A 144,179-nucleotide genomic window follows, 5' to 3' on the forward strand; every position below is an offset into this window, starting at 1 on the left:
CACAGTCTCACTGTTGCTCTTCATGGTGTGTCTTGCTTCTAGTGCCCATCCTGCCTGACCTCCATGGCTATCTTGCTGCTCCTGCCCTGCCCCCTTGCCCCCAGCCCTACTCCCTCCCTCCTGGCTTGTCTGTTCCATTGTAATGCCCCTGATCCGTCCCTCCTGCCCTTTATGGTCTGTTATGCTGCAGCTTTCTCTCCTGTCTGTCCATTATGGTCAGCTAGCTACCATTGCCTCTTGCCCCTCTGTTCTCTGTTGTCCATGTGCATGGTCCTGTCCCCTCCCTCTTGCTTTCTATGGATTGTTGTGCTGCACTCCCGTCCTGCATACCCTGTGTGGTGTATTGTGCTGCTGCAAACCCTGATGCCTGCCCTGCAGGGTCAGTTTGGTGCACCTCTCCATGTCCCTCCTGTCCTCTGTTATCCAAGTCCATGTCCCTATCCCATTTCCTTCCATGATCCAATGTACCATACTTGCGAACATTTTGAACTTGGTAAGAGGGAGATTTTGAAAAAAAACTGGGGTATTGATTTTCCCCTTTGAGTTACATTGAAAAAGAGGATATTGTAGACAGGAGACAGATCAAATAAAGCCCATTTGAGCTTAAAAACATTGGACGTTTCCTGGCTGAATCGGGTCTGTTGGCATGTATGGTTGTACTACCATTGCCTCTTCCTTCTGCCCACAATGGTCTATTATATTGCCACAGCCTTGAAGGAGGGTAGATTTTGTATCACAGGGGCCCCCTGGCCCGTTCTGTCCACACCTGAAGTATGAGACCCTTGTCCTTGCCCTGCCAGCTGCATTTGTAGGCCGTATTAAATTGACCAGCGGGTCCTGTATTGCTATATAATTATCCTGAGACATCCTTACCACTCAGCCAGCATAAAACCCCTGTGTAGGCCCTTCTGTTCAATATGTAGGCCTCTTTGTTAAATTGACCATAGCTCTGCAATTTTAGTGTATAGCAGTCTGAAGGCAGGTCTGCGAGGCCTTCTGATCCAAACTAGTAGCCCCCACCCTACCCGAGTGCTCCGTGCTCGGTATCAAAGTTCAACATCCCCCTGAAGCTGTCGACATACAGTAGGCTGCATCCTGGACTGGTACTTGCTTCCTGGGCAGGTTTCCCGCTTTTAAGGAAGTGGCAACCGCAGAGCGTCAAGTTAGGAGAACTGAGGAGATTTTATACATGAATATATTGAATTCCCGTACAATACCCATTATTTTCTGCTTGCTCTATGGAACTTACGATAAGCGATTGGCCTGAGAGACTGACCTTTTCACCCAGTCCATTGTCAGCATTAAGTGGGTAAATGACGAAATGTCTGGTAAAATCTGCAGTCGAAGCTTTTGGGTAGCATACGTAGGTAGATGTAGCGTGCAAAGGAGCCCACAAAATGATATAAAAAGGGAGCACCCACAGATATCGACGGACTACCTCGCCGTCTGTATGTAGGTTAACAGGCAGTGCAGGTTTTCCCCAAGAGCTGGGAGCTCTTGTCTTCCTTTGCTTAAAATGTCTTGCTCTGCTTTGCTTGAAGTATCTTATTCTATTTTACCTATATGAAATGTCATGTTATGTTTAACCATTGCTCTCTTTACTTTTGCATTTAAAAGATTTTGTATTGTAATTGCAGGAATGCTTGCTCTAAGAGTAAACGTGAGTGTTCCTAGGTAACATTTTCCTTGGTGTAACTTGTTTCTCATGATGCATTTATAGATGTGTTTTCTCTCTCTCTCTGTCAGTACATTAATTGAGATACAGAGAATATTATGACAGCTGTATGATTATCTGGATTCTGTTTTTTGTACTTTATGTCTCTATTCTGCGGTTTCTTTGAAGTTGCATCTTCTCATTAAACTGCCATTGTATTCTGCCTCCAATTCCATGTCTCATATGTCTGTTTTCTTCATTTTTGGAGCAAGCGTTCCTAGGCACCCCGGCTCAAATTAAGGTGCCCCTTTTGTCCCTGACTCACTCTCCTGCTCAGTTCTGTGGTGGCTCCCGGGGATCTGGGGACCGCCCCTAGCTTCCTTGACCCGTAATAGATCTTCCCTCCAACAGCCTCTCTTGCAAGTCCTGTATTGTTGGTTTGTTGCCCCTGCCCCCCTTTCCACTGCCCTCCATAGTCTGTTGTGCTTCCACGGCCCTTCCTGCCTGCTCAGTGTGGTTAAATTGTTGCCTTTGCACCCTCCTACCTGCCTTCAATTTTCAGAGTCCGTGCCCCTGGCCTCTGCCTCTCAACAGTATCCTAATGAACAACTAGATTGCTAACATTCTATATTTATTACAAAAGTGTGGAACGCCTGACATCATCTTGATGTAATCAAAACTGTAATACCTAGAGCATTTCCTTTAGAAATTACATATATGAGAGGGTCTTATTGGCATCAAAATTATGGTTAGTGCTCTAAAAGACTAAAATAAGGACATATTTTCTGAGTTTTCAAATAGCGACAAAGCACTTTTAAATTATTTGTTATCTTTATGTTTTTTTATCCAGTTGACCACTTGATTAAATGTTGCACTTAGGGGAGAGGATGTGGTGTTACTTCCAGAACTGCAGACTTTGCAACTGGGGAACCAGGTTGAAGTTTCTGCTTCAGCTCGACATTCTGTGATTCTGGTCAAATCACTTAGTCTCCCCATGTCTACAACCAAAATGAATTTGTTCTTGTGTGATGTAACCAATGCTCATGTAAAGCACTCCAATACCTGACAAGTCTGCACTATATAACACTGCAAAAACACAAAATAATAAGTGTTTTGCACACTTCTGTCATTGGGCTATATTTGGGCTACATCTGGTTGATTTTGGGCTACATTTGGGCTCTTTTGTCTCCGGTGGCCATCTTGGGAGATTTATTTGTTATGAAGTTTCCTAATTTCCTCATGTACTGCAGTCTCCTCAGTAGGAAATGCTTTCAGTGTTTTACTTTGATTCCATCATGAAGGTATTCAGATATGTCACACATTTGCCATAAATTCTGAATGTTAGCACTCTAGTTGCTCATTAGATCACTGTAGTAAAACTACTCCACCATGGAAGTCTGCTCCTGGTATTAAAAGTGCATGTTTCAGTCTGCATGTCAGAATTTTTTAATGAAATAGAAGAGGATTTGAGAAGTCACTCAAAATGTGCCCTCATTTTCTTTCTTCAGTATTAATCATAATTTCTATGGCAAAATGAACCTCCTCATTGTGTTCCTTTTTAAATTAAATGTTTTAAGTGTTACCAGTTTATTCCAATCAAGATGGCTTCAGGTGTGCCATACTTTTGTCATAATGAAGACAGTAAGCGCTCTAGTTGTTTTTAAGAACATTCTGGGACATTCTGTCATTGGGCTATACTTGGGCTACATCTGGGTGATATTTGGGCTACATTTGGGCTCTTTTGTCTCTGGTGGCCATCTTGGGAGACTTATTTGTTATGAAGTTTCCTAATTTCCTCATTTACTGCAGTCTCCTCAGTAGGAAATACTTTCAGTTTTTTACTTTGATTCCATCAAGAAGGCATTCAGATGTGTCACACATTTGCCATAAATTCAGAATGTTAGCACTCTTTTTGCTCATTAGATCACTGTAGTAAAGCTACTGCTCACCAGGGAAAACTGCTGCTGGTATTGAAAGTGCATGTTTCAGTCTGCATGTCAGAATTTTTTAATGAAATAGAAGAGGATTTGAGAAGTCACTCAAAATGTGCCCTAATTTTTCTTTCTGCAGCACTAATCATACTTTTTATGGAAAAATGAACCCCCTCATTTTGTTCCTTTTTAAATTAAATGTTTTAAGAGTTACCACTTTAATCCAAGCAAGATGGCTTCAGGTGTGCCATACGTTTATCATAAGTAGGACTGTTAGCGCTCTAGTAGTTCTTTGGAACACTCTGGGAAGCTGCAGTAGAACACAAAGGAATCAACTGACAGTCTCTGCCCTTGTTGGATGTACATGTTTTACTGAGAATATCAGACTTCATTCTCACATGACTGAGAAAGATAATGTGAATTTACAGAAAATAAGCTCTCAGTTTAGCCTATAGATCACCTTCCAAACCTCTGTGGTAAAAGCATGAGAAAATATTTTTCTCTCAATCATGATATCCCAGCAGAAGGCTTTTTCACATGGTGAAATCACCTTAGAACATACCACAATTCCTAAAATGAGTATGGTACCATCAACAAATGATATATAATGTAACTAAAGTCTTAAAACCTTCTATTAACTGCAATGCTTTTTAATGAGGTGCTATCATGTATATTTGTCCCAAGATGGCTGCCAACACTTCTTGGATGAAGTGCTGACAGCCAATCAGATCTCAGGATGAGATGTGTGGTTAGGCTCCGCCCACATATATATATGCTTTTAAATGCTATTTACTCAGGAAATACTGAACAGATTTACACCAGACCTGCAAAAGGCACTTCCTTGACCTTATGGCTACCTCTCTGCCAAATTTCTAGTAATTCTGTTCAGCCGTTCGGGCTGTAGCTCGTTCTAAAGGTCCTATGGAAAAATGCATGGGAAAAACGCGTTTTGGGACCCCCCTTTTATCTCAGCCCCTGCTTGACGAATCCCCCCGAGACTTTCAGGGTAGGAGCGGAGCGTAGCGCCCCACCTATTTTGAGAAATTCGCGAGGATTCATCGACCGGCGCCAAAGTTATTCAAAATAGAATGTTGCGGATTTCCTATGGAAAAGGGGTCCTAACTATAACTACCTACTGGCGACCGCCAGTAGGTAATATATATATATATATATATATATAGTTATTTAAAAATATTTATTAAATATAGAAATAATGTAAAATACATTTTCTACAAATGAACAAACCAACCTTTTTTTAAATAATAGCAATAAAAATCAGTATTATAACTGATAAAAATCCATTTTGATCAACACTAGGGAAAGCACTGAACTTTGGAGGTGCTACATTTACTATTCCCACTCCAGTCTAAGCAAACGTAGGGAAAGTGTTGGACTTCAGATGTGCTAAATATATTATTTCCACTCAAGCCTAAGCAACAGGAGTTAACGCGTTTGACTTCAGATGGGTTACAATTACTAGTCCCACTCCAATCTAAACAATAGCACTAGCGCCCGTGTACTATTTAAACTGGCATTTCCGTCTGCGCCCGTCCGCGCCTGTTCTGCGGCCAGAACCAGCCATGCTGCTGGATGCCCCTCCGGCAGGGCCGGACTGACTACTGGGCGTTTTGGAATTCTGCCGAGTAGGTGGCTGATTTCACTGCGGTGGGGGCTGATTTCGTTCATGGAGACCTGCGTGTACTTCGAAATACTTAAAGCAAAACGAATTTCGTTCAGTACACGCAGGTCACCATCAACGAAATCAGCCCCCAGCCCAGCAGCATTCCAAAACGCCCGGTAGTCAGTCCGGCCCTGCCCTCCGGAGCCCGAATCCTTTGGTCCAGGTCGCAGATTCTTGAAATAAGAGATAGGTTGTGCAGTTCCTTAACCCTATGTAAATTTACTGGGCCTCTGTCTCAATTTTAAGACAGATCCTGTAGCCCCTCCTAGATCACACTCAATGTGCCTTGGACCCGCAAAGGAGCAAACTAGTCTTTCATCCTCCATCAAAGCCTGTTCACTCAATTGTCAATTGCTACCTTGCCATTCAGATGATATCTGCCTTTCCCTTGCAACTTACGCCTGGGATATTATATTTCTTACTGAAACATGGGTTAGGGACCTCTCTAATCCCGACCTTAATCTTTCCATTATCCATGAATATCGTTTTGTGGAAATAAATAGGGCAAACAACAAGGTAGGGGTGGGATTGCAGTGATCCTACATCCAGGCTGAGATATTCCTTCCAGGAAAATCCCTAATATCAGCCCCTTAGAAGCTATGTATTTCAGCATTTCTGCTGGACCGAATACAGTTATGGCTGGAATTCTTATTTACAGACCCCCTATCTTCCCGCCTCAACATCTCACAGAATTTTAAAATATTGTTGCTGATCTGTCGCTTAAACATTCACACTTCATAGTCCTTGGGGATTTTAACTTACATGTGGACGATACTCGTTGCACCAAAGCAGGCCAGCTCATAGAAACCCTGGAAGGCCTTAATCTGACCCAGCGGGTTAGAGGCCCTACCCACCGGGCTGGCCATACGCTAGATTTATTGTTTGCGAACAACCCTAATCTGTCCACGGCACTGCCTATACCGCTTACATGGACAGACCATTTTTAAATCCCATTTAGTGTGGATACTCTCTCAATAAACTAATTAATCTTTGGCCCGGGATCGAAGTAGGAAATGGTTTAAAATCACTTGTAACACTTTGGCCCCCGCGCTTTCTCGCTCCCATCTGCAGCTGGGGGGGATTTGTAACTAGATGTATCTAATTTCAATGATTGGCTTTCTTCTGCCCTCGATATGTTTGCCCCTGTTCAACCTATTGTCTCCTCTAGACAAAAACCTTCTGCCCCCTGGTTTACTACCGCTCTTCGTGCCGAAAAAAGTCAGGTGTAAGAAACTCGGATGAAGCTGGAGACTATCCTATGCTACGGAGGCTAAATCAATTTACAGAGCTGCGGTCAAGAATTTTCATAAACTTAAGCGCTCAGAAATGAGAAAATATTTTGTCTAGAAGGTGAAATCCGCCGGTAATTCTTCAAAAACCTTTTTCAAAATTGTGAAAGATTTTACTAAACCAACTGCACTTTCTAGCATGATTACCCCTACTCAGGAACTCTGTAATAGTCTATCAGACTTCTTTGATGACAACATTTTAGACATTTACTCTACGCTTGGCCCTACCCGGGACTGCCCGGGTCAAAACTCTGTGTTAACCAATAGTGGCTTATTTACCACCTTTCTCCCGAGCTCCATTGAGTCAGTACTTCAAAAATTGCTAGCATGTAAATCAGGCTCCCCAAGGGACCCCTGCCCGGCATCATTATTTAGCTCTTTAGCACCCCTCATTCTTTCTCCTTTGAACTTGATTTGGAACTCCTCCCTGTGAACTGGGGTTTTTCCCTCGACCCTTAAGGCCTATTCTAAAAAAATATCTTATAGCATTCTATTATTAATAACAAAATTAAAATATATTTCAAAATCAAAAAAAATTATAATACGTAAACTAACAATTAAACAATTGCTATAAGTGATGATCAACTAAATAATAGTTTTTTTTTTAAATGACCATTAAACTAATTTTCTATAATTTAATTAACTTCCCACCTTATTCCCCTAAAAAACAAGAAGCTGCTACTTAATTATATAATTTAATAGATTTCCAACCCTATTCCCCTACACACCAAAAACCCACTACAAAACTTAAAATTACTCATTATATTTAAAGTGAATTACTAAAACACAAACAATTGCAAACTATATTTAAAAAAGTAAGATATTTTCTAACAATATTACCACCTGAAATTTATATATTAACTAAAACACATTCAATTAAGTGATAGTATTTACAACTATATTAAGAAAAACAATAATAATAACATAAATATATTTGAAAACAGTGGGGCAAATTACGATGTCGGGGGGCTCACGTCCGCCCGGCACCATTGTGGATTGGGAACCACCCCACCTCAGGTCTGCAGTTCCGACCGCATTATTTGAAAAACATTAATTTTTCAATGCAACTTGTGCCGTAGGCATTGAGGGCCCACAACACAAGCTTCCTTTGAAAAATTGATGTTTACAAACATCCCTGCACCACGTGGCACACGGTGCAGGGATGAGTAGGTGGGCACCCCGGGCCACAATGCAGAGGGCCATGAGGGAAGGGGGCCCCCAGTGTAGCTTTATGACAGCCTTTCCATGTCAGAAAGGCTGACATGGAATAGCTGTCGGAAACTGACATCATAATCCTGACGGTTTCATTAAGGGATTATGAGGTGTTTCCGTTCTGAGACTGTATGTCATTATGCCACGTATGATTATGATATCGCATCATGTTTTGCTGTTTATTTGATTGGTTGTGTAAAATCAATAAAAAACAGATTTAAAAAAAAAAATGAGGTGTTTCCGAAGCACCAACGGGCTCCTTGAGCCCGTAGTAAAGTGTAGGATGGTCCCTCCTCCTGCTGCCTCCAACCACAAGCATTGTAATGCATCGTTCAGACCGCAGCTGTATATTGCGGTCTGACCATAACCAACGAGCCGGCAGTTGCAGTCCGACAGCCATCGTGAATGGGTCCAATGTTGCTTATTAAAAAATCAATATTCTTGACAATGATATCACTGTCCAAATACCCAAGAATATCATTACTTTGGCTGCAGATTTTCTATTATTAACTGAAAGGTAATATTTTCTTCTAATCATTCTTTGAACTTAGACTGCATTTGCAGAACTGGTGATTATCAACCTCTTTCCGAAGCTGTACTATATTAACGATGCACGGCCACTAAATGAGTAAGGCATTTAGGAGCTTCAGTCTGAGCACTTTTAAACAACTGGCTAACACATCAAGCCTGTTCACAATGGGCATATTGAGCAGGAATCAGGGACTGGCGTTATTGTCCTCTCAGAACTATTTAGAAAGGGTAGATCAGCAGGAAAGGCCAAAGTTTTGTAAAAGACAAAGTTTACCATGGACAGTGCTCCTGCTTTATGACAGGCCACTGGTGTAGAAACTGCTGGTCATTTGAAACACAGTGATTTTGATATAGACCAATAAACAGACTGACTGTCAGTTTCTGAAATCTTTGCAGTATCACAGTAAGATGGGCAAGGAGCCCAAAGTAAAGAGATGTTGCAGTAATCTAGGTGTGAAAGTATATAATCACCACTTATGCAAACACTACAGCTGGTAGAAAAAGGATGATCATAAAGAGCAATTGAAGCTGCTAGAGCTTCAAAGTATAGGGCTCAGGGTTTTTGCAAAATGCAGATATTTCTTGTTTTATGGGCCACAAATGGCAGTGGTCAATGTTGGGCCAGTTGCACCTTTCAGTCAAGTATGTGCAATCATTGCGGAAGACTGGATCCTTTGTCTTATTGCAATTCAGTTTAAGGAAGTTACTTGCTAGTCCGGGACCACAGTTTGGAAATCACTGAGTGCATCAATGGAGTCTGTGTACTCCTGGCTAAATTTCAGTACACGATTGGTGTCATTGGCATAATTAAAGGCTTAAAACCAAAAGGGATGCAACAACTCACTCATCAACTGTGTGAACAGATTGAATTATTTAAGAAAGAAGCAGGACCCTATCTAAAAACAGAAGTGACAAGCTCACTGATGAAAGGAAAAGGAGGAATTGAGACTATCTGATTCAGGCCCCACAGGAAGGATCTAAACCAAATTACAGCTGTAAGCACAAGATCAATAGTGACATGCTGTCAAACACGATCGAATGGTTGGTTGAATACAAGATTTTATATCATCATCCACTGTGGCCCACGGATCATCCAAAGCTTCTACCAGAATGGACTCAGTGCCGCGTTTGAGGCAGAACCCAACCTGTACCCAAGAAAGCAAATACTATTCCTTAAGGTAATCCTCAGCCACTTAGCCAGAAGGTTTTAAAAAACTTTAGAAATTGTGAGAAGGGAAATGAGAAAATACTTCTTAAGAACCACGAGGCCTGCTCTTTATTTCTTGATTGAGGGAGTGATTGCCCCCTTCGACAATACCAGATCAAGGATGAGTTAATAGTCAAACAGATAGATTTGCTGACAACAGTTTCTGAGAACTAAAAATTCACACTGGCAAATAGTCACACAGTCAGCTAGACTTAGGGTTTGAACAGTACTTAAATTACTTGTTCCTAAGAGGTAGAGGGTAAGGCACAAATGTAAATGATATTTCTGGTTGTGACGTTGATTTAGGTGGTAGAATTGAAAATATTCTCTTGAGCCTCTTGATTTCCCTTATAAATGTGATTAACTTTGCTTACAAAAATGAATACAATGAAGTTGTGCCTAATCTGGAAGCTTTCTGCTAATGCTGCTCCTCCATGTCTTGGACAAAATCATTGGAAATACAATGTACTGTTTGCACACTGTACACATCACTGGACACATATTTTAATCTGTATGTCTACATTTCACACTGCCATGTAACTCTTTTCTCGTATTTGTCCTTTTTTCATTTATCTCCCTTTTTTCCATTATAAAGGTGATTGTCATGAATTGTCCTTAGCCATTCCCAACATGGCCAAGCCTTTCCAACTCTGCTCTTATGGCTGGCTAAGACTCACACAACTTACCCGATCACCACTGAGATGACTCCAATGCCACAGTTGATTTGGCAGTGACAGAACAGGTCCCGCCGGCCACTTGGTTTCTCCGCTCAGTGGAGAGACTCTCCACCTGTCCCTTGATTCAGCCCTGCCTGCACCTAGCTTGGCCACATTCCCATTCAAGAACAGACTATTCCTGTGTTCAAAATCCAATTCTCTATGTCTACATTATGACCTTCAATCCTCCAATTGGGTCATGCACATCTCAGCAATGTTTCAACTGCAGTCCATGCCACATAGAGACTGCCATATCAGTGTGATGGGCCTCAGATGGTAAATTGGTTTGCTGTTTGTTATACTAATTTGGGAGAACGAAATTGCTTTAATTTATTACTTTTTCTTAAGCAACAAAATTCATACCATTGCCATGTCACACTTTCCAGCATCCTTCTTGTGACTTATAAAAGAGACATTGTATGGGTGAGCATAGTGGAACCTTTGATGCCTCTAAATATTTCGCAACCAATAGGTTGTCTAGTTCTCCCCTAATATTATCTTCTTTCTTTACACATTAACCAATGATGTACCAAGATGAGTACTGTGTGGCTTTCACTTGAACTCATATGTAATTTGTTGTCATTTACATAGGTCCCCTTACCCTCCTCCAATTTTCTTTTCCTTCTTGTCTATTTTATGTATTGGCAGCTCCACTGTTATATACATATATATATATATATATCTGTTCTAGGGCTTTTTCTGAATACTTCCCCATCTTAATGATGATCTATATAGGACAACAGTGCTAACAATCATACCATATGAACCTATCACTGATTAAATATATTATATGTTTGATATGGTCATATTGATAATCACTATGGGCCATATTACAAGTTTGATGTTCTTCCAATGGGACTGTCACCACAACGGTTCCAGGAAGACTGCCAAGCCTGTGGTGATCCTGCCCACCGGAATGCAACTTGAATCCAGGGCGAGCGAGCAGTGGTGAAGTCATGGCAGCGGTCTGTTAGGCTAATAGAAGAGCCTAACAAGCAGACTGCTGCCGTGAGAGTGACTACTGCACGTTCATGAATGTTGTGGCATGCATCATGTCATGCATGCAATGCCATTCAGAAACAGGGTGCAATTCCATGGTGGCACAAAATGTGCCCTCCCGCATGCCACCCCAGGTCCAGATTTGGGTAGAATCCCTGTAAACACCCCCATACCTGCTTGTCTGCCACACTCAAAAGGGCAGGGGATATGCAAGTCATAATATGCTTGGCGGTGCCGGCATCTGCACCACCAGCATATTCAGGAAATTTGCAGACCGCCGCTGCAGCGGGATCCTTGATCCCGGCGGAGGGGGTGGTCTGGTGGCAGTCCCATTGCTACACTCATAATCGAGCAGACGTAGCCGCCCTGGTGGTGGTGGTCATACCGCCACTGAGAGTACGCTGGTCCCAGGACAGCCGTACTCATAATAAAGCCCTATATGTTTCACATTGGAACAACCTTTTCACAGAGTGTACCATGTGTGAGCACTGAGTACCTTATCTCTAAACCTGTTGATGATATGTTTATAAATATGAAATAAAACATTTCAAAATGTTAGTTTATCTTTATACCTTTATTGTAGGATAATCGTTCTTTGCATACATATTGAGACCCATGTCTCCTTCAACAATAATCTACCACAAGCCTCTTTAGATGCAGGATAATCCCTTGTTCTTGATATATTCAAGAAATGGCACGAAGGTTACTGGGGCAAAGATATAGCTCTTAGGAGAGAAGTAGTTTGTTAAGGAAAATGATTCTCTCGATGCGCACGGGTGGCAAGTCAATATGCAAGTCCATAAATGATGTGTTGGTTTCACTGAAGGTGGGAGACGCAATCCTCTGGTACCTGAGTCATACACAAGCTCCAGAGTCATTAAAGTTATTTATTCTACACATATTGTGTTGTTATCCATAGATTAAATTATTGAGGACTTTTTTTTACTTTAATGCGTCCTCTTAGTCAGTCACGGTAGGCATGACTGGCGGGTGGGGGATGGGGGGTTGCGCGGGGAGTGGGTCAAGCAAGGAGGTTTCATTTAAAATTAAAATAAATAAAAAGTTAACTTGCGTTCGTCGGCCTGGTCCCACGTTGTTGGTCCCACATCGTCTTCTCTGGAACAGGGAGCAGGCAGACTCCCTCCCCTACCCTAAGCCAATCACAACGCTGCAATGGCAGCGTTGTGATTGGTCGGGACATTGCCCAGCCAGGCGTCTATGGAGAGGCCATTTTCTCCATGTAGGCTGTATACAGCCGACATGGAGAAAAGGCAGAGTGCGCATAACTGGTTTGGTCGGACCCAGATGGCTGACTAAACAGCCAGAGCCCTCAGCAGTGGACAAGCCACTCCTGCCCTGCCCTAGAGCAGGATCGCCCATTCACCCGCCCCCAATGAAACACTTCTGCTTTCTCGCAGTGCAAGAAGAAGAAACATAAAATGGTATTTATAATATCATTTTATGTTTCTGCTTCTCGCACTGCAAAAACGCAGTGGGGCGATGCTCCTCCACCCACAGCAGTTGATTGAATAAGCATGGCACTCTGTGTATGAGTAACAGAGCTAAAGGAAACCTAATGTGTTATCATTAGATTTTTTGCACAATGTTTGCCGCTGCAGATTGTTTCTATAATGGTTTTTTTTTTTTTTTTTTTTTTGAAACCGTTTATTACAAAACTCAAAAAATATACAATGATGGGCCTACAACCTTCCGGCCGGCCGCTAGCCGACAAAAGGAGCATATGATACACATTGTAGAGCGTGTGTTGCGGCTGAGGAAGATGCACAGGAGTTAGCAGCGTTGATAGCCACACCATCCGGACCCCACTGTACGGTTTCATTTTAAACTGAAAGAACAACCAGAAAAACAAACCCACAAGGCAATCCACAATCAGAAATAGCAGCATGTGCTCCCCTGAGAGGGGGAGCCTACCAGTCCATAGGAGTATCAAGAAGGGGAAGAGATCAGGACTAGGGCTGGGTAAACTCAATGCCCGGAACAAGGAAGATGGGTCGGCTAAGGGGATGGGGCAGGCGACGGATCGGGCAATAACGTCGGAGCATAGATTCCCCCGCGGTAGGCGTTCCAGGGGCCCCATACTTTCACCCATGTCCCAGGCTTACCTCTCGCCACATACACCACCTTTTCCCGAAACATGCACCAATCCATATGTTCCTTCCAGGCCGAGACAGTCGGGGACCTCTGGGATCCCCACAGTTGAGCAATATCACGCTTGGCCACCATATATCCCAGAGTCACCCACCACGTCTGTGGCGCCGAGTAGTCGGTAGGTTCCCACACATTCAACAGGCATCTCCTCGCTTCGGGTAGCAGCACCACATGCGTAACCACACGCAGGACCTCATGCACACCACGCCAGAATCGCTCCACCTCCGGGCATTCCCACAATATATGCAGAAAGGTCCCCAAAGCGCCACACCCACGCTTACACAACCCGTCCACAGCATAGCCCATACGCAGGAGCCTTGGCCCCGTCATGTAGACTCTGTGGAGTATCTTGAGCTGGACGAAGTGAAGGCGGGCCGGTATGGCCACCTCTTTCGGGGAGGCCACCGCAGAGGTCCAGTCCTCGTCGTCCAGCTCCAGTCCATCGGCAACCCAAGACTCACGAAGGGCAGTCAGCAATCCCGAGCGGTCATTGATCAGTTTTTTGTAGATCAGTGAGATCGTGCTGTCCGGAACGTGTCCATCCAGCACTCTATCCTCCAGGGGGGAATACTCCGGGATGGATGCAACGTCCGGGAAGACGGAGCCCAGTGCATGACGGATCTGCAAATACCGAAAGTACTCCCTGTCATGCAACTGGAATTCCGTCTGCAGCATCTCGAACGTTTTAAATCCTCCCCTCGTCCAGAGATCCCCCAGTTTTTATAATGGTTTTAAATAGTTTATTTTTGTTACCATCTAACCAGAAGTGGTCATGTTGGTGTGCAAATTTCATAATGAGGTTGTATGTATTGGCATGCCATTTACTCAGTGGAATATGTTTTTAGGGAAGTCATTGAGCCGTATTCGCTAGAAGTTTGTTGTGTATTTGCTGAGAGATTTATGTGATCCATGCTTGTAATTGTCAAGGCATTTGTGATGGGTTCTTTGCACGACGATGTACACCTGCTTTTCACTTGGTTTTAAAATTCATGAAAGTCATCTTCACAATAAATGGATGACTTGAATGTAATTGGATTGCTCTGATCTGGCCTTGGACTCTGCTATGAGCAAACAAGCTCTAAAAATACAGCTGTATTAAGCATTTTGCTTTGTCTAATATTGTTCTTGCACAATGGACATGACATTCTAAGCCAAACATTGACCTTGTTTTTTTTAAAGAAATTATGCGGAAGTCCCAAGTGTCATTGAGGAGTTAAAACTCAAGTTAAAGGCTACGGATGCAACAGCAAACCTGTTTAATGACCACTTAACCAGAAACTAACTGCCTGGATACCATCACTGTATAGTAGTCTGATAATCCTTTTGAAGTGGTATATCTGCATTCAAATGTGGATTTAGTCAATATATGCTTCTGGCAATGATTGTCTAAGGTGATGCAGGTATAATACAGAGGCCTGTGCTAACTGTTTCAGTCTTAAACTTTCCTGTAAATGGTCTATGGAGGTTCAAAGTAACCTCTTTAGAGACTGGGCAAGTCATCTTAATGACATCATATGCATTTTTGTTAAACACTGAACCAGCTGTACAGCCGCAATTATTCTTACATTATACATCCAGGAAAGGCATTCTTCATGATGAACTAGACAAGCTAGTTCTATAAAAGTCTTATAGACTGTGATAGAAAGCCAAAGAGTAAATTCAAAATGAGCTGCAAACCTCTAGGGGAAAAAGGGAATATGATACTTTTGCAACTATTCTAGCAGAGACAAAATCATAATTTCTTGACTCCATGACAGCTCTATTGCTTTTGTGCCATGAGCTGGCAATGTATTATGGACACATTCCTCTAAAGATGTTCTCAGTGTTCTGTTCTTTCATTAAAGGCAGCAAAGTCAAGACTTCTTCCTGGTGACTTTGTAAACGAAAAGGACAGGAGGTACAAGTAGTTAAGGGCACACAGCACAGAAAATATCTCTTTAAGTCCTAATTATATGATATGTTGATCAGGTCCCTCACTCATTTTTCTGTAATTGTAGAAAATGCAAGCTATCCTGAGTGGAATTTGGAAATGAAGGTTCATTTCAATTTAAAGCTACTCTGATGCTAAGATGCTCTATAATATCACGATATTTGTGCTTGAAACCCGTACACATGAACATTAGATTTTGAGACCTCTTCAGATCGTATAGCAGCCGTGCAATCAGTCATTCACAGTTATATGCTACACTATAGGTCACGGACATATGACGAAAGGGTGATAAGTCTTTGGATGGCTGTACATAATTGCTGTCTGTTTCCAAATGCAGCATAGTTCTTCGTATTCAGTTATTTACTAGACAGAGAGCCTGACTTCCCACCACCGTCATCTGTTATAGGCGGTAACTGATCTACATTTCACCACATAACATCAGGAGGTTCTGCTTGATTTCTGTATTATCAGGTGATGCATTCTTATAATTTGAAGTAAGAAATATATTTTTATGCCATGCCAACGTTAATAAATGTGTCTCAATAACCAGTAATGACTGGTGTGCAGGCAGAATAGATGGGCGGATGCATGCGTGATTGGGGGATGGGGGGATGACAGATGACAGTCAACGAAGAAAACATAAAATAAAAAAGAACGTATCTGCTGCTGTCGTCGCGGCAGCACAGGCTCTCAGACTCCCCTGTGGCCAATGTTGATGCTGCTCTCATGCTTGAAAACAGGATCAGGATTGGCCCTTGTGCTCCCAGAGAGACTGGCAGCCTGTGCTTCCTGTCTCCATCCCAGCAACGCAGCACAGGTTGGAGACAGCCCAGTGTGCATGTCAGTTTGGCCATCTTGAGATGGCCGGCCAAACCAACATGCGCACTGATAGAAGTGCCCACCACTCCCTCTCATGACTGCCCCCATGATGGCCCCACCCCCAAGATTCGTAGAACTTAAAAAGTAAAACGATACTAAACCCATTTTAATATTGTTTTATGTTTCAACTTTTGAGACTTGCAGGGGGACCGAAGAGCCGCTCCCATCAATAACACAAGGTGCCAAATGCTAATTTACCAATTACTGCTACAGTGGAAATATCAAGTTCAATGCCATTAGACTCACATGCAAAACAATACGCACAGTGGCACAGTGTTACAGTTACTTCTGAGAGGAAAACAATACACATAATTGCACAAAGACTATTCAGAGTCATTTTATCCCAGTCCATGGATGTAATCCCTAGTTTCCTGGATAAAGTGAAAAAAGTTGCAAAACAGTATAGAATAATTTATATATGCAAATACTCAGAGCTCAATACGTTACATGTTACCATTTCTGAGGGAGGGGAACTATGTTCTAGATTCTCCCTCTCTTGAGTCAAGTTCGCTCCACACATTGAACAATGGTAGTAAATAGCATGGAAAGGTTTATATTGATGATGGTAGTTTCAGATGTTGACGTATCTTGCCAGTGGTTGGTTTTCAGCAGTGAGATATCATTATGTAGAGTTTACATGTGTTAAGGGTCATGTCAAAAGAGTGTTCTGGAGTCTATCAGGATGTCTTCACCATTATCAGGTTTAGATGAATTTTCAGGCAACATTTTCACGCGAAGGTAAATCTTCAGGCAGTTATTGAAGGATTTGAAGGATGAGTCCTGCCAGATATTGAAAGGGATGGCATTCCAGAACTTTGAAGCAAACCTGAAAATTACTAGGTGAAATTAGAATCTTTGTTGTGATCATTGTTTCCAACTATGGATTGCTTTTGCAGTTGAGGAGTCCCCAAGTGTCTAAAAGCATTATATATTGATTTGTTTCTCAGATAACTGTGTGAAGGTCTTTATTTTCCCTTATATGTGCCAGCATACTCTTTTAGATTAATTCAATGCTTTGCTTTGATTTGCATCATGTAAGTTAACATTCAATCCTATAGTAAATCTACCCTGCGGTGTACTATGCCACTTTGTGAAAATAGCATGTGGGGGCCCAGCCAGGACATTATGGGCCTTTTTACGAGTACGGCATTCCACAGGACCACCGTACATTGTGGTGGCGGTCCAACCACAACCACAATGGCAGTTTGCCTGCCATATTGTGAATGTGGCGGTCGGACCACCACAAGACTGCCAGCTCTGGTGGGATCAAGGATCCTGCTGCACCAGTCATCAGGAAATGGACAGGAATATGCTGGCAGTGTGGTGCTGACACCGCTGAACATATTCCAGTTTAAATGTCCAACGCCCATTTCATGCAGTTGAGATTGCCGTGAAAAGGGTGGTTGACATGCAAGGGCCCCCATCTGCTTCTCTGCCTGAGGGCGCATGCAGGGGGACACATGTTGTGCCCCCCTGGAATTGCACCCCCGTTCCTGCATGGTGTGGCATGCTTGACATGGGGCATGCCACACTGTGCAGGAACATGCTGCAGGTGCTATCAAAGTGGCATCTGCTGTTAAGGCTCTCCTATGAGCCTAGCAGACAACCGCAGCACTGCCTGCCTGCCATGTATTACACCTGTAATCTGATGGGTGGGTGCAGACGAGTCTTGGCGGTCCTCTTGTTGGTGCAGCGGTGGTGGGCCGACAGGTGGACCGCCAAACTCGTAATAAAGCCCTATGTCCCTGGACACATCGCACTACAACTTCCCTGGTGACATTATTTGCAATGCGAGTTGTAAACTCAGTGAAACAATGTAACCGATGGAATGATAACAAGATTGCTTGCTGTAAAAGAAGTGCATTCAGTAAAGGAGTGCTTGGATTTAAAGACATTTATCTGTCTGGTTAATAGTAAAAGAGATTGCAAAAAAGAAACCCATGCACAAAAACCCTTCAGCTCCATGAATCATCCTCCATAGAGGCTACCCATCACAATTCAATTACTGAATATCTTTAAAGGGGCAGGAGATGAGTTTATATTATACTGTATTCCTATACTGAAAGTGTGTGGCATAAAGGAAACTAAGAACTCTATGTAAAATAAAGCAAAGTTGCATTTACTTCAAAGCCTTTTCACTAATAAACAAAGGCAAGTCAAGTATGCACGATGTATATTAAGTAAACGACGTATAACGTTAAACAAGACAACATATCATTTTACAATCATGGAACGTGATAAACAAGACATAGCAAGTACTATGTATGTCTGTAAACCCAGCAAATCTCAGGATAAAGTCGTTGCTGAGAGAAATAAATCACCCCTTTATTTGAATTAAAAAGTATCTCTAGGCTTTAGTTTGTGAATAATTATTTGAACAGTTACCTCTCATTGCAGGAGCAATTACACACACTGTCACTGTCATTAGGCTTTTCATCCTATTTGTATTATACTGTAATTTACTAGAACTTGAACCTGAGCCTTCGTTAATGCCATATTACCCCAATTGTCTGTTTAGCCGGCTTTAAAAATCTTTGTGCTCCCTACTAGTCAACAGGTGTCTTCACTTTGTGTTCTTCATGAATCGAGTATATATTCAGATTAAAAGACACACAGTGAAATTGGAGAATAGTCACTCCTCACAGAGAACACATTTAAAAAAAAAAATTATTAGACCTCCACTAGAAAACAAAACACACAATTTAGATTATGAGGAAAATGAAATTAATAAAAGCTGAAAAATGTGCTTACTGTGTTGCACAATAGGGCAACTCAGTATATCAAGTGCAAATAGGCATTTAAATTGCTCGCTATACTTTGGAAACCATTAGAAGCTTTTTTGTTAGTACATACCAATATACTGTGTGGTGAGAAATTACGAGCTAAGGCGCGGGAACATACAAGTTTTATAAGAAGTCATAAAAAAAAGAAAATTGTGAGATCTACTTTAATTCCTTAAGGCTGCAGGCTGAGTGCTCCAAAATAGTGCTGCATGGAAGTCGAAAGGTTTACCTACAGACTCATTCTTGGCGTGGCATGTAGATTCAAGATGATAGTTCCAACTTCTGACCAGTCTATGGCCCTGATTGGAAGTTGGTCATATAGTTCAAACTCCTGTGCAACCCACCTGTTGGTGCAAGGTCTGAATTTTAAGTTGTGCAACGTTCACAGCACTCCGGGTGTGTAAATCTATACCCACGCAATAGTCCCCGGATGAGCAGGTTCAATGTCAAACCTGCCAAGAGATACTGAGAAAACAGCAGGAAAAAAAACTGGCCATGTCGTTTTTTGTGCAAAACGCACGGTATTATGTTTGATTTTGCAGGGCTAAATTCTTTAAAAGCAATTATCATTGTACCGTTAAATACAGAACTACGAGTTATTGGATTTTATCCAATGCGATAATTATCCTTAACCCCTATGGACATTCGAAATCAGAGAGGTAGGTAGTAACAGCCTTTTCCCAAGGTGGCTGGGATTAAATCGGTACATGGCAATGGACTATTTATTATATAATAATATTAATATTAATAGTTAGTAATATAATAAAATAAATATTGCATCATGGTGTACAAATAACATTATTACCGTGAGCATCTTTCCAAGATGTCTATATCTGTTTCTTTGAATATCCTTATTTATTCCTAAGTCTTTTTTCATCATTCTTATGGCACCAATGATAATTTAATTTGGGAGTATCCAAGAACTAGAAGGGACATACGCTTTCAAAAACTACACCTGCAGAAAAGTGGATGGGCATTACCAGATTTAAAACGGCATGACAGGGCTTGGCATCTGCATTGTCTTATAATAGATGCTTCTAGCAACCAATTTGTAAGGTATATCAGATGAGTCTAGAGTCAAATGCAAGTTGTCACATTACATTTGTTGCTGCTAATTTACTTTAAAATGGTGCAATTCACTGTTATATTTAGGATTTATGGTGCAAAATGTTTAATGTATCTGCTATTCATAGCTATGTTCCTTCCCAGATATATTTAATGATGCAACATGCATCACATGGGTGCAGAATGGGCTTGTCAATGTTGAATAGCTTTTTTCAGCAAGGGTATATCATATATTGTGAGAGCTTCAATGCAAGGATGACCTTCCTGATTCTGAAAAATTGCCTATTTTTGCATGGTCAACCCCATATGTTTCTGGACTGATGCTCCTGTTTTTTGACTCTGTACTCCACTAGGCAAGCATGGTCTTTAAAAGTAGGGTGCATGCTCGTTTAAAGTCAACATTTCTGGGGGCGTGGTCAAGATGGCGACGGGGTAGGACACGTTTTTATTCGTCTCCCCTCTCCCGTCTGCCCCCGCACCGCCAGCCGATATTTAGAACATTTGTTGCGCACTACAGTGAAAAGGGATGATAGCACCATCATGTGGAACCCTCCGAGGGAGTGTATGAGCCAGACAGCGGCATAGATCTGCGGTGGAATGGTGATCCTGAGATCACGAGATGGCGGAGGTCGAGTGGAGCTGCGCCGGATCTTTCTACATCGCAATCTGGCGACACATCGGCTCCTGAATATAATGACCGTTGGGTCAACAAACCAACATCGAGGTGGGAGCACGGACTGAGCGACGGGGGCTGGAGCTCCGTCGGCGAGAGCGCTACAGTAGCAGAGGGCTTCGGGGCATGGCCGGAGGTATAAGAAAGGAGAAAAGGCCTCGCTATGAGGCTGGGGGCCCAAGCCACACACTTGAAACACAACTGGCCCTGGGATTGAGGCGTACACCCTCCTCATAGCCAACACGAGGCAGTCAGAGCAGGCATCCTCACACTATGAAGCCCCATATCACAAAACTATCTGACACACTGTAGCAAGGACGTGACCACCAGTGGACCCTGGACCGGCTGGAACACTTTTCACTGAAGGCGGCGGGTGTGAGGACGCTCCCTGAATGTCACTGGCCCCGTGAGTAGCTGAAGGCTTGTGCTGCACCAGAGGAAGCAGACGTAGTGGGGGGCGCTCTGGTCCTTCGGCGCGTCCTCAGTACCACCTCACAACATAAGAGATGGAGCACATTTTCATGAGCAGCAACAGGAGACGGTGAGCCGACTGAATCACTTCCTGCAAACTTGCCGTGGGTACCAGACGGCTGTGCTGGGGGTCCCAGGCCTGCGGGGTTCCATTGTCTTCGACGCTCCTCGAAGAAAGAAGACTGGCAGAGAAGAGAAGATTGCAGCATGTGGGCCCCAGATCAGCAGAGAGGGACAGACTCGAAATATCCCCTGAGATCACCACGGGTTTCTGGCACGGGGGACGCTTACCACCAGTCACTGGAACTCTCCACCCAGCTGCATACTGTGAGTTAACCCAGTTTTTGTGCTAGCAACACTTTATTTTAGAGGGCGCAAAAAGCCACTGCTGAGACCTCGGCTCCAGCACTAGTAACAGAGAGCATGTCCAAAATAGCAGCAAGAGGTCCGCCACTAGAGTCAGAGGCCCCAGTCACATAGAGGGGACAGTTGCAGCAACCCTGAAATAAAGCAGCTGGATGGCAGAGGGAGCACAATTCTCCATGAACCGGGGATCTGCTGAGAGAAGAAAACAAGATCATAAGACATTGTTAAGGAACTGGTCCTACATCAGGATTGGACGGTGGGGGTGTCCCTCAGAGTTGGGTTCTTGTGAATCTTGAAGGGATGCCCACCAGCCTTTCGTAATCCATAGAGACAGTGGCAACAGCCGATTACATAGTAATGGGGCACGGTCACGGCATGCATCCTGCTCTTGCCCTGGCCCACATGGTTATCACTGAACCCCGCGTGGCGGCCACCTGGAAAGGGCACAAGGGACACTGGGACTATCCAAGACTAAGGTGAACTAAAAGTGAGACTCATAAACAAACTGAATGACATCGCTAGAGAGCAAGAGAGGCTGCTCTTCTGAGACATTGTTTGGGGTGCCCTGAGGGGGACTGTGGGCCTGGAGCGGGGAATGGGACGTATATAGCCTCAACTTTAAGATCACCTACAATGCATGGCCTACACCACAATCAAGAACAGTTAATTAGATTGTGGCCATATAATAGGCAGGCGGAACAAAAAACGGCAATCCAAGGGACCTCTGGTTGCAGCGAGGGACGAGTTGATCCAACACCACTTAGCTAACAACCTGAGAGAGAACTAGCTGTGATTTCCTAGACCAGCTGGTCTTTGACTACCACCCTGGCCAGCAACACTCCTCAGGTATATTTTGCTTGAATCTGACGGGCTCTCATTTACACGCATTCTCAGCGCTTCCTCATCACCTAGACTAAAACAGGAGGGTCCCCTAAATAAGATAACCCAGTGACAAACATTGTTGACTCGTGGCTGCAGATATGGCTATGGCTAGAGGGAAGAAGGAGAGAATCCTGAAAGAAATGCTGACCAAGCTACCTGGCGCTACGGGAGGAGATGGTCCAGGTTCAAGCAGCAACCCACCTGGGCAAGAAACCGAAACAGAAGAACCAGTCACACGCTCATTCATGGAAACCTAGTTCTCTACGCTTCGAGATGACCTTCAGAGCCTCAAAGGGGAAATTTCTAATGATCTTAAAGAAATCAGACATGATATCGAATGCCTAGTGGTCAGAGTAGTGAGTATTGAGGATCAGGAACACACCCAAGATGAAGAGGTGGAACAATTAGAATACATGGTGATCCGACTGTGGGAGCAACAAATAGATCCCCAGCACATGCTGAAGATCTTCCAGGAGGAATAATATCAGAATAAAGGGAGTACCCTCCAAACCCGAAGGCTAGGACATATATCTCTACCTAAAAGACCTTTTTAGCGACATATTGGAGAACACCCCTGGTTTTGAGATAAAGATCCACCAGGCACATACGGTGGGTCTCCTGAGAAGTTCTAATTCTTCTCTGGTTATTCTGGCTTATCTCCCGGACTTTAGGTTGAAAGAACAGATTCTACAGAAAGCCAGAGACAAGCAACCCCTCACATTCTGAGGTCATACTCCGTCCCTATACACAGATTTAGCTATGATTACGCTCCAGCAAAGGAGACACTTTAGATCAGCTACTTCACACCTGAGGAACCTGGGAAAAACATCAGGCCTGGGCATAGTTTGCTGAGTTTTGCAACGTGGAACTCCTCAAAGTTACAAACAAACTCAGCGAAGTTCAGCGAATGGTGGAGTGCAGTGCGAATTGCAGTTTGTGCTGGTATTCCTGCCGCTCAGGTAGAAATTCTACCAGAGTGGCAGCTCGAGCTCGCAAACTTACCGCTAGCGATCTTGAACTTACCGCTCCCGATCGCGAGCAGGGTAAAAGCTCACCTGCACATTGTGTGGAGTGCAGAAAACTCTGTGAACGGAGCAGAGTTCACCGCCCAGGCCTAAAGAACATGCTCATGGGCCACCCCTTTTGATTGATTTTTCATTGGGAAGGGAAACTGCATCAACTTCGGTCACTTCAAGAGACTTGTCATATACTTAGAATCAAAAGTACCCTGGAAGTTAAAGCAGAGAAAAGAGACTTGAGAACCTCTAAGAAGAGAAATCTATGGCAGACGATTTGCCGCGTGCCGGAGAGCAGAGTGAAACCCTATCCCACTACAATAGCTATGGAGAGACAGGCTGTTATCGATTCACTCTCGGGAGAAAAACAGAATGATGGCGATATGCGAGATTTTGGGCGTTCATAAGGATTCATAGATTGGCTGGGAGCGGCGGGCGGTAACATTCTTATTGGGGGCAGAAGGTGATGAGGGGACCACAATATACACCCAACTATCTTTCTCACCAGGGACTCAGGGACTCAACCACCGGGTCCTGGACATCACTGGACTATATTATGTTTAGTTGTAATTTTGTTTTGTTGGGGTAAGGTACTTAAAATAGCCTGTTGTAGGGAGATGGGGTGCACGCAGAGACTTAAGTTAGGAGTCCTAACTTTCTTACACCTAAACTGAGAAAAATCCTAACTTTAAGACTTTCGGTATTCACAGAAGGCATTTAGGAGTCCTAAAGTTAGGAGTCCTAACTTCTGCAAATACCGAAATGAGTAAGTGCCTTCTGTGAATACCAAAATGAGTAAGTGCCTTCTGTGAATACCAAAATGGTAGTAAGTTTAGGATTTTGTTTTAAGTTAGTTCTGTGAATTAGGCCTGATCACACTAAACATCTTACTGGGCCAAGATCCTGGATGAAATTGACACACATTTTGATACACAGATTCCCTGTTGCCAAGCATATATAGTAAAAGGGTTACCCAACCCTTTAATATACCCACTTAAATCACGCAAAGGGAGGTAGATGGGACTTGCAATGGGGGCTGTGCTTCAAAACATACTCACCCACTGGGGATCTGCAAATACTCCCACACATCTAAGTTGGCTTCATCGACTCTGGTCCATATTAGGGATGGAAAGGATGTCCATTACACTTACGATCAATAAATCCAACTTTCTCGAAGTCTGGAAACCATTCCTTGCCACTCTGTCCATGGAATTTGGGGAACTTACCTGCCCCAAATATCTTCATATCCTCTGCTTGATGGAGTCTGAGTAGGTTCACTGATATACAGGGCTCCACACAACGCAGCCCCATCTCATCATGGTTGATGTATAAGTACTTTGCACAGAGTCGAGGGGAGAGAGGGAAGGGGGTGGGTTTGTTGTGGGGTAGGTTACAGTTGTCTATGTTTGTTTTCCCTTTATTTTCTCTTTAAATACAGAATTTAAGCACTGAGACGCTCTGAACAGAGGATAGTCTCTTGACAGAGTTCAAGAAATAGACTGTACATATATGTATCATTCCTATATCAACGTGTGAATAAAACCATAAAGTAAACACTTCCTTACACTGACTAGCACCCAAGAGCTATTTTTACTGTAGGAAGGCTGGCAAGCCCATAGAGAAAAACCAGGAACAATAGTACATATTAATTCTGCTATCTCAGTCTAGGAACCAGCTAGAAAAATGTGTCAAGGACTGTCTGTAACATTTATTATAAGCAAAACAAAATGGTGAAGTTAGATTTGTAATAAAATTAAGGAGAAGGGGCATTTAGAAAATTACCTTTTTTCTGCCTGAATCTCCAGGAGGATAATTTGCATTAACCTCCAACTGTCACACAGCTGATGAATAGCCCTCATGAGGTATGTAAACAAATCCTAGAAAAGAGACAAGGAAACTGCTCACAATCCTAGACACACCTCTGGGTGGGCACACAGGCACTGCACAAAGTGAGAAGGGTTTCTCCATTTTGAATTTAGAGAGCAAGGAGCACTGTGGGATTGCCTGCAGTAGGGCATTCAGGAACTAGTGCAAATGTGGATAGGATTACCCTTGGGTTCTTTTACCCTATTGATAAGGGAGGGTCAGGTGTCACTTTCACCTACAAGCTAGTGCCATACATGCGTGTAGCACCCAAAGACAACTTCTTCAGAACACCACTGGACCTGTGGAAGAACAGAAGAGGGAGAGCGCCTGCAGGTTGAGACCTGTAGGGGAACCCAAATGCTGGACTAGAATCTACTTGAACCCAGAACAAAGAAGTGATTCACAAGGAGCACTTGCCTGACCTCCTCTGTAAGCTACACCATCACTACAAGCTGCAAATGATCTTTTCCCAAAGAGTTTAGCTGATATCAAGGTACTGGTAAATTGCCCTGACTGAGGGATCAAAGGAGAAATCAGCCTTCTCAACTCCCGATGGCCACTTCCAATATAAAGCCCTGAAGAATGCCCCTAACACCTTTAAGAAGTTAGTCAACAAGGTACTGCCTCGGCTTGAGATCTTTCTCGCAGCATATTTATATGATATTAATGCCTTGAGTTCCATCTGGCATCAACACCTGATCCACCTCACGAAAGTGCTTTATGCCCTTTACCAGGGAGGACTGACTTTTAAAGTCAGCAAGAGATAGATAGAGTAGGTGGTGGGGGATACTTGCAACCTCTCCAGTACAAGATCCAAACCATTAAGGCTTGGGAGTCTCCCAAAACCAAAACTCAGGTCAGAGCTATTCTGGGTCTGACAGGATATCACAGGAGGTTTGTCAGGAGTATTGCACAATTGCGGCCTCTCCGACACAGTTGACTTCTATGAAACAACCCAAGAAAATCACAGAAGAAATTCAGAAGGCCTTTCACACCCTGAAGAAGGTGCTGTGCACTGCACCTGTCTGCAAAGCACTTCATTTCCTGCTGGGCAGAGGACGCTGTTTTGCCCCACTCTGTGCTTCTCTGCAGTAGCAAATCTGATTCAGTGGGATGTCACTGAGAAGTTATCTGGCATACTAAAGCCTCTTTGGATACAACCAGCTCCCTTGCCCTGCTGGAAGATTCAAGCTCTAAAAGTAAATAAGTCAGAAGGTAAACATTTTGACTGGGTGAAGGCACAACAAGTATCCAACTGTCGAGAGGACACTTTCCTGAGAGTAAAATTCAAATTTTCTCACTCAGAGCTTTAACACCCCTTATCTGACATTGTGGAGCCCTGCCCTGATACAACCCTTTGAATGATTTTGACTTCCATAAAAAAGTCCAAAGGAAAAATCTTCACTGTTTCAAACATGTTTAGTGTACCCAAGCTGTGGTCTATCAAAGTCATCCTGAAATTGTGCATTGGTCCTGGTTTACCATGACCAGTTGATTTAAATTGGACCTTGGCTGCTATTTTCATTTAAAAAGTGAACAATTAATATCTCAATTTCTCCTTGTTGGATTTTCTTTTGTTTTGGTGTTGTTTTTTTTTTTTTTACTTTTTAGTGATGACAGAGTTACAACAGTTTAAGCATCACAGTGATTATTCATACGAAAATGTACTTTTCTGTTTTGGGTTGTTCACCTATTGTTTATGTGTTCTAGAGTTCATGAGTTCAATTTTTATATACCCTGTGGAACAGGTGGGGGGAGAAGGGAGCAAGGGTGGAGCACAAATGTTACCTATATATACATTCTATTTGCCGCATATTTGTGTCCATTTTCTCGGGCAACCCCTGGCTATAAATACAGTTTTTTCTCTTCTCATGCACCAGCCCATGTCTTTTTTCCATGCGTTCACTGTTGGTGCTGCTGATGCCCCCCACACTCTACCAATATTGTGTTTGAGAATATTAGACCTAGTGTTACCCATGTTTTTCCTTTGCTGTTCAGGTCTGTTAGTTCCCAAATATTCAACAAGCACCTTTTAGCTTCAGGTTCCAGTTTTAACCCCAGCACCTCCTCCATACAATGGTGTACCTCTCTCCAGAACCTGCCAATGTGGGTGCACTCCCAAATTATATGAAGGAACGTGCCCTCCAGGCCACACTGCCGCCTACACCTAGGATCTTCCCTGTAGCCCATCTTGACCAGTGCTGGCCCGGTGTGATATATTCTATGAAGTATTTTTAAATGTACCAGCTTTAGTCTGGAAGAGATTGCAACTTATTTGGGAGAGGCCAGTGCTTCCTGCCATTCATCATCATCCAACTCCGATATGTCAGTTTCCCATTTCCTATGGAGTTGCGCGAGAGGGTCAGGAGTGTGATTGATTAGCTTCTGATAGGTCAGGGAGATCGCTAGTTTTGGGCATTTATCCGTCTAGGAGCCTATTTTCCAGTGGCGGGACCTCAGGGAGCGTCTACCCCCTCGGGATTTGAGCCTGTAGCACGTGTCGCACCTGCAGGTATCTAAATCTTTCTGTATTTGCCATTTCATACTCCTGCTGCAGGAGCGAGAAGGATACCACCTCCTGTTTCTTCCATAAATCTCCCACTCTGGAAATTCCAATGGTGTCCCAACTATTGACACTCTTTGTTTTCCTTAGTGTACCCAATTGCTCTGAATCCTACAAGGGTGGGGCCTGTGAGTCTTTTTGTTCAGCCCTGACTCTTGTTAGCGGTGTGCCAAACTTAGAGAGAGTGCCTCGTGGGTCCCGTTAGCTATAGCTTTGTGGGCCTTTAGTAGAGATTCCCGACATAACTATCCATTCTATACCCTGGATCATCAAAGGGCCTATATGTGCAATGATTGATGGCTGTAAAGTGTGCAGCCCAGTAGTACTTTTTAATGTCCGGTAGTCCCACTCCCCCGACGTAACACCCTCTCACCAATTTTGGGAACGATATTCGGGACTGTCTACCCATCCAGAATGGGGGAGTTGAGCAAAACGTATAGGAAGCATGGTAAAGACATCATTTTAAATAGTGCTGCTCTCCCCAACAGTGATAGGGGGGCCTTCCAATGTTCAACATCATTTTTCAACCACTGTAGCGGAGGCTGGAGATTGTGGTCATAGCTCAACTTCAAATCAGTGGTGATGTATATGCCAAGGTATTTGAAGCCTGCTTTGGCTTCTGCCACTATGCATCCTTTAACCAGAACAGGGAACTCCCCTCTCAATACCTAAATCATCGATTTAGCCCAATTAATAGTGTATCCTAAGTACCTGCCAAAGTTTTTAAATATGTTTAGAACCCTGTGTAGCGAGACACGAGGCGATGCCAGGTCCAAGAAGATATCAGCGTAAAGGGAGATGCAGTCCTCCCAATCTTCCAACCATCACAAGCCACGTATGATGGTGTCTTTCCTTATCCATGCTGCGAGGGGCTCCATTGTCAACGCAAAAAGCAGTGGGGACAGAGGACTGTCTGGTCCCTCTTTTGAGGGCAAAAACTGCTGATTTTTTATTGTTTACAACTACTTGTGTTAGTGGGTTCATATATAGGAGCTTTATCCAGCTTGTAAAGTTGGGACCAAATCCCAGCCTTCCCAGGACGGCAAACAGGTAGGGCCATTAAATTGTGTCACCTCATCTTCTCCCAGGAAGTGTTTATTCGCCCCATTACTCCATGCAATCGACGGAGGTGTAGTGATGTATTTCTGGTTGGCATAAAACTTGATTTGTCAGGATGTACCACTTTAGAGATAACCTTGATCAAGTGAGTGCCCAGCAGTTTCGCCAATATTTTAACCCAAGCATTTAATACCAAGATTGGTTGATATGATGAACATTTATTTTTGGGTTTGCCTTCCTTGTGTATGAAGACCAGTGTAGCAATTCTCTGATCTTGTGGGAGCTTACCCGCCGCACGGCTCTCCTCAAACATGTCCTTGAGGAATGGGGCTATTCTGTCTGGTTTCAATTTATACAGTTCAATAGGGAAACCATTTGGACCCATCGCCTTCCCATATACAAGGCCCCTAATTGCTTGCGCAATCTCATCATCTATGATATCGCTTTCCAGCAGCTTAGTGTCATCTATTGATAGTGTTGGGGGTGTCATGCTCGACAGTAGGGCTCTCGAGTCTTCCTCCGGAAGGGAGGTGCAGGATCAATTTACTGACCGATAGTGGTTAGCGAACTCATCCGCTATTTCCTGTGTGTCCGTGATCGTTTCCCGGGACTCTACTATGAGTTCCATGACATAGGCGATTTGCATATGCCCGTTTATCAAGCCAGGCCAACAGCTTCCCTGCTTTATCCCCCAGTTTGTATAGTCTGCCTCGTTTGTCCCTACTTAATGTTTTTGCCATGTTGGTGGCCAGGTTCCTATATTCTTCTCTCTTTAAGATTAATGCGTGTATAGAGTTGTCTATCCCATTACTCTTTGTTTCCCCCTCTAGTTGCAGAATGTCTTTCTCCAGTCCAACCAGCTGCACATACTTTTCCTTGCACGCCCCCACAATTTGAGAGATCGCTTGTCCACGCACAACTGTTTTGAAGGCCTCCCAAAGTGTCTGGGCGGACCCCACTGATCCTTCATTCTCTTGGAAGTACTGTTCTATTTCTAGTGAGATTCTTTCTTTTACTGCTGGAATGCAGAAGGTACCAAGGATTCATTGGTGCTATTCTTCCCACTTGTCTTTTTCCTACCACCATGTGGGCCCATATCGGAGAGTGGTCAGATATGCCCTGTGCCAAGTGTTAAACTTCTTTGATGCTCTCCGCTTGAGCCGCTGGAGTTAGAATATAATCAATATGGGAAAGAATGTTGTGTGCCCCTGAATGGAATGTGAATTGTATCGCGTTGGGCTGATGGATGCCCCATGCATCCATCAGCCCCATTGCTTCCAGGAAGTTGAGGAGCCTCAATAGCGAGGGCCCCACGACGCAAGGGATACCGGTCAAGTCTCCCCGATATGGCAGAATTGAAGTCTCCCCCCATGAGCAGCCGCCCCCCAGGGAAAGTTAGCATAATGTTACCTAAGTCTTTGAACATCGACACATGTAGGCTCAGCGGAACGTACACTGATACTATGGTGAGAGCTGCTCTCTCCCAGACACCAGAGCGTATCTACCCCTTGCATCAGTCCAGGTATGTTCGATATCCATTGGGAAGGACCGCCTAGTCATGATGCCCACTCCCCTGGATCCTGTGGTGAAACCTGAGTGCGCTACTAAATGATACCCCCACCTGGACAGGGCCTTACAAGTGTTGCCAATTAAATGCGTCTACTGTAGTAGGATTACCTCGGGGAATGCCTTTTAATGAACTGTAGTATAATGCTTCTTTTATGTTTGTCCCCCAGACCATTAAAGTTCCAGGACAGGAGTTTAATGCTTTTATCCATTGGTGAACCCATAATTGTAGTCACTGGTTTCCGCATCACACCTGTTCCCTGTGTAGCCCAATGCTGTTCTGTCATCTAACTTACAAAATTAAACAAACAAGACCCAACAGCCCCCCTCCATGCTTCCCTGCACTCTGGGCAAAAAACTGCCCATAACCCCAAATATGCAGCGTGCCTGTCTCCCATACTCTAAACTAATTGTAGATTATATGGGGGTGGACTAGCATCTCCCAAGCCCACCATCTATGCATATTGTACATACTAATCAGCCTAGGTACTTTAAAAGTAGTGATTGAGTCACTTAGCATTTTCCGGCCATCCCTGTCCGACAGCGATATAGCACTCAGGCGGCCCCCTGATGTCTGCACTATTCCACTGGTCTTTATTCAGTGTTCAGCCATGCCCATCTCTCTGACAGGACGAGTACTTTGCCGGAGGTGGCTCCTTTCCTTGTTGTGCATGGTTCCCTTTTGCTGGTCTCCATCCTTCCTGACAGTCGGCTACAGAATCTGGAGTGTCGAAGAACCAGGTCCTTCCTTCAGCTTCAATATGGAGTTTTGCAGGAAACAGCTTTGAATACTGGAGGCCCTTATCTCTGAGTTGTTTCTTGATGCCCAGAAAGGAACATCTTTGTCTTTGAACATTTATCGTAAAATCCGGGAAGAAGGTGATTTTGCTATTTTCATACTTGACTGTGGGGGCCGAGCGGGCAGCCTGCAGTATAATGTCTTGATCTCTAAAATTTAGGAGCCTCGCCAACAGCGGCCGCAGGGGTGCTCCTGGCTTCGGTCTGCCACCTGGGATCCTGTGGCCTCTTTCCTCTGTAAAATATTTTGACAGTCCCTCAGGTTGCAGGTGATTGGTGATTAGGTCTTCAACAAAGAGGTCAGCCGCAAGATCTTCTAATTTTTTGGGCACTCCGATGATTCTAACATTGTTTCTATGTGATCGACCTTCGTAGTCATCCAGCTTGCTTTCTGTCCATTTTTGGAAGGATTGGAGATCTTTGATTTCCTGCTGCATTTGTTTGGCATCCTGGTTTAACTCCGTGGTGACCATTTCCATGGTCTTGATTTATTCTCTCATTTTATGTAGGTCTGCTCCTATCAGTGTGACCTCTGTCGTGATTGAGTCCATTCTATGTTCCAGTGACGTGCGTACTCCCGAGATGGCGACCATGATGTCTTACAGGGTCGGATCACCATTTTCTGAACTCAGACAAATCGTCTTGCTTCCTTTGGTTGCTGTGTCTAATTCGGCTGGTTTCTGGGGTGCAAATTTGTCTAATTTGGTCTGGAGCATGGCTTTTGGACCCTAGGTGCCAGACATTGTCACCTGTATCCTAGTACTATGTGGGGCCCTCTTGTTCTGACCCACTGCTTGTTCCTGGGGAATGGTGTACCACCTGGTCTACTGGGGGTCACCCCAAGAGTCTGTACAATTTCAATGGCAGGACCTCTTGTTTAGCCGCTCTGCTCGCCCCTCAGCTGCGACACCAAGTCTTACCCACTGGAGTGTTGATTAGGATCTCTACTCAGATTCCGGAGTCAGTACCATCAAGTGAGTAACTATTTCCTCATTCACTAGCTGGTCCTAATCGAGGCAAGCCAATCTCAGCGTGACTGGCAAGTGGACTGACCAGGCGGCCCGGGCCCCATATTAATGGTGTTCTGCGTATCCACCTCAGAAGGCTGGTGCTTGGAATAAAATCGCTATTCCGCAGAAAAAGGATTTTTTTGTGTCTGCATTGCCCTGCTTTCAGGGGATGTAGCAGTATAGAATCTGACAGCAGACAACTGGATCACCACAGCACCTGATACAGTGGCCCCTGGAAGGTTTTCCCCAAAAAAGATACGCGCCACTTCGGCAGCCTCATTTACAGCAGAGCTAACTTTAGAAAGACAAATTTGCAAAAGACGAGACATGATTTGAAGACATCACTACATTACTGAATGCAAAGCTCTGAAATCTTATCATAATAATATTAAATTGGCCAGAAGCACTCACTATTCTAAAATGAATAATTAGGCTATAAACAAGCCCAAGAAAAGTTCTAAGATTGTTTAAAAAATTTCCGACTCCTCTGTGTTGCACCACATTGTGTTGCGGATGAAAATCTGTGTATTAAGTTGAGTCATTTTTTTGAAGAACAAATTCAACTGAACCTGAATCCTCTAAACAATGGTGATGCAGTTGCACCCACTAATTACCTCACAGATGGTGGGGTGGGATATAAGCTCACCTGCTTTTTACCACCTTGGGAAGACAACCTAAAGGATTGTTTCTTGAGTTGCAAATCTGTCTCCCCTTTAGACCCTTTCCCCCCACATATTACGCATCAGATCTCTGATATAATTTGTCTCACTTATATGGAACTGTATATGCCTCCTTAAGCTCAGAATCTGTTCCCAGCTCCTGGAAGAAAGCTAATGTGGTTCCCCTTCTGAAAAAGACCAACACAAATACAGCACTTTTAACTAATTTCCACCCTATGTTCTTGCTTTCTGCTCCCTCAAATATCTTGGAGAAAATGGCCAATATTCATCTTTCTGAATTTATAGAAACTTTTAATGTGCTACACCCCTTACAATCATTTCAGAGCCAGACATAGCATGGAGACAGCACTGCAGAAGATCTCTGAGCTTCTAAAGAGGAACCTAGACCTTCGGCTACAATGTTGTGCTAGTTCTACTGGATCTCTTGGCAGTGTTTGATACAGTCTCTCACAAGATCTTACAACATCAGTTCTCTGCAATTGGTGTGACTGACTCACCCCTCCGCTGGCTCTCATTCTTTCTTGAGACTAGAGAGAAAGGTGTCAGGATGAGACCATACCCCGCCTGTCCTGGTGGAGTGGTTTAAATCAAAATCATTTCATATGCAAACAACACACAGTTGTCTCATACAAAGGAACCTTGTTTGAAGCTAAGAGGGCCTCCACAGCCTTTATAAAAGCAGTCATGGTTTGGCTCTGTACCAATAACCTTCAGAGTAATCCTAACAAAACTGAAATTTTGTTGTTTGGCCATGATCGTTTGTCTGGATGGATGTGTTGCTGGTCTGCAGAATGCCCCCCTCATCCTCCTCCGATAAGCAAAGTCAGGAACTTAGGGGCACTATTTGAAGTCGGACTGACTAATCAGAGGCAGATTTACTCTGTAGTGAAGTCATGTCTCTAGATCTTAAGAACACTGAAAGAAATGTTTGTTCTTTCTTCCTTGGGATGTGTCCCCTAGATCCCTGCGCTCCATGAATTCTAAACACTTGGGTGCCGATTCCGATCCTGGAAAAAACGGGTACGAACCGTCGGTCGGAGGGTTTTCTCCATCCGACTCGTACCCGGTAAAAAAACATTACAAACATGGAAGTACGATTCGCACGGAAACACCATTTCCGTACGAATCGTAAAAAACACCGACCGACGAAAATATACATACAAATGTGATCCGGGAAAGCGCCGACGTGACGTCGGGACGCAGTCAGGCTCCGTTTCACGAACAAGGAAGTACGATTCGAACTGACACCAGTCCGGACGGCAATATTTTTACGGCACCCAAAAAGTGCCGGAAAAGCGAAGTATGGCGCGATGCGAGCGGAATTGGGGGCCCGGTACGCGCCGAACCCCCCCCAGACCCCGCAGATGTATGTGCCGTCCCCCCACCCGTGTATGTACACCCGTGTATGTACGAGTTGAACCCCCACCCGTGTATGTACACCCGTGTATGTACGAGTCGTACCCCCACCCGTGTATGTACACCCATGTAAGTACGAGTCAAACCCCCACCTGTGTATGTACACCCGTGTATGTACGAGTCGAACCCCCACCCGTGTATGTACGCGCTGGGGGTACGCACCGTACCAACAACCGCCAGTCATGTGATATAGGAGTGGCTGCTGGAACCAAATAGTTAGGGCAGGAAAATGCCAACTTTCTAAAAGTGGCATTTTCAACACTGTAATTTACAATCTGACTTTACCACTAAAGAGGATTTTTATTTACAATTTCTCAGACACAAAACACAAAATGCTCACCTGTTTCAAATCAAAAGTTATCCGATGGGAGAGGTTTTTAGGAGTTTTTCACTAACAGCACATGAAAAACTTAAAATTACATGTCTAACATTTTTTAGTACAATGCACCCTACCCTAGGGGCTACCTAGGGCCTACCTTAGAGGTGACATATATCCAATACAAGGGGAGTTTACAACTTGGCAAGTGGGTAATTTTGTCAAGTCGAATAGGCAGTTTAAAACTGCATTCAGGCTGCAATGGCAGGCATTGGACATGTTTTATGGGGCTTCTTAAGTGGATGGCACAACACATGCTGCAGGCCCACCAGAAACATTTCCTTTACAGGCCGTGGGTATATGGTATACCACTCTACAAGGAAAATAAATATGGAAATCAGATGTAAGCCAATTTTATCATGTTTATGTGTGAGTACAATCACTTTCTCACTGTCAAAGTCCTAGATCCAACACAAATTAATTTCAGCAAAATGTGGAGGGCAAATGAAAAAGGTTTGGGATAAGACCACTCTAAGACTGATAGGCCTAACATAGCTTAACCCTTAGGATCATGAAAATAAAATAAAAATATATTTTAATTATGGGGTTCATGGCCCCAGGCCATGCTCATGGACCCAAAGACCTCAGCAAAGACTGTAATCCCTCAGGTGGATCCTCAGGCTTGAGAACACTGTCCAAGGTCCATGAATTAATAAAAAATAGACATACCAAGCACCTGTTCCCTAACCTGTAGCCATGTCGGAAGTTAGATGTATGACCAAACCTATGTAAAGACCTTGAGGGACAACCCCTACTGTACTGGGCCAAAGACAGTATGCAATTGGGTGTTGGTCAGCTTTGAGTAGTGTGCTTAGTGACTGACTTATGACAATCCCTGTAGCTGATCGCTACTCTGCATGGCCAAAGGTCATGCACCAGTGGTGGTGTTAAACTATGCAGGCTTGGGTTAAAGCCCTAACATCTGGCCCAGTGTATAGCTAAGCCCCCCTGCCTATGGTTAAAGGCCAAAGGCCGTGTGCAATAGGGGCTAAGGACTCACTGAATGCTAGGTGCGAAGCCTGGCCATAGGCTAATCCATGCAGACTCCACTGCACCCAAACAAAAGCTATTCACGGTGAGGGCTTGTTGCATTGAAAGTGAATGTAGTATATCAATAAAAAAAACATACAAATGATTGTAAATCCTCGTTAAGCATAGGTTTTGGTTTATGCTGCTCATAACATATTAGGATTTGTTGAAAAAATCTCAGAAATCCCATTAAAAAATGTACAGTTAAAGTGAAGCTATGTTTACAAAATAAGACAAAGTAAACACAAATTAGCCACTTGAAATTCATTTAGGAACTATACTGTGCTGCCCTACCAAGTAAAACATTGCTCCAGCCCAAATGGAATGCTGATGACCTCGCAATGCTTTTAGAAATAAATGACAAATTGAACAGCACAACATTATTCAATAATGACAGATATCCAAATCAAAAAATGATAATATATCCATTGTGAAACCATTAATATTGTCAATATTAAGACAACAGATAATATAACCAGTGATGTCACCAGCATAATTTGTGATGGTGTCTGTCACATCATTGGCAAGGCAGCAACCTCATTTATGATACTGCCTCTGATGTTGCACATGACTAGGGCAAGTATGTAATGACAGCATTTGTGCATGTGATACAGATGTTATGTGTCATGTGGAGCTACAAATAACCTGTGCATCTGAGCACACTAAGCTATCATAGAAAGTGTGCTATAGCAAAAAGTCATTGAAAGATGCAGTGCCTTTCCTGTACAGTCAGTGGTATGAGTATACATTGGCAGGAGTTTTTAAGGATTAATCTGGCGTGGCTGTGATGTAACGCATGTCTGCGAAATTAAGCTACTGCGACAACAATACATCACGCAGTTTCACAATGGCAACAACAGCCATGAATATGAGGTATGATGCCAGGTGATATGATTTTCTTTTCCTTTGCAAAGGGTGGCCATTACTTTCACAATTAGATGCGAGTTTTAGCATGGACATTCCAATTTCCAGGGTTCATTTGTTGTCATGATCAGTGGCACTGCTCCCATTTGCATTGGCAATTTACACATTTATTAATTTAGTTTTGTAACATGTTAGATGCAGCTGAAAGGCATCTAGAGAGCACTTTGGAGGATGCTCCTGTGCCACAAAACAAGAACAATGACATTCTTTGGCTCACTGAGGAAGGACATGGACACACTGCCTTTTGGACTTGAAGGGTACATATCTCCTCATTCCAAATATGCATTTGTGCCAGGTGCTTCCAGTCTTTTTGCACTTGGAGGCTTATTTATGAAAGCCCTGCATCACTTTTGCACCACATAAAGTGGTACATGCATGACGCAGGGGTCTCACAAAGATTTATGAAGCCATACAAAGCCACCCTACTTGGCTTTGAGTGACCCTATAAATCATGAGTAAGGCTACACAGTGCAAACCACTGCGTTGCCTTACTCTGCGGTGGGTTTTTCACCATTCAACCCCCATGGAATTTGAGACTGCCTCATATTTACAAATTGATAAAAACCTGGAGAAGACAACAAAAATACACCACACTATGTCAGCAAAATAAAGAATAATTTTATAAATAAAGCAAGACCAAAAGGACAAAAATCTAGCAAGTAGATGTTGAGATATGAAGTTTCAAACAACAAATGTAAAATAGCGCTTGGAAGCAATAAGAACTGAAATGGGTAATCTGGTCGCGCTGGACCTGGGCAAAGTCAAAAGGTCGGGTAGACCAAAATTGAGTGCGGTCTGGATACAGGGACCCAGTTAGGCCTGCTGAACCAAAGTACCTTGATCCAGGATGAGCTGCTGAAAGAGGATCATATCTGTTACCCTGCCCGCTGTCAAGCCAGCTGGGGAAAAGGCAAATTGCTTTGAGATCCAGGGAGCTGCGTGTTAGCAGCTCCATGGGTCTCAAAGCAATGCCAGCTCCCACAGGAGGTGGGGAACCAGCAGGGACCGTGAGGTCCTTGAGGCTCCACCTGTGCTCCCCAACATTTAAAAAGTAGGTGCCCTGGGTGGAACCAGGGCACCCACACTAAAGGCTGGGCTCCAGGGAATGGGGTCCCTGGGCAGAAATCAGCCCAGGAGGGGGGCGAAGCAGCCCCCATCCCTTTAAAAAAAACAAAATAATGATATAAAAAAGGGGCTTCAGGGGCCGAAAATGGCCCCACTTAAATTATGAAAAAAAATAAAAAAGAAAAAGGCCAAGCCCCAGGGGATGGGGTCCCTGGGGTTGAAAATAGCCAAGTTTACGGGGGCCTCACGGCCCCCTTCCCTTATTTAAAAATAAGGCAATACACAAAAAGAAGGACCAGGCCCCGGAGAATGGGGTCCCTGGGGCCAAAGTCGGCCAGGGAGGGTGGCCACACAGCCCATCCACATTCTTACCATGCCAGGCCCTGGGAGTTGGGGTCCCAGGGCCAATGCCACAGCCCCCTTCCCTTTAAAAAAAAAGCCTTTAAACTCACAGGAGGCCCACCCCCTTTCTCTACCACTCTGCAAACATGCTTCCTGGTGCGCTACTTGCTGGGGGATGAAGTCCTTCTGGCTGCCATGGGTCCTTGTTGGACAACAAGACCTCTGTTACCTCCAGTTAGCTCAACACAGTGAGATTGCTGAGAGGTAGTGGGAGGCCATGCCCCTTTTCTCCACCACTCTGCAAACAAGCCTTGTGGCACACTGATGGTGGGGTGATGAGGTCTCCTTGCCTCCTGGGGGCCTCACACTAAAGTGGACTTTTTCCCCCAAGCAGCAATGCACTAAGAGGTGCATTTGCAGAGTGGTGGAGAAAGGGTGTGTGGCCTCTGATGACCTCCCAGAAATCCAGCTTTGTGAGTCTTATTGGAGGTAACAGGAGAGTTAGTTCGGCCCCAAGGACCCTCAAGAGCTAAGGGGACTTTATCTCCCAACTAGTAGTGCACCAAAAGGTGTGTTTGCAGCGTGGTGGAGAAAGGGGTCATGGCCTCCAAAAACCTCTGCGCAAACCCCCTGTGTCAGACTTGCCGGGGGTAACAGGAAAGGTAGTTGGACCCCAAGAACCCTCAATGGCCAACAGGACTTCATCCCCCTATTAGTAGTGCCCCAGGAGGTACATTTGCAGAGTGGTGGAGAAAGGGTGTGTGCCTCCTACGAGGGCTCATCAATCCCACTTTGTGGGACTTAATTGAGATAACAGGAGGGGAAGTTGGTCCCCAGGTCATCCTTGGGGGCCAACTACCCCTACCGTTATCTCCAGTAAGTCCCACACAGTGGGATTGCTAATTGCTCTTCGGAGGCCAAGCCCTCTTTCCCCATCACTCTGCAAACGTGGCTCGTGATACACTACTAGTTGGGTGATGAAGTCCAATTTACTCTTGAGGAACCTTGGAACCTAGAAGCCCTCTTGGTACCTCCTGTAAGTCCTACGCAGCAGGACTCCTGAGAGCTGTTTGGTGGTTCAGCACCCTTTCTCCACCACTCTGCAAATGTGACTACCACTTAAAAAACATAAAAATTCACTGAAAAAAAACCCAAAAGGTTAAAAGGGCTGTTATAGTTAGGAATTAGCATTTAAAAATCCTTAGAAATTCAGGGGAAAAACTAAAGTTACAAGTACATTATTGTTAGGAAATTGATAAAAAAAATGGAAATTCACTGAAAAAACATAGGTTACAGAGAAATAACAGTTAGGCTCAGGTTTCACTTGTATAAAACCAGAGAAATTCAGTAGCTATAGTTAGCTGAGCTAACTAAAACTCATGCCCCCGCAATGCTCTGTTTATAACCTCACAAATTACATCACTAATGACCTTTCATATACCCACTCTAACTTTCACACTACTATTCTCAATCCCATTCACACACCCATACTAGTACTTGCACAGCTACTTTCTGATTCCTGAGACTACACATACATCCTTTCACTCACCCATATAGCCTCTCATAAACCTACTCACTGACTAATACAGCCACTGTCATATCCACTTATACACCCGTACAGCCACTCATACTTTGCATCAGTCACCCATAGAGCTACTCACACACCTACTCACTCCCCCATACAGTTAATCACATAGCCACTTACTCACCCATACACTTACACACACACCCACTCACTTACTCATACAGATACTAACATGTACTCACTCACCTAAACAGTCACTGACACAAGCGCACTCCCCCATACAGCCACTCTCACAATCATTTAGTCATGCATACAGTCACTCATATACCTCAACACTCAACTATACTGCCTTTCACATATACAGTTACTTACCTAAATACCACTGACATATCCACTCCCTTACTGACACAGCCATACATACGCTCACTGACCCATATAGCCCATCACTCACGTACTCACTAACCGATACAGCCACTGACTCACCCACTCACTCATCCATAAATGTAGTCACACATACACTCAACCACCCCCACCCCCACAGAGACTCAGACACCCATGCTGGTACTCAGCCAACCAACCACTCACCCATACAGCTAGTCATACACCCACTCACACACCATACAGCCATTTAGACACCACTTGACACACTGATACAGACATTCTCACAACCAGTCCCTCATCCATACATTCACTGAGACACCTAATCACTCACTTATACAGTCAGTCATGCACCCACTGAATCATCCATACAGGCACTCATACATCCACTGATTCACCAATACACCTTGGTATATATATTTAACACTCATATACTTTTTAAAAACTCTCACACTCACTGGATGATGTCATCAATGATGTCATCAGTGATGTCATTTGAGATGTCATCAGTGATATAATCAGTGATGTCACTGGCCATGTCATGAGTGATGTAATATGTGAGGTTAAAAGCAGTGGCAGTCCCCTGGGCTACGGGGGGACGCAAGCCCCCGCTACATAAATCAGGATTGACCCCGGGACCTGGCCCACCTGGGGGCTTATTAAAACAAAGCATTGGAGTAAGGGCTTAGTTTTTTCATTTTCTCAGCAGGATTCATGCACCCAGCACAAATCCTGCCATTTTTTTAATAGCTTTTTGAGGCCCTGGGGGTCCCTGTGGGACCCCCTTACCAGGTCTAGGGGGTCAAGATGTTTCTACCTTGCCCCTTTTCCTTTTTTAACCATTTTATTCCCTTTTTTCTTGTGACACAGTTTTACCGAGTCACAAGATGCTCCCAACACTTCTTGGTTTGGAGTGTTGACAGCCAATCAAAATGAAGCTCATGATCGGGAGGGTTCACAGTCACCAGATATCGATATTTTTTTTATTTTTGAATTTCTCAGGAATTACTGTATGGCTTTACACCATTTTAAAAAAAAAAGAACACTTTCTGAACCAAGACCTACTTTTTTGCCAAATGTGGTGTAATTCCGTCCAGCAGTTCGGGCTGTAGCTTTGTCTAAATTTTCCTATGGAAATTAACATGGAGAAAAAGCATTTTGGAAGCCAATTTTTTCTCAGCCCCCGCTCGACGAAACACCCCGAAACTTTCAAGACAAGAGCGGACCTGAGCGATCCATTAGTTTTGAAAATTTCACGAAGATTCATCAAACGCGTCAAAGATATTGGCTACAGAAAAAAATGCTTTTCCTATGGAAACTAGGTCCTATCTATAACTACCTACTGGCGACCACCAGTAGGTAATATATACATATATATCACCTACTTGCAGTCACCAGCAGGTAGTTTGTATTACCAGTTATAGTTAGGACCATGTTTCCAGTGGAAAAGCTTTATTTGACTTGACTGTGTCTTTGGTGACATTTGATGAATGTTCATGAACTCTTCCCCCAAAAGTGCCCTGGTAAATTTTGTTGTGCATGAAAAGTTTTGGGGTGATCAATCAAGCATGTGCCGAGAAAAAGGGGGGTAAAAAATATTGTTTTTTCCATGTTAATTCCAATAGGGATTTTGAACACGACTATAGCCTGAACCACTGGATGGAATCACACCTAATTTGGCAGTAAGCTAGGTCTTGTTAAAAAAAGAAAGCTTTTTGTTATTTGGTGTAAATCTGTTAGGTGCTTTTGGAGATTTTAAAGGAAATCAACATTTTTATATATAGGGACGCAGATCCTTTATGACCCGACATGGAGTGTCGCGGATTCACAAGCCTGCGGCAATGCTTTTATTGGCTGATCAGAATCTAAATAGAAATATGCATCCACCACTTTGTAGAATGGAACCGTGTCCCATGGGATGATGTATAAAGGCAAATAGTATAGAAAGGGTCAGGCTAGGGACCCTGACCCCATGGGTATATGTAAGGGACCGTTTATAAGTTTTAAAATGCTGTAAATATTTTTTTCCATGTGGGTAGAGTTGTGACTCCATCACAGTGCTCAGCATGGGCACCGTGTAATGTTGTGACAGAGTTACAAACCTTTCCAAAAAGAGAACAATATAAGAACTCTCACACATTTACTTATACAGTAATATACAAACTCATAGACCTACTCACACACTTATATATCCACACATTCAATCACTGAGAAGGTCTTGAACCCACTCACAGACCCACTCACACACCTACTCATAGATCTTCTCAGAGTTTTGTGCACTCAGAGACTCATACACCTACTCACAGACCAACTCAGAAACTCATTCACCCACTCACAGATCCTATAGGACACCCATGTACCTAGTCACAGACCCGGTCAGACACTCAATCACCCACTCAAAGACTCATGCACTCACAGACCTACTCAAAGTCTCATGAACTCAGTCACATATATACTCAGACACTCATGTAACCACTCATAGACCAACTGAGACACTCATGCATCAAGCTCACTGAACCACAGAGACACTCATGCAACCACTCATAGACCGACTCAGACATTCACACACCCAGTGAGAGATCCAGTGAAAGACTCATGCACCCAGTTTCAGACCCCTCAAAGAGTCATGCATCCATTCACAGACATACTGTTACTCTCATGCATCCACTGAAAGACCCACTCAAAGAAACACACATCTACTCACAGACCCTATAAGAGACTCACACACCCACATACCCACTCAGAGACTTATGCACCCACTCAGAGACCCACTCAGAAAGTCACAGACCCAGTCACACACCCACTTTGGTTCTCAGACACTCACTCATAGAACCACTCAGAGACTCATCCACCCAGTGACAGACCTTCCCAGACATTCATACACCCTCTCTTAGACTTACTTAGACACTCATGTACCCACTCACAGACCCATTTAGACACTGATGCACCTCTTCACAGACCCAGTCAGATACTCATGCAGCCACTCATGACCCATTCAGAGACTCATACACCCATTTACAGACCCACCCAGAGACTCATGCATCTACTCACTGACCCACTCAGAGACTTGCACACCCACTCACACACTCACTCAGAAGCTGACATATATTCTCACAGACCCACTGAGACTTATGCACCCTCTTACAGACATACTTAGACACTCACAAACCTATTTGCAAAATCATTGTAACATGTCTAGAGTCACCAAATGACTTATACATCTTAAATGTGTTATTGCACAATCAATTCACTCCTTTGGCTTATGGATCTACAAAGGAATTTGTGACTCAGTCAATTATTTTTAAAAATAGGATTTTAAATCATTACTAGTTACTGTTGGGAAATAGGGTGGCTCTGAGAAGAGCCTTTGTGTTCATTGTGAGTATGTGAAAGTTACACATAAGACCGGATACAGAGTTTCAGGTTCCTGGGAAACACCCTGTGGCCTTCATCTGTGAAGTGAACTCCATCTCTTTTTATAGATTCCATGCATGTCAAAATGCAGGTTGTTGTAGATTGAGCCCAGGTTATGGTCTCTGAGGAATTCAGAACCAGCATTTGTTAGAGTACACCAAGACAGTGTGAGGGAAAATAGTCATTAACTGTGCAAAGGTATCATTTATGAGGTTTTCCAGTCCTACCTCAGTGTGCCTAGGTCATCGCCACCACAGCGCACAATCATGTGGTCAGGGGGTTGGAAACCCATAATGCTTTTAACCAAAGGCAGAGAGAACACTAATGGGTTTGTCTCTAATCAGTAAGGCTGAGCCTCTTATCAAAGAAAAACAACAGAGCTGCCAGTACTGACACTCAATTCAGATCAAGTGAAAAAACGGCGCATGAACAATATCAATGCGGTGATGTTGGGAATCTTCCTTAAGTGAGAGGAGAGCGCACAACGATCACAAGTAACAGATATGAGACACGTCACTTCGGTGGAAGAAAGAGGGAAATAATGCCAAGCTACTAAAGCACGCTCCGCCCAGCTACAAAAAGGGCATTGTAGAGGAATATAAGCCTGCCTCCATCAGCATCTGCGATTAACTGGATTCGAAATATCAAGCATTGTTGAAAAACATTACCACGTGCCTTCTTGGTGATAATCCAAGAACTTTCAAAATGTACCCATTGGTGTGATTAAGGAAACGTGTACTTTGGTCCTGAAGAGAACCCCTGAACGAAGTGGGTTCGAAACGCGTAGACCTTGCTTTAGGTTTGCCAAACAAACTTTTGAAAATCCATTGTCGCTACGTGTAGTGCACAGTCAACTGTTTTTGTAGCAAATTTGTTCTTTGTTTGTTGCAGATTTGTTGTTTTATTAACTAAAAAGAGATAAGGATCTGGAAAACCAAGGATGGGTTATGTGAATTGCGTGAATGTGGGATATGATCAGCTTTTGAATGCGGTATGGTGTATGTTTGAATAGTGATGAGTGAGAGTGGTGAGATAAGCCCAGATGGCGGCTAGTTATTGCTGCATTTTTTTCTTAAATATTTTTTCTTAGATACTTTGGTGGTGTTTTGTGTATAGAAAAGAATTGTTATACAAAAAAGAAAAATTCAATTGAATCATTTATTGAAAATAAAAAATACTATTAGTTAGTAGCGGCTGTTATTGATATTGTTCATGCGCCGTTTTTCACTTGATCCGAATTGAGTATCAGTACTGGAAGCCCTGATGTTTTTCTTTAACCAAAGGCAGCAATTGGTGCCACTTTAACCTTCTCTGGCTAATCCATTAATGTCTACATTATGGAAACTCAAGCCGCTGTCAATTGCACTCTTTCTAGCAGACTCTCTGGCCCAGAAGACATAACTCTGACCCACAATCCACACTCTATCCACTTTGAATGAAGATACAGTAGCACGTAGGAGAAGGCTGCAGCTGAATGTGACAAAATCGTTTTAAGCTGTCTCCTAAAGGATAGAAGTGCAGGTTCCTTGCGTAGATTATCCGGCAGTAGGTTCCATAGCTGCCGGAGTAGGACGAAGAACACTCTCCCTCCATTAGACACACTGTTGTATCGTGAAGGAGCCAGGCGGCAGGCCTCGGAGGATTGTAGCGTGCAACCCGGGATGTAATTTTCACGGGGTTCTTTGATGTACAGTGGGGCTTGGCCGCAGATTGCTTTATGTGCAATACAGAGGCCCTTGAATTGTGCTCTTTGCTTAATCGGGAGCCAGTGTAGCTTGTGCAGCAGGGGGCTGGCATGTGTCCTTCTCGGCAGTCTAAAAATCAGTCTGGCTGCGTCGTTCAGTACCACCTGCAGTTTATTGATAAGATGTTGCGGGAGGCCAATGTATAAGGCGTTGCCATAGTCTAGTCTGGAAAAAATTATTGCTGATACAATCGTCTTTAGTGAGGCAGTTGAGAGAATGGAAGCAATTTCTGCAGTTGTCTTAGGAGGCCTATGCATGTTCCGACCACTGTGGTGACCTGATTGGCGATCGAGAGCTCAGAGTCAAGCTTGATGCCCAAGCTTTTCACTACGGGTACTGGTGTGGGGGAGATACCCAGTTCTTGGGGCCAGAAACAGTCGCTCCAAGGATTGTTTTTCATGGGAATGATGAAGACTTCTGTTTTGTCTTGGTTTATTTTTAGGGAATTTGCCGTCATCCAGTTTACCGTAAATCTGAGGATGTTTTGTGCCAGGTCTTTGGCGTGCACGGAGTTATCAATCCGAAGGATGAGTTAGGTGTCATCCGCGTAATTGAAAACTCAGCAGTCCATACGGGCAAGAGCCGCCACCAAAGGCTGTAGGTATATTTTGAAGAGGAGCGGTGACAATGCGGAGCCCTGGGGGAAAGCCACACGTGAGGGTGACCCTATCCGACACCTGCTCTCCCAACTGGATCCTTTGGGACCGGACAGTCAAGAAGGATGAGAGCCACTGGTGCGCCTGTCCGCAGATGCCCAGGTCAGTGATTCGGGCCAGTAGTTGTGTATGGCTGACCGTGTCGAACGCCGCTGATAGGTCTAATAAGATCAGGGCACTCTGTTTTTTATTGTCAGCCGCCATTCTGACCTCATCTAGAACAGACAACAGTACCAGCTCGGCACTGTGGTGGGCTTTAAAATCTGCCTGTCTGTCTTGGAGTAGCTGGTGGTAGGTCTACTTTTGGGTATTGTGTAAGTATTATATGATAAGGCCCTCTAGCCATATCACATAATACTTCCACCCTGCAACAGACAGACATTCACAGAGGCACTTCAACATTTACTCTGACACACATGGAGCTCTTATGTAACTAGGCCTAATGGGGTCACTTGCCCACAGAGCTACAAACCCCAATGCTCTGTAACACACCCAGTAACCAATCTGTGCAGCTCCCTCCATACACATTTAGAGAGGCATAGACTGAATAAGATAGGCAGATATGTACCAACACACTTCCTTGAATATGCATGGAGATACCCAAATAGGGACTGACACATTAATTCAGATAGCTATTGAGGAACTGACACTAACAAGTCGCCACACAGACCACTTGCCCTTTCAATATGTCTCAGGTCTGCAAATTGACAAGCTGTGTGCAGTGCTACTGCTGGGCAGACTCGACATTTACACCCTGTTTTCAAGTCTAAAAAGCCATGTAAGTCACCCCTAAGGTGGGTAGTTGGTAGGCCATAGGCAGTGAGCTATTTGCTCAAAACCTAAGACACATACTTTAAAATTTAAGTCACTGAGAACTGCAATCACAAACCCCCTATGACCAGTTATAAAATCAGTGAGACAGTCACATTGCAAATCACATACATATCTGCAAAAGGATAGAGCCACTAATACACTCACTTACATACTCAGAATAGCATCTTACCATTCATTCAGATATACAGATACATCGTATTTATGTAGGCTTACTGGAAGCAGTTATTCACACACAGTTGCATACCCCAATACTCACTTACACAGCCACTAAGCAATCCATGCTGCCCCTTAGATACACATTCAGAGAGTCATACAGACAGTAACAGAGGTACTCCTATAGCAACGCAATTCCTTAAAAATCTAAAGATACACCCAAATAGAGACTAAAACACTCATCCAGATATCTACTGAGTCACTAACACTAATAACGCAACCATATAGACAAGTGCTGCTTCAAACATGTCTCAGGCCTGCTTCTACAGAACTTGCGTGTACAGCTTCAACAGTAGCCCAAATTGACTTGAACGAGTGCTTCCCGAATCTTAACCTACTCTTCTATTATATATAACTCACTCCGAAGGTACGAAGTTGGTAGGCCATAGGCAGTCCACTATCTGCACAAAACCTAACACATACACTTTCAAATTTGAGTCATTGACAACAGCACATACAGACCCCTATATAAAGTTATACATTTAATCTGACAGTCACATTACAACTCGCATACCTATGTGCAAAAGGAGACAGTTAAATATCCCATTACTCACTAACAAAGTCAGTAAGCAATCCATGCATGTCCTTATCCACACATTTAGAAAGTCATACAAAACCTAAGAGAGTCAGAGACATATCAACATACTTATGTAAATAGCCTATGTCACACACACATAGTAACTGAGACACTCATTTACATATGTACTGATGAACTGACACGTACAAGTCACTCATATAGACAAACAGGCCTTTAAATATCCCTTGGACCTGCTGCTGTTGAGCCTTTGTATGCAGTTTCCATAATAGGCCGACTTCATTTTCGAAACATGCTGCTAAGCCATAAACTCATCTTCTACTACATATAAGTCACTCCTAAGGTCGGCAGTAGGTATTCCATATGATATGGATCTATGAGCTTAAAAGGTAACACATGGTGGTTCAAGTTTGATTGCATTACATGTGCCCTTGCAGACTACAGAGGCACTCTCTTTCATACAGCAACTGACATACATATGTGTAAAAGGATACAGTCAATGATACATCCAGTCAGACAGACACTTAAACATTCAGTTACACACACATAGTTTTCTTGTGTACCCAGCAATAAGGGAGGCACTTGTACCCACAGTTGTCTAACCCAGTCCTCAGGAACCCATAAAGAGACTGATGTGACTCAGACATGGTTTGAGGTACTAGCACAACCAAAGTGCTCATCCAGACAAGTAGCTGTTACTATAGAGCCAGCGCAATTATATTGCTATGCTGAGTGAGGTTTTAAACCCCTTGTTAGGTCTTGAACTACTTTTGTACTACTTATATGAAAGCTTTAAGGTAGGCTTTACCTCGGTAGAGGATAGAATGGTGCATGTTTAACAGTTAAGGCCTATATTTTGACATTTTACTACACACATAGGTATTTATATAGCAAATTAAATGGTTAGATTGTGTAATTTTATAACTCATAATGAAAAGCTAAATATATTTATTTGGTTTTCTTGGCAGTTTTCGACTTCTACTTAAAAACAGATAATTAAAATACCAAACAAATCTCAAAGAAGAAAGGCACAGAGCAAAGAATATTATGTGCTTGCAACAGAAAAATAAAGGGGACAGAATGTGGCCAATGTGGTTAAAGAGAAAATAACTGCCGGTAAGAAAACTAACATGATTTCTTAAAATAATATGTGGAAAGCTATGAACTGAGCAAAATTAAATTAATAAAAAGGAAATTCACAAAAGGGAAAAATCTAATGGACCGATTCACAAAGGTAAACTGAGAATAAGGTCTAACTTTATGACTTTCGGTATTCACAAAGGTCATTTATGAGTAATAAAGTTAGACCTTTGTCTCAGTTAAACTTAAGTTTTGGTCTTAAGTGTAACTGATACAAAAACTAAGACAAAGTCTAACTTTACTACTCGTAAATGCCTTTTGTGAATACTGAAAGTCGTAAAGTTAGACTTTCAATTCAGTTTACCTTCGTAAATCGGGGCCTAATTGCCTAGCGAGACTAATAAATCATATCAGAAAGAAGATAGTTTAACAAGGACATAGAGACAGTTTAAAGTAATTAGAGCCTGAGTGTTCAATAGTAGGGTAACTCAAAATCTCATACGTACTATAAAACAGTATAAGAGAAGAAGAGAGGCATGTGTTGAGGCAGTAGTTGATATGGATTTGCCCTGAAGAGAAAGCAATTCATTTTGATTCTAAGCAGAATTAGAACAACACTAAATAAAATTGTGATGCCTATGAGGAGAAAAAGTCAGAAAAAAAGAGTTGTCAATATAACAAACTTCTGTAGAAATATTCTGTGGTGAATGGAAGTATACTTTCAGTACTGAGCCTTTCGTAAATGGAGAAAGCTACTTGCAAGAGAACACATAAGTGCATGCAGTTGAAAAATCTGGACAATGTTACCAAATAAAAGCTGGTACTCCTATTCCAAAACAGGTAATGGTTCCTAAAAAGGGGAAGTGATAGATGAAGAGGTACAGGGAAGGCATGATAGCTGAAGAGGTACAGGGAAGGCGTAGACAGGCACCTGTATACAAATGGAACTGTAGTAGTATTTGCAGTGTCTGGCAGGAATCAATTGATTTTTCTCTACTTATTTTCGTTGATGTTATATTTGTCAGTTGGGGGAAGCGTATGTGTCTTATATTAAGATGCCTTGTTTAAGTAAGTTCGGATGTTTTGGATGCCGATGTTGTTCTACTGATGCTTGATTGGAAGAGAATCAGCCTGCACCTCCGGAGGGTTCATCAAATTTTGATGTTTACATCAAGCATGGTATTGGCCTTATTATGTTTAGCACATTGTGAAATAAATATACGAGGGACAATACAGAGCTGCATTGACCGCGTACTGGCTCGTTCGATGAGCAGAAATTGAATTTGCTGCAGGACAAATTGTTTGCCAAAGGGAGTAGTCAGTCTATGTTTGATTCTTTGAGGGTGTGGCAAAAGTAAGCAAAGCAGCGAAGCATGAGAGCAGAGAAAGAGGCTCAAAGGAGCCAGACGCAAACTGTAACACAGAAAACAGTGGCAAATGAGAGGGAAAGGGTAGAGAAAGGTATAGAATGTGCATATAGAAAGTTCTGATTACAGACTGATACATGTTATGTTGCTAGAGAGGAAGGTGATTATTTTGTAGAAGAACAATTGGATACCCGCCCCCACCTCTTTATGCCCCTGAACGGATATACCCAACAGTCCTGATGTCTTAGTCTTCGGCCCCCAGTGCCACTATTCCTAGTGTCTCCGCTTCTGGTACTACTGCTTCAGTCCCGACCCCACTGGCTTCTCCTCGAATAACGCCAGCCACAGGGGTGGGAGCCATTAGCTCTCCTGTCCTGGCTATTAGCTCCGTTTTGACTGCTACACCCCTTTCCACCCCTACAGCCTTGTCTCCTTACACGATGGTACCTGTCTCTGCATCCGCTCTTTCCCCCTTGGGTGCAACAGCAGCGTGAGACCACATGGAGAGAGTGTTGGTGCGTTCTGCTGTGGGTAATGAAGAAAAGAGAATGTTGGTCAATCAAGCAGCTCAGTGGGCTCAGATCTCGATCTACAGCGTGGAAGACGTGTGGCGTTTGATTAAAGATTATGAGCCTTTCGTATAGCAGCATACCCTTAAACACATGTTGGCCACGGTAATAGGACTGTGGGAACAATGTTTCCAGATTATGTTTTCTACAGATTATGTTTTCCACAGATTATCTATGACATACAGGATAGGGTATATGATACAGGTATGGCTCCTAATGAGGTTTTGTTCCATCAATCGGGGCGCAACACCTTATGCGGGAGGTTCATCCCATTTTCCATCCTGAAATACCGGAACTGCATGACTCCACTGATACTGTAATAAGACCGCGAGTCGACACTCGATTTCAAGAGCAATGGATCTACACTCTTTGGAAAAGGAGCAAGGTCCTTTCTCTAAAGAGCCAGTTGCCAGATCCAAGAAAAAAGCCACTGCATATTATAAGAAATTGACAGAGGCGGCCTCCTCCACAGTGATGACGTTAGCTGATATTGAATTGTTCTTTGGTCTACTGGTACCAGTGGACATATGGAGGCAGGTACACATGCAGGATCATGCGTTGGAATTGGGTGGCACATGGGATGAGATTAAGGCATGGGATAAGGAACGTAAGCCCGGCGATAAGCCAAAGGCAGAGCTCCTAGCTCTACCGGGGCGTATTATCGCGTACACACACTCCCTTATCCCACCGAAAAGAGCGGCCTGGGATAAGTTGACTGCGTGTCGTCAGAAGAAAAATGAGAGTGTGTCCGACTTCTTTACCAGATTTGAAGGGGTGTTTTGGGACTTTAGTGGTCAGGATTTGTCACAGGAGGGTGGTGTACGATTGTTTGTGAACCGATTTGTCACCAATTTGCTCCTAACTAGGTTGCAGGCTTTGGAAAGTACTTGGACAGCATCCTCCCCTTCAGTCATATTGAGCATGGTGCAGTATTATGACCACAGAGAGAATGGGAATAAAGAAAAGATAGAGAAGAAGTCAAAAGATTTCAATATGAGGGTGTTGATGCAGCAAGTTGCTAGAGGAGGGGGAAGAGGACGTGGTTCGGGTTCAGATCCACGGCCACCTCGATCAAATAGAGGTGGTGCTTCAGGCACACCTGTGGGACCCAACCAATGTGTGTACTGCAAGAAAGAGGGACATCGGCGGAACAAGTGCTCAGAATTGTTGCAGAGAGGTGGGTCTCAGAAAGGTGGGGGTTTTGGAGGACGAGGATGCGAAGGAGGAGGAGGACGAGGGGGAATGCAGTCAGAGAATACGTCATACAATAGGCAGAGCAAGAATTATTTTGACGACCCATGAGGAAGACAGTACTATCATGACAACTATGATATGGATGAAGTCACAGGGTTGTCTCACAGTTAGGACAGCCAGGGGCAGGGCAATGAACCAGTTCCTGTGCCTGTAGATCAACGTGGACCCTACGTTACCGCAGATTTACAGGGTACTACTGAAAAATTCTTAGTTGATACAGGAACTATGATTAGCTCTGTTTCCAGTTCCCTGGTTCCGGGGACCGCTCTGTCTGGCCAGAACAATGTCTCAGTGGGTATCTCAGGTTTGCTGGTTGTTAGCCCCATTTCCAAGCCTATTGCTTTGACTTTTGGCCCCAATACAGTTGAGTCACTATTTTTTCTGACATCAAACTGTGGGGAGAACTTACTAGGACTGGACTTGTTAAAAAGACTGCATGCGACAATTCATTGCTCTCCAGACGGTGTTTACATGACTGTTGGCCTGCAAGTGGCCCATGCAAAGCAATGCTTTGCAAAAGATGCTCCTCTCCATACAGAGTTCATAGATGTGCCACGCACATTGTGGGCTGCTAGGGACACTGATGTGGGGTTACTTCAGATCCCACCTGTCTCCATCCAGATAAAGGACATTGCCAAATTGCCACGCATTCCCCAGTATAAGATTTCACAGACAGGAGAAAAGGCTTTATTTCAAATAATTCAGGATTTGATTGAGTCTGGTGTGGTTGAAGAGACAGTGGCGAATGTGTGGAATAGCCCTATTCTTCCTATTCTTAAAAAGATGCCCTTGGATTCTTCCGACACCCATTCTCACGTTTATAGTTTTGTAATAGACCTTCGAGAGGTCAATAAAATAGTGGTTCCGCAGTCCCCTGTGGTCCTGGACATTATAACGATCCTGACAATGATTCTCCCATCGGGCAAATTATTTTCCGTCATAGATTTAAAAAATGCTTTCCTCAGCATACCGATCCACACAGATAGCCGATATCTGTTTGGTTTTGCAATAGCCAGTAGGAGCTATAGATTCTGTTGGGCTCCTCAAGGCAATACAGAAAGCCCTAGTATTTATAGCCAAGCTTTGAAATTTCAATTGGATTCCTTGGAGCTTCCCCCTGGTAATGTGCTTTTGCAATACGTTGACGATGATTTTTTGTGGTCTCGGACACAGAAAAGGATGTAAAGAGGCCACAGATAAGTTACTCCTCCATTTGGCACATCATGGACACAAGGGTGCAGATTCCGATCCGTCAAAAAAAATTACCGTCCGACTCGCATCCGTATTTTTTTACGTACGAATCGTACAAGTCCCGTACAAACGGCGAAGTACGATTCGTACGTGAAAAATTCATACGAATGACTTCGGGAAAAGTCTACGAGACGTCCCCGGACATTTTTACATACAAATTGTAAAACTTAAGTCCGAGCGCGCAAGTACGATCCGTACCGGCCGTCCGAAAACACAAGCGCATGGAAAAGGCTCCGTATGGATCGAACGCCGTACCACTCGTATCCGGGTAAACTTGTGCCCGGGATACAAGTCGTACAGCCCCCCTCCCCCCACATGTCTGCATCGCATCCCCCCATGTCCATACTGTACCCCAGCCCCATATGTGTATGCACCGTACCCCACCACCCTACCCCAGCCCCTAACTTGTACGCACCGTACCCAACCACCGTCCCCCAGCCCCTTACTTGTACGCACCGTACCCCACCACCGTACCCCAGCTGCATACTTGGACGCACCGTACCCCATCACCGTACCCCACCACCGTACCCCAGCCCCGTACATGCACACACTATACCCCACCACCCTACCCCAGCCCCTTACTTGTATGCACCGTACCCCAACACCATCCCCCAGCCCCTTACTTGTACGCAACGTACCCCACCACCATACCCCAGCCGCGTACTTGGATACACCGTACCCCACCACCGTACCCGACCACCGTACCCCACCACTGTACCCCACCACCGTACCCCAGCCCCGTACATGTATGCACCGTACCCCACCACCCTACCCCAGCCCCTTACTTGTATGCACCGTACCCCACCACCATACCCCAGCCGCGTACTTGGATGCACCGTACCCCACCACCATACCCCACCACCGTACCCCAGCCACATACTTGGACGCACCGTACCCCACCACCGTACCCCAGCATCCCATATGTACGAACCGTACAACAACATTGCATATGTGAGCACTGTACAACAACATCGTGTATGTACGCACGTTACATACGTTAAAACGACTTGTACAGAACCAGGACACTGCAAAACAGCACTAAGGGTGGGCGTAGTTCGCGAAGTAGCACTTCACGAAGCTATGCAAAGTGAAGTTCGCACTATACGAGCTACGCGTAGCACTTCACGAACTGCGTAGTAACATGTTCGCACTGTGCAAGATGTTGTTTTCAATGATTGCACAGTGCGGACAAGCAACCGGCACTGTGCAATCATTGAAAATGGCATCTTGCACAGTGCGAGCTGTAGTTTTCTGCTGCTCGAGTAGATTTTTACTCGAGCGGCAGCATTCTCAACGCGAACTGGTAGTTTCTCATCGCGAGCGGTCGCGAGCATACGTGACCCCTCGCAATGAGAAACCTGACCTCCTCGCGTTGGGAATCTCGCCGGGAGGTTTATTTTCCATGCTCGCGCACGCCAACTTGATGTTGCTGATCGCGAACAAGGAAAAAGTCTCGCCGGGATGTCATTTTGCTTGCTCGCGGTCGCCAACTTGACGTTGAGGACCGCGAGCAAGCAAAAAATGACCGCAGCACTACGCAACACTACGCTACGCGTGTTCGCACTGTGCTACGTGCAGTTCGCGTAGTGCAAAGTAGCGCGAACTTCGCAAACTACGCGAGCATAGCGTAGTGCTTTGCCCAGGCTTAAACAGCACAAGGAGGGTCAATTCGAATCACACAACACCACAAAACACATCTACAGTACTAAAAACATCTAAAAGACTGACCTGGCACATCCAAACAGGCAAACAGAGGCCCAAACTCACAACCACCTCTTATAACACACCCACCAAAATTTCAAACCCAGCCACACCCACAAATGGACCAATAAAAAGGGCCCACACTCACAAACCATGAGCCTTTGCAACAGACCCACTGCTGACAGACACCACACACAAACAACAGCACCCATACACCTTAACTTACACATCATCACACAGCTTCCTTCACACTTACCCCCTCTACACATTCACACACACACCTACACATTCACACCCACAACCATCACACCCACACCCCACACCATGCCCACAGACAAGAATCCAAAGTTCACAAGGGAGGAGCTGGACATCCTTGTCAACGAATCATCAGAGTCGAGCCACAGCTCTTTGGAGCATTAGACAGACAGACCAGCATAGCTGAAAAATCACGGCTGTGTCAGAGGATCGTCAATTGGGTGAATGCTGTTGCGCCCATCAGAAGGACCAGGAATGAATGCCAAGCCAGGTGGTACGATCTGTGGAGGGCAGTCAAGTGCAAAATGAACGAGGACTACGCCCAGAGTAACATCACAGGAGGTGGGCTGCCCCGCAGACCGGTACATTACCATCCCTGGGAGGAGAAGGTGATGGCCCTGCTTCTGCCGGTGGGTGTACACGGAGTCGAAGGAGTTGCCGAGCCTGGTGAGTACACAAACAACTTACGTAACATGGGGGTAATGGCATCCACACCCCAACTACATCAAATGCACTCACCTACCCCCAAGCCCTCACCGGACACAACCACACTCAAAAACAACGCTCATGCCACTAACATGTGTATGCCCCATTCACAAAGCAAGGCCATGCCATGTCCCAGCCTACACAAACCACAAACCCAAGACTGGATGTCCGGGATGCTGGGAGGGTGGGGATCACTAAACATATTGTACAACTCAGAAACAAACACCATTGTCCTCAGCCCATATGGCCAAGTACATACCCATGCACCATGCGCAATGCACAGGGACTGGCAAAGTACTGACAAGGTAGCTGACACTTGGCCCTGCTGTAGGCAGCACAAGGCTCTCCTGTGACAACTGCAAAATCTAACACAAACACAACCAGCTCAGATATCTAGCACAGGAACTCACACTCACTGACATGGCAGCATGCTCCATGGGGGACAGATACATCACCTGGGAGACCCACTGCCAAATCACACTACACCCACCAGCAGGCACCGTCAATCAATCAACAATCAATCAGGGTACTTGTAAGGCGCGCTACTTACCTGTGAGGGTCTCAAGGTGCTGAGGGGGGGGTTCCACTACTGCTCGAAGAACCAGGTCTTGAGGAGTCATCTTAAGGCAAGTAGGTCTTGGGTCAGTCGTAGATGGGTTGGGAGGGTGTTCCAGGTCTTGGCGGCGAGGTAGTACGTTGGATGCGAGGGATAGCTGTGAGGGCGAGGCTTCCGGAGCGGAGCTGGCGGATGGGTCTGTAGAAGCTGAGTCTGATGTTCAGGTAGGCTTGTCCGGCGTTGTGGAGTGCCTTGTGTGAGTGGGTAAGGATCTTGAAGGTGAACCTCTTGTCGATGTGGAGCCAGTGCAGGTCACTCAGGAGGGGGGTGATGTGGCTGTGGCGGGGGGCGTTGTCGATCAGTCGTGCGGAGGTTTTTTGGAAGCATTGTATCCGCCGTTGGTGTTTGGATGGGTGTCCTGTATAGAGTGCATTGCCGTAGTCCAGTCAGCTGCTGACGAGGGCCTGTGTCACTGTTCTACTTGTTTTGGTCGGGATCCACCAGTCGATCCGGCGCAGCATGCGTAGGGTGTCGTAGCAGGAGGAGGAGATGACGTTGACCTGCTTGGACATGGAGAGGGAGGATGCGAGGATCAATCCTAGGTTGTGTGCGTGGTGGGTGGGTGACGGTGCTGTCCCCAGAGCGATTGGCCACCATGAGTCATCCCAGGCTGAGGGTGTGTTTCCCAGGATGAGGACCTCCGTCTTCTCTGAGTTCAGTTTCAGATGGCCGCTCCGCATCCAGTCGGCGATGGACCTCACCCCTTGTGGATGTTTGTTTTGGCGGTGTGAGGGTCCTTGGTGAGGGAGAGGATGAGCTGGGTGTCGTCAGCGTAGGAGATGGTTTTGAGGTGGTGGGGGTGGGCCACTTGTGTGAGGGGGGCCATGTGGATGTTGAACAGCGTCGGGCTGAGGAATGATCACTCATCCCTTACACAAGCACACACCCCCGGGGCAGCCAATGGAGTTACGCACTCTCACAATGGACATGTGACACAACAAGATCAAGCCACAGCCAAAAAAGCATCCAAGCCCAAATTCGACATGTCAAACACCCTGGAGAACATTTCAATCAGTCCCCTGCAACATACCCATCCACAAGTGAACATTGATGTGAATGCTAGGCACATACAACTACCTGGAGGAACTGTGGCAAATAGAATATGTGTGAAACATGGATGTCGCATTAAACAGCATTAACATTGTCTCTCTCTCTCACACAGGGCAACGTCATGGATCTCCCCCCAACAATGGGGGAGAAGAACCACAGTCCCAGGCTCGGGAGGAACCTGATCCCACCGGCAGCGACACCTCACAACACTCCGCGGATGACCCCAACCCACCTGTCCCCTCTGGTGTCCAAGCCCCTGCAGCACCTGCTTCAGGTACATCTGTGCCAACCACCACCACCATTCCTGCCACATCCCAGGGGACACCCAGAGCCCTGCCCACACTGAACAACTGAGCCAGTCTGACCTGGAGGGACAAGGTTTGCCGGGCACCCAGGAGGAGGCAGCCAACACCGACACTGCCATCCCTCAGGGGTCCCGTAGACCCGATGTGCCCACAACGGCAGGCCAGGCTCTTGTGGGCAGGGGTGGTGGGAGTGGAGGCAGGCAGAGGCGCGAACCTGACCAGCCAGCTGAAGGGACCGGTATGTCACACGTATGCAACATCATGGAGGCATACCGGCGTGACACCAGGGCCATAAGTGAGGTAGTGGCGACCCTCACAGACATTCAGAATCAGCAGGCCGAGCAACACGCCAGTCAACAACAACACCAAGGACGGAGGGAGGCAAGACTGGCTGAGCTCGTGGCGGTGCAAAGGGACATAAGCCATTCACTCTGTCGGATCGCCGACAACATGGGCAACCCTCCCTGTGACACCAGGCGCAGACCAGCATCAGCCACAGGGAGGGAGGAGGAGGAGGAGGATTCGTCCGACGGAGCGTCCCAAACATCGTCAAGGCCTGCATCTGAGGGTCCCCAGAGGAAGGTGTGTCGTCCACAGAAAAGACCGTGAGAGGCAGCGGACCATCCACATCTCCCAGGTCACCTGGCCTGGCACCTGGCCTTCATGCGCAAAAGCAGCACATCATTCACTGACATTCTCTGCCACATGGACTTGCTGGTCACAGTCTGACCAATGATGACCAACACTGTGGTCTGGACTCTGATGACTTCAAATGCCAAGGATAGCATCTCCCCCTGTGAACTTTGGATTCTATGCACCCATTAGAGCACCTTATGTTATCTACCAAAATACGCACCCCTCCGAGAATAAAACTATTTTTTTGTCATGAGATGTTGCCGTCATTTTGCATTAGTCCACAACATACGTGTGTGTTAATGTCAAACTATGCCTGAGTGTTGAACTAACTCCAGCCATTCATACCCTGGGATCTGAGTCCGGTACAGGACACACATGGGTCACAATGTATCATCCAATACAGCCTGGGAGCCCAATACTCACCCGTGATGGCCTCAAGCTGCTGAGGGGGGGCTTGAAGTACTGTGCGCACACACCAATCAGGAAGACGATGATGAAGGCCTACAGGTCATGGCTCATGTGGAGGTTCCCAGGGAGTGAGTCCCAGGTATGTTTGGCCAGGTGGGAGAACCATCTCCTTCATGCTGGAGTGTTGTGGATGTGAAGAATGGTGGCCAGGCCAAGTTCGGATGCATTGAGTTGGGTTTTGGATGACAGACGTACAAGTACAAGGTTGGTTTTGGGGTCTGGGGTTGTTGACTGCCTCCTGAGTGTGTGTGAGGAGTGTGAAGGTCATCCTGCAGCACACAGTGATCCCTTGCAGCTATCTCAGGTGGACGGTGACGTTGATGGGGTGCGGGATGTTGAAGCTGAGTTGTGCAGATGCTCCCTGGATGTGGACAAGTTTCCCGTGAGTTAGGATGTACTTGCTCCGTAGAGGGCGGGGCAGTAGTTGACACGGCTGATGTCGTGGACCTGGGGGATGGTCTGTCTTTCCTTGGAGTGGATCTATCAGAGGATCATGTGCATCATGCAGAGGGTGCTGCAGCATGAGGTACAGATGATGGTGATTTGCATGGCAAATGTGAGTGACAAATCCATGATGCACAACATCTTGTGTGCGTGGCCACAGGGTGCTTGTGTAGGGCCCCTGCGGGTGGGACACAAGGAGTTGAGCCAGCTGTAAGGGGACAATCCTCCGATGCTTACCTCAGTCCTGTACAAGTCCAGCCTCAGGTGGCTGATGTTCAGCCATTCATCCACGGACCTCATGCATTCTTGAATGTTGGAACTGGCAATGGCTGGGTCTTTGGTGAGGGGGGGAAGCACCTGGCTGTCAATGGCATACGACATGATGATGAGGTTGTGTGCGCATGTGATGGTGGAGAGGGGGGTCTTGGACACATTGAAGATTGACACGCTGAGAGATGATCCCTGGGCCATGTGCCAGATGACGCCACTATACCACATGCTGAAGGCCTGAGTCCCACTCCCATGGCCTTGCTGGTGTACGGAGCCGGTGTGGAGCAGGAGGGACATGATCTGGTTGGTGTGACAGGGCCTGGAAGGCGAGGCAGCGCTGTGTAGGCAGTTGGAGTTGCACACTCAGCATGCAAAGGTGTCATGTGTGCGCTCATGGTATGGCTGAGAGCAGGCGGTTGAGTTTCGGATAGACATTGCTTGGAGGGTGGCTACAACCTCAGACTGTAGTGTGATGTGGGTCATGCAAGGACATGAGGGTTGTGCAATGTGCACGTTGCTTGTGCTGACGGTCCTGCCTTTGGCACCGCGTGTACCAAACAGTGGCACAGACAAGATGATGACAGCCAGGAGAGTTAAATGGATAGGGAGTTCTAGGAAAAGCTCAAAGGGGGACTGTGTAATTGTAAACTTTAAACATCCGCAACATGTTACTACAGTCCTCCTAAGAGCTGCATCTCTCCCAATTTCCGATGGCAATGTAAGTGCCCGAGCGCTATGATTCTTTTACAATCATCTTAATGCTAACCTACGGGACAGTACTAGAATTATTACTTACCCGCCCACCTATAGATCTTATTTTGAAATTCCCACACAAAATAGATTCCATGCACTTAGTTCCCTGGACTCTAATGATTGACGTATACAAAAGACGGAGTTGTGTTTGGCAAGGGAGGAGGGACCCGACGGGGATGATCATGTGGGTGACCGTGCTCCTGAAATAATATTTAGGGTCTCAGGACATACGCCTAATCAGACTGAGGCAGAGAATAATCTAGAGGGTTTTGTGAATTCATGTAATATGGGCCAAACAAGTGGGGTTGTCAATGCTGTTGGAAATGTTCCAGGTTCTGCCAATGGGACTACTACCAGAATAGGTACATGTTCCAGACTGGTATGCTGGAACGTGGCCGGTCTGAAATCCAAGGGCAGAGATCCTGGTTGGGAAACTTTTATTAATAGGTATGATATTTTATGTTTCCAAGAAACCTGGTGCAAAAGTGATGTTAACTATGAAGGATTCGTTTCATATAACTTACCAGCACGTGGAGAGGGTCCGGGAAGAGCTAAGGGGGGTTTACTCACTTTAGTATCGGTCCACCGTCAAATATTGGTGATAAAATATGTACCGGTGGATGATCTTGTCCAGATGCTCTGGATCCGTGAAGGCAAAAGCCGTAATATCCTTCTGATAAATTATTACAACAATATCTTTGATAGCACTAGGGGTAGAATAATAACTGATTTGGCCAATGCTATTGATACCCTGAGTTTGGATTCCAATGTTGTATTTGATATTATTTGGTGTGGGGATTTTAACACTTCATTATGTGATTTATCACCTACAAAGGCCTGTGGGGTTACTAATAACGCCGGTTGGGAGGTTCCACACTTTGTTCATGATATGTATGGGGAAACTGTGAATACATTAATGGGGTGCCTCGACTTGGAAATTTTGGATTGCTGTAGGGATGGAAATGGTTTACCCGTCCCCACATTCAAGAACTGGCGCTCTAACTCTGTGATTGACCATGTGTTGGTATCTTCTAGTATTGTCGATTGTTTTGCCCTACTGGAAATTGAAATAATGGATACAAGTGACCACAACTGTATTATTGTGACCATGATTTTGTGGGAGGAGAATGTTAGAGAGGTGGGGACCACAGTCGAAAACATAGAAGCTCACCGGGCAAATGGGGTAAGACTTAGGTGGATAGGGGCAAAAGCATCCAAATTGACTTCATCAATTATAATGATGAACTTAGCAGACATTGTTTTTATTTTAGAAAATAGATTGGATCATGAGCAGGTCTTAACTTGTTTTATAGGGATCAACACTGCCATTAACGCGAAGTTTACTGGTGGTAACAGGGGCTGTTCAAAACCTGGACTTGTTTGGTTTGATCAAACCTGTTCTGCGGCTTTGGCTAACCTTAAGCAGGCATTGGCAACAAAGCCTAGGGATAAAAAATTAGTAACAATATTAAGGTTAGAGTATAAAAATGCCATTAAAGCTAGGAAGATGGTTCTTCAACATCAAGCCTGGGATTCTCTTAACCAAGCGGCAGAACTTTCTAATGGTACGTTATTTTGGGCAACAGTCAACTCCCCATTCCTTAAGGAGACAAATACACCTGAGTTAACAGCGAATGTCTCCTGTGAAGGATGGATTACCCATTTTTCAACTATCTTTGATACGGGTAAAAAAAATACTAATGCCGGCCCATCCAGTTGGCCTATATTACCACTTGAAATCTCTGTGGAAGAAGTTGAAAGGGGGATTAGGGCAAGTAAGGGAGGGAAGGCCCAAGGCCCGGATGGGGTTCCAAGTGATGTGTACAAGGAAGCACCGGAAGTATGGGGCCCCTTGTTGACTGTTGTTTTTAATGCCGCGGTTTGTATAGAACCACCTCCGACTTGGGAGGAGTCTATTATCGTACCAATATATAAAAAAGGATCCAGGTCTGATGCAAAAAACTATCGACCTGTCTCATTACTGGACTCTTCCGTAAAAGTTATGAGCAGGATTATGCTGGTAATATTGGAAGAATGGGCAGAACAGGAGGGTATTTTGGCAGATAGTCAATATGGTTTTAGAAAAGGCAGGGGTACGCTCGATCAATGCATTAATTTAGAATTATTGATCGGGAAGTATAGTGATGCAAAACCTGGCCTTATATATTTGTGCTTCGCTGATTTAAGCAGCGCTTTCAACATGGTTGACCACTCAATTTTGTGGTCAACCTTGCTGAAATTGGGTGCGCCAGAGGGCATAATTTATTTTCTTGCCAGGATGTATGAGAGATTAAAAACATGTGTACATTTTGGTAGGAAGGGAGAATGTACCCCAAACTTTAGCGTTAAACGAGGTATAAGGCAGGGTTGTGTTTTAGCTCCTCTTTTATTCATTATATTTATTAATGGAATTGATGCTATTTTAAAGGAAGTTAATGCAGATGCTCCCATGATTAATGGTGTATCAGTGCCGGTGTTATTATACGCCGATGATGCTGTGTTGTTGTCCAGAACTCCGGTAGGAATGCAACGATTAATGGATAGGTTTGCTTCCTTTATTGACAACAGAAAATTAGTTATTAACAAAGACAAAACGTACACCATGATATGTGGCCCAAAGAAATTAAAACAGACAACGAAAGGGTTTTTTATTGACAACGCAAAAGTACAGCAAGTGGACAAATTTTTTTATTTAGGTATAACTTTTTCTAGTGACAAAAAGTGGACCCACGAATTTAACAACATACGCAATAAAATGGCTAGAAATGCCCATGGAATTTTTAGATTTGCTCAGAAAGTTGGGGATCGTAGGAGCAGGGACATGATACAAATTTATCAGGCCAGATGTGTAACAATTGCACTATATGGGGCAGGAATCTGGGGTTATTGCTGCGCACATAATTTGCAGCTGGAAGAGAACTCCTTCCTTAAAAAACTTTTATGTTTACCCACATCGGCCTCTAACGCTGTAAGCCATCAGGAACTATCTGTGAACTATCTACTTGACCTTCTGTTACTTAGACCTTTGATGGTCTGGCAGTCTATCTGGCTGAATGAGGAGAAGTCCTTTACTAGGTCTATTATCCAGGATTGTTTGCGATTAGACAAAGTCATAGCAATACCCTGGATTAAATACATTATTGTGTGTTTCTCAGATATTTTTAACCTGAATATTGTAACTGATCCGAACGCTGTTTTATTGATCCCCAAAGTAGAGTTAAAAAGGGTCTTTCTAGCTCATGCTGAGAGGAAGAGAACTGTTATTGCTGGTACTCTGTCCACCGTTATGTTTTATAACAGATATTTATCTATGGATGGATTCCCTGTCTACTTAACTCTTGTCACTAGACCTATGCATAAATTTGTGCTAACTAGACTCAGATTCGGAATAGTGCACTACCTGGTGGCCCATCCGATAATGAAAAAACATCCATCAGGGCCTTGTAGATGCGACGGGATTTCCAAGCAGAGCACAATGCACTTTTTACTATTCTGTAAGCTGTACTCTAATTTTCGTATTGTCTTGCTTAAACCCTTGTTTGTTAAATATGGAACACGTACGGTTGAGCACGCAATGAAACTGATTTTTAATTTACAATCTGCGGATGTATGTTTTTATACCGCTACTTTTTTAAACAAATGCATCAATTCCAGGAAAAACATGTGTTTTTAGCTGTATAAATGTCATTTTAATTGCGTAAATGTGATCATTGTTTTAATCAATTATAGTGTTTTAAATGTATTATCATGTCTGCTATAAGTTGTTCGTATTTCGCATATCTTGATTCTGTGATTGTGTATGCTTTTATGGTCATTAATTTGTACCGAATAAAGCTGAATTGAATTGAATTGACAGCCAAATGAATGGCTGGAGGTAGGCAGGGAGGAGCATCTTTGAGGAGTGTGTGTTGCCGAATCCCGCCACTTTGTGGGCCCTTGCTGCAGGGGCCGCAGCAGCACGCGGCATGTCCTTGAAACTATACCAAAAGTAGCACACAAAGACAAGGATGTCAGAAAGGAAGATGCAACAGGCGTAAGTAAAGGAAGGAGTGTCTGGTTACCCATGGAACACCCAGAGAAAATGGATGCACAATCACCAAAGATGACTGACACAGGATCAGGAAACAGAAGGCCGAGCCGCGCACAGGAGAGACACCCTCAGCAGGCGTTGACGGCCCGTCATGGGGACCAACATGCCCAAATACATACACAACCATGGACTTCATGCACAATCGAGATTCTGACCCATGAAGACCTGCATGAATGTAGCCAAACTACACATAGACTCATATGCACAATCTTTGACAATAGACCTGCATTGACAGAGATGAGGCACCTTGGAGGGTGAGGAACCCCTTTTTTACTCAGGCTCACACTAAGGGAAAAGCATCAATATGAACAGACACAGGTCATTTGGCTGAACATGTGGGACCTACACTGGACACCCCCTTCACAACACAGATGTAGTAAATCCTAATGGCCTGGCACACAAGTTAAGGGGATGAGCCAAACACCCCCTTCTGCACACGGAGAGGCTGCAATTCCCCATTGAGCCTGTTATGGGGATGTCCCACACCATGTCCACCCGTAGCATCCTGTATGTTTCTGAGGGAAGTTATACACACATTGATGCCTTCATCAGAATCCACAAACCATTAGAGATGACTGTCACGAAGGTAGATTATCAATTCATGGGAGTCATGATACATGTCATGTGCCCCATGGTGAGTCGACATGTATGCATGGTAACCCAACATGCACAGGAGCAGTCCCCACACATTCCAAACACCTAACAACCCCAAAATGCCTTGCTGCAATCCTCACCCAAAATGACTTTTCCACATGTCCGTGCATGGAACGCTGATTCAGCACATGTTGCAATGCTCATGAGGAATAGCAGGAGGCCAACGATGACACGACCAGACAACATGTGCAAGAACCTGTGGATGACAGACACACAAGCAGTCAGCTAAAAGATTGTTATCTGCATACATGGTCATTTACTCTACAGGAATAATGTTGTCACCTTGCGCTTAGACAAATTAGGGTCACAGCTAAAATGATTGGAATGACATCATCACTCGAGTGACACATCAGAACACACATCTAAGTCACTTAGCATACAGTCAGCTGGACACACACATTGCAACACATGCCACACAAGGCTCCAAGCGTGCACACTCAGACCCAGTGACTCACCATTATGAGAAGAAGTTGCGTATGAGCTGACTCCGGATATCCTCCTCCTCCTCCTCCTCCTCACTTGCCTCGTGACCAAGCCCTTCATCCTCCACGGGTGGATGTTCCTGCTCATGCTGCGCCAGGATGAGTGGCACTGCCTTCTCCACTGCCATGTTGTGCAGCATGCAGCACACGAGGAAGATTTTGCAGTCCTTCACCGGTGTATATGGGAGGGACCCGCCTGTCTTGTGAAGGCACCGGAATCGGCTCTTCAGGAGGCCAAACGTCCTCTCAATCACTCGCCTGGTCTGCCCGTGTGCATCGTTGTAACGGTGATCTGCAGCTGATCTTGGGTTGCAGAGAGGCGTCATCAGCCATGGCATGTTGGGGTAGCCAGAGACCCCTAGATGGAAACATCATGTAAAAAAGTGGGTCAGGAGATGCCGTAAGATACAAAGATACCGCAAAACGCAGGACAAACAGAGTATACCCACCAACAAGACATGCTCGTTCGTTGTGCAGCCGCAGCATCATTTCTGGCACCCTGCTACACCTCATGATGTAGGCATCGTGTGCTGACCCTGGAAAACATGCACAGACATGGGAAATCAGCATGTTAGCAAGACACACCAAAAGGGCATTTATAGAGTGGTAATGTTTACGGTTGCGATAGGCGACCTCCTGTGCCTGTGGTGGTACAAAAGCCACATGTGTCCCATCAATGGACCCAATGACATGGGGCATCCCTCCCAGGGCATAGAAATCACCCTTGACACCTGTCAACTCCTCAGGAGTGGGAAAATGGATGAATTCATCCAGGTGCTCCAACATGGCTGCCAAAACATCATGCAGGACACGGCTGAACATCGTCTGGGACATGCCACCAACATCAGCTATGGTGAATTGAAACGTACCTGTGGCAAAAAATGTAGGGCTGCCATCACCTTCATCTTGGGGGTCAGCGCAGTAGGATAACTGTGTCACGTTTGGAGGTGTGGTGCCAGCCTGTTTGTCAGGTCCTCAATCAACTGTTGGGTGAATCTTTAACGGCGTATGCAGTCACGTTCCCCCATGGCACCCAAGTCTGGCATTGGTCTTGGGACAGGCGGTGCCCTGCAGAAATTGGGAATAAATAACGAAGAGTGAGAACATAACAACATCAATGTCAATGAACTGAGCACATGCTCAACTGCTAATACACATCTGCTAAATACAGAGTCTGGTCTGTGCAATACATCCAGGACACGTATCCCAGCCAGGTGATACTCCTACGAAAAGCCAGCTATACCCGTTGATTGGCAAGTGTACATGACATGCCCTGAAACGAGCTGTGGGCCAGTGTCAGTGAATAGCCAGAGAAATCACAAGAGTGACATACATCCACATTTCAGCATTTTAGGATGTCATCTCATACAGACAGCTGACAGCAAGCTAGACGCACAGATCACATGGAATGTCAAATGTACAGATCACACACATTGCGATGAAGGGGTACACATGAAAACATAAAACACAGACATTGAGTCGACGCAGATATGTCCTCATGTCAAAATATCAAGTTCGATGCATTCAGACACACGTTATATGGAAATCCACATGTGGCATGGTGTGCGTAGATGTGTGCCATGCCCATCTAGACACAGACACATGTTGGATGCAGCAACAGCAGATGCAGTTGACGGGACACCAACAGCAAGCTCATGGGAACACATGACACACACATGACATAGTCACATCGTTGCACGCTGGTCGTTAAATGTCAGTTGTTAGTGTCCCTGTCCCTGGCATCAGGGGACAGTTGCGGGTGGTGGTGACTGTGCCATACCAGTGATGCTGTGCTTGACACGTTTGTACCACATGCACACATGTGCAAAGTGTGAAGGGGAAGTGTGCCACATAGTGCCCCATCACACATGACATGTGTACACAGGTCATCACACGTCAATTGTGCAAATACATGAGGAGACATGTGCAATATCACTGCCTGACACACCTAGGCCCTGCACATGTAGGACAGCAATGACAATGACTTGATGTACATCCTTCTGTGGGTCTGAGACCTCCATTCCTTTCGTGTGCTCACCCTCTCAACAGTGTAAGCGTGTGAAACACACCGTACACACGCTCTGAGGGCGTGTGTACGGTCCGTATCACTAGAGTTGTGTGCCCGTAGGAGCACTTGTGGTACGGACCGTACACACGTACGTGTACTACCAGTGCCTACACATACGTGTACTACCAGTGCCTACACGTACGTGTAGGCACTGGTAGTACACGTACGTGTAGGCACTGGTAGTACACGTACGGGTACGTGTACTACCAGTGCCTACACGTACGTGTACTACCAGTGCCTAGACATACGTGTACTCACAGTGCCTACACGTACGTGTCCGCAATGGTAGTACACATACCCGTACGTGTACTACCAGTGCCTACACATACGTGTAGGCACTGGTAGTACATGTACATGTAGGCACTGGTAGTACACGTACCCGTATGTATATTACCATTGCGGACATGTACGTGTAGGCACTGGTAGTACACGTACGTGTAGGCACTGTTAGTACACGTACCTGTACGTGTACTACCATTGCGGACACGTACATGTAGGCACTGGTAGTACACGTACCTGTATGTGTACTACCATTGCAGACACGTACGTGTAGGCACTGGTAGTACACGTACGTGTAGGCACTGTTAGTACACGTACCCGTACGTGTACTACCAGTGCCTACACGTACGTGTCCGCAATGGTAGTACACGTACGGGTACATGTACTCCCAGTGCCTACACTTACGTGTAGGCACTGTGAGTACACGTACGTGTAGGCACTGGTAGTACACGTACGGGTACGTGTACTACCATTGCAGACACGTACGTGTACTACGAGTGCCTACAAGTACGTGTACTCACAGTGCCTACAGGTACGTGTCCGCAATGGTAGTACACATATGGGTACGTGTACTCCCAGTGCCTACACCTACGTGTACTACCATTGCGGACACGTACATGTAGGCACTGGTAGTACACGTACGTGTATGTGTACTACCAGTGCCTACACGTACGTGTAGGCACTGGTAGTACACGTACCCGTACGTGTACTACCATTGCGGACACGTACGTGTAGGCACTGGTAGTACACGTACCTGTACGTGTACTACCATTGCAGACACGTACGTGTACTACCAGTGCCTACACGTACGTGTCAAAGGCACTGTGCAACTGGTGCCGTAGGGGTACGTGTGAAACACACCGTACCTGTGTGTGGATTCGAAAATTACATAGGGGACACATAAGGGACAAGTATTAGGCACTAAATGCATGCTGGTTGTCATGGAAACAGAGTTTTCAGTTCAAATTTTCCATCAGGTGGCCTGGAAAAGTCAGTTGGCCCAAAATACAATGTTTCAAAGTGGTTGTTGACTTGACATGATGCTGAAATTTTGAACGATGCAAATGCTATCACTGGTGTATGTGGAAAGGGATTGGAGTAAACGTAAGATGCGAATGAATCTGACCAATCACTATGTACTCCTGCAAATGAATGCCCCTCAGCAGGACAGATATAAGTCAGCCAGAACCCATGAGAGGGCACTTGCCTTGCCCATACGTGTACTACCAGTGCCTACATGTACGTGTAGGCACTGGTAGTACACGTACATGTAGGCATTGGTAGTACACGTACCTGTACGTATACTACCATTGCGGACATGTTAGTGCAGGCACTGGTAGTACACGTACGTGTAGGCACTGTTAGTACACGTACCTGTACATGTACTACCAGTGCCTACACGTATGTGTCCACAATGGTAGTGTTGTAAATTGAAACAACGATGTGATTAAGCATTTACTAAAGACATTAATTCCCTTCCTTTAGATCATGTTTTCTCTGTTATGTTGACCGAAGTTCGGACTCCATTTTGTATTGTCATGCTTCCACGTGTTCCCCATGAGAAGAGTCCAACCTCTGTGTTAGTTGCTCTTGTAATTTGCCTAGTAACAGTCTATAAATAGCTCCTTTGTCCATCTGGCGCATGCCCAGACTTGACCACATCTGTTATCAGTTAGCCTTGCTTGACCATGTTTTCGCGGGCTCAAGGAGTGTGTTAGCTCCGCCCACATATTGATTCTGTATCGAAAATGACCATAAATGGTAATGTTCTTCTGCCTCATGTTGTATCCACCCACTTATGAGCCCCTCTATTGTGTATAAAAGGGGACCATGTATGTAAGTTCTTTGTGCTACTCTATGCAATACTGAAGAGTGTTGTGTGGATTGTAGGACCACCCTTAAGGGTTAATAAATGCTGTCTTTGTACTTTGCAGTTTCCGTGCCAACTTCCTTATAGATTCCATTACAGGAGAGCGAACCCTTGTGTCCTGCGGGCCTAGCTGGGGCCTGTATTCATCAATTGGCGCCCGTCACGTGGGGCTCATCGGCGACTCGGATGCTCGAAGGACTGGTCGCGACGAAGGTGAGGAATTTGGCCAGGGACGTGATCACTGCCAGCGGCGTCTTAGCTCTGGCATCCCGAGGTTTTTCTTCCTTCCCTTCCGAGCTGACCGTCTGGGTGGCGCCGGTCCTCGACTGAGACCTCTTCTGTCGGTCCTGCCGTGAAAGCCGTTTGGGCGATTTTGGAGCTTGGCAGTTGGAATCTGGACTCTTGATTGGTAAGAACCGTTGTACGGTACTTGCTCCGAGTTTTTGAAGCCTGGTCTGGCTATTTGAGTTTGATTTGTGATGACTAGTCATATTTTGTATTTGTCTTTGTGAAAATATATGCGTTGCAACACATATAGGCAGGTAATGTGGAGAGATTTCTCCGGAGCTGTGTAACCTTGAACGGCGCAACGATTAAGTGCCATTTTCTTTATAATATTGCATATTTTGCATTATTTCTGAGCATGCCTGCTTTTAGCGCACTCCGTAAGTGGTGTTGCTGCTTTGGAAACCGGTTGAACCTCGAGGAATCTGCTCCGGCTCCCCCAGAGGGGACTCCTAGTAGGGATATGTATGTGAAGCATGGTCTTTCTTCCATAATGTACAGCACAGTATGGAGGAAATATACTAAAAAAGATCCTGAGTTGCGATGGCCTTTGTATGGATCGTTTGATATACGTAAGATTGAGTATGTGGAACAGTGTATGTGTAAACGGCGTGCTCGGCAGGATATGTTTGAGTGTGTGCGGTTGTGGGTGAAGGAAGTGCGTGAGCGAGAGAAGCGTGAGAAAGCGCTGTTTGATAAAGAACAACGGAAGAATGATCATGTGCGAGCACAGGAAGCGAGGCGTCGGGAGGACAAAGAACAAACGGAGAGACAAGAGAAAGAGCGTAGGCTGCAAGTCTCGGGTCAATATGCTGTTCGTCAGCCACTCTATCCTGTCCTTAATAATCCTGACGATGATTTTTATTTATTAGATCGTTCTCCGCCTCCTTATGTCGGCGCGTCTGCCCCGAGGCCACAAGATTCTGGATCGGGTTCGAGTAAGGTAGACACGCGGTCCATGTTATCGGCCGAGCGAATGGGTGAGCTTCGACAGTTTTCCTATCGTGCATGTAAGGGCAAGTTATCCCTTGATGAACTGTTGGCTTCTTGGGAGTCGTGGCAGGATAGGGAAAGGTTGTATTTCTTGGGACACTTTTCTGATGAAGTGATTACTGCCTTTCGGAAATATTCCAGTGTCTTTGAACCTGCTGATGTGGTATCAGATTCTAAAGCATTGCGTAATGGTGTTTTCTCTCCCTCTAAGGCGCCTGAGGCGGTTCGACGACTGTTTGCGTTGCGGGATGAGGCAGCAGACCTTAAAGAGAAAGCGCGCCAACATCTTGAGGAGGAAAAGCGGTCGGATTCGCGTACTGGAGGCGGCCATTCATCCACCTCGCAATCAGATAAGAGCGATCCAGTGCATGCTAAACCAATGCGCGAGGCGGCGCCTTTGTATGTTCCTCCTAAAGGAGCGGGGAATAGCTCGGACATTACCTCCGCCGATGCTAAGGGATATTTTGTGTATAATTGGGTTTATACTCCTTGGCATAGAGCTGATGTTATGGCCTTAAAGAATGCGTTGCCTGATCCCCGCAAGAATCCAGCGGCTTTTCTACGAAGAAGTCGAGGGGGCCTTGAATTCTTGCATTATGACCTTAGCAGATATAGACCTGTTCTTTGGCCTTATCCTACCACCGGATATGTGGCGATCTGTCCGAAAGGTAGATGATATAGTTGCCTTTAAGGCTCGGTGGTCTGACCTTGAGGATGAGGATAGGGAACGGAAGCCCGCGCAGAAACCACCCCAGAGTATCTTAGACCTCCCTACTGCTATTCTGACTAAGTTGAAGACAATTATCCCCCCTAAAAAGATTGATTGGAATATGTTAGCTTCATGTAAACAGAAAGTTGACGAGTCAGTTGCGGACTTCTTTACGCGTTTTGAGGAGACGTTTCATGATTTTAGTGGCCAGTCGCTTACTGATGATACGGGTCGCCACCTCTTTGCGGACAAATATGTGGCTAATCTGCTGCCGGCAGTTGCGGCCCGTTTGAAGGCGAGTGAAAGTTCTTGGTCTTCCACAACACCGACGGCCCTCCTGACTATCGCTCAGTATTATGAGCGTCAGGAGCAAGAAGCAAAGGGCCAGGAGGAAAAGAAATTGAAAGAATTAAAAACAAAGGTGATGTTGGCACAAGTATATGGCCCGCCCCGACGGGGTAGTAATAGAGGTAGGGGAGGATCTTACGGTCCTCCCTCGGGCCGATCTGATTTGAATAGGAACCAATGTGCGTATTGTAAGCAATCGGGTCATTGGGCTAGGGACTGCCCGGTGTTACATGCATCGCGTCAGGGGCATACCCAGGGTGGCCCGCGAGGTAGAGGGGGTTTCTCGCACTTTAGAGGGAATTCTAACGAACAGGCTCGTTTTGACTCTGCTGGGCAGCACCGAGATAGATCAAATGTTTTCGATCGCCAGCATCAGTATCAAGTGTCGGGGATTGACCGATCGGGGTACCATGACTCTCAGCATGCATAGGAATGCGTTGGATGGGGGTTAGAATCAGTTGAGGTGCCGGTCGATCAGAAGGGTCCTTATGTATCGGCTGAGGTTTTGGGCTCTACTGATCAGTTCCTAGTGGATACAGGAGCGACACGTAGTGCGCTGTCTAAGCAATTGGTTCCGGGGGCTCCCCCATCCGGCTTAATGGTCACATCGGTAGGGTTTGACGGTACACTCTCCCGAAGCCCTCTTTCGCAGCCCCTCATGTTTAAGGTTGATTCCTTTTCTGCGCCCTGTCCGTTTCTGCTTGCCCCGTACACACCGGACAACATTATGGGCCTTGATATGTTAAAGCATTTTAGGGCTACGATCCGCTGCTCCCCTGCTGGTGTGCGGGTAATATTGAATGACAATTACCCCCTGTCTGAACGGATGTGTGCGATGTCAGAGGATGCGCTGTTAGCTACCCTCCCTCGTGCTTTGTGGGCAACGTCGGATACTGATGTGGGACAAATGGTGATTCCACCGGTCCACATTAGTGTCCAGGAGGGGGCGGTGTTACCACGCCTCCCACAGTACCGTATTTCCCAGGAGGGCGAGGAGGCTCTCCTGCAGATAGTGCAGGATTTGATGGCGGTAGGGGTAGTGGAGGAAGTCCCCTACAACATTTGTAACAGTCCGATTCTTCCCATACTGAAAAAGGATACGGATGCCAGAGTTTATCGGTTTATAATTGATTTGAGAGAAGTAAACAAGATCGTGATACCTCAGTACCCAGTGGTTTCCGATATCACGACGTTGCTTACTTTGGTCCCGCCTACGGCGACTATGTTCTCAGTGATCGATTTGAAGAATGCTTTCTTTTCCATTCCCATCCACCCTGATAGCCGATATCTTTTTGGGTTTACATTAAATAATAGATCTTATCGTTTTTGTAGGATCCCCCAGGGCTACACCGAAAGCCCTAGCATTTACAGTCAGGCTTTGAAAAGACAATTGGATTCCTTTGTTCTGCTCGAGGGGGTCGCCCTCCTTCAATATGTCGATGACATCTTGCTGGCGGCTGACACCCTGGAGTTGTGTGAAAAAAGTACGTTATCCTTACTTTCCTTTTTAGCATCCCACAATCATAAGGTATCTAGGAAGAAATTGCAATTCTGTAGACCAAAGGTGACTTATTTGGGTCACCTTTTGTCTAAGGAGGGGCGTGCACTCACACCGGATCGTGTCCAAGTAATTTTGGACACACCGAGACCGTCCACGCAGAAGGACGTGCGTGCATTTTTGGGTCTTGTTTCTTTTCGTAGACAGTGGATATTGGGGTTTTCACATATAGCTAAGCCATTGTTAGCCCTCTTAACAAAGGACACGCCTATCCCAATCCCTTGGTCAGATGAGTGTGATACTGCCTTTCAGCAACTACGACAGGCCCTTTGTTTAGCACCAGTGTTAGGGACCCCTGATTATGCAAAACCCTTTTCATTGTATGTGCATGAGAAAGATGGATGTGCATTGTCAGTTTTAGTGCAGATGCACGGCGACAAGCAGCGCCCTTGTGCATACTTTTCGGCTGTACTTGATCCTGTCGCCCGAGCATTACCAGGGTGTTTTCGCTCGGTTGCGGCGACAGCTGTGTCAATACGCCAAAGTGAGGGAATTGTGTTATCTCATAACTTGTTGGTATTAGTCCCCCATGCTGTCGATGCCTTGCTTAATCAAACAAAGACGCAGCATTTGACCAGTGCCCGCTTGACGGGATATGAGTTGACGCTTTTGGCTCCTCATATTACGTTGAAAAGGTGCGTAACGTTAAACCCGGCAACATTGTTGCCATACCCCGAAACCCAGCCTGAGGCGCGGAGAGCACATGATTGTATTCTCGTGACTGAGGAACAAACAAAGGGTCGTATTGATCTCCAGGATACGCCCTTTCCAGATGTAGATGGAGAACTGTGGGTGGACGGATCATGTCTGAAGCTACCAGATGGTACGACTTCAGCAGCGTATGCAATTACCACGTTGCAAACGATAGTGGAGACTGCACGCATACCACAGAAATCAGCTCAAGCAGCGGAACTGATAGCATTAACACGAGCATGTGAGCTCAGTACAGGATTATGTGTGAATGTTTATACAGATAGCCGCTATGCCTTTGGAGTAGCGCATGACTTCGGCCTACTCTGGAAGGAGAGAGGGTTTTTAACGTCGCATGGAGTACAAATAATGCATGGGGAGTTAGTTCATAATCTTTTAACTGCATTGACATATCCGAAGAAAATTGCCATTGTTAAGTGTAGCGCCCATAGGAAAGTAGTTGACAAAGTTGGAGAAGGGAATGCGTTAGCAGATCGAGTAGCACGAGAGACTGTGATGCAGCCCGGTACTACTGCCATGTATGTAGTGAAGTCACAAGTAGAAAGATGGCATGATGCGAAGGAAGAAGTGCGAGAAATACAGAGGACCGCTTCTGACAAAGAACGGGAGCAATGGTCCAGTGAGGGAGAATTGGATGATGAGGGCTGCTGGAGAAATAAGCAGATGGATAGATGGAAATTACCCACAGCTTTTGTACAACCTATGGTTCAGATGGCACATGGGCTAGCACATGTTGGAGCTTCCGCAATTGTAAAATTGCTTACCCAAGTTTGGGAGCATCCAGAGATTGCTAGCACGGCAAAGAGGGTGGTACAGACCTGTATGATTTGCCTGCGGTACAACCCAGGAAAGGGGACTCGGACCCCAGCAGGAGGGTTCGTAACGCCTACTGCACCCTTTGAGGTTTTGCAGATGGATTACATCCAGCTCGAGCGTTGTAACAATTTGAAGTATGTCCTAGTAGTGGTGTGTGCCTTTAGCAAATGGGTTGAGGCCTACCCTACGAAAGACAATACTGCAATGACTACTGCGAAGCTGCTGCTGAAAGAGTTCTTCCCTCGATATGGCGTCTGTAGACTTCTGTGGAGTGATAATGGGCCTCACTTTGTAGCGGATGTTATAAAGTATGTCTTGAAGGGCCTGGGCATCACCCAGAAGTTTCACGCGGTATTCCACCCTCAGTCTGCGGGACTAGTCGAGAAGTATAATGGTACACTGGAGCTCAAGATCGCTAAAATTCAAGCTTCGACGTCTTTGACTTGGCCAGATGCTCTACCGCTGGCGTTATTGTCAATTAGATCGGTACCACACTCTCGAACTGGCCTTACACCGTACGAAATTGTCTTTGGACGCCCAATGAATATTTGGGGTCCACCGAAACCTAAAACTGTGTATGATGTACCTTGTGTAATGATGAACGATTATCCGGCACAGTTAACGGATAACTTGGTTTCTATTCATCAACAGGTCCGAGAGGCGCTCCCTGATCGGTCCACTGGTGAAGGGCATGGTCTCCGACCTGGTGACCACGTGATGGTGAAAATCTTTGACAGAACAAACAGCTTGGAACCGAGATGGGTGGGTCCTGAGCAGGTCCTCCTCGCAACGAGGACGGCTGTGCGAGTCTCCAACCGGAAGAATTGGATCCACTCCCTGCATTGTAGGAAGGTGCCGCCCGGGTTGGTGGAACCTGCCGTGCTGACCGATCAACGAGAAATCTTGGCTGCAGAGACAGGCCGTGCTGCGGAGCCAAACGCCACTGAGGAGCTCTTTCCGGACCACGCAACTCCTGGAGGAAGGCGATATCATCTCCGGCCAAGGAAGTGAGTTCTCCAGTACCGGGACATACTGTCAGAACGGCCCTTGGGTTAGTGAAACGGAGAGCCGATGAGGCAAGGGGGGGGGATCAGCCCTGCATTAGTGTAGCGACACCCGTCTTGGCCCGCTGGTGAAGAAATCGACCGCTGCCCAAGGGGAAGAGTTCTGACAGACTTTTAGTTTCAGGAAGATATTGGGTTTTATTTTTGACATGGAGAAAAAGAAAATCCTTTGTGCATTAGGGTTCATGTTGACAGTAGCCATTGTTGGGATAACCACATGGTTTGTGGAGGATGTAACTCCCGCTCGGAAAATACTTGTGTTGACAACTCCGGTGCCTGAGGAGCACTACTTTTATACATTACCGTATCAAGAGTTGAAGCATCGACAGTCTTACTTGAACAACACTTTCATCCAGATGCTGCATCATACCCACGTTGCTACGAACGCTATGAACTGTTGGATATATGGGATGATGCCAGCCCATCAGAAGAAAGGAGGAACGCCATTTATACCACTTCCTTTCTCTCATAATGGCTCTTGTAGAGCATGGTACACTTTGCTTTTTGCCACTCGGAAACCGACAGTGGGACGATTGCTCTTCAGACTCAATAAAGAATGCCACCAAGATAAAAATGGGTATCCGCAAGCGAATGGGACAATTTGGGAGTGGGAAGAGTACCGACCAGACAATGAATCCATTCCCTACATCTTCACGAACACAAGAGACACTGTGGGAAAGGACAAATTTGTGATTCAAGTAGCACAAGCTCAAGCGGACTTGTGTGTCCAGAGTGTGGGTTTTATCCCTGTTGGTGTTAGTGATTGTATTTCTGTTCTGAACATTGATGGGTTGAACAATAGTACCTTTTTAGCCTCCCATAATACGTACTTTGTGTGTGGAAATAAAGGTTATTACCGTCTGCCGGCTGGGTGGTCTGGGGTATGCTATGTATCATTTCTATTACCTCCTGTATTCCTAGCACCCGCATCTTATCATAAGGATCTGAAATTATTGAATAATGTGACTGTAAATAGGTATAAACGTACTTTATCAATTGATGATGTAGATCAGACTGATACCAGTCTGCAACAGTATATTGATTTTAATTTAGGACTGTTTTTCTTTGTTGGAGCTGCCCTGAACAGTAGGAAGATCCGAAGATTAACAAGAGTGGTAGAGGCTGTGACAAATCAGACTGCTGCTGCTCTTGGGAATCTTACGGAGGAATTGCAAATTACTAGAATTGTTGCATTGCAGAATCGTATGGTATTAGACGTTATGCTAGCTGACAGAGGAGGAGCCTGTAAAATTATTGGAAGTAGCTGTTGTGTGTTTATCCCTGATCATACGCCATCAGTTTATAATGCCATCAATAAACTGCATAAAATTGCAGCTGAAATCCATACAGAAAACGGCACTTGGTCCTTTTCTGGATGGTTTTGGGCGTTAATTACTGCCTGGGGATGGAAGGTTTTAACTGGTCTCTGTATTATTGTAGCAGTTCTGTTCTCGTGCTGTATCTGTGTTCAGTGTGGTCCCTTGCTCTGTTCTGTATGTGTATCATTTTGTATCCCTGATAAGAAAGCTATTGCCAATGTTGCTCACCAGAAACGTCTAGCTAAAGAAGTTGAAGAAATTATGACAATTGACATATATGATGATTATCCTAACAAACCGGATGTCTTCAGTAAATGCTGAAAGGGTCGTCTGTTGTAAATTGAAACAACGATGTAATTAAGCATTTACTAAAGACATTAATTCCCTTCCTTTAGATCATGTTTTCTCTGTTATGTTGACCGAAGTTCGGACTCCATTTTGTATTGTCATGCTTCCATGCGTTCCCCACGAGAAGAGTCCAACCTCTGTGTTAGTTGCTCTTGTAATTTGCCTAGTAACAGTCTATAAATAGCTCCTTTGTCCATCTGGCGCATGCCCAGACTTGACCACATCTGTTATCAGTTAGCCTTGCTTGACCATGTTTTCGCGGGCTCAAGGAGTGTGTTAGCTCCGCCCACATATTGATTCTGTATCGAAAATGACCATAAATGGTAATGTTCTTCTGCCTCATGTTGTATCCACCCACTTATGAGCCCCTCTATTGTGTATAAAAGGGGACCATGTACGTAAGTTCTTTGTGCTACTCTATGCAATACTGAAGAGTGTTGTGTGGATTGTAGGACCACCCTTAAGGGTTAATAAATGCTGTCTTTGTACTTTGCAGTTTCCGTGCCAACTTCCTTATAGATTCCATTACAGGAGAGCGAACCCTTGTGTCCTGCGGGCCTAGCTGGGGCCTGTATTCATCAATAGTACACGTACCCGTACATGTACTACCAGTGCCTCCACATATGTGTAGGCACTGGTAGTACACGTATGTGTAGGCACTGGTATTACACGTACCCGTACGTGTACTACCATTGCGGACACGTACGTGTAGGCACTGGTAGTACACGTACCTTTACGTGTGCTACCATTGCAGACACGTACGTGTAGGCACTGGTAGTACACGTACGTGTAGGCACTGTTAGTACACGTACCCATACGTGTACTACCAGTGCCTACACGTACGTGTCCGCAATGGTAGTACACGTACGGGTACGTGTACTCCCAGTGCCTACACATACGTGTAGGCACTGTGAGTACACATATGTGTAGGCACTGGTAGTACACGTATGGGTACGTGTACTACCATTGTGGACACGTACGTGTACTACCAGTGCCTGCAAGGATGTGTACTCACAGTGCCTACACGTACGTGTACTACGATTGTGGACACGTACAAGTAGGCACTGGCAGTACACGTACGTGTAGGCACTGGTAGTACACGTACCCGTACGTGTACTACCATTGCGGACACGTACGTGTACTACCAGTTCCTACACGTACGTGTCAAAGGCACTGTGCAACTGGTGCCATGGGGGTACGTGTGAAATGCACCGTACCTGTGTGTGGATTTGAAAATTACATAGGGGACACATAAGGGACAAGTATTAGGCACTAAATGCATGCTGGTTGTCATGGATACAGAGTTTTCAGTACACATTTTCCATCAGGTGGCCTGGAAAAGTCAGTTGGCCACAAAATACAATGTTTCAAAGTGGTTGTTGACTTGACATGATGCTGAAATTTTGAACGATGCAAATGCTGTCACTTGTGTATGTGGAAAGGGATTGGAGTAAACGTAAGATGCGAATGTATCTGACCAATCACTATGTACTCCTCCAAATGAATGTCCCTCAGCAAGACAGATATAAGTCAGCCAGAACCCATGAGAGGGCACTTGCCTGCACAAGTCGACAACACTGCTGCTGTCTGTGCTTCCTCTGGCACCATGTCAAGGTCTGTGGAGAGGGCCCAGCCATTCACCCAGGAGGAGAATGAGGCATTGCGGGATGTCATCCTCCCACAGTACCCCAGCCTGTATGGGAGACCAGGGGAGCAGGTGAGTGCTGACTCCACTAGCTTTGACTGTGCACCTTTTTTGTGACTGTCACTTCTGGCAGTGTGTCCAGGTGTGACAGACATGCAATGTTGTTTAGAGTGGGTCCCGGGGGGGAATGGCTTATGTCTCCCATGCAGAGCATGATGTAGTTCATGTGTGCACTCCTCACTTGCATTGTGCTTACTGTGACATTCACTGCATAGTGCATGACACATTCAGCCTGGCTAATCCTTTGTGGCATTTTTTGTCTATTGTCCTGAGGTGATTCAGTGGTCCCCCTGGTGTGACAGGTGACTGTACCCACAGATGTGTCTGAGTTGAGTGGAGCTGTGGTGAGAGTGTCCAAGTGATGTGTACGCCCCCTGGACATTGATGCGTGTGAATGTTCCTTTTCATGTGGGTGAGTGTCTTTGTGAAGTGTTGCACCACAGCTGCATGGAGGAGGTAACAGCTCTACCCATCTGATGTGAGAAGTAAGCCGTGCTGTGTGTCTGACTTGCTGAGCTAGCCCCACACCTGTGACACCCCACAGGCAAGTGGCACATGGGCAGAGTGAGGTTTGTATCCGCTGTTGCAAATGGCATATGATTGATCTGTGCCTGTGTGTGTCTGTGTACTCTGCTGAGGTTGCGTCAGTGGCCTGGGGCATGTAACTGCTTGGAGGTGCTGTCCATCAGCCTGATGTCTCTTGTGATGCACTGTGTGTGTCATGTTCATGGAGTGTGTCGCACCCCTCATGCCACCTGTGTACTTTATATGCCATGTAGTGCATTGGGGCTTCCACAGAGGCCAATGTCCATATGACTAAGATGCTATTCCTTGGCAGCATCCTATGCCCTGTTCAACATATCAAAGATGTTCAAATGTGTGTCTCTCTGACATGGAGCAGGTGTAGTGATGTTGCCTCACTTTGTCATCCTCACAGGTAACTGCCTACGCCAAGGGGGAGATCTGGAAGCAGGCCGTCAGGGCCGTGAGATCGGTGGAGGGTCACAGTCGGCGCCTAGCACAAGTAAGAAAACGGTGGCAGGACATCCGGGGCTGGACCCGGAGGATCGCCCGGGTCCTGCTGGAGGACTCACCTCCACGCCGCCAAGGCGGGCGCCGACACCTCACCCACCAGATGAAGCGTGTCCTGGCGGTGGTCTTCCCTGAGATGGATAGGCGGTTACAGGAGATGCAGCAGCAGCAAGGGGGTAGGTACATGTGTGTTTGTTGTGTGTCACCAGATTTTAGAAGTGCTCAGTTGCCTGGATACACTGCCAGGGTTTATATATGCAGTGCATATCCTTTTCCCCCAAGTCAACAGGTGCTGTTTTTCCTCTCTTCCCCTCCTTGACATGTGTTCCCTGGTCTGTGTGTAAACACTATTGCACATGGTCATCTAGGCTGCCAGTTAATCCAAGTGCACATTGCTTTCTGCATCATGTGTGGGGGTGGTCTGTGACATGTGTTGGTACCTTGCCTGTGCCCTGTCCTGTTCAGTCATTTGGGGGTCCATATTTGTTGGCACTGATGCTGAGTCTCAACATAGGAGTGTGAGGATTCAAATTAACAGACTTGCAGCATGCATGACCGATGTTGTGGCCTCAGACAAGATGTGCATGAGTGGGAGATATGCATAGTGCTGGGACGGTTGCTCATGTTACAGTCAGACCATTCCAGGACCATGGAGCAGTGTGCCCACTACAGTCCCCTGAGACACCCTTGCCTCTGATTCATGTGTGTCATCCAACACTGTGCCCATTCACTGTGTGTTCAGCATAGGTTGGCCTCTGTGGCTTTGTTCCCTGGCCTCATTTGTATTTATGTAAAGTGTGCTACATGTGTCCACTGGACAGGGTGACCCCATTTGGCTTGTGCATCCTCACACTGGGCAGTGCCTGTGTGTCTATTTACAACTATCTGTTGATGGTTGTTTGTCACAAATATGTGTAAGCAGCCTCACGAGGTGATGTGGAGTACATTTAGGATTTCTTGATGCACATTTTAGTACACCCAGATTAAGAGGTGTAACTTCTTGATCTGTCTCAATCACATTGTGTCAGGTATGGGGGTTTGTGCGGGCAAGGCCTACATGTCCAAACCTTATGCCTCCTTGCCAGGTCTGACCTGTGTGTGATAATTGTCTGGACAGCCACTCAACATGCAGTGACCCAGTCATGTTGTGCAGGGTTTAATTTTAGTGCTTTGCAGCATGTGTCAAAAGTTTAAATACATGATTAATGCGCATCCAGTGTGTGGTCCAGATGCTACGTACTTTGGTCTTTGTGTGGTTTCATCTGTGTGGACATTCTTGCTTGCCATGAGTGTGTCTCCTCAGTGCAGGTGCTCCTTATTCCGACACAATTGCAGGCCCATTATCTTATGCATTGTCCTGTGTTTGGACATGTGTGCCACTCCACATGACAGACAGTGGGTCAGATGTGTTGCCAACTGTGTAATCATGGTACAAATGGCCATGTGACAGGTGGCATGATTCAAGTTGTTAGTCAAGAAGTCTTGTACCCTGGCACTCACTACACTTGTCAACATGTCTTCCTGTTTTCAATGCTTGCCTGGGCGTACTAGGCACAATCTGCGGCCTGACGGAAGGACAGTGCACCAGTAGGACAATACAGGAGTTTGGCAAGGACTTGAGCTTAGGGTATAGCTACTGTGTCTCTGGTGCCTATTTAGACTAGAGCGAAGAACACTGCTGCACTGCCATAGGACACTGGACAGGATCGCTGAGGGTATTTGCCCAGGAGGGAGGTTGCCCTATCCTGAAAGAAGAAGGATTTGTTTCTCAGTAAGGGCCATAGATTGCTTTCCAGCAAGGGCTGTGATCGTGCAGCTCCACCAATGGAGCGTTTGATGGACAATAAGAGCCTGCCAGTGAGGCACATAAAGGACACAGGAAAGACACATACCCCTCTGGTTGGTTGTATTTGTAGTCCCAATTTTGAAAAGTATTTTTATGTACCTGTTTGGTCGTGCAAACATGAGAGATGAGCAGCCTCTAGTGACTTCTCTGATGCCGCAGAATGGTCCTGGGTGGTCTAGCTGGTGTACTGGGAATAGGGGGGTGGTATTCATTTTTCTGGTGATGATAACATTATTTGGGGTAGTCTGGTATTTAGAGGAACAACACCCTGTGCATACTTTGATAGGGACTACCCAGGTTCCAGCTGATCACTCATTCATTACATTGGCCCTGCATAAGGAAAGACATAGACAATCTTATACTCAGAATGCGTACATCCAAATGCTTCATCAAGTCCATAGCACTACTAATGCCACAAAGTGTTGGGCTTGTGGACTGCTCCCCTCCGTAAAAATGATCCACTAATATTGGTGTCCTTGTCCTATTTAGGTAGCTGTAAAGCTTGGTTTCAACTACTATCCATGGTTTATATGCATTAATATGCGGGTGCAATGAAAATGGCACAGGCTGACTATGAGGCAGTTTCCGATTATATAGTGGTACATCAAGGATATACACCAGGGGCAGATGAAAAGGAGGGTACGCTACACCCTGATGCCTGTATGAATGTCTTTACAGTGCATGAAAATGTCACCTGGTTACAAAATGAAGTACTAGACTTCAAAGGATTCAACGTCACCGAAAATTTAAATGTTTCCAAGAGCACAATTGCACTGAAGATAAAGCTATGCCCATTTCTGTGATCAATGCAACAGCTAGTTTCTGTGTCCAAGGGTCAGGGAATGTTTCAGTAGGACAGAGTCATTGCACCTATACCTATCAATTGAATACAACTAGTAGTCCACCCTTGATGCACCCCCGAATGTATACTTCATCTATGGGGAACGAGCTTATACTTGGCTCCCTAGGGGGTGGGCTGGCCAGTGTTATCTCTCCTTCCTCCTGCCTCCTGTTCATCTTGCACCGTCCAACTACCACAAAGATCATATGCTGCACCGTAGAAATATTTCTGTGCACTGAGTTAAAAGAGTTGTTAATATAGACGATATTGATCAAACAGATACCTCCCTACAGCAATTTACTGATATAATGAAGGCCATTGTATCTTTCTGGGGTCCCATGTTTAATAGCCGCAACATACATCGCCTTGCCAGAGTAGTTGAGGGAGTCATTAGCACTACTGCCGGTATACTGATTAATATCACAGTCGAGCTCCAAGCTACGAGACTCATTTTGATTCAAAACCGGATGGTTCTAGATGTACTTCTAGCTGACTTGGGTGGAGCATGTCGTGTCATTGGCAGCAGCTGCTTCGTGTACATACCCGATAGTGCCCCTACTGTATATTCTGCCATACAGAAATTACACAGACTCGCTTCAGAGATCCAGCAGAATAATGGTTCATGGTCCCTCACTGGGTGGGTCTGGGGCCTCCTGGCTTCATGGGGTTGGAAGATCTTTCTCGTCCTGATAGTCTTTGCAGGGGTCATCTTTAACTGTTGTTTGTGTATCAACTGTCTCCCAGCCTGATGTACATATTGCCTGAGTAAACTGACACCCAGCATTATGCTGCCCAAGCAGGATAATAAGTACTCCCCCATGATAATGCAAGAAATTCAGTCAATAATGATGATAGAAGAGGGAATATTTGAATACTGAATGACGATTTTTATATTTCCATTTGCTTTGAATATGTTTAGCAATATGAATGTTTATGTACTTTTCCTCCTCCCAATTAGAATTGTAAAGACCCTGCCAGATAGCAATAAAGCTTTTATCCACATATGCTAAAAGGAGGGTCTATTAGATTTGAAACTCCCCTTCCTGGTGTGCTTTTACACATGCTATGTTCGGTTAGCATTATGTGGCTAAATAGACGCTATTTGTATTCACACTATGTATTCACATTATGGAACCCACTGAGTTATCTTCACAGCATGTACGTTTACTTAGCTTGTGTGACTCCATTGTGTATTTCATAATCACTAGAAGACTGCTTGGGCTGCGCTCATACTAGGCCTTATTTCTGTTTTCACTTGCCTTAGCAAAACTGTACTTCGTTATTATTTTCTCTCCTGTTCAAGGCTGTATACTGACTTGCTAATGAACTGATATTCTTTCTCTGCATTCCAATCTCTATGTGTAGCTCTGCTCCAACATTAGGAGACACTGAGACTTGCCACAGTGTCCTTGGAGTACTGATAGTTCACCCATGTGGCAGGTGGTAGCTCATCTCCCTGTACCTCCTTTGTTGATGCCCGGTTCAAGCCGGTAACTTTCCATTAGAGGCGTGGCCGTCGTCTCCAGAAGGGTTTATTATATATCAGCATGCCCTGGGGCATCAGTCCCCCTCGGCAGACATTTTATGGTGAAGGCCTGACTGGGCTCCCCTGCAGAGTATATACTGAATAAAGTAAGTTTGTTTTCTCTACTGTCTGACCGACTCTTCATTCTTGGGAAGGCATAGCAGGTGGATATAGACAACCCGCGTGACCCTAGAAGTTTCTGTCCTTCAAACTAAAAAGGCATGCACAGGATTTAGATAATTTCTTCCTTAGATTCTAGATCTCCCCACCTCTTCATTATTAAATATATAGCAAGCACATTGGATGGGTTATTCTTTCCATCATCCCTCTTCATCACAAAAACCAAGAGGAGTAATCATCTACTTTCTGGAATATGCTGAACTTCTATAGGTAATTAAAGCAGCTAAGGCCAAAGGGAGGATGTGTTGCTCTGGTTAACAGTTATTTTTTGAACAGGGCTTTCCTAAAACCAGGGTAGACAGGAGGAAAACATGTCTGGATATGAGAACAACTCTTCGTGCTTTGAAAGCACGATTCAGACTTTTTCAGATGTGTTGCCAACTGTGTAATCATGGTACGAATGGCCATGTGACAGGTGGCATGATTCAAGTTGTTAGTCAAGAAATCTTGTACCCTGGCACTCACTACACTTGTCAACATGTCTTCCTGTTTTCAATGCTTGACATTGATGTTTTGTTGTGAAGGACAATAATGTGCCTGCATGACAGATGTCTCCCACGGAAGTGCACAAGAAACAACCTTTACACTTTCAGGGGACCCGCCGGCACATATTAAAAAAAGGCACAGTTCGCTTAACACTTTTTTTAAGGTTATACATATCCATGTTCCCACAGTGTGGTGGCATTTGGGTAAGTCCTTGGTTGTTGCTGATACCAACTTACGAGTGTCAAGTCATCCAGACCGCCGTGGGGCCATGTACATGTACTTACTGAAACCCCATTTCTTTCTAACAGTGGCTTATTTGAAAAAGACTGGCAGCTCATACAATGACTGTGTAAATGTAGTTTTGTGTGCACCTCCTTGTGTGACTTCTTTTATACAGACACATGTGTGTTCTGTTCACAAAGTGGCACATTCACACATTCTAAACATGTAGATTGTGTAAAGTGTTGTGATTCCCAAGGGATCACAATGTATTTCCTTTGGGTTTCCAAAGTACTCACAGGTCTCTGATTGTCGGGACACCTAAAGCATTGTGGTCTGTTATTTAGCCTTGGCTGCACCAATACTGTTTCGTTCACAATAAACAAGTAAACATGCCTTCATAGTATTGCTGTGCTCAACTGTTCCCAGACACTAGCTTCTCAGTATAATTCGATATCAAGTTATTTGCTGTTGTGTCCTAATTTTCCTTGTTTCCAAGTGGCATGGTGGGTCAACCAACTGTGGAGTGCAGGGCTTACATATGTGCGGAGTAATGTAGATGTTACTCATGATGCATTTCCTGATATGCACTGTGACCTATTTTGTTTGGACTCATGTGCCAGATGTATACAGGTGACTGATTATTTTCTGTATCTTCACCTTGCCCACAGCATCATCGGAGGACACCAAGGGAGACACCTGCACGGACCTTGAGGAGGGATCCAGCACCGGTGCCACCACCGCTGGCGAGTCTGCGGGAGCAAGTGGCACGGAGGGCGAGGGGAGTCAGGCAGAGGACCTGTCTGGTGGCGACACCGACTTCGACGCTGACGGGTCCGAGGCTGAACTCCTCGAGGGGGCGGAGGCTGCTACAACACCTGGCAGCAGCACAACATCTGTCACCGCCTCCTCCATTCCCATCACCGCCCTCCCAGTTGCTCCAGTCCCTTCTGTCTGTGCCTGGCACCACCATGTCCCCTTCGTGCCAGGCACCGCACCCCCTGCCCCTGTCCCCCCTGCTGCCCTCACTGCAGAGTCTGTGGACATTCAGCGGCAGTTGCAGGTTGGCCAGACATCGATGCTGAATGCCCTCCATGGCCACACCAGCCTTCTGACACAGATGGTGTCGTTCATGGAGGGCATGTCAGCAGCGATGTCCGACCAACGGATGTTGCTGAGGTCCATGGACTCTTCACTGACGGCATCAGTGAGTCTCCTGCAGCGCTTCATCCCCCCTACCCCTGCACCATCCACACTTCCCACTCCCATGCCTGTCCCATGCACACCCAGACATTCCCAAGCACGCACCCCACCAGACACAGGCAGCACACAAACACGTAAGGGCAAGCACACACCTCCTGGCATGCACACTCAGGGGGATAAAGGCACACCCACTGGGTCTGGGGCACACAGGCATACACGCAGCCACAGTCTGAGTCCGCATGCCTCACTACCAAGTCCCTCCAAAGGCACTCCCCTTGGCTCCCCTGCCACACTGTCAGACAAGGAGAGCTACTTGGCTGTGTTGGGCCTCAGCCCCACTGGGTCACCAGCCCGCAAACAAGCAAGGTACTCCCCGGGTAGGGGAGTTGATCCCCCCCAGTCCACCACCTCCCCCAGTAGCGCTGCACCCCATCGCGCCGACCCCACCCCCTCCTTTGTGCCTGTGGTTTCTTCCAGTGCAGGGGATACTCTGGATGCCCTGGCAGAAGTGTGCAGCACCGAGCTCACCTCCACCTACAAAAACGAATTTCATAGCACGCGCTGCATCGCAAAATGCGATGCAGCGTGCGCTACGAAATTCGTTTTATTTATTTAATTGTTTACTTACCTGCAATTATCCATATTCCGGTTTTTAGAACCCCCACCCTGCCCCTCCCCCACCCCGCCTTACTGCCCCACAGAACTCCCTCCACGGGCCGCGGCTGGGCGTGGGTATGGTCCGTACCACGCGTACCCCTACATCACCACTACAATGGTGGAACGGACCGTACCCACGCCCGCAGAGCGTGGGTACGGTCCATCCCACCATTGTAGTGGTGACGGGTACGCGTAGATGTCCACTTCCGTTGTGGCGGTACGCAGGGATTGGTGGACACGCCCCCCGAAGTGACCAGACCCTGGAGGTAATATATGTACAGGATATATTTTTTGTAACTTGGGTAGGGGTTATGTGTCCTGCCCCTCGCCCCCCCCCCTTTGCCCCTGGGTGTTGTTCTGACCTTCTGCGGCATGCGCGGCGGTTTCGGTGCACCAGGTCGTAGGCTAGGAGGGCCGGGATGACACGTAGGATGGGACCCATGGCTGTCTGTCGCGTACCGGTGCTCCTTCTTCGCGTCGTCCTCAATTTCCCGGAAGTTTTTGGCTGCCGTAGAATATTAGCCGTGCGGAGTGACGTAGGCACGAATCGTACTTGCTGGTCTGTAAAACGCTGCCTGACGTCACGTACGCGATGTCCCGGATCGGAATTGTGGGTATTTTTTCGCCGCATGTAGTTTTTTACGATTCGTACGGAAATGGAATTTCTGTACGAATCGTACTTGCTGCTTTGTAAGGAGGATTTCCCGGGTACCAGTCGTATGGAGAATACGCTCCGTACCACCATTCGTACCCGGGTTTTACAGGATCGGAATCGGCACCAAGGTGTCCTTATCTAAAGTCCAGTATTGTCGACAGGAGGTCACCTACTTAGGTCAGCTACTGTCGAAGGGGGGACGCAAACTAACACCAGAACGCATAGCTGCTATTACTAATATGCCTGCTCCTAAGACCCAACGCGAGGTACGCGCGTTTCTAGGGGTTACTTTGTATTGTCGGCATTGGATCCTGAACTTCTCCTTACTAACAAAACCCCTCCTTAACCTCACCACTAAGGATGTGCATGAACCCCAGCCTTGAACACCTGCATGCCAGCAAGCTTTTGAACAATTTAAGTTTGCACTTTGCTGTGCTCCAGTGCTTGGTACTCCTGATTACTAGAAGCCATTTGCACTCTATGTACATGAGGCGGATGGTTGCGGGCCTTCTGTCCTATCACAGGGTTTTGGTGGTAAGCAGAGACCCTGCCTTACTTCTCCACTATCCTTGATAATGTCACCAGAGCGCTCCTGAGCTGCCTGAGAGCTGCCTATCAGGCAATCGGCAGGGCTCGTCCTTGATACTGACCTCACAGTTATGGTAACTCATGCTGTACCCTCTATTGTTAGACTATTGGTACCAATTGTCTAAAGACCTTCGTTTTGTTCACCAACAGGTACACTCCACTCTGCAACCAGTACCCGAGGGGCCCGGGCATCGACTACAGCCCGAGGATTATGTAATGGTTCGATATTTTCAGCGCAATACCTGTCTGGAGCCGAGGTGGAAGGGACCTACCCAGGTGCTACTGGCCACCCAAACAGCTGTTAAGTTAGAGGCCGGAAGCACTGGGTACACGCCTTGCATGTTAAAAAGGTGCCCCTGCCGCTCCCATATGATGCCTGGGTCTGAGACGGAATTTCCGACCAGGAAGGTGAGCTGGTGCCTCGCTTTATCCCTTTCTCTGATGCCCGGTTGAGAGGGGCGCAGACGGACGAGGAGAGTGACAAGGCTTTATTCAAGGCGATTCTCCCTGAGATAAGGGCCGCACCGGATGCTTCAGCTCCTGGTTCACCAACACCTTATTCTCCAGGCCCAACTGAATGTGAATTCCTGCCTCTGTTTGTGGATAAGGAGGTGCCTGGGCGTACTAGGCACAATCTGCGGCCTGACGGAAGGACAGTGCACCAGTAGGACAATACAGGAGTTTGGCAAGGACTTGAGCTTAGGGTATAGCTACTGTGTCTCTGGTGCCTATTTAGACTAGAGCGAAGAACACTGCTGCACTGCCATAGGACACTGGACAGGATCGCTGAGGGTATTTGCCCAGGAGGGAGGTTGCCCTATCCTGAAAGAAGAAGGATTTGTTTCTCAGTAAGGGCCATAGATTGCTTTCCAGCAAGGGCTGTGATCGTGCAGCTCCACCAATGGAGCGTTTGATGGACAATAAGAGCCTGCCAGTGAGGCACATAAAGGACACAGGAAAGACACATACCCCTCTGGTTGGTTGTATTTGTAGTCCCAATTTTGAAAAGTATTTTTATGTACCTGTTTGGTCGTGCAAACATGAGAGATGAGCAGCCTCTAGTGACTTCTCTGATGCCGCAGAATGGTCCTGGGTGGTCTAGCTGGTGTACTGGGAATAGGGGGGTGGTATTCATTTTTCTGGTGATGATAACATTATTTGGGGTAGTCCGGTATTTAGAGGAACAACACCCTGTGCATACTTTGATAGGGACTACCCAGGTTCCAGCTGATCACTCATTCATTACATTGGCCCCGCATAAGGAAAGACATAGACAATCTTATACTCAGAATGCGTACATCCAAATGCTTCATCAAGTCCATAGCACTACTAATGCCACAAAGTGTTGGGCTTGTGGACTGCTCCCCTCCGTTATGCATAAAAATGATCTACTAATATTGGTGTCCTTGTCCTATTTAGGTAGCTGTAAAGCTTGGTTTCAACTACTATCCATGGTTTATATGCATTAATATGCGGGTGCAATGAAAATGGCACAGGCTGACTATGAGGCAGTTTCCGATTATATAGTGGTACATCAAGGATATACACCAGGGGCAGATGAAAAGGAGGGTACCCTACACCCTGATGCCTGTATGAATGTCTTTACAGTGCATGAAAATGTCACCTGGTTACAAAATGAAGTACTAGACTTCAAAGGATTCAACGTCACCGAAAATTTAAATGTTTCCAAGAGCACAATTGCACTGAAGATAAAGCTATGCCCATTTCTGTGATCAATGCAACAGCTAGTTTCTGTGTCCAAGGGTCAGGGAATGTTTCAGTAGGACAGAGTCATTGCACCTATACCTATCAATTGAATACAACTAGTAGTCCACCCTTGATGCACCCCCGAATGTATACTTCATCTATGGGGAACGAGCTTATACTTGGCTCCCTAGGGGGTGGGCTGGCCAGTGTTATCTCTCCTTCCTCCTGCCTCCTGTTCATCTTGCACCGTCCAACTACCACAAAGATCATATGCTGCACCGTAGAAATATTTCTGTGCACCGAGTTAAAAGAGTTGTTAATACAGACGATATTGATCAAACAGATACCTCCCTACAGCAATTTACTGATATAATGAAGGCCATTGTATCTTTCTGGGGTCCCATGTTTAATAGCCGCAACATACATCGCCTTGCCAGAGTAGTTGAGGGAGTCATTAGCACTACTGCCGGTATACTGATTAATATCACAGTCGAACTCCAAGCTACGAGACTCATTTTGATTCAAAACCGGATGGTTCTAGATGTACTTCTAGCTGACTTCGGTGGAGCATGTCGTGTCATTGGTAGCAGCTGCTTCGTGTACATACCCGATAGTGCCCCTACTGTATATTCTGCCATACAGAAATTACACAGACTCGCTTCAGAGATCCAGCAGAATAATGGTTCATGGTCCCTCACTGGGTGGGTCTGGGGCCTCCTGGCTTCATGGGGTTGGAAGATCTTTCTCGTCCTGATAGTCTTTGCAGGGGTCATCTTTAACTGTTGTTTGTGTATCAACTGTCTCCCAGCCTGATGTACATATTGCCTGAGTAAACTGACACCCAGCATTATGCTGCCCAAGCAGGATAATAAGTACTACCCCATGATAATGCAAGAAATTCAGTCAATAATGATGATAGAAGAGGGAATATTTGAATACTGAATGACGATTTTTATATTTCCATTTGCTTTGAATATGTTTAGCAATATGAATGTTTATGTACTTTTCCTCCCCCCAATTAGAATTGTAAAGACCCTGCCAGATAGCAATAAAGCTTTTATCCACATATGCTAAAAGGAGGGTCTATTAGATTTGAAACTCCCCTTCCTGGTGTGCTTTTACACATGCTATGTTCGGTTAGCATTATGTGGCTAAATAGACGCTATTTGTATTCACACTATGTATTCACATTATGGAACCCACTGAGTTATCTTCACAGCATGTACGTTTACTTAGCTTGTGTGACTCCATTGTGTATTTCATAATCACTAGAAGACTGCTTGGGCTGCGCTCATACTAGGCCTTATTTCTGTTTTCACTTGCCTTAGCAAAACTGTACTTCGTTATTATTTTCTCTCCTGTTCAAGGCTGTATACTGACTTGCTAATGAACTGATATTCTTTCTCTGCATTCCAATCTCTATGTGTAGCTCTGCTCCAACGTTAGGAGACACTGAGACTTGGCACAGTGTCCTTGGAGTACTGATAGTTCACCCATGTGGCAGGTGGTAGCTCATCTCCCTGTACCTCCTTTGTTCATGCCCGGTTCAAGCCGGTAACTTTCCATTAGAGGCGTGGCCGTAGTCTCTAGAAGGGTTTATTATATATCAGCATGCCCTGGGGCATCAGTCCCCCTCGGCAGACATTTTATGGTGAAGGCCTGACTGGGCTCCCCTGCAGAGTATATACTGAGTAAAGTAAGTTTGTTTTCTCTACTGTCTGACCGACTCTTCATTCTTGGGAAGGCATAGCAGGTGGATATAGACAACCCGCGTGACCCTAGAAGTTTCTGTCCTTCAAACTAAAAAGGCATGCACAGGATTTAGATAATTTCTTCCTTAGATTCTAGATCTCCCCACCTCTTCATTATTAAATATATAGCAAGCACATTGGATGGGTTATTCTTTCCATCATCCCTCATCATCACAAAAACCAAGAGGAGTAATCATCTACTTTCTGTAATATGCTGAACTTCTATAGGTAATTAAAGCAGCTAAGGCCAAAGGGAGGATTTGTTGCTCTGGTTAACAGTTATTTTTTGAACAGGGCTTTCCTAAAACCAGGGTAGACAGGAGGAAAACATATCTGGATATGAGAACAACTCTTCGTGCTTTGAAAGCACGATTCAGACTTTTTCATCCCTGCTTTTTTAAAGTAACATATGAAAACAAAACCTCAACTTACGAAGACCCTGTATTACTGTAACATTTTATTGGTAAAAGCAGAGGAGAAGAGATGGACACCTCAAAAATTTTGGAGCAATCCAAATAACGTTACTGCTCAATGTTATCATTTATATCAGTTGCTTATGTATCTTTTTCCTCTTGTACCCTGATTTTTTTTCATTAACTGTAACCCTGGGTGTAAAACTTTGCTCTGCTCGCTGAGTTAGCTGATTTTTGTCAACTCCACATTCCGAGTAGAATGCGAAGTTGCCGAAAACTCCATGCTCTGCACCGAGGCAGAGGTCTTTTTGTGTTCGCGTGCCCAAAATGCTTTTTCGCACACACTCAGGAGTAACTTAACGGGTTCCTGCAATCGCGTTGTGATTTACCATCCGTTCACGAGCACCACGAGATTTGTTATCCAGCCACTCGGTCCCGCCAGTGTGTGCGATCGCCAACACATCATTCGGGCGCGCCATCGGACTTCCGACGGAAGTTTTAATCCCCAACATGCAGAATTTGCAATCTGGAGAAGAATCTCTCTCGAGCAGCATCAAAACCTTCTTGAAATGATGATTTGGATTAAAAAAACTCCTCAGATTGACATTTGGCTGTACTTTTTGGTGCAAGGAGTCCTTTTTCCTTTTTAACTTTTTTTTAAGAGGAAGTGGCCCAGAGTCTCCAACTTCCTGTCCTGTCCAGCAGTCTCCTCCCAGTGGTTTGTCCATCTCCTGTTCATTTTTCATTTGGATTTGGAGCTGGTAGGATCCCTCTTTGTGTCTGCTGCATCATAGTTCATTGGATTTGAGGACTTTTGAATCTGAGATTTCACAAGTAAGTTTAAACATTGGTTTTGTTAGTTTTATTGGGTCATTGCACCTACATTTTTTGTATTTTTCATCATTTTTTATTTTTACTTATTGTAGTGGGTGGCCTGTGGTTTCACTAGGGGCCTAGTTGTTTGCTTGTAAGTAATTGTTCTTCTTTTATAAAGGAAACATTTTGGACAGTTCACTACATTTTCTCCATATTTTGAAATCAATTTGCTATATTTATTTAATTCACTAGCCGGCCAGTAGTCTGTTAGTAGGTCCAGATCTACTCATGAGTTCATGATACAACTGTTTCTGCGGTGTCTGTTGAATTTAAACATCATTTAGGGCGTGGATGGCATTGGATTGAATTGCAAAATGTGTTTTTTTTGGTACTTCAACTTTTTTTCATGTGTGGTTGTTGTGTAACTTGCAAACATTTTTTAGCCCTGTGGATTTTAGTTTTTGGCATTGTCGTATTAACCCCTTTGCTGCGGCGCGAATTCCGCCGCAGCGCTGGGGGGGGTTGGGGGGTTGACGCGCCGCTGTGCTCATGACGGAACCACGCCGTCATGAGTCACGGGCGAGCTGTGCTCATGACGGCGTGGTTCCGTCATGACTCCACCCACTGCGCTAATCGCCCGCACAGGCGGGGAATTAGCGCCGCGTGGGAGGAGCGGCCGCCAACGGCCGCAGCATGACGGAACCACTCCGTCATGAGCACACGGCGCCCGTGGCTCATGTCGGAGTGGTTCCGTCATGAGCGGGGAAGGTGTTAAAGCTGTGTTGTATAGCATGCCTCCTACGCCTGGCGAGTGTGTGAGTGTGTTTGTAATAGTGAGCCAGCATTTGCCTTGGCTGAGCCTCCCCTTGTGGTCAAGGGCCATTTTGTGAATTCTGTGTCCATATAGGCCTGCTTGATTTTATTGTTTTCCAGGCCTCCTGCTTGTTGTTGTTGTGAGTGACCATGTGGCTGGTGGCCATTTTGTGGTGGTGGTAGTGATTTTGCCATAGACTTGCAAGTCTTCTTTCCTTTGTTACCCTTGGCCTATTGATTCTTGTTGTGGCCTGCCTGGCCATCTAGCTGGCCGCCATATTGTGAATGCAGCCAGTGTGCTTTGTTTTTGCCATAGGCCTTCATTGTGAGTCTTCCCTTCCTTGTTGTTGTGGCCTGGCCATGTGGCTGGCGGACATTTTGTTAAGGCAGCCAGTGTGCTTTTGCCAGAGGCCTGCATTGTCTGTCTTCCCTTTCTTGTTGTTGTGGCCTGGCCATGTGGCTGGTGACCATTTTGTTAAGGCAGTCAGTGTGCTTTTGCCATCGGCCTGAATTGTCTGTCTTCCCTTTCTTGTTGTGGCTAGCAGCCATTTTGTGAAGGGGCAGTCAGTGTGCTTCTGAATTAGGCCTGCAATTCTTCTTTGTGGTGGCCATGCCTTTTTGCTGGCTGTTGTTTTGCATGCAATTTTGTCTAGTTTTACTCAGCAAAAAATGTAGCACAGTTCAATACATTTTCTAATAAATTTGCAATATTATTGATTTGAATTGATTCACTATGTGGCCTAGTCTGCCAATGGGTTTTCCAACCAATGGGCCCAGAGCTACTGATGGGTGCATGGAACAACTGTTTCTGTGGTGTCTGTTGAATTTAAACATAATTTAGGGCATGGATGGCAATTGATTGAATGCAAAATGTTTTTGGGGGTATTTTTTCATGTGTGTTAAATAAATGCCTTTGTTGGATGTGTGTGATTGTTTTGTAACTTGTAATCCTTTTTTAAATCTATGGATTTTCATTTTTGGCATTGTTGTATTAAGCTGTGTTGGTTAGCATGCCTCCTTTGTCTGGTCAGTGTGTGAGTGTGTTTTTAAAAGTGGGCCAGCATTTGCCTTGGCTGAGCCTCCCCATGTGGCCAGGGGCCATTTTGGAAAGTCTGTGTCCATATTGGCCTGCTTGAGTTAATAGTTTTCCAGGCCTCCTGCGTGTTGTTGTTGTGAGGGACCGAATATGTGGCGGACATTTTGTAGTGGTGGTAGTGCTTTTGCCATAGACTTGTATGTCTTCTTTCCTTTGTTCCTCTTGGCTTATTGCTTCTTGTTGTGGCCTGACTGGCCATGTGGCTGGAGGCCATTTTGTGAAGGCAGCCAGTGTGCTTTTGCCATAGGCCTGCATTGTCTGTCTTCCCTTTCTTGTTGTTGTTGCCTGGCTATGTGGCTGGTGGCAATTTTGTGAAGGCAGCCTGTGTGCTTGTGCAGTAGGCCAGCATGTCTTTCCTTTGTTCCTCCGGGCTTATTGCTTCTATCCATTGTCAGCTGCAGCTTCCAGAATGTTGAATCTCACATGATGCACAATGCCAAACTGGGTCAGTTACATTTGTATTGTTGTTGTTGTTCTTTGTCTTCCCTATCCTTCCTGAGTGTACTGTACACTAGTACACCAACCATGAAAGTCCTTGTTTTTGTCAAAGTCTCACAAATGTCTACACTGTATTGTTATATTTTTTTAAATAACGGAGGTAATACATTTAGTAATACTAATAACACTAACAAGTGTGAACACACACTAAGTTAGATATTATATTTGTTTGTACTAGTAGTAATTGAACCACAACAATGAATGCCACATTTCACTGATGTTCTTCTTGCTTCTTTGCTTTTAGGTGCACAAAAGAGGAGGAGACATCATCACCCATTGTACTGCCAGACAGAATGCTTGCTGCGCATGACAACACGTGACGTGTGACGACATACATCACTTCAACTTGTGCCACTGCATGCTGCTGACATCTTCAAGATGGCCCAAAAGAAAGGTACCAGGTCCAGTACCAAGAAAGTTGCAAATGAGAAGAAGGTACTGCCACTTACCAAGACCGGTATGTCACCCAAGACCTTTTTTGGGAAAACAAAAATTGTGCCTGCAGCAGTGGTGTCCAGGTAGCAAGCTGAGAGCAGCACCCTCGCATCAGTGGACCCACCCCATCAACCTAGGCCCAAGCCCATGTCTGTTGCAGGGGCAGCCAGTCTAATCACAAGTCCAACACCAACGAGCAGTGATGTTGAAAATGGCTTATTGTTATCGCAAAGTTGTACCCAATCAGTGCAGGCAACTCAGATAAGTGGGCAACAACAGCCGCAACCCCCCCCCCCCCCCCAATAGTAGTTGTTCTGCACAAAGTAGGGGCAGTTCAGGAGATTGAGATTCCTGCAGAGGAAGAAGAAGAGCAAGCCACTCTTTCAGAAGATCCATTGTCTTCCAGATCCCCAGCAAGGAAAAGGAGCGTTAGTCCATCAACTTTTTCTCAAAGTCCCTTTTCTGATGATGGAGACACCACTTGGATCCCGCCTCCATCTGAGTTGAAGACATGCCACGCCCACGAGACAAGTCTAGGGAAAAGGAAGGTTCCAGAAAGCCTTAGAGTTATGGAGGTAGATGTAGAAGAGGAAGATGATGATGACGAGTCAGTCATCATGGACATTAGTCCCGCCCCAGTGGAGATTGACATTTCCCCATCGCAAATTGCTGTGAGGGATGTGGCACGGATAAACACCAACACAGATGATACCACCAACACCACTTCCAGCTTCCATATTTCACCAGCAGCAATCTACATCCACCACAATTACCTCAGTAGAAGTAAGTACTGCAGAGAGTCAAACTTCAAGCCCACCTACCAGTTCATCCGGCATTGCAAGTGGCACCAGCAGCACCAGAAAGTTGACCTCCCCAGTTTGGGACTTCTTTTCATTTAGTAGGAAGGAGGTGAACATTGCTCTATGCTCCATTTGTGGACAAGGTGTTAGTCTGGGTAAGCTTGCTACAAACTATGGTACCGGAGGCCAAACATCCCATCTGAAAAACACCCCTTGATCCAGTGGGAGGCGCCACTTAGCGGCCAAAAAACTGCAGCTATTGTTGTTGGTGGGGATGAAGAAGTAGAAGATCCAATCACTGTGGGAGGTGAACAAGAGGGAGACATTTTCTCTGGTACCCAAAGTAGCCCTGTTCCCATCAGTGCAGTAGGACTGCCCACATCCTCATCAGCAACATCACAGTGGCACAAGAGTCAGGCTGAGACACCAATGGGTTCCAGGCAAGAGAGTACCGCAATGAACAAATGTGTGTTGAGCCTAACAACATCTGAAATCAAGAAGTCACCTGCATCAGTAGCACCAGAAAAGAAATAAATCCCTGCTACTATTCTCAGCATGTTTAAGTCAGAGGGGCAGTACAAACGCAACCACCCAACAGCACATTTGTACAACGCAAAGCTGGCAAAAATGTTAGAGCTGGACCTCCTCCCTTGTTCTTTCGTGCAAGGGGTTGGTTATCCTGAATTTGTGACAGCCATCTGCCCAAAATGGAAGGTTCCCTCCCGGTCCAATTTCGTCAGAGTTGCTGTTCCTGCACTACATCACGACATGCTGGAATTGCTTGGACAAGCTTTGCAGCAGAGTGCTGTTCACACTATCCACCTGACAACAGACATGTGGACCAGTTGCCAAGCCACTGATTACATGTGCATCACTGCACATTGGATCTCTTTTGTGGGGGTTAGAGTGATAGATATCTGCAGCAGGTGTTGTTGACACTGCTGAGATTTGTAATGCCACTCGGAAACATGCAGCTGTAGTCATTGTCGCCATGGAGAAATCTCATTGTACTGCAAATATTTTGGAAGACTTTGATAGCAAGGTCTTTGAATGGCTGCAACCAAGACGGCTTACCATTGGTTTTGTTGCCACGGACAATGGCAGTAATATAGTTAAGGCCATGTTTGATGGTGGCTATTTTAGGGTCCTGTGTTTGGCGCACACAATTAACAGCCATTGTTCAAGACATTCTGATAAAAGACAGAGTCAGCAACTTACTGAACACGTATTGTTGCCCAAGCTACAGGAGAGCTGAAGGGGGTGTCTGCAATGTACGCAGGTGTGGAAGAAAAAAAAGAAGCATATTAGTTGGTGGAGAGCTTAACCCTTCGCTTATCTGAAAATACCAGGGTGCAAAGAGGCATTGTGTCATGCAACCATTACATTTTTGCCACAATTCTGGATCCACGGTACAAACCAGTACGGCGCACTTTCATTCCTTTTTCAGGAGGGGATGTTGGCAACTACAAAACATGGATACCTGTGGAAGCCAGTCGCTTTCAAAAAGAATGGCTAGGAATTAGAGGCCTGCTACTCCAGGCCACAACATGTACTGCAGGGCATCCAGCTTCATGTTCAACTTCAGAGCCTGAGGGAAGATTGGTTGGCCTACAGCAGCCAAAACCACCAACAACACCAAGAACAACCTCAACAACAACAAGAACAGGTGCATCAACCCCACCAAAATTGGCACAAAGGTGCCAATGGCCAGTCCTAAGCAGGCTGGCAAGAAAATATCTGGCTTGCCCTGTCGCAAGTGTCTCTTCTGAGTTCATTTCCAGTGCTGCTGATGCTGTTATGAGAGTGAGAAGGACCAGTCTCTCGCCCCAAAATGTGGAGAGGTTAACCATGATCAAAATGAATCAGCACTTTATACCTCCGGATTACACCATACCTGAAGTAGCGTAGTAAGAAGATTATGACTGCGACTCAGGTGAAAGTAGTTTGTGTTGCCGATACCACTAACCTGTAGTCCCGCAAGGCTCAATCCACAGGAGCGACGATAAGTTCTCCACCTCTCCTCAAGACAAGCTATGAATGTAGGATTTACAAATTACCTACAATCACAAACTGGCATAAGGAGATGTGGGGATTCAGAAACCAGGGTGTGTCACTTCTAAATCCCCCAGCCAGCTCAGTTTAGAATGGATCCAAGAACAGGAAGAGAAAGATAAGGAAATATTATAAAATCCGTTTTCCCCCACTACCTCGTAAATATAGCATTCAAGTGAGGATTTGCTCAGTGCTTGCTTTATAGAAATGGAACATTTCTTACCAGCTGGACATCTCAGGAAGGCACTTAAAGAATCCACACGTTGTTTGTACTGCCGATAAATGGCGTCTTTACTGGCAGTAGCAATCTTCACTACAAGGAAGACTGATGCAGAAATAATAATGAGGCTGGTGTGAACAATGGGGAAATCCAACAAAGGGGTATGCCAGCCTATAAAAAATAAGTGTGTTTTCAGGGGCTTTTCTACACTGCACTACTAGCAGTAAATCCGTGTCTGACTATAAACACGATGTATACGTGTTAACTAAATCAAAAACAATCACGCGTTCAATGCGTGTTATCACATGGATATTTGCAACAAAGTATCAAACACGGCCGCGTCTCTTCCTTCAAACACGGCAGCGCAATAAATCAATAGGAAAGGAACCTCGGGCCAAAAATTCAAACGTGACGGCGTCTTTGTCTCTAGAACGCCGTCACCGAACAAACGGTCTGCACTTGCGGCTTCTTTTTAAACGCGGCCGCGTTTCTTGCTGTGGGTATCGTGGCCGCGGCAGCTTAAGTAGTATGAGGACGGGGGTAGCACGCAAAATGACGGGAGCAAGCTAGAGAAGGCTAAGTGGAGAACAGGGAAAACAGGAGAGGGAAGGGACAACGGTTGTCGGGTATTCTCCAGTCAGATACCGGGAGTAAACAGAGGAAAAAAAACTACAATGCTCAACAGGAAAGGATGGCTGTAGGAGCATTCTTGCTAAGGGCTACGCAAGATTGTGGGGAGAGCCAGGAGACGAGTCAAAATTCGAAAGCCAAGCAACGACTTCTGCAGCTGGTGTGTAATTTAAAGTTGGGGAGTGTCAACAAACTCCACCTCCTATTGAGCGGGTAGGGACCGTCTTTAAAGTGTCTTCAATTTCTAAAAGCAAGCACCTAAGCTTTCCCTATGTTCAAAGGAATGGTGCATGAGGCTTGGAATCTAACAGTTTGTTAGGTGACCTACTTCTGAGCGAACCACCAGAGTTTGGGGATGAGCTCTACTTCCCTGACAACTAGGCTCTTTCAATTTCCAGTTACTTTCTTTCTTTCTTTGATGCCACCCCAAAAAAAGATATGGCTAAGGAACATTATTTACTTTATTATTTATTTGTGTGTGTGACTGGCTTTCTGGTTCACAAATCCTTTCGTTTTTTATTATTTATTTTATTTTAAGGAATAAGTAAGACAAACATTATATATTTGAAATTAGAAGAGTACACAAAACAAAGAATCACCTTTTCTACAAAAAAAGGGACAACAATAGGATCATTTAAGAAAAAAGGAAAGAGAGGACCAATCATAATCACATTTTTAAGGAAAAGAAAATGAGAAAGAATAGAAAAGAAAAGAAGAAAGAACTTATGTCATAGGACCATGAGTAAGAGACATGAGAGAAAACATCATAGGTAGACAGCGCCTTATTGCTCCCATAGCCGATCAGTCTAAATCCGATCAAATTTAAGCCAAGCGGTCCTATAGCTTTAACCAAAGCAAATTCCATCAGATAAAACTCCTGCTCAGGGGTCATCAGCTGCTACAACTGTAGCCTCAACCTCATCCTCGATACCGGGTAAGGTCCAAACTCTATCTGATATTTTTGCCAAACTGGGAGCAAGGGAAAAAACTGCTGCATCTCTCTCTACTGCTTCGTCCACTACATCGGTATCGACAACAGTAGCTTCTACCTCTGCTATCTTGTCTTTCGCAGCGCAAAATCCCTCCTCGATGGATATCCACGCTCTCCCTCCTCATGTTGTGACTGACCCTGTGACTGACTCTCCCCACTCGGTCTCCTTAGTGGCTACCCCTGATACACTCAGCATATCTCAACCTACGGTGCACCCCTCTTCTCTGATGGACCCACTTCTCGCGGCTCCCCTGGTGCTTGTCCCTGGTTCTGCTCCATCCCAGTGCATTCTGGATGATGTGGTTTCAACAGCTCATCAAGATGTTATCAGTGCGGGAGCCTCAGCAGAGTGTTATATCACAGGTGCGATCAGTGACTCAACTGAAAAGTTTTATTCTATATCAGACCACTCGCTCTCTGACGAGGAAGAGGGTGATCCCGATCTAGAGTGGTCAGATTATGACAGCGAAGCTGGTGACTGGCGACCCAGTGTGACTACAGAAGCCCTGGCTACTGATACAGTTCGTAAGGCTCCTGGTATCAAACCCCTAGGAGATCAATCCCAAATTGATCTTCAGATATCATTAAACTCTAATGTTGGGGCGTCATCGGACGTGCCGGAGGAGGTCTCTCTGTCAACAATATATCACACAATCATCCAACATAGAGAAGCAACTAAGCAAGAGAATTTACGCACTCAGTCAGTGTGTCGTAAATTGCAAAATTCCCTTCGACGTGTAATAAAATCAACAGCTGAGATTAACACAAGAGTTACTGAAGCTGAAGAGAGGATCTCAGCACTTGAAGACGCTGCAGCTGCTCAAAAAGACTTGGTCACTGAGGTTAAGGAACAGCGCAAAGATATTATATGGAAATTGTCGGATCTTGAGAACCGCTCAAGAAGGAATAACCTGCGCATTCTGGGAGTTGAGGAGGATATTGAAGGAGGTGATGTCCGGCAATTCATAGTCGAGCTTTTCACCGAAGCATTTCCAGAGGTTACCCAATGGAATTGGAACCAAGGAATCCAGAGAGCACATCGCTTTCCGTTCTCAAAAAGAAAGAAAACATCCACTAACAACACTAACAGTTCTTATCCACGTGCCATCCTGGTTTGTTTTAACACTTTTCTTGCCCGTGAATGTGTATTTGATTTAGCTCGACCTAACAAAAAAAGAACTGCTAAGGGCTGCCAGTTTTTTGCTCGACCCGACCTGGCAGCAGAGACAGTGGAACGCCGTTGGCATCTCCGTCAGCAGATCCCTCTTTTTCAAGCGAAAGGTGCCCAAGCCTTTTTGCTTTTCCCAGCAAAATTGAAAATAATATATAAGTCAGAAACAAAATTTTTTCTTTCTGAAATAACCGCAAGGGACTATCTGGACACAATTTAGAGGAAAAAGGAGTGGAAAAAATGGCAAAAGGGGAAAAGGGGAAAAGCGAAGAAGGAAAAAATAAAGGGAAAAAAAAAAAGGGAAAAAATCATTGTTCAGAATGGGGATTATCATTTATTTTTTGGATATTGCGTATATAACATAAGAAAAAAAATGTTGCTGTATCTCTTCTTTTTTCCATTTTCATTTAGTCAATGTGTTATAAGGACGCCAACAGATTTTTTTTTGCTCTCCATCACCTGAACATGATTTTGATAGGACTGACTCTCCTATAATATTAAGATATTGTTTTGGCCCAGCGGAGCGTGGTGTGACGCTTACTCAACCATCACAAGGACCCTGGTCCTGAGCTCCTGTTTTTGGTTAAGGGGTAGGGGGGGGCAACGGGGGGGGGAGGGGGGGTTGGAAGGTGGGTTGGGGGGGTTGGGAGGGTCACTGGGTGGTATTGTGGTGGATACTTGAGGTGACTGGCGATATAAGTAAGATGCATGGCAGTGTGATTCCAATCTCATCTAAGATGTTAATTATGTGTTTTTTTTTTATATGTTGGTGGTATACTCCATATAATTTTTCTCCAAGGTATACATGTGTATACATATATGATGTTCTTCTTCTTCATTCTTCTTTACTATATCTAAATGGCAAATCGTAAATTGACTTGTGCAACCTGGAATATCTGCGGGTTAAACGATCCTAGGAAGCGTAGGATCTTTTATAAGTTGATGCAGTCTATGCAAGTGGATTTGATCTGCCTGCAAGAAACTCATATCTCTTGGGCCAATCGGCATTACCTTAAGTTCTTAGGTTATGATTTAGTGGCTACTACCAGACAAACCTCCACTATAAGGGGCGTTGCTATTATTTCAAAAGCAGGGGTTGCCCAACTCAAGAGAACTAAACAAGACAATACAGGTAGATGGTTAATCGCTGAATTGCTCATTAATAATTCTGTACTTTCGATCTGTTCAATATATGCCTCTAATTTGGATGATCCACAGATTTTGATGGATTTGAACGTAGAATTAGCTAATTGGTCGCACCCGTTAATCTTTTGTGGCGATTTTAATATTAATATTCCTAGCGGGCTAGACATCACTAAATCAACCGACTATATTGGTAGGAAACCCCAGGTTTATAAAGCACTTCGTATATTAATACTTGAACATGGTTTAGTAGATATATGGTATGCTAGTAATCCAGCTCTTAACGGGTTCACTTTTTATTCAATACCCCATCAAAAACTGGTTCGTATAGATTATGTCTTTGCCTCTGTCGAAGTTTTGAAATCTATTAAGGTATGGCTTGATCCACGGACTATATCCGATCATAATTCCATAATCTTTAGCTTTCCTTGGAATCGACCTCCGCATCATATTAGACCCTGGACTTTTGACAGGAAGCTACTCTTGGATAAACTATATCAGGAACGGATGTCAGTTTGGATTCCAGACTTCTTTTCAATCAATAGCTATTCAGCATCTGTAGGCCTAGTCTGGGATACCTTTAAAGCTGCCCTGCGCGGGGAAACTAAGAGAATTGCTTCCTATCGATGGCAAACAGAACAGCAAAATTTTAAAAATAGAGTTCTAGCACTTCAACAAGCCGAGCTAGACTTAAGCACCAGTATTCGCATCGGTGGAGATCTAACCACCTGTCAGAAAGCGGTTGCTCTTGCCAAGGTTAATCTCCTTGATCCTCTATATGCTGATATAGCTACTAAGTACTTTCAATTTCGTACATCAATGTATGAGTTTGGTGAAGTGTCAGGCAAGGTCCTGGCAAAAAGAGTACAACAAAGGGCAATAGCCAGCCATATAACAAAGGTTAAAGATCGATCTGGTATTCTACAAGATTCACCTAATGGTGTGTTAAACACCTTTGTGGATTTCTATTCAGCCTTATATACTGAGGAGCCAAACATATTTCAGCAGCAACAAAGCCAAATGGATCATTTTTTAAAATCCCTCGAAACTCGGACGACCTCTGCTGATCAGAATTTAACCTTGGCCGAACCTATAAGTTGGGAAGAAATTGAAGCTGCTATAAAATCTCTGTCTTCTGGCAAGGCGGCAGGACCTGATCTCATACATCTTGAATTTTATAAAACTTTTTCGCATTTACTTAAACAACAGATGCTTGAAGTTTTTCAGCTTGCTCAGAGGGGGGTCATTCCTGAGACTTGGCGGCAATCGACCATTGTACTATTCAAAAAGAAAGGAAAAGATGAACTAAATCCAGCATCATACCGGCCTATAGCATTGATTAACACCGACAGTAAAATTTATTCCAGGGTTTTAGCATGTCGTCTTGTTCAAATTATTTCTCCGTTAGTTTCTATTCGTCAGCATGGTTCTATTCAGGGTAGAGATACTACTGATCATATCAAGCGTGTTATTGCACTTCTAGATTGGGCTCAGACTACAAAATCTCCCCTGGGTCTGATCCTGTTGGACGCCGAGAAGGCGTTCGACAGGGTCTCCTGGGGTTATCTTTGGGCTGTTCTTCATTGGAAAGGAATACCGCCTGAATTTATTTTAGCTTTGCAAACATTATATATTTCCCCAATCGCTAAAATCCGTATTTCAGGAGAGGAATCAAGCTATTTTCCTATCACTCGTGGCACTAGACAAGGGTGCCCTTGTTCTCCTCTCCTCTTCGCTTTGTATATAGATCCTTTTTTATCCCTGATAGAACGAGCACAAAACATCTCTCCAATTATTGTTCATGGAATTGAGTATAAAACATTGGCATATGCGGACGATATAGTAGTGTTAACAAATAATATTACTGTTTCTTTCCCTGCATTGGAGATCTTGGCAGTTCAATTTGGCTCAATCTCTGGCTATAAATTAAATATTACAAAAACTCAAATTTTGCAATCGTCGGCTATGCCAATAACAACCGCTCCCATTTCTTCACAAGCGATATATTTAGGTATTCAGATTTCGGCGGATGTTGACCAAATCTCAGATTTAAACTATCTTCCTATTATCGATCAGCTTCATAATAACTAGAACGGCTGAACCATCTCCATCTTTCCTTATTCGGACGCTGCAATGTTCTTAAAATGTTGGTACTTCCAAAATTTTTATATCTATTTAGGTCTATCCCGCTATTAGTTCCTAATCTTACTCTAACAAAAGCACAAAGAATTTGCCTGAGGTTTTTATGGTCATACCGTAAGCCACGACGAGCTGCTAAATGGACTTATCTTTCGCAAGAACGTGGGGGCTGGTCGGTTCCAAATCTTACTTACTATTATTGGGCTGCAATGATTCAACATTTTGCTTTTCCATTATTTGGTAAGAAGGTGGTACTACCGCCATTTCTGGCTCCTTCAATTTATTCAATTTCATTAGGCAATGCTACACAAGGGATATTAACTCGTATCTTAGAACCAAGTTACTTTAAAAAAACGAGGTTTAAGGTAGCATGGGCCTTGTTTATGATCTGGCAAAAAATTCGTCGTCTATTCTCTAAGTTTAAAATTAATTTTTATACTCCATTGAACGCGTCTGGGCTTCCTCCAGTGATATTTCAAGATCCAATAACTGCTATTTGGGCCTTGCAAGGCCTTACTCATATAGGTGACTTGGCTGACTCTGGCATGTTAGCATCTTTCTCTTCTTTACAACACAAATTTAATTTGCAATCTAACCACTTTTTTAAATATCTTCAAATCAGAAGTTTTCTTGAAAAAAAACTCTTAGAAAATCCAGCATTGTTTGAAAAGATTTTGATATTTGAATCGGTTAAAAAAAAAGCTAAAATTGGTATATTGTATCAAACTTTGTTGTCTCGATTACCAGATGATCTTTCGGATTTTAATAATAAATGGGCGGTTAAATTTGGGGTACCCACTATAGATTTAAAGGTACCACTTATGCTAGCCAAGACGGTTTTTGTCTCTGGTACTTTTCGTACCCAAAGCTATATGGCTATGTTTAATCTTTATTATACCCCAGCCAAATTAGCCAGATGGGGGAATACCCCCGGAGCCATAAGTTTGTCGTGTGCAAGATGTAAATTTCCATCTGCGGATTCTCTTCACATGTTTTTTGACTGCCCTGAATTATCACTCTTCATTAATCAAATTGAAATCTTTCTCACACAGATAACTCAATCTCCAATTAAAATCTCTGCTGAAATGGTGATTACAGGCTATCAATATGCAATGGATACTACCAGATCAAGATATCTTCATTCCTTTTTGTTCATTGCAATGGCAATGTTTAGACTCTGTATTACTTCCATTTGGATAAACCCTCAACCTCCTACTTTCTTTCATTGGCAGGCCAGGATGTTGGCTTGGTTTAAACTAGAAACCGCAGTACGTAAGTTTCAGGGAAGTAGAAGACGTTCAATTGCTGCTAAAAACTGGGCCCCATTTCAGGATTGGTTAGCAAATTAATAAGCTGTTTTCTATTATCAACTGTCATGTATTTCCTTTTCTGTTGCTGTTGTTTATCTTAATTTATTGTATATATTTTTTTTGCATTTGTTTCTATGAAGTATAAATCGCCAATCCCTTTTTTTTCCACCACTGTAAAAATGAAAAATAAAATAAAATAAAAAAAAAAAAAGGTAGACAGCGCCTTATTGCTCCCATAGCCGATCAGTCTAAATCCGATCAAATTTAAGCCAAGCGGTCCTATAGCTTTAACCAAAGCAAATTCCATCTCGTAAACCTGTCTAAGTAAAACCCATAATTCATTAAAACTAGGACTTACATTATCTATCCAGATTCTAGCAATACATAAACAGGCACATGTGATAACAATAGTTGCCAGAAGACTCCAGTCACCAACAGCCTCACTTCTAATCCCTAGAAAAATGTATTTTTCCGTAAGCTGAACATTTGGGCCAAGAAGTGAAATAAGAATGCTGGAGACCCCACTCAAGAATCCTTCGAGCTTTGGACAATTAAGGAACATATGCCTGAGGTCTACAGCATAAGGCTGGCTTTTCGGACAGAATGATTTCTCCGACTTTCGAGAAGCCCACTTAGATATGACCTCTGGTGTGTAATACAGCATATATACAGCCTGATACTGTTGTAGCTTTAAATTAACCAATGTTACCCCTTGGTCTAGTACTTCCATACACTCCTGGATGTCCTCTACAGCTATTTCAGCCTGTAGAACCCAGCTGAGTTTAGCCGCAATCAGTAAGCTATCATCATTAGCACGAGCCAGGACTTTCTGATAGACTGATTGCCCCTCGGCCAGTACATGTGTATATTCCGGACAGTATTTCCGATGAGTTTGACATTGTTAATAGCTTTTCGCCATGTATGAAAAAATCCCTACCCTGTAGGTATTTAAAAAAACGTTTTTTGAGAAAGTCCAAACTCGCCCTTAAGAGCGGAAGCCCGGTCCATCATAGAGTTGGCCGAGTCGGGTGATACCCTTATATTGCCAGTTTTACCCAATGCAGTCCTGGAATATGTTGGGCAGCGCTGGATTACCCCATAGCACTGTGTATTGATGCTGCGCCGGGAGAGAGTATTGCTTACAAATGTCTAGCCAAATCTGATTTATATCTATGATTACCTTAAACTTTGCCCGTTTAAAGTAGTTAGGGTCAGTAGTTTTAAACAGCATAAACCCCACTGTTGGACCACAGGCAAGCTGATACCATAGCAAAGTTGAACCAGCATCCAGTCCACAGAGCAAGCCACGGAGCTGACCAGCAAAGGAAGCCCAAAAGTAGACCTGAAAGTCTGGGAGCTTAAAACGCCCCTGTATGTTAATCTCATAAACTAGAGAGCCCGCTGAGTACGCTTATATGCCCATATGAAGCTACCTATGACACTATTCAATTTCTTAAAGAAAGAAAGAAAGTGGGAGCTATTGCATATTCATCAGCTTGACGATGCTTGGCGAGTGCTGTATCCAACACTGCAAGGTTATACTTTTTACTCACACCCACATAAACAGTACTCCTGTATAGATATGATCTTCATCAAGAGGTCACTTCTGGAAAATGCTCTTGTGGAGGTCTGTCCTAAGATTATTTTTGATCACAGCCCTGTCATGCTGACCCTACAGAGACAATTCAGAGCTTGAAAAACTACCCGGCCTTTCCCATTCCCTAGATACTTACTCATTAACCCTGAATACGTGGCAAATATCAGAAGGGTTTTGAAGGAGTATTTGAATAACAATCTAGCCACAGCTAACATCTCAAGTGTATGGGATTGTATGAAAGCATATGTTAGGGGAAAACTTGCGTTTTATCCTGGTTCAAAATCGAGGGTCTTCTAAGGTGTCTGAACAGGCTCAGTGGGAGCATTTAGATTTAGAGCGTCAGCATGCTAGCGCAATCGCTGTTCGGGATCCCGGGGCTCTGCTAATTTACTTTCAGCTGTTAAAAATGCGATCCAAAATTAAAAGGGGGTTGGTGGATAAGACTGCTTCTAATTATCATAAGCACGAAACTTTACAATACAAATACGGGAGAGGGTGGGGCGGGTGCTAGCCCTTCACATCGCCGAACAAAAGCCAGGACTAATGTTAAAATTATCAGAGGTGAGGGTGGCCAGTCATTTACTCAACCACAGGAAATAGTGGAGCAATTCAGGTTGTATTATTCATCTGCCCCCTCATTCTGTCAACATACCTGCTATGATTACTTGCAGGAGAGCTAATTGCCCCGCTTGGACTGTCTTGATGACGAAGAATTACAGAAAGAAATCTCGTTGACTGAGGTCAAAGCAGCTATCAAGTCCTTACCCTCTGGTAAAGCGGTCGGCGATGATGACACCCTGCTTGAATTCTATAATTATTTCAGGATTTATTTGCTTCTGTATTGCAACAGCTGAGTTCAGATATCATCAATGGGGGTTACGCGCCTGACTCACGGAGTGTAATTAATATTGTGGTTTTCCATAAAAAGGGGAAGCTGATCGACGATAGAAGCTCCTATTGTCCGATATCATTAATTAACACGGACGCTAATAAATGTTCTAAAATGTTGGCATTCTTTCTAGCCCCTTTCATCCATAAGCTTGTATCAGCGCAGCAGCAGGGCTTCATTTCTGGAAGAGATACAACGGCCCACATAGGTACTGCTATAGCTGCTTTCGACGTCTCGCGCAAACTCAATATACAGATGGGCATGGTCATGCTCAACACGGAAAAGGGGTTCGATAGAGTGGCCTGGGAGGCCCTTTGGCTTACCACAAAGTCATTTGGCTTTGGTCCCAGGTTCATCTCTGCAGTCCAGAAGTTGTACAAAAAGCTGGTTGTCACAATCATGTTGAACGGCTTGACATCTGCCACTCTTGAGGTAGAACGATGGACACAGCAGGGATGCCTATTGTCACCTTTGTTATTTGCCCTTTACACTGAGCCATATATAAGGCATTTGCTGCTTAATGGAAGAATCTCCCCCGTATGTCTCAATGGTCTGGAACTTAAGGTCACAGGGTATGCCAATGATATCGTGGTCTTCTCCCCCGGCGCAGCCATTATACACATTATGCAAGAGGCTGAGTTATTTGGCTCCTTCTCAGGTTATAAGTTAAATCTCTCCAAGACTCCGACAATAGTTGACTTTCAATCTAATGCCTTTCCTACAACATTGGGGATCACCTGGACCACAACTTATCTTGGGGTATGTATCTGTAGTCAGGTCAATGATATTATAACATTAAACTACTACTCCCTCCTGAAAACTGCTTTGGCTAAACTGAGTAGCTGGCATCAGCACCCGCTAAGTATTTATGGGAGTATGGGAGGTGTAATGTTATAAGAATGAGTATCCTCTCCAATTTTCTATACTTATTTCATTCTATACAATTGCGGGTCCCTTCGTCTTTCTGGTTCACAAATCCATCCCCACCGTCTTACTCTTTTTATTGCCGGATCAGAGTTGCAACTGTATGCAGTCAATGAAGAAGTAAAGTCCACTCCTGACTCGCCCAAAAGCCTTTTCTCTCAAGCCAGACATGGATGGAGAATTCAAACAAATATTTGCCTGCCTCCAGCCCTGGGCCCTGACTATCTATCTATCCTTTCCTAACCTAGACGTACTGCCCTGGAAGAACACTCAGGTAAATTATGACATGCATTGCATGATGAGTGATTGTTGTTTGTTGTGAATATCTATTCTATAAAGTGACACAAGTCAATCTTTCCCTTCTTGTTGTTCAATAACAAAATTGCACTAGTACAAGCCGATCCATTGCGTTTTTTGAGTTGGGAGTGGACAAGTCTGGAGGACTCACTCGGGAGTCCGACACTGTTGATACAGACTCGGAGTTGGACACCATGAACACCATACTCACAGTCAGAGTCAGGTCAGGAAGATCAGTGATGAATGATGGAATAACTCAGGGTGTGCCTCCAGAAGACAATGGACTTTTTCACATTCACTGAAACCAACTGTTTTGAATGATTGATGATGACTTTGAAGTGGCCTAAAAGTAAACAACAACAGTGCCCAGACCTATATGTCTGTGTAGTGGTGGTGGTCGGCAAGTGTGGTGTGACTGACAGCAGTGCATTGAATTATTTTTTAACTTAATTTGGAAAATGCTATGTTGCTGTGCGTATGCTACGTATCTGTGCTCAGTGCTATCTGGCTCAAATCTGAAGCTAAGTGGAGTTTGGGTGGGGGTGGCCGTTGTTGGAGGTAACTGCCATAAACAGAGTCTGATTTAACCATGCTGCTCCTGAAATTCTTCTTGTTGCACTCCTTCCTAAGCATTTTAACTTTTTGTTTTCTTCTTGATTTTTAAATATCCTTTTTTTCCTGTCTACATGCCACTTACTCTGCGCCATACAGACCAAACGTCATCCACCAGGCACCCAAGATTCATGGGCGGACAGTCCAATAGGAAAGCGGACATGCAACTCCCAATTTATACAGTATCTTTTTTTTCTCTTCAATCATTACAACTGTGTGTGTTATGTTTATGTTTGCTTTTTACTCCTACATATAATTTAATTGTATTTGGTACCTTTCTAAGCCCGGTACAACAGAACATAAATATGATGTATGTAACTTGAGACTCTCAGGGGGCAGACAGACAATTGCATAATTAATATACTTCCCTGTACTTTTCTAGTACCACTCATCATTATGCATGCATTTCCTTTTCTCCACATAACAGATTTGCGATGGTCGGCTGCCAAGATGAGTGTTGCCCATGTGTAGTGTTTGTCTTTGTCAAACCTTTCCCTCAATCCCCCTTCCCAACCATTCATCAAACCCCTAACCCTATTCCCCCAGGCTGTGTGATTTATTGAGATGTGACTTAAGAATTTTTTCACCATTAATTGATCACACACTTGGTGGGGTGGATGTGGAGAAAGCAACACAACAACCCTGTGCAGGGTAAGGAGGATCGTATCCTAAATAAGCTCATACAGCCCACATTGCAGTATATATTATACAATATCCCTCCCAGTCAGCACAGTGTATGATATTTATTTCCAGAGGAACATCTCTCATTGCCAGCATCATCATTCAGGCACTGTATTAATTTTTGTCTAAGCCGGTTAAGCTTGTCCAATTCATACAGTTCGTAGTAGCACAACACTGTTCTGAATTATTCATTTTTTCATTGCTTATCATACTCTCTTCTTGAGTCTGAGATTGAGTCTGTTATAGTAGTCTAGTCTCTGGTGACTGTCAGCAAGTTTGCATATAATAATAACGGCATTAACCCAGTTTTTTAAAATTTCAGTTTGTTAACTTCTTGTTCGATCAATATTCCCCACTCTCCGAGTCCTTATCCTACAGTTCTAGTTCGCCTCGGAGGGAGGGGAACCTTGCTTCAGTTCTGATGAGTTTGCCTTCAAAATCAAAAGAAATGCTAGCAATGCATGCTGCTACTACTACCACCACGATGATGGCACCTTGGGAAATCATGGAGCCCTTGCTGCATCTAATCAGGTAAGAGATGTGAACTGTGGTTGATTGATCATTGTTGAACAGCAATCATTCGATACAATGTTAATTCAACCCCCAACCCCTCTGAGTTTTCAGGGGTTAATAATATTATATAGTAGTAGCAGAGAAGACTACTGAGACTAGGAGGAGAGAGTAGTAGGACAAGGGAGGATACTGCATCACTATTTTGTTTACACTATCAGCAGACTTTTAAAACTGGCTGCGGCATAGGCAGCACTGAGAAGTAAAACAAACAATCGATAACCTCATCACATTTTTTTAAATCATTCATAATCATAAATGTAAAAGCATGAAAAGTTCATTATTACCTGAAAAAAATACAAAACTCACAACTGGCCCACCCCTCTCCCTAACCACAACCAATGTCCAAGTAGTGTCCAAGAAATGTCCATAAATAAAGAAAACCCCACCAATCTCCCAACTCCTACCCACCCACCCAAAAACAGATTTAATAAGGGGCTGAAGAAAGCACTAACAGCAGTTTAGGAGCTTCTGGAGGTGCCTCTCCACCCGTTTCTGCCTGGCTTCAATATTCTCCAGCCTTCACAAGACGTGATGCTCATAATGGGAGAAATAAGGGGAAGCAGCAGTGCTGGTGGAATGAGGACTGCGCCGGCGTGCACCCATTGGACCGTGACGATGGTGTGGAGGTGGGGTGGTTGTTGGGGCCTGGCTTGAGCCCAGGGCAGCAGCTTCTTTTTCATCCTCCTCGGCCCCCAGCTGCTAGTACTCGGCCCCGATGGCCTCCATTTTCCACCGCCGGTTCCGGGCTGCAATCTCCTGCCCGGTCGGTGGAGCAACAGGAGAAGCTACACATCAAGAAAGAAAAAGGTCAAATTGTAAACAATGCTCTTAGTAAAACAGATAGAAAATTATGCCATGGGTATGGAGGGAGGTGATTGACAATAGGTGGGTAGGAAGGATACATAATGTTGCGCTTGAAAACTACTGTGAGTCCAGGGAGGAGTCTGAAATATCACCTCCTCAACAATTTGAATTAAAAAAACTTCAAAAAAATAATTCCAGGCAAGTAAAGTTGAGACGAACACTACTACAGAGTTTCTTTTTCTCCTTCACTAGGATTTTTACATTCATCATTGCATTGTTCTTCGAGTATTTTATTTTTTATTCTTCACCCTTGTCTTTGCTACTCACCACCATTTAAGTTTTTTGCATTCTCTAAATCCACTCTTCACAATTGAAACTACCCATCCATCCATATAGCCATCCATCCAAAGTTCCAAACATGGCTCTCTGTCTCAGTCTAGTCTCATGATCTCAGGTACAAACCTTTCACCAACATACATTTGTCATTTGACATTTACCCACCCTTGTGTTCTTAAGTTTATTTCAATCAAAGGAAACCAGCACAGGATTCTAATCACCCACCCAGGTTGGCATCCTTTCACACATACACTTTCACCCACCTAGGCAAGCTTCATTCCTACCCGTATATCAACCTTTCATCCATCCTTCACCCACCCATGCAACCTAGCTATCAGCCACCTATAGTACTATTTAAGCATCCGGCGCTTTCTTTCACTCACGCATCCTTCGCTTTCAGTCACAAAAAATACATTTCATCCAACCTTTCCCCTTCCCTCCTTTCCTTTTCCAACAACCCATAGTTCTAGGTCTTGTTAATGAAACATTTTCTGCTGAGTTGAAGATAGGAGCAGCCATTATTTAGTCAGCTCAACTTCAACTCCTGCTGTGTTCACCTGTTGTTCACAAGTCAACAGGACTGCACCTTTACAGTGAGCTCATAATTATAATTAATTGTCAATAATAACCAAGCAATATGACTTACCACCGCCCGCCACTGCCACTGGCTCACCCCCTTCTGCTGCCGCATCTGCAGACTGGCTGGCGCCGCCTGTGCTGGCGGTTGGTGCGGCTAGAAAAAAAAGATTACATATTTCTGTGATGCCAGATACACCTCCCCCTATTAATTGTTTTATAGCAAAATAAAAAACATAATTCACTACAATTTGGATACACTACAGACAGTATCTTCTATAAAAAAAATATCAGGATGGGCATTTTGTTGTTGGAAATTTAAAAAAAGGCTGAAGTCAAGGCAAGAGACAAGTTGTTAAGGAGTGGCTGGAGCTATTGAGCTTGATTGATGAATCTGATGTTTTGAGAAAACAATAGCATATCGCCTTGGTTGGCTAATGCAATTGGGCTGTCCTCCTCGTACTTCCTCCCACACATGGTGCACAGTCATTAGTTCACCAACTGCTACTAATATATATTCTAGGCTAAGCTAATAAGAAGACACAACTTTGGGGTGTCCAACATGACCATTGTCACTCTCTTGCTTTAGTGATCTTAAGCCTTCTCATCTATTACATGTGTAGAATACCAACCTTGGGCAATGGGCATGCAATCTGCACGGCAGAGGAGTAGTAGTACAATGTGGCCAATGGGTTCTCTGTGTCTTAGAGTACCACCACTAGGCAGTCCACACAAGGGTAGAGGGAAAGCTGACTGAAAAAGCAGGAGAAAGGAAGCTACAGAGTAGACAGACTCGTAACTAGAGACAGTTTGATGTAAAGAAGAGAAACTTGAAATATAGAAAGTAGGTAAATAGGTTAATGCAGGGATAATAAGAATTTGGAAATGGATACATCAATGAGGATTTGGAAAAATAATATATAAACAGGTAGACGTCACATTATTCAAAAAGGAGTAGAAAAATTAGGGGAATAAATATATTATTCTTAACACCAGGAGGACATACTGGGGCCAGCAGAGCATTGGCCAAGGAACTCTGGGAGGCACCTCCAGCTCCAGCTCCCGGAACCTCATCTGCCTCAGCCATCTTCTTGCCCCTGGATGCTGATGTAAAACATAAAGACAAAAAAAGATTACTGGTCTAATAAATAATATCTCCCCGAAATATATTTGACAGTCAAAGACAATAGCAATAACATTGAACTTTTCTAAATCAGATTAACTACTAGTAGTATATCGTGGAACATCCTAACGTACATAGCTAGTCCACTCCTATTCCAAATTTAGTAAACTGCATTTTGAAATTACTAATAATAAATTGCAATAAATCATTATGTTTCATTGCCTAGTTAGAGTAGTCAAGGCAGTTCTTTCCTTGGTGACGTCAGGTTACGTCAATAACGCTGCAACAGAGCAGTAGCAGAGCAGAGCGGGAGCGGGAGTAGACGCAGGAGCAGAGGACGCGGAAAAACGCTCCGATACTGCTAACGGCTGCTGGCGGCTCCTGCTAATCACACCTGCACCCCTGCGGATAGAAAACACCAGAAACCAACAACAAAACGGCAGATTGGCAGACCAATTGCAGTCCAGCAGTGATCGCGACCGCGACTGCGGTCGGAAACGCTTCTGATCTGGCGTTTTCTGATCACGGCCGAGTGCCGCAAGATACCGCAAGCTGCCGGTAAAATTGCTGTGAGCCGCTGGTCACCAAAACCAAAGTTCTACGTCAGTTCCTGGCAGCATTTGGCAGCACTCATTCCTCCAAAAACACTCAGCTCTCTTATGACCGACTGCGCCAGTCAGCCAGCCAGCCAGCCTAAGATAACAAATTGACATCCCTGGCAAACACGGCTAAAGGTGAGCCTACCCTGGTGTGCATTGAAAATGGGTATCATATCGAGTGAATAGGGGGGCTCGATTTGATCCCGGAGAATTGCTCAGAGTGCTCAGAGTTGCCTGGTGATTAAGGGGAGAGGAGGTGATCTGAATGGAGCCCGAAATAGGCCTAAGGGTGACAGAAAACAGGACAGTAAGCAGGTGGGCTCGAAGATATTATGACATGAAGGCAGAAAGCAAGAAAGACGCTGTAGGTAGCTGAGTGTGCTAGCGCATCCACAGCTGTAGAGGGCAGCTGGGAGTCATCTCGGCTGTGGTGCTTCAGAGCCCCAGTATTCTGGCCCCTGTGCTCCCATAAAGACACTCTTTTACCCCTCAGTATCCCCTGTTGGCCTCTGGATCGTCGCATTAGTAAAAACACTATATCAGCACCATTGAAATATAACACAATAGGAGAAGGCTCGATCAGCTCTCTTCCCCCTACTATTTATCTATCTTCTCTCAACCCCGAACAGGGGGGGGGGGGATTCTTAGCTGATCCTAACTGGTTTCCACTCAACGACAAAGCAGTATGGTCTATAAAAGACTACAAACCCGCACCATACATATGAAAAAAGTGGGCACAGCACGAGCATCAGTCAACTATAAGAGTACCTGTATAATGTCTCAACATGGAGCATCGGTTCCGATAGAGAAATCTTTAATAACAAATTTCTTCTCGCCTACAATGACATCAATAACTACAATAACTGCAGATATCCCTAAAAAGTCTCCTCAAGAGGACCAGACAGAGCAACTCGCAACCATAGTTAAAGGGAAAGCTGCTGTTTTAACAGAGGGCTCAGCTTTCAAAGCCCTTCCTCTCAAGGATGTAGCTTTTCAAAATGCTCAATTGTTGGATCCTTTGAAAACTCACGACTTTACAATGTCCCAGGAACTTAAAGAGACTGAGAATCTCTCGCATACGAAAGACCTCCCAGGGATATTTATTAAAATGGAAATCCAGGAGGGCCTGGGACAAATTGCAACAACAGATTTCACTCTTCCGGATCTTCATTTTATTTCACCCACTCATCTTGTTTCTAAAGATGCTCAAAAACAAGCAGTCCGCATATTATCTAGCACTCTGAGCAATTTGCTAGAGCCTGATCAAAATTGATCTTAATCTTCTTGATTCCCGTCGTTTATCATGCCGCAATTAGCAAATAGTCAAGATCCTTATCAAAGACCATTCTGTCACTACAGAGAATTATGGATTCTATATTAACACTCTTTGAAAAGAATTTGGAAAACTCTGATCAGATTTTGGAAACTCAAACCAGAATCCTCCAATATCTCGTAGATAAAAAAAGGAAAAAACAATTGACTCAATCAAATCAACTTGTTCAAACGACAAACGTGCCATCTCTTAGTCTACAGTACGACGCTGGTAGAAAAGAGAAGCGTTGCGCAAATACCTCAGTCTCCAGCATTTCCCCTTCGCAAGAAAATGGGGCAAAGCAGAACGGAATTCAGATGGAAAAAATCAAATACCAAAAAATCAAAAAACAAATCCCCTAAATGGTGACGAAATTTACTCCCTTTGAAAACTATTTAAAGACCCTGGCCCAGGAAGAGATAAGGAGAAAGCCATTCAAAACCCCATATCTTTATTTCCAATTTTTCTAGTAAAAAAACAAAAAACTGGTCTCTCCCCTTCTTGAATAATTGAAAGGAGAGGCTCAGGGGAAGCCCCAACCCGGAACCAATCATTTCAACTGGAACCCATAAGAACGCCTCATAAAAAGGAGAATTACAAATCTAGGAAAAAGAATAAGACGAAGCTGACAAAGAGAAGAGCAAAACGGAGAATATCGAAAAGAGCCTCGCGAAAAGTAACATTTCTCCAAGTAAGCCCAATAGAACAAAAAGGGGAAGAAACCAACCTCATCAAGAAGAGTAGCAACGGATCACTCAATACTTGTCAGCAGCCACCTCCAAAAATCCCTCTAATGTAAATAAAAGACAGAAAAGTCTTAAATCCACTAGCTCCTAATTTAACATCAAATTGCTCCAAATCAAAAGAACAAATAATAGACGATAAATGCATCTAACAAGATATCCAGGATGATTCCGGAAGCTCAATCTCAAACCTGTCAGAATTTACAGACATATTCCCTTGTGGTAATTGTCCATTAAACCGAGGGAGAATAGTCAAACTGTTACATAAGATTAGACCGCTCCAATCGTTAACTACAAGAGAATTAAAATTAGTCTCTTTTCCCGACAAAATGACCTGCTCAGTGGCCCGCGTAGAGATTTGGTCAAATGTAGTTCCAGTTATTATAATTAAAGAACAAGGCATTCTTCATAAAAACGGCTTTGATATCGCCATGGTTAAAGAGGCCAGCTCCGTATGCAAACAGATGAGGGATGCTAAAGAAATAAAAGATATCTCTAACAATAATTTTAATCAGCAGAGCACGTAAGATAAAGAAAGGAAACACGTGCATGACATTCCTCTGCAGATCTCTATAAAAGATGGAGTCCGGCAATTCTGGAATGGATCGGACTCATGGCAAAAGCCGCATTCGGATGAAAATTCCTGGGCTTGGATAGCGGGATCTCTGAACAGGAATAAGTTGGGCAAGGATTTGAAATTGTCTTTTTAGCGATAGGCATGCAATAGTGTCATGGAACATCGCGGGAAAGACAACTGATAAATGCTTTTTATTCTGGAACATTCACTGTCAATTCTGTTTCTACAAGAAACATGGTCCATGACAACTTTCTAGCAGACAGATTACTTTGTGTTTGTTAAATCAGCAGAGGCTTATAGAAGAGGTCACGCAAAAGGAGGCCTAGCAATCCTACTGAGAGAAGAGATAGACTGGGACACAGAGAAAATTGAGCTTTCGCTCCCAAATGTCCAATGCATTAGCATTAAGTGACAGAAAGAAAGAATGGAGACTCCATCTAACCTTACTTTTTAATATATATTTTCCACCAGGAACTTCAAAAGATCAAATCTTGACCAAAGCATTCAAGAAAATCGAATCAATCCTAGAAGTAAGGGGATATCCTATGATTATAATGGCTGGGGACTTCAATGGAAAGATTTCTAAATCACTAATCATTAATAGGGGGAAATCTCCACAGGAAGAAGCCTGTTCAATACCAATTCCCGTCTTCCTCGATAAAATAAAATCTGATAAAAGGGGGGAAATGCTTTTGTCATCTATTGAAGCAATTAATGGTGTTATAATAAATGGGAGAAAAGATGGCGATATTCCGGCGGCATATACCAGACTGGGTCCAACTAAGTCCTCAACCATAGATTATTTTATCTGTAGTTTAGATCTATTTCCGAAGGTCCCATCGCTTTCTACTCAATATTCTCATGAAAGTGATCACGCATTACTCTCTGTAGAAATTGATGTCCACTCAGCATACTCCCCCGTGGTCACTCCGTTCCTCTGAAGGACAGGCAGTTGTAGATCACAAAACAGAAAGAATATATTGGAATTCCAAAGCAATCAGTAAAATAAATCATATAAGTTCCCAAGATCTGCTAACAACTACGAGTAAAATTGGCAATCCAATAACCTGATTTGAAGCTACTTTACAATCGGTAGTTGCCTCTCTCCAAGGAAGTACCTCGAGACGAGAATTCATTAAAACATGTCATAGGGGAAATTTGTGGACAATAATTCTCGACAATTAAACAAAGTGACTAGAATTCCATTCCCGACCGAGTACAATGCTGGATTCAGCCAACCTTTCCGAATTGTGCCGTCCGACTCGAAACGGCAGTCGGAATCAGATTCTGGGGGCCTGTAGTGGGCCCCACTGCACCTGGAGCCTTCCCCATTGGGCCCGTGGGGGAACCCATGGGTCCCCCCCTACCATCCATGCAGAGGGTGGCAGGCACCAGGGGGTGCCTACCACAGGTTGCTCGATTTTCCCCAGCCACTCCTTTCTTCAATGGGGGCCTATACATTCGGTCGGAACATAGGCTCCCATTGAAGTCAATGGGAGTCCAACCAAATCGTATCTGGAAGCATCCGGATGCATCGTACTCGGTCGGTCCGACTCTCCCGATCCGAGTCTGTCGGAAACCATTCCCAAACTGATTCGGTTGGGAAGATTTTCAAACCGCATCGGAATCGGCCCTAAATGGGAGACATGTATCATTCAAATTGTAAAGTTACCATATTGGGGGAAAGTGTGGAACACTAAAGGGGTTACATTTATTATTTCCATTCCAATCTGAAGCTATTTGAAGATGGTGTAAGATGCTAAAGAGGTGAAATTTATTATATACTTCAATTGAAAATATTTTAGAGAAGGTAATACAAATGAAACATTTTCTATGCACAATCAATACACCATACTCACACACAATTTCTTCAACTGTAAAATACAATACAATGTAATCTAAAACACGCTATCCAAAACTACAAACCTACTCATGCATATTTAACCATAAAAATATAAAATAAATTATCATGATTACTAATTAACTTATTAATAAAAATATGTATCAACAATTCTAAACTCTATACAATAAAAGAAAATTTAAATCCCAATCCAAAATTAATTATTAAATTAAATAATCACTAACATCAGATTAGGAGTAGATAGAGATATGCTGTTCTGCCTCAAATTACTTGTAATTTAAAATCCTCTTTAATGGTGAATTTTGATTTTAAGTTACAATTTTGAAAATGCCTTTTTTAGAAACTTGGCATTTGCTTACGCCAACCAACTGTGCCTTTCTGCCAGCATCCTGGGTCGCATGATTGCAAATTTCTTGTGGTTTGTGTATACTTCCAGACAGTGAAACAAAGGGGGCCTAGGTGTAGATATGAAAGGCCATTTTGACAGGATGGCTGGGGAGGGCCTGTACTTTGCCCCACTTACACGTCAACATTACAGCACACTCTAAGGAACCTACCACCAGGACTGTCCTGTCCTTCATTACCCCAGACAGTTTGTAGCTTGGACAAGGGTAAGGAGAAGCACTGACCAGAACCAGTTTTGAGGGTAGGTCAAAGGAATTACCCCACACAAGGGCTGGCACCACGTATAAAAAGAGGACCTTCAGAACCCTCCTGAACCTGTGATAGATTCATGAGATGGGCTGCCTTTTTGTGGAGGATCCACAAATCGAATGCAAATGTTTTTTTTAAACCTGTGAAAGATTCAGAAGAAGGACTGCAAAAAAATGTAAAGTTTATATAAAAATAATTCCTCATTATTTTACTTTATTAAATTTAAATAATTTACATTTTACTATATTTAAATAAATGTTGTTTTAAATACAATACTGTTAATATATTAAATTAAAATGTATAACAATAGGAAAACTTAAAATACATTTACATAAATTGTTTAATAAATATTATTTCTCAGAAAATGTAACCAATGTTAAACTTTTAAATACAAATATATATTTACATTATTGTAATTTTTAAAATACTTTTTAAAATATTTATATTTTTTTATGTTTTCATATTTAAATTAAATTATTTTAAATATTATATCCTTAATATATATTATAATTATTATTAAATTAAAATGTAGTATAAAAATAGATGTAAAACACATTTTAAAATTGTAAAATATTAATTTGCATCTCATTAAAAAATTATTATTATAAAAGCTACTTTAAAATATTCACATTTTAAAAACCTTGCCACCGTTATCTCCTAAAAACCTAATAGCTTGTCAAAAAAAAGGAAAAAAACATTATTTATAAACGTTAAAACAACGAAAAATATAAATTTCAACAATTTCATAAATAATAAATGATCTTACTAAAACACAAATAAAAGATTAATAAACATTTACAATCAAACACACTACAATAAACTGCATGCTAATTAATACTTGCAAATGATATTACATACAACAATATTTTCCGGATCAATATTTTTTACAGCAATGTTAAAAACAACACTAAAAACTTCATTTTTCACTTCAATATTCCTGTTGATGATATTTTTGAAATACTTATATTCTTGACACACTATTCTTGTATCCTGATATTTTTTTCCACTATTTTATCCCATCACCTTCGCAGAGCACAGCTCTTTGTTTCTGGCTGGAGTGTTGATGCCACAAATAGTAAGTACGCTCTTGCTAGCAAGCATTCTAATTGTACCTTGCTACTAATTAAGGCGGAAAGGGGAATGAGATAATCAACTCTCCATGGTACATCCCTCTACCTAAATGACAGTTACCGCATATTCTCATATAGCATTACATTGCATGTGCATTCATCATCCAGTTTGGGTGGACATGCAGGGTAGGTGATTCATGGTTGGGGAAGGCTGCAGTAATTTCAGACTAAAAATATAAAATGACCATTGGAGTGTGACTAATGCTATTTGCATCCTAATTCCTCACCAAAAACATATGCACTGGTTTTCCATTGCTTGGTTCTATATTTAGAATACTGTATGTGCAAATGGTTGAGAAGAATGACACTTTTTGCTAATCAGTTCTTTTAAAGGGTAGTCTTTTACCCTCCTTTCTTGATAACAAGCAGTGCGGATTAGGGTTAGATATTGACCAGAACCAGTAAAAACCATTATGTAGGGGTAAAGTATTCAGTAGTGTCGTAAATATTTCTAGTTCCAAATATTTGACTTGAAAATGAAGCATACTATACATTATCGTATTTTAAAGAAACCAAAATCTGCATGTTTCCCTTTTTTAGGCCTTGCTCCCTGCATGTAACTTTCAACATGGTTTGATCTTTCAAAATCTGTCTAGAGCAAACAGCAGGGGATGATGATTTCAGGGTGTTATTACGAGTATTGGTGGTTCTGGAGTGGATGGCATGCCACCGCCCTGCTCCAGGCGAGCCGAAACTCACCGTTGCCTGCCCATCAGATTGCAAGTAATTTTGTGGTCTGGCTGGCGGGCGGCATAGTGGTCCCACGGCAGTGCTGTTTAAAGGCTCATTGTGAGCCTTAAACAGCACTGCAGCGGGACCGCAAGAGCACGTTCCTGCATGGGAAGGTATGCACCATTTTGAGCATTCCTTCCTGTGCAGGAAGTATGGATGGGAAACTACAGGGGGCAAAACATGTGCCCCCTTGCATGCACCACCATGCACAGAGGCACCCTTTTCATGGTGGTGCAACTGCCATGAAAAAGGTGGTGGTGAGGCAACTCAAAATATGCTCGGCAGTGCCACAGTGACACTGTCAGCATATTGTGGCCTTGAACCACTGTCAGACCCCCACAGGAACCTTGGTCCATGGCGGTAGAAGTGGTTCAGTGGCAGTGGTTGGACTCCCACCATGTCTACAGTAGTCCCATGGACTGCCTTAGTCGGAATAAGGCTCTAAGGCTCACAATGAGCCTTTACACAGCACTGCTGCGGGACCGCCACGCCACCCGCCCACCAGATCACTAAATTACTTGTAATCTGGCGGGCGTGCAGCAGCAATTCTTGGAAGTGCAGTTATCAGGCCTATAGTGTGAAATGAATATTTATTTTGTTAGCCAATCCGGACTTCCAAATTCATTGTTGGAAATAACAGAATTCCTAAAAATATGAACAGTTTCACTCCCCAATTGTGTCTTACAATATCATGTCATTATGTGCAGATTTTCTGATAATAACCTGTGGCAATATTCCTGTAAACAATGGGGCTCATTTTCAAAAGCATTGAGGTGTGTAGGACATAGTAGTACAATTACTTGCATGCCTTTGTTAACCGGTTCTTAAACTTCCAACTCTACATTAGTATTTGTGAAAAGAGGGCACAGTCCATTCTATTTGTACTAATTGCATATTAATATTCCCTTAATATTCCCACTTCAGATGTTTTGGGCCAATTCTCAAAGATATGGAAGATCATGCAAAACAGAACTACAGAACAACTACTTTACATACTTTAAAAATTTCATTTGGATTAGATCTCAATATTTAGGGTACAATGCTTATGTCAGACAATATTCTCACAATGACATTTTTTACTACATCATTGATTGGAATATACCTTTGACCATTTCCAAGGTGAGAAATAGGTAGGTTTTCAGGTTGCAAATGCACACATATGTACTGCAGATTTCGCTATACCTGTACAAAAGAAAAGCACAGTAGTAAATCTACTTAGTCCTAACTAAAAATTATTTTAGTTTGTTCACACAAAGAATAAATTATATTTTTCCAGCAATAAACATACATTTTTGGGCAAAAATACCCTTAATTGGGTCCAAGGTTCTTTATTGTACACATTGTTATGTCTAATTATTACACTTATTTTAAATGTGAAATGCAGGCAGATCCTATCAGTATTTAAACTAGCAGTTTGTCCAAATACATAATTGCTAAGACAAATTGAATTATTAGAGTTTCTTTGCACATTGTGTACATGATGAAAAAGCGGTGGGCTAAAACAAACCCATGCTCAAGGTTGTTAAATTGCTGCCTTCTTTGTTGAGAGGACTTTGGGATGACTTAATTTGACTTCCATTCAGCTATTGCATGGGTTGCTTTTTCGAAAGATGGCATAGTGTTGTTACTGCATCAAGGGCAATTTGTTCCATATAACACTATTATTAATTGTTTTGAATGCTTATGAGTAGTCCACTTGTGCATTATGCCATTTACTTCAATCCGCTCCTCTAATTGTTTAAGGTTTATCTTCATGAATAATTTTGAAAATAAGTGCCAGTGGGCAACACTGGCACCAACTGGCTCAATTTAATAACTGGAGAGTCATATACACTGGAAAAATGTAATCACTGCTAACAATCATCAGCTTTCCTCTTGTTGCTTGGTTTGGGGGCACAATACTTAGGGCATGATTACGACTTTGGCGGTTTTAAAGCTGATTCGGAAACGTGTCGTCCTCTGTAGAATCCCCAAAGTCATTGTGCGACGGCCCAATGGACTTGGAGTTAAATCCTGGTCTGGCAAGAGGTCCTGCAATGGTCTGATGACACCTGCTGTTAGGCTCATAGAAGAGCCTAACATGCAGACCGCCGCCATCAGAGCGTCAACTGTACCTTGCTGCACAGTGTTTCATACATGCCACACCATACAGGAACTGTGGGCGCAAATCCAGAGGGACACTACATGTGCCCCACCGCATGCCCCCCAGGCACCGGAGCGGCAGGGGGTCCTGTTAGGGCACCCTTAGTTGCCTCTCTGCCACCCTTTTCATAGTGGGCTCATCTCCATGAAATGACGGTTGGAAAAGTTCCATATACTTTCTTCGGGGATGCTTGACCAGTACGGACCTTACAAATGCTGGTAGATGCCATACCAGGATCACTATACTTCACCCAAATATATTTATTCAACTTTCTCAAAACATTATAGATGTGAAAGGTTTTAAGGTATTTTCCCCAGGAATATGTGAGAATACAAGATTCTAACACGATTCGTATATCCTTTTAGCTTTGTATATTTGAAACGATTTTTAAACAAGTCACCTTGGTTTTTATATGTATGTATTATGGTTTTAAATAAGTAACTTGTGTATGAGTACATGATTGCTAATTGTTTTTTGTAGTGATTGTATTTTTTGAGCCATTACTGCAACATATCTTAGTAACATGTAGAATAACCCATGTATGTTTTTTTCTCTGTTTTTTTCTCTATTTCTCCCTTATTGTTATAATACCTGGAACTTTTGTTTGTGTCTATAATAATACTTAGCGGTACAAAAGGGGGTGGTGATGGACGAAGCATCAGAACCAATCAAACACTCATATAATATAATACTTATATCACATGGTCCAAGTTGGAGGGTTTTAACAACCACTTGTATTTTCATTTTGTTTATAATCTGATCGCATTAAAAAGGGAATTCTTTCTTTTTTGTGTTACACAGACCCGTCCCTTTTCTAAAGTATTACGGTACCTCCCTTATTTTGTTGGTATCCTTTTAGCTTTACCACCAAAACTTTTCTTATTCTTTTGAGTTGTGCCACCCAGATAGAAATGAAAGCTGAGGAGTGCCCCTGGAAAAGGTTCTATGATTTCATTCACCATTGGTTCTATAATTCTATAATATCTCGAAATCAGTGCAGAAATTTGGATTTCCAGTGTTATTCCTCCGCTTCATATAGGGCAACTTGGGACTCCATGGGCTGCAGATCACACAGTATTTACTGCATTTCAAACAAAGCAGTAATTGCCTCATTGTGATTCTAAATTGTGCAGTTTATGGATTGGAGATTATCCCTAATATCTGAACTCTAACCCAGAATATGTACCTGTGTTAATATTACAATTCACAGTTTCGGTCTTACTATCGTATTCATTCATATCCTAACGCAGAGCATTTGTGTTAGGAAAATCAGAATTATTGGCTGACGTGAAAACCAATAAGTTATCCGCATACAGTAACTTTCTGAATTTGCGGTGGCAAGATGAAGGAGGGCATTTTATGGGATGAATGGATCAGCTATGCCAAAGGTTCCGGGACAAGATCGAACAAAATTGAGACCAAAGAAAGGATGTGGAAACCATCTGCATGCTGGATGTTAACTAGTACTGCTGTTCCTCAAGCACAGTACAGAGTCAGAACTGTCTCTCTCAGACCTAGCCCTACTTTCATAACGTAAATATATATTAGAACATTAGAATGTTGGGGTCTCCATTGAAGATAAAGGAGTGCTCTGGGCTTTTAATGGCTGGTAGAAGCCCGGAGCACGGACATTCCATTCAACCTGCTCGGGCTCTGTGAGCTTTCAGACCGGTTCTTCAACTCTGGAGTGGGCCTTTAATAGCTAGTATAGCCCGCTACGGTGGGCTATAAGGCTATATTGGAGTTTTAGAATGCTGGGAGCTCCAGTGAAGACAATGAGGGCTAATAATGGCCGGCATAAGCCTTCTGCACCAATATTCCGATGTTAGTTTTTCAAATGTTGTATTCTGAACATTCAACCCTTGATGGGTGCAATGTTCTAACAGCCCATAGCACTTTTATTTCAGGCTATACCAGTTGTTAAAGGCCATTTTCCTTGTTATAGGCCCTTGCCTGCAGCTCGGGCCTGTAACTTGAATTCAAGGCTTTGACAACCGGTATAGACCTCGGCAGTAGGAAAAGGGCTATAGTAAATCTTCGTATCAGAAAAAATTTCACATAAAGCCATCATCTTATTTTCAGACAAATGAGTGAGTGTTCATGGTTTCATTTAGTATTCTCCTTTTTACGTGGGCATTTGTAATCCTATATGGATAAAGGGGAACTAGTTAACAGCTGTAATTTAGATCTTGGTCAAAAATATTGGTCCCCTTTCTCTTGGTGCTCTATTTTATATATGTACTCAAAGTTACTTTATGAGAACTAGCAGCCTTTGTTTTCCTCCTAGTGCGTTACCTGATAGTATCTGTCAATCACTTTGTATGCTTTGTCATTGAATTTCTTATTTTGTCCATGTATTTAGCTTGAACATCCATAAAGCATGCTTTCACACATCTGCTTACTTAGCTGCTTGCTATTGATCCTTGAGAATGAATGTGCGCGCGCTTGTCAAAGCCATTGATTTTGATCTGTGTTCATTTCATTTTCTATGTGCTATTATACTGCTTCGTTTTCAAAAACAAGAATTCCAAAGAAGAAAAAACGAGTTGTCATTCGTCTTGAAATGTTTGTTTGCTCTTGACAATTTTTTTGTTGAAATGTTGTCTTGCCTTTGTGAAAAATAAAATGCAGAAGAAATGTTAAAATCAATACATATAAACTTGAAATAATGTGAGTGTAATCGCATTTCGCTTGAAAGCTTATTGCTAATCCTATTTATCTTCAAATGGTTTGCCTGCATGAGATTGCTACTTTTATGAGTGTCTTAATTCAAAAGTGATCCATGCCGTCTGTGCCTTTCATATTGGAAGAAGGGGTTAGACTTTTTGGTGAACTGATTAACAGTGTGCCGAAGCCCATACTGAAAATATCAACATCGATCAATCTTTGAATGCACTCTTTGCAGGCATCATGTGTTTTCAGTTTTCAAATGCTTTGCCTGTAAGTGGAACTCTGTTTTGATTTAAATCAGGTTTATGTTGAACACTGACTACACTGTATGAACTGTACAAAAGCAGCACCTGCAGCTACATTTACTGTTAGTGAAATCTGAGCATTCTGCAAAGGCATCCACAGTAAATTGAAGTACAGCTTGAAGCACTATGAGGAGGGTACTAACTGCACATTGATAGAGTCTGCGTCATTCAGCTAAGGGCCTTACTATGACTTTGGCAGTACTACAGCGGACTATGCAACGCGCCATCTGCTGGAGGACCGCCAAAGCTGCGGTGCTGCCACCTGCCATATTAGGAGTTAAATCATGGTCTGGCAGGTGGACCTCAGGCAGTCTGATAGCGGTGCTCTGTGAGGCTCACAGGACAGTCTCACATGCAGACCTTTTGCTGCCAGAGCATCGACTGCATCTTCCTGCACGGTGTGGCATACATGCCACACCGTGCAGGAAATTTGGGGGCAAATTCAGGGGGGCACTACATTTGCCCCCCTGCATGCACCCTAAAGCCTAATTCCAGCAACGGTGTCGCCATTCCGCCATCCTTTTCATGGCGGGTTAACCATTACGGAAAGGGCAGTGAAATGGCAACTCAGAATATGTTTCGGTGGTGGTGGCTGAGGCACCGCCACCATATTCCTGTTGGTGAAAGACTGCCGGCCCAGCAGGATTCTTGATCCGAGCTGGCAGTCCTGTGGCCAATAGTTAACCACATTTGTACGTTAACCACATGTGTATGTGTGGATACAGATTGATAATGATTCTGACAAAAGTACATGACGAGTCAAGTTCTAGAAAGAGTGGTCCTATATACCAGTCATGCTTTTTCCATGGCCAATGCTGTCACAGGGAAAACCATGAAATATCAAATGTGAGATTACCGGTTTCCACACAATAGGAAACAACATCTCTTGTAGTGATTGCCTCTAGTTTTTCGATTGCATGTATTTGATACATGCAACTGGGAAACTGCTAGTCAGCCTCCTGTGAATATGGTTTAACACCCAGATATGGTGAAAGATTGACTAAGTTTAATTGGCCAATTTAAGTTTTAAGTAAGACTACTGTAATAGTACTAATAAGGTGCTGCGGTTACATGCGCTGACTTCAATTACCGTTACAAGACCTACCTGAATGACTTTTATATTTTGCAGCCATTGTATGTAAAAGTAATTTTCTTTTGATACTCTTACCAACATACAATATCTAATAATATGGTGAAAAGTGTGTAGGGCACTATTCGCAAAACTCATTTGGAGTATATAAAATTGTACTATTTTATACTCTTCAAAATGTAATATACAGACATCCAATCAGATATCGCTACATCTCCTGCTCACATATTTTCGGTATGATGATCTCTGCCACAGGTAGGTATAGGAGGGATGTGCAGGAGTCATGGGAAAATAGGGAATAAGTACTGCAATACGGGTGGGGTTTGGAGAAATGTAGGGGTTTGGAGAGGGCCAGAAAGCATACCCACAAATGAGTGAGAGAATTGGCGTTCATAAAATATAAATTAAGCCCCAGATTTGTCAATGTTGAGTACCTGTTAAAAGTTAAAATAGTGATGCAAAAGGACACAATACCTTGATAACCCATACTCTATCCAGCACAATCCTTGAATTGTGCTAAAAAGTAGCCCCAAAGAAATGCAAAGTAGCCTCGTAGAAGCTCAGGAGTTTGAGTCCTACCGGGTAGCAGTAATATAGATTCCCCCAGAAGAAATATGTGATGATTGGAATCATTATAGTGGGCATCTGTCTCAATTATAAATTATGTTACAATGGCTAAGGGAGAAAAGTTTGCTTGTATCTAATTAATCAAGAAATGAAAGTTAGGTCCTGATCTTGTCATCAACCTTTTGGAAGGAATAATATAACTTAGGGCCTGCTTACGGTACCATCAGTCTCAAGACCACAGTACCATCAGATGGCAAACCAACCACTGCCATCCTGGTGGCTCCACTGCCCGATTACAATCAGGGTGATGAGACTTCTGCAAGACTGCTGCCTCTACCAGGAACTCTGATCCTGCCATGGCGGTAGTGTCCAAAGCTGTGGCCTATGACGGCAGTGCTGATGACAGCACCGCCATCCAAAATATGATTTGCTTTCCCCCTAACCTTTTCATGGCGGTGATCCTGCCATGAAAATGTTGGTGGGACACATGTTGTGTCCACCAATTCATGCACTGTGGGTGCACGATGTAGTACATGCCACACTGTCCACCCAACGCGCACAAGGTGCAGTGCTTTGACAGCATGTCTTGCAGGCTCTGTCTATAGATTGCAGCATGCCACTGCAGTAATACCACCACCACCGCTGCACCACCAGCCGTAGATTACTGTTGTAGTCTGGGAGGCAGGAATGCCGATGACTTGGCTGTCTTCCTCGGACTGTCGCAGCGACGGCCCAGCTGAAAGACCGGTAAAGTCATAATCAGGCCCTCAGTTTGTGAAAGGAAATATACAGATTTTGCTACATCCTCTCTCATGTTATTTTATGTATTACCTTGATACAGATTCAGGATTGTTGGATGACTGTTATGATTGCATTGGTTGAATTCCTCAATTTCCCTACCATTCTTTGTCCCCTGCTCTCCCTCAATCACAGCTACTCTGCCTCTGTTTCTTTTCTTCCTTTGAACCTCTCTGTTCACTTCTCTCATTTTACTTTTTTCATCCTCTTTATATGAGAGTGATGTGTATTTGTAATGTAATTAATGTTTGTTCCATGCCTCAGAAATGTATTAACAAAGAAATGGGTGAGTACCACAGTTAGACCTGACATCCTTGGTGTGATATTCCCCAAATGTTTTTCCTCGGTTCTCCTATATTGATGTATTTGTTTTACTTGGCTTTATGAATCTGTGCTGTTAGCCACTCCTGGACCTGTGAAAGTTGCAGAGGAAGCACAGTCCTGCTGCTGGTGACAAAATATCTATTTAAAATATCAGGAGGTAGAAATAGAGGAAAATAAATATCATGATACACAAAAATATTGATGTACATATATCATTGACAAGAATGTTATTTTGTAAGGTAAGTAATATTGTTTTAAATATTATCAATTTTTTAAATATTGTTTTCAATAATATAGTGGTTAACATATTGTTTTTTTATTATTTGAATTTGTTTTAGTTGATATATTAATTGTATGTGTTACTTTTGTTTATATAAATCACTGATGACATCATCCATTGACTGAGTGTTTTTACAAAGGTTCTGAGTGTTAAATATAAATGTATAGCAAAGTGTAATGGTGAATCAGTGAGTGTATGAGTGCCTGTATTGATGAGTCACTGGGTGTGTGTGTGAGAATATAAGTGAGTGATTAGGTGTCTTAGTGAATGTATGGATGAGTGACTGGTTATGTGAATGTCTGTATCAGTCTGTCGGTTAGAGTCTAAGTAGCTTTATGGATGTGTGAGTGGGTACATGAGTGGCTGTATGTGGGAGTGATTTGTTGTCTGAGTACCTGTATGGGTGTCTTAGTGTCCTTGTGGGTAGGTGAGGGTGTGTGTGACTGCCTGTGTGGATGAGAGAGTGGGTGAATCAGTGCCTGTATGGATTAGTGAGTGTGCCTGTGAGGGGCTGTATGGGTGAGTGATTGTATGTATGGCTGTGTGGGTGAGTGAGTGGATGTGACAGTGGTATATGGGTGAGTACCTGGGTATGTGAACGCCAGTATAGATGAGTGAAAGGGTATACAAGTAACTGTATGGGTGAGTGAGTGAATGTGAGATTGTTGTATCGGTGAGTGTGTGCTTGTGTCAGTGACTGTATAGGTGAGTAAGCACTTGTTAGTATCTGTAAGTGAGTGGGTGTGTGTGTATCTGTATGGTTAAATAGGTGGCTGTGTGATTGACTGTATGGATGAGTTAGTAGGTGTGTTAGTAGCTCTATGGGTGACTGACTCAGTGTGTAAGTGGCTGTATGGTGTATTTGTTTATATGTCAGTGGCTGTATTAGAGAGTGAGTGGGTATATGAGTGGCTATAGAGTGAGTGGATGTGTGTGTAGATATATGAATTAGTGAGTGGGTATGTAAGTACTGGCATGGGTCTGTGAATGGGTTTGCAAAATATTGTGTAGGAGTGGGAGAGGATGCATGAAAGATTTTATGGGGATGTGAGTGAGTGATTCGTTGATGTCTTTTTAAGATGTCATCAGTGATGTATGATATGAGGTCATAGGCAGTGCATGCCACTGGAGTCAAGCTTGTTCCCATGAGGCACAGGGTCAAGACTGATTTACACATGGCCATGTCTGAACTGGGATGGCGTGGTGAGCAAAACAATGATGGATTAAACTCAGACCTGTGACTGGGGGTGAATGTTTTGCCAATATGCAACATTCCGTCCATCATCTTGTGTGTTTTGCTGTTCACCCTATGTGGGAAGGGTATGCCCATACTTGAGTCCCGTGCTCACTACGCCACTGGAGTCAAGCTATCCTGGCTGAAGAGGGGTGAAACCCCGAAACCGGTCCAAGGATGCTTGATTCCGGTCCAGGAAAGACATGGCTTGGCAGTTCAGGCTGGACTGTTCCCATGAGGCACAGGGTCAAGACTGATTTGCACATGGCCATGTCTGTGACTGGGGGTGAATGTTTTGCCAATGTGCAACATTCCGTCCATCATCTTGTGTGTTTTACAAGTTATAATTAGGCCAGCTAACTATAACTGCTCACTTTCACTGTTTTTGTACGAGTGAAACTTGCGACTAACTATAACATCCCTTTAACCTCTGTGTTTTTCTGTGAATTTCTAAGGTTTATTAACTTCTATTTCCTAACTATAATGTTCCTATAACCTTTGTTTTTTTCAGTGAATTTCTGAGGCTTTTTTTAAATTCTATTTCCTACTTAAAATGTCCTTATAACCTTTGTTTTTTTATGCAAATTTTCAAGGTTTTTTCATTCTATTTCCTAACTTTATCTTCCCTGTAAACTTTGCTTTTTAAAGTGATTTCCTAAGGTTTTCTAACACAGCAAAGAGTTGAGCCATAGTTCATTAAATGCAAGAACATTTTTTTTTTTTTTTAAATCATGCTTAACTATACTATGTCTATAACACTGTTTGACAAATCTGAACAATTTTTTCTCTTTATAGTACAGTATTGAATCATGGTGCGCATTCCAAGGTTGAGGCTGATATGTGAAGGTTTGCTGATGAAAAATATAATTGGAGGAGAAACAATGTGTGTTTTACTTTGTAAATTTCATTAGCGTATATAAGTTTCATAGTGAATCAAAAGTAATATAAACAATGTTTAAAGTAATGGATAAAGTAACATCATATTTTGTTTTGTAAATAATATTTTTACAAAATATTCTGTTTCCATGGTGCCACCGGTATGCGATATCTCTGTTAACCACGTAGACTGTGTAGTTTTGAACATGTTCTAATAGACATATATTTGGACAGTGTAGGTGATGTCTGCCTTCAGTGGTTTGCTAGTAGGCTGCTTTAACAAGTATTTTTCTAATTGGCTTTTATAAAATGTAAAATTTTAATGTATTTTCTTTTTACGCCGTGCCGGTGGAAGTCGTGGTGCCATCGCCATCCACGAAGAGCGCATGGTTTTAAACATACTATAAAATACATATATTTGGATAGTGTAGGTGATGCTGGACTTTAAGGGTTTGCTAGTGGGCTACTGTAACTAGTATTGTTCTATTTGGCTTTCATAATATTTAAGTGTTTAATGTATTTTCTTTGTTCGTGTTACCACCAACGAAGAGTGTGTGGTTTTAAACAAGTCTAAAAGTGAAATGTGTTTGATTGAAAGTTACTTTTTATCACCAATACAGATAATCGCGAAGACGTATGTAGCCGTGAAGGTAATGTGACCAGGACAGTGATGTGATTGGATAACACACTTTTTTAGCATCTTCACAGGAAGACCCACCCATATCTTTTTTCTTGAAGGTTCTTTACTTTCCCACAGCATTCAGAGAAGGTGGTTGTGGTTTGTGGAAACGCTGAGATTACCCAGTTCACTGTTAAGGAATGGCTTCAGAAGAATCAGAAGAGAACCAGGTGCTTCAGGAGGCAAAGGAAAATGTGGAGGCACTGCATGAGGAAGATTCAGTATACGATAACCCTCCCCCAAAAAGAGCAAGCAGTCAAGCAAAATAGCTTTATTCGACAGTTATGTCATAAAAGCGAAGCACAATACATTACAGCATACATATTAAGATGATAAATAATCTGAATCTAAAAAAACATTTTAAAAATGAATTAAACAATGCATACTGCCAAGTAGTTAAATTGCAAAAACATTAAATATATATATAGACACAATTGTCCCACGCAGTTCATATCATGGTTGACCTAAACTTCATAACTGAGGTCATTATTATCAGGTACCCTCAAGCAACACCCTGGATCTAATGGACCAGGCCCAGCCTAGAAACGTAGCCATGGCAATTGCTATTGGCTGTAATGGATCTGTTGTAAGAATTCTTAGGGCCTCATCATGCTTTCTAAAACCCAAAAGTTTACAAATAGGAATGACCCACGTAGCCCGAGGTTTTTTATACAATGGGCAGAAAAACAACAAATGGCTGACCGTTTCATCTTTATCTAAACATTTTGGGTAATTTTTCGTAATAATCCCGGCCCAGTTACCAGTAAAAGATCTAACCGGTAGGGTACCAATCCTCATTTGGAAGTATAACTTCCTGTCTGAAGGTTTTTCAATAAAATCCCAGTAATATTCTAGCGCAGGGTTTATCTTTAGTTCTAGGAATCGGCCTGTCAGATGCTTTGTAGCACCCTTTGCTCGTATTGATGCCATTGTCATATCCCAGTATTTCTCCTTTAATCATTTCTTTGACGGAAAAGAAGCATTTGAGGGGTCGTCCCAAAGATCAATCAGACCTAAATTCACCAATAGCAACCTTATCTCCCCTAGCCATTTAATCCTATGGAAACAATCTGAATCCATTACATCTTTTAGCCCTCTAGCATAGTGTGAAAGTTCCCCCGTGCACCACAATCTTCGCCAATATAAGAGAGGACGAAGTTTAGCCAAATCCCTTATTGATTTCCTCCCTAGGTCAAACAATAATGGGCACATAGGGGTGCTTTTTGGGGCGCCGACAACCCTACGTAAGCAAGAGTTTTCAGCAGCTGTTATAGTACGTAGGTTCTGGAAACCCCATAATTCTGCACCATACAAAGTAGAGCTTAGGACTTTCAGGCTATATATCTCCATAAACGGACTAATTGGTTTGGAGAACGAGGTTTTAAAATTAACTGCGAGGATCCCAGCCTGTTGATTATGCTTTAAGGTAGCTGTATTGATTTGCTTGGACCAGCCCATGTCTGACTGGAGCATGACCCCCAAGTAGGTGAAGGCATCTACTTTTTCAAGGGGTATGTTGTTCATAAATACCTTACCCCGAAAGGATTGATGCTAATTGAATGTCATAAATTTGGTCTTTTCTGTATTAACTATAAGACCCCGGGTTGTGCAAAAATCCTCAAACCTTCCAAGGGCCTTTTGTAAGCCACTAGGGGTCGTAGAAACTATCAATGTATCGTCCGCGAACATGAGGACGGGTATATGTTGTTTCGCCAATATAGGGGCATCGGTGGGGGTCTCCTGGAGGAAATCAACCACCCCATTCATGAACAGTGAAAACAGAGTAGGCACAAGCACACAACCCTGACGCACTCCCCTTTCGACGGGAAATGAATCAGTGACCTCACCCCTTAACCCCCACCGAACCCGTGCATGGTTGTCCTCATGTAGGCGGACGATCAAGGACAGAAAATCAGCTGGCATCCCCATTTCACCCAAAACAGCCCACAGTTTACGTCGGGGTACCAGATCAAAGGCTGCTTTCAGATCAACAAATACCACATACAGAGCACCTTTCCCAAGTACAACCGTTTTCCAATAAATATTGATAAAGCGGAAGACCTGGTCAATAGTACTCGTAAGAGGACGAAAGCCTGCTTGCAATGGGGTAAGAATGTGTTCGTCGTCTATCCATGCCTGAAGCTTTTGTAAGATCAATCTACTCATGACCTTTTGCATGGAGTCTATAAGACTTATTGGTCTATAATTGGCAGCCACGGATTTATCCCCCTTTTTGAAAACCGGTATTATCTCGGCCCCTTTCCAAGAGGCCGGAATTGGTGCCCCACAAGCAATAGCGTTAGCTAGATGTCTTATGTACAGGCGCCACGAGGATTTATAGTTTAGGAACACATCTCCAGGGATGTTATCCATTCCAGGAGCACGGTTCGGGGTATTGGTATCCAGAGCCCTATCCACTTCCTTTAGTGAAAACACCTCCCCAGAAAAGAAGGTTATATCAATAGGACCCATAGTTCTCTCGTCCATCTCAGAGGCGTACTGGGGTTTAAAGTATTCCACCCAGAGATGGTGGGCAACGTGATTCTGTGGGGGGTCCGGAATCCCTCCCCTGTCCCATTTATACGTGTCCCAAAATACTTTGGGATTTCGTAGCATGCATGCTTCTTTAAGCTCCATCCATCTTGCCTGGTCCCAGAGTTTTTTTGCAGCTTTAACAGCTTTTTTAAAAGAGTCCCGTGCCAGTCTTACTTTTGCTATATCTCCTTCCCCTATAGCTAGCCCCAGGTTTTTCTGCAGCTTGCGACAGTTATCAGTAAACCATCCATTAGTTTTCGTTTTCTTACCCTGGCGGTTTTTCACAGGCTTCTGGAAGAACAGTCTTAATTGTTCAAATAATACTGTATGCATCTCAGTTACATGGGTCATGGGGACCTGGTTTCTTTCACCTAGACCCCAAGCTTCTAGTACCTTATCCACCTCATTTTTCATCGCAGTAAGTGTTGCCTGGTAACTTGAAATGTTGGTCCATTTCAGATATCGTGTATCATTAGACAGCGCCAGGTCACTGGCATTTATCACTGGAGTAACCAGCCTAGCTTCCCCCAACAAGCCAGCCGCTGTGACAATGAGTGGGTCATGGTCACTTTCCACTCTGGAGACGACGACCATGTCCCTCACACAATGCCACAGAGGTAGGCCTACCAAGACATAATCAATGCGGCTCGCCCTACAACCATTGTTAAAAGTGTTAGCCCCATTCTTGTCAGAAAGTGTATGCCCGTTTGTGGCCCTCAGACGTTGCCCAATGCACAACCCTTTCAACTGTATTGCCGCCTCGGTCCATTTTTTGATTGGTTCCACCTCAAGTGTGGGTATACCCCATAATGTATCCTCTTCCACCGATAGATCTTGGTCCTTTAGTCCCAGGGGTTCAAAAGTTGTATTGAAATCCCCCACGACCATCGGGCTAGATTCCCTGGGTATATCGTCCAACAGCCTATCCAGGTCGGTTACAACCTGAGAACGTCGCCCACCGGCCAATCCTCTAGCATAAACATTGAAAATATATAGGCTGGGACTTTGTTCTGGGGTCATTTTTATCCCTAGAATGTCCTTGCTATTTATGGGTATATGGGAAATTTTACACCTAAGTGTCTGACGTACCCATATAACCAAACCCCCCATTGGTCGGCCCTTCACTTGTCTAGTTGCAGGGACCTGGAATGAGAGATACCCCACACAAAACAGGGGCTCTATTGCCCAAGATTCCTGAAAAAAACACAGATCATGGGTCTCAATAAAATCTGACCAATCAGTAAGTGCCAGTTTGGAACCCAGTCCTGCTATGTTCCAAGATAGCAGCTTTAAGGCTGTTGGACTGGAAATTCATGGATCATTCGACATAGGACAACCAGGGTGAGTAGATGGAAGGGCCGGGGGCATTATGGCCTCCATCTGCAATGCTGAATCAGTTTCCCCGTTTTCCCCTTGGTGCATCCGGCTATTGACAGATAAAAGGTTGGATACAATAATCCTATCGGGAGGATAATTAGGTACAGTTGGATTTCTAGGGGCTGTAACTGATATCTTAAAGCCTAGGACAGGAGGAATAGTATCTTTGGGTGTACATACCAAATTATGGTACTCAGTCATATTTTGTTGTCAATCACACTCCTCTAGTCCGGACAAGGGCTCAAATCTGTTTCCTATTGGGACTCCAAACTCCCCCCAGGTCGCCCTGCCAATCCGCTCCTATATACCCTAGTTTTCCAGGGGCCTAAAGGGGGGGCAGGGTAAAAATATGTTAGGGGAAGAGGCTTTATCCTGGAAGCCATACCTTGGTGATGCCAGCCGCAGATATATTCCCCTGTGCTGGTATCCCCAAAATGTATAACGATACAATCACCCTCAATCGTTTTCTGTCTTGGCCCAACCCAGCCCACCCTTCTTGCAAAGAGGATTCTTGCCGAGGCTCCATGTGGTAGGGTTCGATTCATGTTTAGCCAATGAGTACACTTATATTTTAGATCAATGTAATTCTCCCGTTGTTCCGATTTCAATGGGGGCACCCCCGTCAGAATGCACACATAGGGGGTAGATGCGGGAGGGAGGTCCATACATGGAAGGCTGCCTAAAGATGTATCATAGGGCACCCTACTACCCCTGTCATAGACAGGTGGTGTTGGGTTTAAGCCATCCAGCACTACACCCTCCGTACATGGATCCTGTACTCCAATTTTGGCATGCATGGAGATCTGGGGAGTAGGAGCATACACTGGCATGGTAGGGATACTTACAGATACCCTTCTCTGTGGGAGCTGTACTACTGAATTTGGCCTTGATATATTTGTGGTAGGCCCCTCCATACACTGTCCACTACTGGCCCTGTCCGTAGGCCTCACATTGTCGGTAGTGTTAGTAGATTTACCTTCTACATCTTCTAACATTCCTAGTCTTTTTTCAATCAAAGTCAATCTTTTGTAAATAGGATTACAGATGCTGTTAATTAGCAGTTCAATTTTATCCCATACTGACTGTGGCAAATCAGACCGGATATCTATTCCTGGGAGCGTTACCCGCTCTGTCAAAGTCAGCGTTGGGGATGAGGTCTCAGCACTATTTTCTACAGGCACCATTATACCTCCAGGAGATCCAACTAAGACATTTGGCTTCTAGATTTTTGCCTTCCTGCCCTTCTGGGCCTTACTCCCCCATTTCCTCTTGGCTACTGGCAGTTGGTGCGCTAGTTTTACCCCACGTCTATAGCTAGTCCTAGCGTTGTTCCCCAAGGGCAACCATCTAAAGAATCTAAATGGCCCTCAGAAGGTAATACAGGTGTGGATATAGAATCCGACCCCCTATGGGATACACTAGGTGCGGAATGAACTAAAGCAGTGTGAGCACCCTGTTCAATGACTATGCACTCAACCGGCTGGACGTCTAGGCCAGGGATAATAGCAGGAGTGGTTGACACTATAGGAGACACTGCCCCAGCTAAGAGACCCCTTGAGGACCTCCTATTGGCCACAATATCCATTGACAGTCTTTTTTCAGTGCGGTTAATTTCATGAGCTAAGATAGAAGAAGCACGTACAATGAATTGGTCCAATGTACCCATGACGGAGCCAGTAGGGACCACCTTCCCTTCCTTTCCTACCTTGCCCAACTTAGTTGCCATTTCCTCCCTTTTTTTCTTACGAATCAGTAAGGAGCACCAAAAACCAATACATAGACTTTGGATGTCTCCGGATATTATAACCAGAATACAAAGGTGTAGAACAAGCAGCACGGTGTCCAGTGGTAGCAACAGAAAAAGGGGAAGTCCCAAGTATCCAATATTACACAGATTAACCCAAGTTGAAAATTCCCCAACAGGCCAGCAACCACGACAAGTCAGCAATACCTTACGAGCACCAGCGGTCAGTCAGCGTTAGGGGGGTGGCCCAGCCCAGTCTGTTCCTGTCAGTGATGGGCAAGGACGGGCCCGCCCTTGGCCCGGGCTTTGCCCGGGCGCGGCCCGCGCGCGTCCCGTGCTGCGGGTCTCCTTGCCTGCTTTAATCCCTCACCGGCGCTGCCTAATGACGTAATTGGCCGGCGCCCAGGGCAGGGAGTGCTGGGAAATGAAGTTTTTAGCAGCCGTTTCCCTCACGGCAATACAAAGCGCAAGGGGTACTCTAGGCAGGATTCCACTGGCAAAAGCCGTTCCCCTCATGGCAGGACAAGCGACCTCAAGGATATGGCACCAGATGAAGCAAACAAACGTCCAGTGCTGCGGGTCTCCTTGCGGGCTTTAATCCCTCCCCGGCGCTGCCTGATGACGTAATTGGCCGGCGCCCGGGGCAGGGAGTGCTGGGAAATGAAGTTTTTAGCAGCCGTTTCCCTCACGGCAATACGAAGCGCAAGGGGTACTCTAGGCAGGATTCCACTGGCAAAAGCCGTTCCCCTCACGGGAGGACAAGCGACCTCAAGGATATGGCACCAGATGAAGCAAACAAACGTCCCGTGCTGCGGGTCTCCTTGCGGGCTTTAATCCCTCCCCGGCGTTGCCTGATGACGTAATTGGCCGGCGCCCGGGGCAGGGAGTGCTGGGAAATGAAGTTTTTATCAGCCGTTTCCCTCACGGCAATACGAAGCGCAAGGGGTACTCTAGGCAGGATTCCACTGGCAAAAGCCGTTCCCCTCACGGCAGGACAAGCGACCTCAAGGATATGGCACCAGATGAAGCAAACAAACGTCCCGCGCTGCGGGTCTCCTTGCGGGCTTTAATCCCTCCCCGGCGCTGCCTGATGACGTAATTGGCCGGCGCCCGGGGCAGGGAGTGCTGGGAAATGAAGCTTTTAGCAGCCGTTTCCCTCACGGCAATACGAAGCGCAAGGGGTACTCTAGGCAGGATTCCACTGGCAAAAGCCATTCCCCTCACGGCAGGACAAGCGACCTCAAGGATATGGCACCAGATGAAGCAAACAAACGTCCCGCGCTGCGGGTCTCCTTGTGGGCTTTAATCCCTCCCCGGCGCTGCCTGATGACGTAATTGGCCGGCGCCCGGGGCAGGGAGAGCTGGGAAATGAAGTTTTTAGCAGCCGTTTCCCTCACGGCAATACGAAGCGCAAGGGGTACTCTAGGCAGGATTCCACTGGCAAAAGCCTTTACCCTCACGGCAGGACAAGCGACCTCAAGGATATGGCACCAGATGAAGCAAACAAACGTCCCGCGCTGCGGGTCTCCTTGCGGGCTTTAGTCTCTCCCCGGCGCTGCCTGATGACGTAATTGGCCAGCGCCCGGGGCAGGGAGTGCTGGGAAATGAAGTTTTTAGCAGCCGTTTCCCTCACGGCAATACTAAGTGCAAGGGGTACTCTAGGCAGGATTCCACTGGCAAAAGCCGTTCCCCTCACGGCAGGACAAGCGACCTCAAGGATATGGCACCAGATGAAGCAAACAAACGTCCCCTGCAATGAAATTATATGATCTGATGTGCAAAGGAGAAACTGATCTGTATGTTGAGGTACACTCCTTTAGTTTTGTCCACAGACCATATCATACTCATGCTGCACGATGGACCTACCAATGAAGGTGTATTCAAAGGTAGGTGATTCTGTTAACCGTAATTACCTTTCCTTCAAATATCAGTAACCTTCTAATACATGTTAGTCTGTTAATGTGATATCTTGTTGATGTCAGTGCTGTGTAGAGGTAACAGCTGCCAACTGCTGCTGGTGTCCTGGGGCCCACATGTAAAGGAAAGGAGGGCAACGCGTGGCACACTGGCCATAAATTGCATATCACTGGTCTATACCAATGACATGTTAACTCATTGCTATTGTGTACCTGAATATGCATATGTATATCTCATAACAGCCGCTGGCAGGATTTCCTCAGTGCTGCAGACAACACCATCCCGGGGTATGCAAGACCTTCTGGCTGCAGTAGTCAAACCCATTTGCATTTGTCTGTCAGGTAAGCGTGCTATATAGTGTTCCCAAATATGTATTACAAAATCTTTCAGAAAAATCTAAGTCTTTGGGGAAGGGCTTTAGCAGATTTAGCCCCTTCTGCATTGCATCTGTAGTTGGTATATAAAATGTTCTATACTTTATCAATCAGTGATGTGTGCCTCATTGTACATTAATCATGCAGATCATTAAGTATGGTGTCACTTCCTTCTCAAGCTGTTGGAAAGAGGACCACATCTTCTGTTACTGGAGCTGGTGAGTTTGCTTCTGCATTGCACATCTCAATTCAACCCCTCAGTGATACGGAGAGGGCTGTCAAGTGCAGGTGTACATAAACCAGGTCACATGGGTATTATCTGTTGGTGCAAAGTTCATTTTAATCAACCCTTGTATTGCACCACATAATATACTAGGTCAATTGCTTATCATGTGCCAACCTCTGTCTTCCAGATGTTAAGGACAATGAGGACATTGGGCCTACCAGTGGCGGACGATAGGCAAATGAAGGGGAGAGCTCACTTCTCTTATAAACAGCCATTTCAGCTGCCAGTAATTTGCAAGAGGAGGAGGAAGAACAGGAGGAGGAGGTGGATGATTTGGAGGAGGATGGAGACTATCTGGTCCTTCATGCAGAGGATGAGGCATCGCATGCCCTGACCATAATATTAGGTTTACTGGGCAAAAAAAATCTAAGGCCAGCCTAACTCCACCCAGCAAAGTGCCTCATAACCCAACCCCCAGGACTGGCTGTTCTCAGCAATGCGCTACCCAGCCACAGCTCTTACATACCCCAACACAGCCATCACTCCTACACAGCCCCCATATCGAGGACAAATGGTGTGGCTCTACTACACACTCCTCCCAAATCAGTGCACCCCATGCATTCTCTTCCCTGTTCTGAGGGACCGACCACTGCTGGCAATAGTGCAAGTATCCACTGGAAACAAATCTCTTGCCCATAGCCTACCACCTGCCACCCCCCTGCTGGTAGACCTGAAGGTTGTATCAACATCCGTCCCATGCAGTGGGGGCTAGCACATGGCCATGGTGGCCAGTGGGAGGAGGAGTTCTTCCAACAGTAGGCTGATGTGAGGCAGGACATTAGTGGAATAGGAGCTACTCTATCAGACATGTCAGAGTCACTGCAAGACATGTGCAAATCCATTAGGTGGTAGACAGACTGACCCAGGTGTTGGACATGATGGATATATCTTGGCAAGACATGTCCAAGAAGTTTAATGACATCATATCCATCCATAAGGAAGAGAGTGCAAGACACCATGCCTTGGCCATGAAGATGATGGAGGGCAATCTGTAACTGATCCAAAGTTTCCCTACAAAGTCAACACAGGAAGAGGAGCCATCACAGCAACCTGCAGCATATCATACCTACCCACCTGTAGCACAGGCTACATGGTCTCCCTTCAAACAGTTACAGCCACCAACACCCTTGCACCTGCCCCCACTGCAAATCCACCATCATCCCCTGTCCAGGCACTCCCCCCACCGGTACCGCAACCATGAACTTCCCTCTCCTGTACAGTCACCATCAGCCCCTGTCCAGGAAGTACCCCAACCTGCACCTCGGCAACAACGCAGCAAATGCACTTACTCACAGCGATCATTACCACCACATTTGCAAAGTTGTGAACAAGATCCCTCTTAATTACTGGAAAACATGTTATCCACCATATATGTAAATAAAAGATGCATGTCCTCACAAGTCAAGACTAAGTTGTGTATTATGTGTTGATGGTCAATTGTTTACTCTTGTGGTGACCTAGAGAAGTGACAATGAATGTGTGTAAGTGAGACACGTAAAAGTGACCATCTGTGTAACATGCTATCACGTGCAATGCACTTAACTACTCACAAGACATATGCCTATACTTTGAACACAGCATATACAATGAAGTAAACAAGTTAGAGATAGTTTGATCCAAAATAAAATGTTATGTATCATAGAATGGCTTTAAAATAAGTATGGAAAAAACTGTAAATTTTAGAAGATCGAAAGGAAATCAAATAATGTTCTTCGCACGGAATGGACAATGGGACTTGGAGAGGGTTAGGCAAGATAATTAAAATACATCAGGGAGTGTGAGGGGAACCAGTCTATATACAAGGGGCAGAGAAAATGTCATGAATCAAGTCATTGTTTAGTTAGTCAACTGTCCTCCTGGTCATCCTCTATATGCACAATGTGCCAATCCTATGAATCCAATTCAGGCTCCTGGGTGGCCAGTGCAGGACTAGAAACAATACTAATTTGGGACAAATGATAGGTACAGGGTAAATAGTGCAGGACAGCGTACAGGGTGAAACATTGAGGGTGGTTTGGGAGGGATGTTGTGCAAGGGCAAACAACATGATTGGACAAAAAGAAGTGATAGAGGCATTGAGGGTGGCCATGGATCTTGCATGTTGCTCTTAGAACATACACAGCTCATCACAGAGCTGTAGCAGGATTCAAGTGGACATATCCAGCTATCTCTCATGTGCCCCATCACTTTCTGGGATGCAGCCATAGGAGTGACAATAAAGGGAGGGGTTGGGATCTGACATGAGAAGTGTGGTGTGTTGGGGTCAGAGCCTTTCCTTGGGTGTTCCTGGCAGCCACTTGGAGGGGGGCGTGTTGCAGGGGATGCAGCTGGAGGCCCAATGGAATGGGGGGGCTCTAGAGTCAGGGAGGGGGGTGGCAGGCCTAGGTTGTGGTATGACCTGCCCTGAGGACACCTCTGCAAACGAAAAGTCTTGATTATCAGGAAGAGAGTTGATTCCCCCAAGCCAGAGGTGTCCAGTTCTTTACCCCCC

Source organism: Triturus cristatus, chromosome 8, assembly GCF_964204655.1.
Source record: "Triturus cristatus chromosome 8, aTriCri1.1, whole genome shotgun sequence".
Taxonomy (NCBI): Eukaryota; Metazoa; Chordata; class Amphibia; order Caudata; family Salamandridae; genus Triturus; species Triturus cristatus.